The 141489-nt window shown below is 54.3% G+C and overlaps 2 protein-coding genes across 3 annotated transcripts; one reads left to right on the top strand and one right to left on the bottom strand.

Annotated features, from left to right (window-relative positions):
* The first annotated feature begins 48684 nt into the window (after nt 1–48684).
* MBP (myelin basic protein) lies at nt 48685–75742 on the top strand. Of its 2 annotated transcripts, XM_087818607.1 has the most exons (7): nt 48685–48934; nt 55300–55377; nt 67211–67318; nt 69553–69588; nt 69903–69929; nt 73184–73303; nt 75150–75742. In XM_087818607.1, the coding sequence occupies exons 1-7, from the start codon at nt 48758–48760 to the stop codon at nt 75192–75194; spliced, it is 591 nt and encodes a 196-aa protein (XP_087674733.1). In that variant the 5' UTR covers nt 48685–48757; the 3' UTR covers nt 75195–75742. The 2 variants fall into 2 exon arrangements, with proteins under 2 accessions (XP_087674733.1, XP_016070311.1); XM_016214825.2 differs by lacking the exon at nt 69903–69929.
* Nucleotides 75743–81049: 5307 nt separating this feature from the next.
* Nucleotides 81050–138381, bottom strand: ZNF236 (zinc finger protein 236). The gene is made up of 30 exons (XM_016214824.2): nt 136256–138381; nt 134918–135082; nt 130446–130624; nt 128986–129110; nt 128522–128694; nt 127602–127745; nt 124886–125083; nt 123753–123981; nt 117254–117526; nt 115837–116040; nt 109717–109858; nt 108817–109077; nt 106370–106623; nt 105512–105613; nt 105014–105165; nt 103980–104083; nt 100577–100728; nt 98750–98965; nt 96357–96639; nt 95423–95526; nt 94265–94630; nt 93755–93900; nt 93435–93675; nt 92902–93078; nt 88545–88723; nt 88094–88225; nt 85711–85908; nt 85012–85141; nt 83872–84048; nt 81050–82983 (listed from the first exon to the last, which is right to left on the bottom strand). The coding sequence occupies exons 1-30, from the start codon at nt 136445–136447 to the stop codon at nt 82859–82861; spliced, it is 5523 nt and encodes a 1840-aa protein (XP_016070310.2). The 5' UTR covers nt 136448–138381; the 3' UTR covers nt 81050–82858.
* Between the last annotated feature and the right edge of the window lie 3108 nt (nt 138382–141489).

Genomic DNA, 141489 nt, shown 5'->3' with positions numbered 1-141489 from the left:
ATAAATTAGTCTCATGTCAGACACAATATTATGTAGGGATTTCTGTTTTACGGATACTTCAGGAAGAATCTGTGATGGCCAGTTTGGGATGGAATCAGACGGACTAAGAAACACTTTGATGAGGACTCTTCAGAAGTTTGCCACAGACTCGCCCCTCCCAGGAGAAGGCCTTGGTGTGGTCTCCACGGGATGCAGTGTGTCCCGGTGGAGTTGGAGAGGCCTTGGTGTGGTCTCTGGGGCGCAGTGTGTCCCGGTGGAGTTGGAGAGGCCTTGGTGTGGTCTCCACGGGATGCAGTGTGTCCCGGTGGAGTTGGAGAGGCCTTGGTGTGGTCTCCACGGGATGCAGTGTGTCCCGGTGGAGTTGGAGAGGCCTTGGTGTGGTCTCCACGGGGTGCAGTGTGTCCCGGTGGAGTCGGAGAGGCCTTGGTGCGGTCTCTGGGGCGCAGTGTGTCCCGGTGGAGTTGGAGAGGCCTTGGTGTGGTCTCTGGGGCGCAGTGTGTCCCGGTGGAGTTGGAGAGGCCTTGGTGTGGTCTCCACGGGATGCAGTGTGTCCCGGTGGAGTTGGAGAGGCCTTGGTGTGGTCTCCACGGGATGCAGTGTGTCCTGGTGGAGTTGGAGAGGCCTTGGTGTGGTCTCCACGGGGTGCAGTGTGTCCCGGTGGAGTTGGAGAGGCCTTGGTGCGGTCTCTGGGGCGCAGTGTGTCCCGGTGGAGCTGGAGAGGCCTTGCTGTGGTCTCTGGGGCGCAGTGTGTCCCGGTGGAGCTGGAGAGGCCTTGCTGTGGTCTCTGGGGCGCAGTGTGTCCCGGTGGAGCTGGAGAGGCCTTGCTGTGGTCTCTGGGGCGCAGTGTGTCCCGGTGGAGTTGGAGAGGCCTTGCTGTGGTCTCCACGGGGTGCAGTGTGTCATGGTGGAGTTGGAGAGGCCTTGCTGTGGTCTCCACGGGGTGCAGTGTGTCCCGGTGGAGTTGGAGAGGCCTTGGTGTGGTCTCCACGGGGCGCAGTGTGTCCCGGTGGAGTTGGAGAGGCCTTGGTGTGGTCTCCACGGGGTGCAGTGTGTCCCGGTGGAGTTGGAGAGCACCTGGGTTCCCGGGAAGCAGAAGGCACGGCTCCATGCTCACACCTGGTCGCACAGACGGCACTGTTTGGGTAGCTGATACCTGCGTGGCATTCTGTGACGTGCGCAGCTCACGTGGTGTTTGTTCCATCCTGATAAATCTGTGCAGATTCAAAAGCCGGGAATTTCTTAACATTTCCATCTGCTCAGCATCTCGCTGTTGGTACATTTTGTTCCAAGTAGGCAATCGAGTACCTGAGCCGTTATTGCCTTTTGTGCAAGGAATTAGCGATAATAGACTCTTGCCTAGAGTGTTTTTGTTTTGAAAGCGTTTACCTCGGATTTCTGGCCTGGGTACCTTACTTCTGGATAATTTGAATGTCTCTCGGTTCCTGTGGGTCAGACTTCGCGTTGGCCCACCCAGGCGAGGCCACCAAGGTCCCTGGTCTGGTTTATTGTAATAGTTTCCTAGCTAGTCCATCAGCTTCAACACTCAGCCCCCCACAGACGGCTCAGGAGTGCTCTACAGATCTTGAATTTCATTGAACAAGCCTCCTCCGCGGTGTGTACCAGGCCTGGCGCTGTGAGTGGGCGCAGTGATCATCATGGCTGATGCCCCCGCCAGCAGGAGCTAAAAGTCGTGTCGAGACGTAAAAGCTGGTGGTCTCTTTCATGTCCCGTTGCTTCCAAGCTGAAAAAAACATTTCTCAAAAATCAAAGACCTAGAAGGCTACGATTAAAACAAAAAGACCGTAAATTATATGCCACTTGGGTTAGTATGGCTGATTTCACAGAGGAGCTTTCTTGTGAGCCGAGGCACCTTGACAATCAAGAGCCCAGTTAACACCAGCTGGTGTGGCTCAGTGGCTGAGCATCGGCCCAGGAACCAGGTCACTGAATTGATTTCCCGTCAGGGCACATGCCTGGGTTGCAGGGTCGATTCCCAGTAGGGGGTCTGCCGGAGGCAGCCGACCAATGATGTTTCTCTCTCATCGATATTTATATCTTTCTCTCTCTCTCCCTTTCTCTCTCTAAAATCAATAAAAACATATTTTTAAAAAAGAGCCCAGTCACCCTCTGAGCACTGGCCCTGCAGCCATCACGGTTTCCCGGGAGCCAGCTGTTACCAGAAGGGATGTCTTACCAGAATCCAACATGCTGCCCCCAACAAGGGCCCATTCACGGGCAGCTTAAATACGAGATACCAGACGATCCTGTAAACTCTCCACAGGCCTCTTCAAGGCTCCACGGATGCACGTCGGGGGTCCCGTGATGAAGACACGCCAGCCTCGGGGAGGGTTAGAGACCTGTGCTGTGTTAATCAGATGACAAACGGGCGGGGAAAATGTGCCCTTATCTCCTCTGCTTGCCCCGCGCCCATCAGCAAATCCTGGGGGCGGATTGCTGAACAGAACAGCTTCAGGATTCCACTCCAGACTCAAGCAACTGGGGAAAAAGGCAAATTCTGAACAAGAAGGTATAAAATTAGAGGACGGAGAGAGAAGAGCCTGGTGGTACGGACTGTGGTGTGTGTCCCCCCGAGGCGAGTGGAGGGCCAGGTCCTGGTTCCTAACACCAGCCTCGCCCACCAGGCTGGCTGGATGCAGGTCCTGAGTGCGGGCAAAGCAGGCCCAGGCGCCGCCCTCCCGGTTCTCACTCACCATCTGCAGGGGCAGAAAACATGCATCGTAATCAGCCTCTAGGATCCCCAAGTGAGGGACATCGATTTGCTCATATGAATAGTCCTTTGTCTTGAGTTCACAGAGGTGCCACGGGAGGAACCATGAGCTCAGAACCAGAGACGTAGGTTTAAGTGACTATCCAGGTGAACTTGAACAAAAATTTAACTCCCCGAGCCTTAGTTTTCCCACTGTAAACAGACATCCTGTTTCGTGGCACACCTGTCTCATTTTACAGGGAGGTGTCATTACTGTTACTGTGATTAATAATACGCTATTAATCATAAGTGATTTTCATTACTGATATTAACTTTATTAATAAAGTTGATGTTTATTGAGAACTTACCATGTGCATTATCTCACTAAAGTCACATCCAGCCCGGCTGGCGTGGCTCAGCGGTTGAGCATCGACCTAGGAACCAGGAGATGGAGGTTTGATTCCCAGTCAGGGCACATGCCCGGGTTGTGGGCTCCTCGATCCCCAGTAGGGGGCGTGCAGGAGGCAGCCGATCAATGACTCTCATCACTGATGTTTCTGTTTCTCAGTCTCCCTCTCCGTTTCTGTCTGTGAAGTCAATAAAAATATATTTTAAATATATTTTAAAAAACAAACAAAAATAAATAAAGTCCTACAAACTAAATACAGTGATGTCCGATTTATAGGCTAAGAGAGGTGAAGTGGCCTGTTTCTAAGAGAAGTGTGATGAGTTCAGCTCTCAAGTTGGACAGGTTGAGTCTGAAGATAACTCCTGGCCGACGTGACGGCTTGTCCCTTAGGGTCACCTGCCGGCTGATTCCAGATGACTTTCTCCCCCATTGGGAGCCTCCTCCTCAGCAGCAGCTGGCCTGTGGGCAGGTCCCGGCTGCAGCAGCCCTTTCCGCGCAGAGGGTCCTTGAGAGAATCGCCATGGCAACAGCACCTCATCCTGCCTGGAGGATCCCGACGCAAGGCCTCCCCATTAATCCCACAGATGGCGGCTTCTCCCCCTGCTGCTGCGCTTTGCGCCTGTGAGGCAGCCCGCGGGGTAAAATAACCAGCCCCTCCACGTGAGCAACGTCACTCCCAGGACTCGGCCCCCTTTGTCGATGTGAAAAACCCCTTCTCCAAAGCTCCAGGGCTGAGCAAAGCTCCCAGATTCTGCAGGAAGCAGTGACACACCAGGGAGGGGGCAACTCTGTCCCCAAGGGACATCTTGAGATGCTTGGAGACATTTGTGGTTCTCACGACTGGTGTGGGTGCTGCTGCCATCTAGTGGGTGGAGGCCGGGGTGCTGGACACACTGTAGGTGCAGGACAGCCCAGAACAGAGAATGACAGGCCCCCAGGGCAGCAGAGCCCAGGGCAAGACACCCTGCTCCCCACACGTTTCCTCTGCAGCCATTGCCCCAATAGCGTGACACCCCCTCAGGTGTCATCACTGGGCTCCGGGGGGTGTTTGGAGTTGCATCTTTGCCTCCCTAGAACCCTCTGTAACTGCAGGTCCACACTGATTCAGAATTTAGCACAGAAATTGTCCAGATTGGTGCTGGATAAACATAAAGTGTCTTAATAAATACTGTTCTGTTACGTGTACCTGTAATGCCAGTAATGTGGTGAAGAAACCGATCCACTGATAAGCTAACAGTCCACTCCAGGCATAACTCAGAAGTTGTACAGGGTGCAAATGTCAGTGTTCTACCCAAAGACAGGCTGCGGGACCTGCAGCTTAAAAAGTGGGCCCCCTTTGCCCAGGCTGGTGTGGCTCAGCTGGTTGGGCATTGTCCAGTGCACTGAGAGGTCGCCCGTTTGAAAGGTCTCCTGTTCGATCCCCAGTCAGGGCACATGCCCAGGTTGCAGGATCGATCCCCAGTCGGGGATACCTTTCGTGGGTGAAAGGGGGTTCTCCAGAATGTAACCTCACAGGATCTGATCGTAAACTCCTGACTCGGCAGGCAGGGTGGGTGGGCACGGCCCAGGCATACAGCTTCTTCAGGAAAAGGCTTACCTTTGCCGTAAGCAAGCGCTGTCCATTGTTCCTGTGCATCTAGGTTAACCCGCCTTGGAAGCAAAACCACCCTGAAGAGAGCACGCAGTCCTGTTGACCACCCCGCCACCCAGCCCCACCTCGCTTTCTCCCACCTGCTTTAGGCTCCCACAGTGGGAGCGCCGGACCCGATGTCCGAGGACAGGGGATGGGAGAGGGGCCTCCGAGTGCTCTGGGCCGGCTTGCGGGTCAGCCAGCAGCCACCTCCTCTCCCTGAGCTCCTCCAAGTCAGACCTTCGACCTCACAACTACCGGACAAATATATTTATAGGTGTGTAGAATGGCATAGGTGTGAGGTGTTTCAGCTATGTGCTATAAAAATAGGAAATAACCTCAAAGTCTCTGACGATGGGGCCAGGTAAATAAATTATGCTACATTCATAAAATAAAATTCTATTCAGATGTTGAGAAATGAGAATCTTCCCCAAGGACTAATATTTTGTTGAGACACGTATGGGACAGCTTATAATCTTTATATTACGTATACAAACTTAACGTGACAGTGCGTAAGGGTTATGAGAACGGAGAAAATATATTATGCTATATATAATATAAATATTTATAATATATATATTCTTTTTAAATGCATACAGAAGCAAACACAGCCACGACGTAATACATTTCTGGAAGGATAAGCCAGAAACTGCTAACACGGTCGTGCCGGGGGCGCTCAGGCTGGGGACAGATGAGAGATTCCCCCAGACTCGGAGAGCCCGTGAGCACCAAGCTGGCACCATGGGCGGGCACACTCTTGGCCAGTGTTACCTTCTGGGGTCTTACAGCCTGTGACTCAGGCCGTGTTTTAGGCAGGCTTTCCAAACAATGAGTTACGAAAATACTTTAAACCGTTTTCACAGAGTTTTCAGTGTTTGAATAATCTGCCAGCGCTTCCCACATCCGCTGCCATTCTTTGAATCATTAGACTGAATGATTTATTGTCAATTTTATACTTTTAAGAACATTCGGACAGGTTTACGTTGGGTAAAATGAGGCGGTAGGGAAACGATGTCCTGGGGGGTCTCGGAGCTCAGCCCCGGCCCATCTCCTTGACAAACCCCCCCCCCCCCGAACTTGCTTCTCGCGGGACCGGGTGACTGGTCCTCCATCCCTTGGGTCAGATCTGGGAAGATCCGAAACCCAGTCATCCAACTTGAAAGTAGTTGATAGCTTCCATTTCACCACCTCTCGGGGGCATTTGCATTTTATCATGAATCAAAGCCTTAAAGTAACCATGTAATGATGTTAGAATTTCCATCGTCACCAGCCGGCAGAAAATTGATGCTACTGGGAAGGCAGGGGGGAAATTTCCAGCACCTCCTGGTCCCGGCCACGTCTGCCCTCTCCGTCATGGGCACATGTATGTATTGCATAGGCGGATACACTGATTTTTTTTCAGAAAAATGACTACAATTGCGTCTCAGTGGATTTCCGTTATAGGCCAAAGACGATTAAACAACCTTTGTAGAACAGCACCTGAAGCTTCGCTTTTATCTATATTTTTTACAATAACAGCAGAGAACTGACTGCACCTCCCAAGGAAAGAATAATTCAGCAGCTCAGAGGCAGCTCAGAGGCAGCACTGGCACAAAAACGCCCCCTGCCCCAGAGCGCTAGGCACGGTCCCTGAGCCTTTCCACACTCACCCGTCGGCTGCTCCCGAGGGCATAGTCTCCTTAAAGCCCATCAAGAGTCGGAGACCAAGGACAGGCCCATTCCAGCGTTTGCGTGCTTGGCCCGCGATCTAAGTTGGACATGAAATTGCACCACGACTCCAGAAACTGTAAAGAAAAGTGTTTGTAACCAGCCGGTGACGTGAGGAAGCCCGTGTTGGTCCAGAGAGTCTGCGCACGTTCCCGAGCTTCCTCTCGAAGCAGCGAGGGCCCTGAGCTGGGCAAGTCATGCCACCGGGCGAGGCTACAGCGCCCGCGGCCAGCCAAGCACCGGCCCAGGGGCTGCTGGAGAGAGATTCTGTACCTCTGACGAATACCTTCAGCCCGTGGACCTTGAGGAGATCACCGTTGATAATATGGGTGGGACCCCACAGTCCTCAGGAAGCCTTCGGAGCAACGCCTGAGGAAAACTGAGGTTTATTAGAGAAGAAGGGATTCTGCCCAGGACCGAGCGGGAGGGGCTGCAGCCTCAGTTTCCAGCCTGTGGCCACCCTGCGCATTCCACACCTACCAGCCCCACAGTCACATGATCCAACCCCTGAAAATAAATGTCTTTATCAACGATAGATGGTAGATAGGTAGATGTCCCCATATCCAATTGGTTCTACAGATAGCTCCATATCCGATTGTTTCTATAAATATCTCCATCTCCGATTGGCTCTCTCTCTAGGAATCTCCATCTCTGATTGGCTCTCTCTCTAGGAATCTCCATCTCTGATTGGCTCTCTAGGAATCTCCATCTCCAATTGGTTCTACAGGAATCTCCATCTCCCATTGAGATTCTTCTCATGATGAACACACATTCTCGGGCCTTTATTAGTAATTGATTCACATGCCACCCTGACGGTTGGTGCAAGACCAGCAGCTCTGGGAATATATTGAGACAGATCATCTTGGTGAGCAGATTCTTCGAGGCACTGACTCAGCTTTCTCAGGCCACAATCCTGGTGCCCTAAACAAACTGCCGAGCGAGTCAACAAGGGGCAGGGCAGCTTCCAAAGGGCCCTTTATCATTCCAGGGTTAACTTCAAAGACCTGATTCATGGTGAGGAATGCCGCCTGCTTCAGTTAGGACCTGCTGATGGAGTTCACACAAGACACTCACAGCGCAGGGCACCGGGTGAGCCGTGGGTGCTGTCTTGAGGTGTAATGGGAGGGTGCACCTAATAATCAGCTTTAACTGCGCTTTCCTGCCAACTTGATTGTCACGAATGTGGCTCATTTCCCAATTTCAATCGTCGCGGTTAAAGTCAGAAGCACAGTAGGAACCCCAGGCTGTGTACAGGGTGCTGCCAGGAGCCTAAGGGAGCAGGGTGGGCCTCTTTCTGAAGTTTCTCCTGGGAGACACACCAGCAGTCCAGGGCTAATTCATCATCATTTAGGGGGAGGCCACTCACTTTACCTGCCCCGGGAACACCAGGGGCCTCCTCTCCACCCCCCGCCCCCCGGGACGTGTGCTGCGGCCAGAGGAGCCTGGCTCAGCTCAGGGGGGATCTAGTCCTCAAGGCTCGGACCCAGGCAGCCAGCCCCCAGCTCTGTGGACACAGCAAATGCTTCTCTCACTTGAAAAACTACGTCATTTCAATTGTTCACGGGCAAACAGTATATAATTTTGCAAGGAGACTGTTCAACCTACTTAAGAGAATAAACTTTTCCAACCTCCTGCAGGGCTCATTCGCGTGAGCACCAGGTAATAAGAAGTCGTAATTGTCTTCCTCACTCATGTTTAATGATAAAGCCCCGTCTGGCGATAATCAGTTAGCCGAGCTGTGATTATCTCACGCCCTTTAGACCAATAGCATTTACTTCCTTTTACATATAAAAATACGCAGACGCAGAGCAAACACTTACTTAGCTTTTACTACACGCCAGCCCCTGCCCGAGCATCCTACGCAGTGTCTCAGTTCATTCCCAGGACAACCCTAAGGTAAGGACACGAGTACCATCATCACCGCTTCACAAGTGGACACACGGGGCTGAATCGCTCGCCCAAGGCCACAGAGCCCCTGAGTCACAGAGCAAAGATCAAAGTCAGGCTGGCTGGCTCCTGGCCCAAGGTTTCTTCCCCTCAATAAACCTCTACTCTACGTGCCAGTGACAGATGGTATCAGCACCTGCGCGTCCACGTGTCGACGTGAGCTCCATCTTCCCGGGGAGCGGCCACCGCTCCTGCTGGGCTTAGGCCTCCTGCCCGAACTGACCTCTGAACTGACCCACGTGATCTGATCCCTTCCGATCGTCGTCCGTGTTTCAGAGATGACCCCACACTGCAGCTGCCCCACCGGACGGAAGCCCAGACTTTTCTCTGAAGACTGAGTCTCCATGGGGGCGGGTGAGCTGCCAGCAACCCCCCGGGAAATGAGAGAGTCCTGGCGAGAACGAGGCTGCGCTGAGTGCAAAGCGGAGAGAGGAAGGCGACCTCGCCTCGTCAGAGCTGCCCGTTGGCGGCACCCGGAGCAGCTTTCCTTTCGCGGCTCGGTCACTGTTTACCCTGGTTGCCTTGCACCCAGCAGATACGTGGGCCCAGGATCGGGAGGTTCTTAGGAACAACCTTTAAATGTGGAGTTGGCTGGTTTGAAGGCGGGGCAATGACTGGCCACCCTTGACATTTTAAAAGTAAACACATGGTGCCCTGGCCGGTGTGCTCAGTGGTTAGAGCACCGGCCCACGCACGGAAAGGCTGCAGGTTCCATTCCCGGTCAAGGGCGAGTACCTGGGTTGCAGTTTCGATCCCCTTGCCCCAGTCGGGGCGCTTTTGGGAGGCAACCAATCGATGAGTCTCTCTCACATCATTGTCCCTCCCTCCCTCCCTCCCTCCCTCCCTCCCTCAAAATCAATGGGAAAATGTCCCGGGGGGGGGGGGGGGGGGATCGGCAGCAACAAACAGTGAGCACAGGGCTAAAGCAGGGGCTGTGCATGGGCACTGGGGGCTCACGCTGCAGGGCGGGGACGTGGGAAATGCCCAGTGTGGGGGAGCCGGGCCCTGCGGGAGAGATGTAAGCTCACTTCGGAGCCAGCCACCTTCCGAGAGCGGAGGGGACGTGAGCCGCGGCTCCGTGAACAGACCTTTCACCTACAGCCTGCGGCCCGGTGTCCGTCCGTCCGGGGCAGCCTGGCTCCACAGGCAGGCGGTCACGTCAGACCCGGGATGCAAGACCTCAGGGGGCGTTAACATTGTCTAGATCGGGAGCCGTGCAGACGGCTTTTCTTAACACAAACCCGACCACGTGATGCCGCTGGCCCCAAGGGAGCCATGCTCACCCCGCGGACCCTGTGGCCACGCAGAAGTGCCTGCCTTCTCCCTGCAGCCCCTCCTGGTTCTCCCCCACCCTGTGCCAGGGGACGGGCCTGCCTTCGGCCCTGCTCCAGCCTGCTCACCACGGACTCCCACATCCAGCCCCTCTACAAACAGCGGATACTCACCCCGGGCTGCCACACAGGGCCCCTCCCTCCCCTATCTCCGTGGGCTTGAAACGCATCAGTGATGCCCCTGGAAATGCTCCAGCCGGTGCCCCCGGGCGGCCCTGCGCCCGGTGCGAGCTCCCATCCCACAGGGATGCCGGGCAGCGAGGAGCCTGGCCAGGCCAGGGCGGTGTCGGCCAATCGCTGTAATTACTGTTCTCCGCATGGTCTCTGTGCTGCAGCTGCTCCCCATTATTCCAGCCCACGGAGCTGGGGGCCCACGTCCCAAAGCATCCCGGGCCTCAAACCCTGCTCACTGCAGGGAGCCCCACAGCTCCTCAGCGTCAGCTGGCACCCCTGCCTGCACCCCAAGGGTCGCATCAGGGGACCCTCAGGGCTTCTCCCACCTCAAGCAGGCTCACAGCCCACGCTCTGGGTTTTCAGGAGCCCACCCAGTCTCGGCTGACCCTGCCCACGGACGCTCCCTCCAGAAGGGCCCTGGGGAACCAAGTGCCTGCAGCTGCAGGAGAGGCTCCGGAAGATGGGCGGGGAGCCCAGGGGGGCCGTGTTACGGGGGCTGTCCTGAAGCGGCTCAGGCGGCTCAGGTGGCTGGGACGGGCCGGAAACAGTCCGAGCCCCTGGCCTCTCTGCATCGGGCACCCAGAGGTGGGCTCTTAACAACAGAAATGTGTTCTCTCAGCCGGAGCAGGAACTCTGAAACCAAGGTGTCCTCACTGCACTCCCCCCAGTCTGTGTGTGTGTATTGGGGGGGCCCTTCCTGCCTCCCCAGCGCCCGGTGGCCCAGGCCTTCCTCGCTGTTGCAGCCTCCGGGCAACCCCTGGCTCCCTGGGCACACAGCTCCGCCGTCCATCCCTCGCTCCCGCCTCTCAGGAGGACGCCCTGGGAGTGGGTGAAGGGCCCACCCTGATGGCCTCTCCTCCGGCCAGTCTTTTCTGAGAGAGGCGCAGGTTAAGTATTTTTACTGTCTTGGACCCACGCCTCTTGGAATCAGCAGCATTTGAAGGTGGTGACGGATCCCGGGTCTGTGCGGGTGCCTTGGGCGCCCAGCCAGGAACCGCTGGAAGTGGGCGCTGCTGTCCGGGCGCAGCTGGCCCTGGTCAGCGGCTGGCTGCGTCCCGCCCAGCGCCAGACCCCGCCCCCAGCAGGCACCGTGTGGTCCCCGGGCTCCCTGACCTGGAACCTAAGTCGGGGGACTCGAGGGTCGCAGTGGGGGGTCTCTCTGTGTCTGACTTTCCCACCACCTGAGGAGCCTGAGGATCCAGGGGAAGGTCCTCTGACTCCACCAAATCTGTGTGTCTGTGTCCATGCAGGTGGCTAATGTCCAAGCGCAGCTTCCTTGGGACCGTGAGGACACGGGACCAGAAGCCAGCAGACGCTGCGCGCAGGACCCAGCCCCCGGGCACCTCGGGGCAGCTTCCTGGCCGCACACCTGCCCCCCGAGGCCCCGCGCGCCGCAGCCCCGCGCCTGTGTGTGGTCTGGGCCCGGCGGAGCTACCCCGGTGTCCCCAGGGGCCAGCTTTGCGCCCGGGACCCTGAGCGCTTGCGACCCAGCGCTGGCCCCGGGTGGGCGCTGGACCGGGACCAGCCCAGGCCCCGGCGGCCCCCCGCGAGGTGCGGTTTCTGAGGCTGAGAATCCGGGGTCCCGGCGCCCGGCCCCGCCCCCGGGCTGACCTGCGGGCCCCGCGCGTCCCGAGGGGGCCGGGCCTGCGCCGGCGGGCGGGGCGGGGGGTTCACCTGGCGCAGGAAGCGGCGGAGGCGGGCCGGGCGCCGTCAGTCTCCGCCCCGCGCCCCGCGCCCCCCCACCCGGAAGGCGGCGCCCGAGGCCCGGGGACCCCGCGCGGCCCGGCGGCCAGGACCCGCCTGGACCCAGGAGCCCGGAGCGGCGAGAGCAGCGCGGTGGGTGACCCTCCCCGGCGGCGGCGCTGTCTCCGCGCCCTGGGGGGACCGGGCGCGGGGCGGGGAGGCCCGCATCGGGCTCTTTGCGCAGCGCTCGGGTCCCTCCGGCCGGGCGCGGGGACGGCGGGGCAGGTGGCGGCCTCCCTGCGCGCGTGACGGGCGCGGGCTGGACGCGGGGCGGGACCGGCGGGCGCGCGGGGGGCGCTGGGCCTGGGGCCGCGGTGGCCGGAGCGTCGGGGCGGGAGGCGACCGAGGCCACAGTGGCTGCGCCCTGGGCGGGGCGGGACGGCGCTGGCGAGGAGCGCAGAGGAGGGCTGGGGCCTGGGGGCTTCCGGAGCGTCTTAATTCCTCACCTGGAGCCCAGCGAGTCACCCCTCTCCCCGAACCCCCAGCTTCCCTTTGTGCGGCGACAGGCGACAGGCGACAGGCGACAGGCGCCTGGCCCGGCTTCCGCCTTTGCTGGGCCGGTCTGGCTCGGCCGCGCCGCCTGCAGCCGCTCGTGCCACCTGTAACCCACCTGTAACCCACCCGCGCCCACCCGCGCCCACCCGCGGGCCCCGGCGGGAAGCCTCCCTGAGCCCCAGGAGCCAGGAGCCGAGGCCCCGAAGGTGTTGCCTGCAGGTCACCGGGCCCCGGCGGCTCTGGGCCAGGCGGGCAGCGCCTGGTGTCCCTCGGGGTCTGCTGGTGCCCCGCTGGGGTGGCGGGTGGGGCTGTGAAGAGGGTCGGGTTTTGGGGGAACCTGGGCAGGACGCGGCAGGAAATGGGCGCCCCGGTTCCTGTTCTGCTTCAGGGCCGCGGGACCCAGAATCAGCACCATGTGCGCGGAAGCCGCTGGCACGGCGGCGGGGTGCCCTGGGTGCCCGCACCGCACTGTGTTCGCGGAGGGAACTTTGGGGGCCCCCTGTTAAGACTGTGGTTTGGGGAGAAGATTGTACAGCCTGCCCAGGTCAGGGAGGCATTTCACAGACCAGCGGCCGGCAGGTCAGGGCCCCCCACACCCCCTGTGAGTGACTGGGCCCCGGGGTGCGGAGCTGGGGGAGCTGCGAAGGGGCAGGTCGCCTGGAGGGTGGCCACCGGGAGGAGGCCCGCGGCTAATAGCTATGTTCCCACCGGCCCAGGAAAAGTGCCCTTCGGTAGTTTTATTTTAAGTGCCGTAAACAGAACCCTGCAGGGAGGGACTCCAGTTAAAAGCCATTGTAAAAGGTGGGTTAACAGTGTCTCCGGGAGCTTAACTGTTCCGAAGTGACTGCTTCTGCTCACTTGGGGCTAAGCAAACGCTGTTTGGTTCAGACCCACTCTGGAGATCTGTCTAGAGTAGCACCTTCCTGGCCGAAGGTGGGAGGTGTCAGGGCAGTTGCCTGTCGTGCGACTTGGGGTTGTCAGGCTCCCTCCTGGTTTTGACGTCAGGTCTGACGGGTGGTGAGGACGAGCTGAGAAACCTTCCCTATTTCCGCCTGAATTTGTAGCTATTGGTCGAAGGTTATTTTGTTTGCTCTTTCCTCTCTCTCTAGATACTTTAAAAATTGGACACAATGTTAGCACGGGTCTGGGTGCCTTTTCCACCCAGGTATCCAGGTGGCATTTACCGACCATGTACAGCTGCCAGGCGCTCCTCCGAGAGCCACTTGCCACCTTGTCAACGGCGGGGGCCACCCTGGGACGCTCCCCTTTGATAGAACTGCCCCCTTACACCCTCCTGTCTGCTGAGCAGGTAACCAAGGTGCAGGGACCCTGGGGCACCTGAGACTCAGCTTCAGGCGTTGGTCCCCACCCCCGGCTGCGGCCCTGCACGGCCTGGGGGACAAGGACACCTCAGGAACCTTACAGAGCTGGCTTCCTCTTTCTTTCTAAAATTCCACCGTGAGCCACCCCCAAAACCACGCTTCCTCCCCGGGATGATTAGGCTGCGTGTGTCTTTGTTATGAGCCCTCTCTTGCTGCCCTTAGTTGTCGTTAATGAGAAAATAAAGTATTCAGGTTGCTTAGTGTAACTTTTAATAAATAGTCATGAAGCAGTAAGACACCTCTGCTGGCCCGTAAGAGCCAGTGAGGGAAGCTGAAACCAGCCGCCTTGGGGGGCTGGGAGGTGGTTTTATACCACGGGGAATGCACCGGGATGCCCTGGGCTCCGGCCAAGCCGAGAGCCCAGGGCAGCTGGTCCTCTCTCCTGAGCCGACTCCCAGTCCCTGCCCCAGTGTAGCCGTCAGGCTGCGGCCAGAGACCCAGAGCCGGGAGGGGATGCAGAGCAGGGGCTTGTTGCAAGAAACAGGCTGGGGGAGGGAGGGTGGCGGAGGGCGGCTGGGGCTCCCAGGGTGAGCCGAAGCCGCCGCCAGAGGCGGGGCCTCCCTCATGCTGTGGCCAGATAACCCCGTTCTGCAGCTATTAGGAATGTCTCAGCCTCGGTAACTGTTAAAAATTCAAAAATGTGGATCTGAATGTTATTTTACCCTGGATTCCGTGACCAGCACTAAGTAAGTGAAGTAAGTGTGAGGCTCTATTATAAAAACTAGACAGATGACCAGAGGATGAGAGCAAAGAGACGTAGTGGGGTCCCTGGAATATATACAAAGTTCTAAAACTCGGTAACGTAAAGCAAGCCACCAACAGAAAAAGGTCTGAGTGAACAGGCTGGTCTGGAAGAGAGAGCCCAGCCGGGCCGGTAAAACACGACAGGTGTTTCACCCACTCGTTGTCGGGAGATTGAACATCACAGCGTCAATGGGGTGATTTTTTGTATCCATCGTAGTGGTTAACAGTGTTGAATTCTGGCTCACATTGTTGTGAGCAGGAGGGTGAAAGGGAACAGACGCTTCAGAGAAGGATCTGGAAAAGTTGGAGATGGAAGCACCTATGGCCAGGAAAGATGGGTACCCCTGTGACCCTAGGGTCTCCCCGCTGAGCGTGTCCCCTGGTCCCTGCGTGTGAGGCTCATCCACAGGATGCTCGTGGGAGCCATTTTTTTTAAAACTTCGTGTTTTGAAATAATTGTAGGTTCTCATGCAATTGTAAGAAACAGTACGGAGAGGTTCATATACCCTTCCTAACATCTTGCAAAACTATAGAACAATCTCACAACCAGGAAGTAAACACTGACGCAACCCGCCAGCCTTACTGAGGTTTCAGGTTTCACCGGCACTCACGCGTGTGCGTGTGTGTGTGTGTGTGTGTAGTTCTGTATAATTTTATCAGGCACGTGGAATCATGTGACCACCCACAGACGACTATGACAGTTTCATCACAGGGTCCCTCACGCCATCTCCCCCCTCCTCCCTCCCCAAGGCGTGCATGGATCTGTTCCCCATTCTCCATAATTTCATCATCCCCAGGAGGCTATGCAAGTGAAATCATGCAACGTGCAACCTTTGCAGACTGGCTTTTTTTCACTAAGCATAATTTTCTTGAGGGTATCTATCGGTCATTCCTTTTCACTGCTGAGCAGTATTCCATAGTACAAACGAACCACCGCCCACACCATGCACGAGCGAGTCGATGCTCATAGAGCCCCTGACGGTTCTTCTGACAGCCACGGGCTCTGTAGGGGGAGCCTCTGCTTCATTCTCAATAGAGGTGATTTGTGTCTCTTTTTTTGTGTCAGTTCTGCTAGAGGGTGATCAATTTTATTTATCTTTTTCCTAAGAACTAGCTTTTTGTTTCATTGACTTTTCTTTGCTGTTTTCCTGTTTTCAGTGTCCTTGGTTTCTGTTCTCATCTTCACTGTTTCCTTCCTTCTACTGTCCTTGGGTACATTTCATTCTTCTTTTTTTAGTTTCTCAAGATAGAACATAGATTATCAATTTGAGACCTTTTTTCTGATGTAATCATTTAGTGCTATGAATTTCCCTCTCAGCACTGCTTTAGCTATGCTCACGTATTCTAATGAGTAAACAGTTTGATACTAAAAAAGAGAGAAATAGACAAATGACCCGTGAGTAGGGTTTGGATATGTACTATGATGTCACAGGAGTTAAACTAAATTACCTAGAACTGCAGGTATCACCATAGTTCAAGTTCAGAGCAACAGTGTTGAAGGGGAAACAGCAAGTTGCCAATGAATAAATATATTCATTGATTTATTTCTTGGAAAAAAATATAACTAGGCAAAATAACACCACGTGTTGTGGTTACATGCCTGTGTAATGAATACAGAAATCAGGGAGGCGGGGCTGCCCACAACCTGAACTATGACATCACCTCAGTCAGCCTGCTGCGGAAGCTGGTGCGTTGCATAAACGAAATAAACAGCGGCTGCAACTCTGTTTGCATTTTGCAAGTTTCAGCCCATACCAAGGGGAAGCATTGTGTCCTCAGGAAAGCAGCAGGGGGCTCTGACCAGATATCATTTCCTGTGAGAAAGCTGCGGCTCCAGACCTCGGGGAAGCTCCCCCACGCCCTGAGGTGTCACCCCTCTGTCACCACGGATCAGCCACTGACCCAGTTTCAGAACCAGCGTCTGTTCTGATGAGCTGTGTCCTGTCACAGCAAGAGAATGGCACCCGCCTCTCTTTCCTGATGGCCGTTCACGGCTCGCACCTTGCAGGCGGTAGCCTCACACTTCGGGGGTCAGATGACATGGGTTGTCCCCGAGAGCGCTGGCTCCAGGCCCCGTCCTGCCCACCCCTCCGGTCAGTGCTACCCTGCAGGCAGAGGCACAAGGCCATGTGCCAGGACGGCTCCTCCCGCAGAGATCATGCAGGCACACGAAGCCACGTCCACCAACCTGCACAGAGAAAGAGAAACTCAGCTCCAACTGCTGCATCTGGAGCCTGATCGGGAATCCCAGACGCAGCACCCACACCACACACCCACCCGAACCAGGTCAGGCTGCCAGCAGCAGGGGAGCTGGCTGGAGGCAGGAACAGGCTCCCACCGAACCGTCAGCCGTGGCACCGGCCCGGACCCCACGTCTTCTCACCGGGCTTTGGGGCACAGCGAGTGCTAACGTTCCCGCTGGGCTTTGCCAATCACCTGCATACATTTCATTCGGATTCTTATTAAATGCAGTCCCGGTCCTCTGTCTCTGCCACACACACCACAGCCTTGGGGATCAGGCCTAGGAATGTGCATTTTAATGAGCTCCCCAGGACCCCCGAGGACCAGGGCTCTAAGTGAAAGTAGGGAGTGGGCGATGAGCGCCGGTGCACGGCTAGGTCCACGCGGACGTTCCGAGCGCGCGTCCACGTGCTCCCCCCCCCCGCTCTAAGATGATGAAGAAATTCGTTATGTTAATGACAACCTGGCTCTACCTTAGAAGGAGGGACGCGTGGAAAGTGAAGCTTCCCGCGGATGGTGCATTTTTATTCACAGGCTTATCTGTGATACTTTCCCCACACCCCGGGGATAATACTCGCGTCCTGCCCGCGAGCCAGCGTATCTGACGGGGAGTGTTTACGGGCCCTCGTGTTCCTCTTCTGGCTCCTCCCAGAGTTGAAACCCAACATTTTGGCTGAACTGTGAAAGCAAAAAGTACAGAACTACGGTGCCGTTTCCGAAATGGAGCGAATGCACGACTGGTTTTTAAAGCCTCGCTGCCCGCGTGGTGAGCTGTGCCGTGCGTGACCCCGGACGGGAGATAACGCAGGTGGAGCGCTTGCCCTGAAAGAGCTTACGGCCTGGCCAGGGCACCTGGAGTCCAGAGGCAGGTGGCCCAGGGCAGGATGTTGCTAAGTGCAAGGGGACTGGGGGGGGCGGAAAACTCCTCGGGCTCCTGAGGAGGGAAGGCGGCCCCTAGCCCTTGGGCATCGATGCTGACCTGAAGGTCTGTCCCACCCCGGCCATGGTTCACCCCCAGTCGCCTGCCTGCCCTGCGCCTGTCTGGGTGTAGACCCTCCCCAGAGTCCCATTCGTGGAGGGGGTGCTGCCCCCTCACCTCCCTTCAGGACGCTTGCCTTCCCCGCACAGCTTCCGGCACCGAGACTCCCCTGTTCCCGGGGGTGTTGTGCTTACAAGGGGCCGAAATGTTCCGCTGCGCGCTTAGGCGCTGGGAGAGCGAACACGCGTCCCGTCTCCCTTGCGCGTCTGCTTCCCGCGCCAGCTCGCACCTGCCACCTCCACCGCGGGCGGTCCTCGCGTTGTGACTCGTCCCCGATGGCTGCGCAGCAGACCTGGGCCCCGAGAGGAGCACTGCCCGGACCTGCTCCCGCAGGCTGAGACCAGATACGTCAGAGCGGGAACGTGGCGTATAAACAAAATGCGTCTCCTGCCCTAGGAGCCGGGCTTCTCTGGGGGGGGGGGGGGGCTGTTATCCTGGTTCTTTTAACCGTCTGCGGATGGAATAATCTTGGAGCAGCCGCGACCCAGGGTTCCCACGTGCCCGCCCCGTGGCCGGTTTCTTTCTAGAAACAGACAGAGGAGAATCAGGTTTCGGAGCCGGCCGCGTGCGCACTGAGCCTCGAGGCACCGTCTCTGTCGCTGTGTGAGAGGCGGTCGCTGCAACAGGGATGTGATGATTCTTTTATTATTTTCAAATGTCAAGACTCATTTCGGCTGAGGCAGAATTTAAGGCAGATGTTGAAAGCGAACCTTGTTCATCTCAGGCCAGCGGTTGGAGGCCGTTGCATGAAGTTGGAAGTAGACACAGCAGTGGGCAGACCTGGAGGGAGGCCTCCTGCAAATCACGCATGAAGTGTGTTGGGAGATATTTATAATGCGCGTGTTTCTACACGGTTCGCAACACCAAGTGAAGTGTTGCTGGGAACTGAAAATAGATTTTAACGTGGTGAGAGATTAAAACCTGTTCAAAATTTCACACCATTAAAAAAAACCCAACACACTACACTTGTGGGTGAAGGTAGGACAGGCCCCTGGTCGCAATTTTTGGAGCTAACGTGATGCTATCGTCTCGCTACGTCTAAATCTCTGAGACCCCATTTGCTCCGGTGACTCGGGTGGAGGAGGAATGTGAAGTGTCCCCTGGACTCGCTCCCCCAGTTGGCTCCTGGCCTCTCTCCGTGGCCCACACAGTGACCACAGCACGTGGTCCCCGGGGTTGGAAGGAGGGGGGTCCTGCTGGGCCGACTCCCAGCAGCTGCGCATCCTGCGTTCAGACTAACCTCTCTGGTCACCGCCCTGCAGTCTCGCCCGGGGCTGATGGGGCGGGTCTCCTGCTAATTACGGACGTTTGGGGCGATGCGTTGTGGACACCCAGGGAGGGCCGGTGTGCCCGTAGGCAGAGAGGAGAGCTTTGGGATTCGTTCGTTCCTCAAGGCAGGGGAAGCCAGACCCACCTGGTGCCTGTGGGCTTCACGAAAGAAAGAAAAAGCAGCCGGCTCGGTCTCCGCGCAGCACCGGCGTGGGCCTGCTCTCCCCCTCCCCGCGTACCTGTCTGCACAGGCCCCCGGGCAGGCACTCCCCCGCCGGGGCCGGCGTGCACCCCAGGCGCGTGGCTGACCTGGTTTCAGCGTGTCTATTTTAACGTTTGGGTGACGCTCACAGCAGGCTGAGCCTTAGATTGGCACCTTGGAAAAGGTGGCAGTTCCTGCAAGAACCTCCCCCTGTCTGAGGTGACTAGTCATTCGGGGGCTGGGCACAGTTCTCCTTGACCCTGGAGGGTGGCGTCTGGTCTCCCCGCTGGATCTCCTTGCCGGCCCTGCTGAGGGTCTGCATTCGCCCTTGGCCGTGGGCATCTTGTGTGGCCGAGCATGGGGAGGGCTTGGGGTCCAGGCCCCCAAGTGTCCTGTCCTGTGCTCAGGCTCCCCCGCTCTCCGCTTGGCCCCCACAGAGGATTCAGCCCAGAGCTGAGGGAGGTGGGTCTGTGTGCAGAGCCGGGCACCCGGGCCCTGCCTGCCGCCCTCCATGCCCCCCCCATGCCTAGCCTGTTTCCTCCCCAGGAGCCACCCCGTGATCGGCAGGGGTGCCCCCACTTCCTCTCTGCGGTGTCCTGTGTTCCTTCTGAGCAAGGCTTCCGTCTCAGTTCCCCAGTTTGCCCTGGTTTAGCCCCAGCCCTCTTGGCTCCTGTGCGAGGCAGCAGGGACCTTGCTGCTCCACGGGCCGTGCTGGTCCTCGAGGCCACGGCGCCCCTCCAGCCTCCCCTGGCCAAGCTGCCCCTCCAGTTGCCTGGCCACGCCTTGCTCTGTTGGGTGTGATGCTGCGATCCAGGGATGGGCCTGGTGCCTCAGCACAGGCTTGTGCAATGCGTGTGGGCGTGGGCACGCGTGTGGTTTGGGGGCAGGGACCAGCTTCCGTGTGTCTCCCATCGCTTAGGTTTTATTGAGCACCTACTATGTACCAGCCACTGCCATAGGTGCGGGAGTCCAGCCGTGGACAAACCAAAGGCCTTGCTTCGTTGCCTGAGCTGTTACATCGGCTCCACCCGAGGGCAGATCGGGCTCCGGGCTCTCAGTCTGTTGGGATTTGCTCCCTGTGAGCCCCCCCGTCTCACTCTAAGGACTGAAGGTCAGGTCTGGCCCAAGGCCGCCTCCTCAGAGCCACAGGCCGGACGAGGGGTGTGTAGTTGTCAGGGAAGCACATCGTGGTGAGTACACTCTGCTAAGAGGTTGGTGCTTTTCCAGCAATAGTCTTTATTTCCTGTGAAAGGCATTCCTGCATAGTCTTGATTTGGTTGGAGCAATAAAATGAGGCCTCAGCCTGGTGGTCAGACATCATTGCCTCCCGAAAGGGCATTGATCTTTCCGCCTCGCGGAGGCCACGTGGAGACGGAAGGGCCTGGGACCCCACCTGGACGGGTCGGCTCACAGTGCGGGCTCGCTGGCAGTCTGTGCTCACGGGACACGCTAGGCCCTCCGGACGCGTGTCACTCTGTTGTTCATTTAAATGCCATTTTCCCAGCAACAGAGTCTTAGAGGAGACTTGGTTTCAGGGTGTGTTTCTATAATGCTTCACCATTTACTGACACCCTGCCCTGGTTTTCACGTTAGAGGGAAAGGGGGGTGAGTCCCTGGCCAGGTTGGCCTTAATGTGGTTGAGTCCTCAGAGCATAAATTAAAGGTGGGATGAAGGAGGGGGCGCCCCCTAACCTTTCCATGGAGCGCTTTTCCTCGATAAATCGGAGGCTTAATGCACCGAGAGACCCTTTCTTTGGAGAAATTAAGTGCCTTGCCCAAGTTCACGGCTGAGCTTGAACGAGAACCTGAGACCGTGTGTTGTGTTAAAGCTACAACTCAGCTAAGACCAGGCAGACCCAGGCCGTCCTTCCAGCAGTCACTGCCATGGGAACGGATGTCACCCACTCTTTCTGACCTCAGAGTGGTGTCACCTGTAAAATGGGGGGTGAAAGGGTGACAGGGACAGACCCTCTGAAACGTCCAGACCGCACTCCAAGGAGTGACAGCTGCCGTCAAAGTCTCCTGACCCCAAACCCAGCCCTTTTCATCTCATCACACCCTCCGGGGACACGTCACTCACCCTTTTCATTAAATAGAGTTGTCACTTGCTAACCCCCTTCATCTTCTATTCTCTCAAGAGGTGAGGACTCATCCGATAGATGGAGGGTGGGTGCCTGGGCGAAGACGAGGCCGGCGATTCGAATCCGGAGATTTTAGATCAGCAAGTCGAGGACCCAGCATCCTCTGTGTCTTCGTAAACACTGGGATTATTTTAGTCAGACTCAGGCTGTAGCTCCTCGGCCCCAGGCCACATGCAAACCTGTGGCCTGAGCTGCACAGGTGCCCCCCCCCCCCCCCCGCCCAGCCTGATGTTAAGGAATCTTCGAGTTGCTGGGAAGGAGATTGGGGGGCGGGGGGCCCCGTGTTAAGCAACCTGCCCCGCCTGCCTCCCCACCACCGGCTCTGGCCATGAGCGATGCTGAAGTGTTCAGGCTCCCTCTAGACCGCGGTGTCCTGGGTCACCTGGCCCACGGGGACCCGCGGCAACAGCACATGCACGGCTGCGTCCCTCTAATCACATGTCAGTGTCCCGGGTCAGCGGCACGCATGGGCCTGTGAGGAGGAGGCCACGCTTGACTTCCTGTGTAGCTGACGGGGGAATGTCCCTGGAGGCCGGGTGCGGGGAGGGCCACGGAGGCCACGCCCCTGTGGGTTTGCTCCTCTGACTCTCGCCTCGTATCCTCGGGTGACTGTGAAATATTAACCAGCTTTCCACAGCTCCCCGGGAAGTAGCATTTGCCCTCCAGGGTTTCAGATGGGGAGCACGCTGGGGCGCCTGCCCACAGACGGTCAGGCCCTGGGCCCTGCCACTCAACCTGGGGTCTTCCTCTGGGGCCCCCAGGATGTGCCCTGTCTCAGCGGCTGGGCCTCTGGGTGGGACGTGGGCGGGGCTCCTGCTATCCAGCCTGTGCACAGAGCCGGGGGGTGACTCCCGCCCGCCCGGGGAGGGTGCGCCCTGCATGTGCCCTGCCAGGCCCCACCCTGCACCAGAAGGGCCAGTCTGGACTCGACTTTGGGCCTGGCCACCAGGTGCTCCAGAGGCTTCCTGGTTTTACACGGAGATTTCTTCTCTCTCCTAAGAGCTGAGGGAAGCTAAACAGATTACCTTTGGTTTTATTTTATACATGAGCCCCTTGCTCTTTAAACTTGCTCTCTGGGATTTCTTTTTTTAGATTAAACACACAGAGCTATCTGTCTGCCCTCCCGGCTTTCTGCTCTCACCGCCTGTCACCGTTCATATCGCCTTCAGGGCCACAGGGTCTGTTTTATCTGCAGCGAGGGCCACCTCCTGCAAACCGCACCCACCCAGAGGCGGCTCTCAGGGGAGGCTGGTTCCCGGGGCCCTGGGATCTGCCCCGGGTGCCGGAGGGCGGGAGCTCCCCCGAGGAGGGTAGGGACTGTCAGCCTCCCGCTCTCCAGAGGCCTCACCCTGTCTGGCTTTTGGTGTCCCTGGAAGGATTGAATGACGCCGCTCTGCAGTTGTCACTGTGTCCTGTCTGCCACCTTATTTGCACTGTCCCTCTCCTGGGACACCGTCTACAGGCAACCCCTCCACATCCGACAGGTGCTCCCTGGGTGCTCAGCACACAGTTCAGAGGTCGCAGGGCCTCTCCAGCTGTGAAAATGCACCACCTTCCACCCACCCGTCCTCCTTCCAGAATGTAGCTGGGCCACCTCCAAATGCAAAACCCCCCGACCCGCACGTGGTGCTCGCAGACTGTGCAGGTGGCTGGTGTCCCCCTCTCAGCAGGTGTGTGCTGAGCGCTTCCCCGTGGCCTCCGGGAACGAGAGGTGAGAGCCCCTGGGCCCGGCTGGGAGGCCCTGTGGGAACTGTAGCTGCTCGGCAGCCACAGCGGGAAAGTCCAGTTGCCTTTAGAGTCCACTGAGGAGCAAAGACTCTGTTGAGGTTGAAGGCAGAGCACACGGGATTGTGGGAGCACTGCTTTAGTGAATTTGTAAAAATAGAAGAATTTTATTTATTTTAAAAATATATATCTTTATTGATTTCAGAGAGAGGAAAGGAGAGGGAGAGAGAGAGACAGAGATATCAATGATGAGAGAGTCATTGATCAAGCCCACAACTGGGCATGTGCCCTGACCGGGAATCGAACCCCGATCGCCTGGATCCAAGGTCGACGCTCAACCGCTGAGCCGCGCCCGGCCGGGCAAAATCAAAGAATTTTAAATTCTGCCATCACCCATGGGCGTGCATTCTCTTCATGCGGGGGTGCCAGCCGTGGACCCCAGGGGGTGGATGTCAGGATGGCAGCTGTGGGCCCGGCGCTTCTGTGGTTTCTCACTGACCCAGCTCTGTGGCCCAGGGGGCACCACGGCCCACGTCTCTCTTCTCAGCCCCTCCCCATGAATGATGTCCCTCTGGTGTTTTAACTGCCACTAGTCACAGGTACCCAAGTGCATCAGGACAGAAAAAAACTCACCCTGAAATATTGTAAATAAAGAGTCATGCGAGACGGGTGGAGACACATTGCCCGCTGGCTCCCTGCTCACTGTGGAGCAATATAGTTCCTGGAAAATTTAAACACAGGAGAGCTGAGCTCTGGCTGTTGGATGGACGTGGGCATTGGCGCTTCGGGGTCATAATGAGCGTCCTGTCTGTCTCGGGGGCATCGGGCCCCCGTGTGGCTAACACGCCCCCCTTCTCTAAGGGCAGGCAGGCGGCTGTGTTGCTGGTCAGTGGTGGGGCCGGTGGCCTCTCTGCCCCAGTTAACCCTCTGCAGCCCCCATGGCAGACAGGGTGGGGAAGCAGAAGCCGGAGAAATTAAACAAGCGCCACAGTAAATGATCACCGGCGGGCATGGGATTAACACCGAAGACTCCCTTGCATGCGCGTGTGGCCGGCTGCCTCCGTAAGATCTTGGGCGGAGAAAGGAGGAAGCCTGCAGTGTTCGCGATAAAACTGTGTCCACGCAGCGCCGTGCGTGAGGAGCGGGTCCCTGCACCTGTCTGTTCTCTCAAGGCTGCTTCTTAGGGGGAAGCCCTGATTCTCTGGATTGTGTGAATAATTTAGAAATGGCCTTCGCCGGTTTGGCTCAGCGGTTAGGGCCTCGGCTCTCGGACGGAAGGGTCCCGGGTTCGATTATCGCCAAGGGCACGCACCTCGGTTACAGGCTCGATCCCAGACCCTGCTCAGGCGCACACGGGAGGCAACCAGTCGATGCGTCTCTCACATCGATGTCTCTCTGTCTCTGTCTGTCTCTCTCTCTCTGAAAAGCAATGGAAAAAATATCGTCAGCTAAGGATTGAAATAATAGTAATTTAGAAATGTGAGCTATCTTAGACTTGCCACCTAAGACGTTTTCATAATGTAACTAGCATCCAGTGAACCCCAATTTTTAAGTAAAATGTTTTCTTAGAGGGATTGCTATTTTCGGCTCAGTTCGGCTTCTCAACGTTACTTTCTCAGCTGTAAAAGGGGAGTAAAGCTCACGGGGTCATTCCTGTAATTACGGCCCTGTGATACCGATCCTCCTGTATCTCCACAGAAACCTTCATTTTAGGGCTGTGTTTTTGAACAGGGGCTAAAAATAAAAACTATTGTCCAACAAACAGCAGCTTATGAAACTGAAGCCGAAAGAACCCTAAGTCCGTAAAAATTACACAACTGCGGCCTGTTTCCTGCAACATGGGCATAAATACAAGTGGAGGAGTCGATTAGAGACGAGCCGGGTGCAGTGACGCGCCCGTAGCAGCCGCCCGGCCCGCCCCGGGCCCCGCCTCGCCGCGCCCGCGGTTTCTGTTTATCTCCTCACATTGTGGGGGTTGGGGGACAGGAAGATGACTTGGGGACCATGTCTCACAGCCAGCCCTGAACTGACACCTCCTCTGTCTCACAATGAATTTATAGAAACGAGAGGTTTCACCACAACCCCCGTTACCTGTAGAAACACTCAAAGGTGCTGCAGAAATAGCCAGTTTGGCATTTTCACGTTGGAGGGCGCCGCTGGGGCGGGAATGGCTCTCTTCTCTCGCCGCCCCCGCTCGGCACAGTCTGTCCTGCGATTTTTTAAAGTTTTTTCTTAATTTATTATTTTTCTTTGTTAACCTTCATCCAAGGATCTCTGCCATTGATGTTTTTAGAGAGAGTGGAGGGGACAAGGGAGGAGAGAGGAACATCCATGCGAGACACAGGTTGATCGGTTGCCTCCCACACGCGCCCCAACCGAACCCGCAACCCAACCGAGGTCCGTGCCCTTGACCCGAGCGTGTCACAGAAGTGAAGCCCCGCGTCAGACCGGGGGCTCTCCAGCCGGTCCTGGTGACGCCGACTGCACGTGGTCAGCCTCAGCCCCTTGCTGACGGAGGCGGCCATCCTGGAAACTCGGAAGGTTTCACGAACCCCGTGACGGTTGCGAATCTCGTCTAGAATCGCATTTCCACCCCGGGGGTGTCCTGATAGAACCTACAGCCCTCCCACGCCCGCGTGTTCATTCCTATCGTCTCACCAAACGCTTCTGAAATTGCCCGGAAACGCTTCGCGCTCAGCCTGGCTTCCACGCGGCATTCCGCGCGTTTACCGGAATTTCCTCTGGCTCCCTCCGTCGGATTCGTTGCAACGATGAAGGGAAACGGGATGAAATGGAGGTGACCCCCCTCCCGGCTCCCTGGCCTGCAGATGGTTCTCCTCACGCGTGACGGAGCCCAGCTGCTGCGTGGCTCCGTCACGTCCCTTCGAGGAAGGCGGCCTCCCAGCCCCGCCCTCCCGCCCTCGGGACCCAGCAGCAGTCAAACCCTGTGGCCGCAGCTGCTCTTCCGCGCACAGGCCCTCCCCTCACCCAGGGCCGCCCGCCGAGGGCCCAGCACCCCGTGGGGACGCTCAGAGCCACCTTCCCACCCGTGGGGGCCACGTAACATTTTAGAAACCCCCTTCCCATTCTGAAGCAATGACTCATCTTTGTGACCTTGGAAGGAAGCTGTCCCATGTTCAATAGGAAGTTGGGACCCATGTGTCCTTTGGAAAGACTGTGTCCTGGAAAATCACATCTGCCACTGTCCCCAAAGCCGGTCGCTGCGCCAGGGGCAGGTCTAAGCAGATGGGTGCAGGTGCAGGAGGCGGTGGGACCCGCAACGTCCTTGGAATCGGTTTTGGCCAAATTCTTCAGTTTTGGGGGGGAAAAATTGTGAATTTCCTGCTAAAGTTTGGGTTAGAATAGAGGAAGGAGAAACACACACTTTTGACCCACCTCTGTCTCCCCTGGAAACCCTGCAGATTCCTGGCATTCCTGTCTGATGAGCCCCGAGGTCCCGCGGTTTCTGGGCCCACACCCTTCCCTGGGGGGCGGGCGCCGCTCTCACCTGTCACTTGCGGGCACCTTTGTGCGTCTCAGTTCACGTCTTGACGTGGCCCCGGCTGTGAGCTGCGACCCCTCTGGGTGGGTGTGTTTGTGGGGAAACAGCCCCCGATCGCTGGAGGTGGGCTGGCGTTTTCACAGACAAGGAAACGCCCCGAGATGCGTTTGTCACTGAACGGAACTGGGGCGGCTGCTCCCCTGCCTTCTAGCTGTTTTCCTGGGACCACTGATAACACGTTGGTTGTGTCTTGAGTCTGGGGTTTTAGTTTTTTCGGAAGGGACGGAGCATCTCGCAGGACCGCTGACCTGACGGAAAATGCCCGTTTCAGGCTGACGCCTCCCCTTCCTCTTCCAGCGCCTGCAGCCTCCTCGGAGCGGGATGGGGAACCACGCGGGGAAGCGGGAGATCGGCGCGGAGAAGGCCCACAAGGTAGGAAGAGGGGCTCGGCGGCCCTGGGGCCCGTGTTCTGTGGTCACACAGCGGCTCGGGTGGGCGCGGGGCTCCCGGGTTCCTCGGCGGCTCTCAGAGCCAAGTGTGAGTCGGGCGGCACCGCAGGCCGAGCGCTCGGCCTCTCGGGGGCCTGGGATTTAATCCTCGAAGCCGCGCGGGGCCCTCCGACCTTATTAGAACGAGGCCCTGAGAAGTTGGACATTGTTTTGGAAATAACAATATGCAGCCTTCGCTTTGAAGGAAGATGCGTTTCCTTTGAAACGCCTGAGGCCCCCGCTGTGGAGGGGCCGACACCCACCCGGTCAGTCCCTCACGGCAGCTCCTCCGAGGAGTCGGGTCCCGTGACCCCCAGTCCCGGGGCCAGTGCCTGCGGCGCTCCCTTGTCCCCTGAGCTCTGCTCTTGTCACGTGTCCTTACTTCCAGCCTTGCTTGCTCCCCAGTCCCCCACAGTCGCCCTCCTTCCCACGTGGAAACTCAGCGCAGGGAGGCCTGACTCAGTCAGCTCGGCTCAGGGGCGTCCTCAGTGTCCCGCTGCTGAGGGGACCCACCTGCACCTCCTGTCGGGGGCGTGTGTCCAGTGTGTCCCCTCCCCAGGCCAGGTGACTGCGAGCAGGGCTTCGTCTGAGCACGCGGCCCGCAAGCCCCAGGCCGGACCGTCCCCGCTCACCTCCGAGACGCAAGCTCCAGTGGGACTGAGACCCAGGCCCTGCCCACCCCCTCCGGCACCTTTGTTCTCTCGGTCCTCACGTGCCTCCCACGCTTCCTGCTAAAGCGGCCGCTGTCACCATAACAGTGTCACAGAACTGGAAGCAGAGTCCCTGAGAAATTGACTTCCTTCTGGTCCCCCTTCTGGAACGGGGCCTCAGCGCCTCTGAACCCCAAAATTTGACCTTTCTGGTTGATTGCAGTGCCTGGCCCTTGTTGGAACCGTCTGTGTGATTTCCCTGTTCTCAGGCAAGTCGCATAAACAAGTTTTTTGAGGACTCGGGTGATTCTCGGGTGAATCACCTAATCTGTGCGTAAGAGCATTTCCCTGCAGAGCCTCACCGGCCTCGCCTGACACCCGGCTACTCGAATCACCCAGACGTGAGGCGAGCTCTGAGACTGGAGGAGCGGGCGGCTTCCCTTCGGCCGTATCCGCAGGAGTCTCGGGCCCCTCGCTTTTCCTCCTGTCCCCTCTCTCTCCATCTCTTACCTGATATTTATCTCCCCCTCCCCCATCTCCATCTCTCCCTCCCTGCTCCTATTTCTGTCTCTATCTCCATCTCCGCCTCTGTCTCCACCGTCTCCCTCCCCCCCCCCAGGGGATCCATGTTGACCTCAGTTGACAAACAGGAGACTGTCTTTCGATGGGCACCAGGTGCATTGAAAGGGCAGCTGCTGGGTCCTGACCCCCCCCCGGGGCTGCAGTGGACGGGGCAAGAGCTCCTGCTGCGGTGGGATGTTCTGTGTCCGTGACAGCCCACGCCGTTGGACACAGTGGGCCGGGAGCCACGCGACATGTGGCTAGTCCCCCTGAAGAACCACGTTCTTCATGCCATTTGTTTTAAATAATTTAGATTTAAGTAGCTGTGTGTTCAAGTGACAGTGTAGCCCCACTGGATATACATCAGCCGGTTCCCAGGGCGCCCACAGCCCTGCTTTACAAACAAAAGGAGCTGAGTGTAAAATCGTTAGCCCTTCTGTTCTACTTTTTGATGATTTTAGTCTTTTTGAAAAGAGGATTGTTGAGTGTATTTAGAGGGAAATAGGACGTGGTATTTGGAGAATATCTCAGGAGCATTTAACTCCTCCTTTCCAGGAGGTGCAGACCCTTCTCATTTCACGCCTGGGATACAAAGTATCTCGTTCCTCCACTTAGGAACATTGTATCCCGTGCTTTTTAATCATTGCTTCAGTGTCTAAAAGAAAAGCTACCTTGTGGTTCTGTGTTTCTGTTCCTGAGTCTGTAACACACTGTAAAGACTCGGAGGCTGAGCGTGAGCTCTGAGGCACAGTTCCTTTAGTGCTTGACGCAGGAGTATCGTTTCGTGAATAACAGAGACTCCGTTTGAACGGGTCTCCCCTGCATCCCCGAGTTGTCACGGGACCTGACGGATTGCGTTGCTTGCTCCAAAACAGGTTTTTCAAAAATATTTTGAAGTTTCTATCTTCTCGTAACTGTAACCTGAGTTACTTTCATTGTCAAATATGAAACAAGGGAAGGTCTGTGGCCTGAAAAGTGAAATTTCGCCTGCAAGTGCATTTGCAGAAACGCCCCGTTCACACTCTTGACCTTACTGACCCGCGTCCATCAGCACCTGCAGGTATGAAGCTCTCGAGACGCTTTAGTTGGTTATTGAAGTTCCGGTGACTGGTTTTGGGTTGATGGAGCGAGTCAGGGCAGGTTCTATTCCGGGGCTCCCCTCCCCTGATCAGATCACAGCAGAGCTCGGCTTTGAAGAGGGGGCTCCGCACAGACCGGGGATCTTTCCTCTGCAAGACGGGCTTGTCCCTAAATTCAGAGCTAAGAAGCCGGACGGCAGGCGCAGTTAGAGTTCTGGGACATTCCTCTCTTGTGCTTCTTGCCTTCCCTGCGTTGACGTGCACCTGAGAGCCTGTTTTTACTCATAGAGTTTATTTCCAGCTTCTCTGAAGCGTGGGGAATGTCAGAAGATGGATATCAGTGAAATAAGTCATGGTGGGATATGGCACGGACTCCGCTCAGTGAGGGCAGGACCCTGTTACCCGCTTTGTACGCGGTCACTCATTTAACAGTCACGGACTCTGGGCAGGGACTTCGTGTGATCACAGTTGCAGCCTATGGCCCCGGCCAGTGTGCCTCAGTGGTTAGAGCATCAGCCAGAGCACCAAAGGGTTGAGGGTTTGATTCCCCGTCAAGGGCATGTACCTGGGTTGCAGGTTTGATCCCCACCCCTGGTCAGGGCACGTGCGGGAGGCGACCGATTGATGTGTCTCTCACATCAGTGTTTCTCTCTCTCCCTCTCTCTTTCCCTCGCTCTCTACCTTTCCTCCCCTCCCTTCCACTCTCTCTAAAAATCAATGGGAAAAATATCCTCAGGTGAGAATTAGCAAAGACAATAACAAGCAGTGCTGCCTGTGTTTCCTCTGATGCCGTATGAACCGGCGGGCCCAGGAAAGGAGTCCTGGGGCTGAGTCTCAGCTCTTTGAGGCTGCGCTTCTCTTCTGGGGTCCTCAGTGTTGAGTAGGAAGCATTTTCTTGGCCTTTATTTATAAAGCCCTTCAAGTTCATCACCGGGCCAGGAGCAGCCATTAGAGACAGTAGTCAGTCTTCCAAAATTTCCATTTCCCACATTTCAAAGGCCAACCCTGGGCCCTGCACCGAGCCCCACGCAGGTTCCACTGAGGTCCGGCCGGCTTGCACGAGCGGGAGTGACCCTCCTCCAGGTCACTGCCCCGGCCCCCGAGGCGCATGCCCAGCCCAAAGCCACCGGGCCCTGGCTACTGGGTGCAGATTGGTTTTTCTTTTTAATGGTTTATTCGAAATATAATTCACGGCCCATACAATTTATTCACTTAAATTCATAAATCAATGTGGTGTTTTTTTCATATTCACAGGGTTGTGCAGCCATCGTGGCAATCTAATTTTATAACATTTTTCACCCCTAAAAGACACCCTCATGCCCATTAGCTGTCACTACCCCCCCCAACGCTCCAGTCCAAGTCTACCACTCATGTGTTGCAGCCTCCGCAGGTTTGCCTGTTCTGGACACTCCCTGAATGTGGAGCCGTGCAGCGTGTTCTCGTGTGTCCGTCTCACGGAGCATTATGCTTTCCGTGTTCATCCACGCTGCAGGCACGTCAGTGCTTCGTTCCTTTCACCGCTGAGTGATACTCCATTCTGGGAATTTTCCCATTCATTGCTTGGTGGACATTTGGGTTGTTCCCGCCTGTTGGCGTTATGAATGATGCTGCTGTGGACATTCCTGTGTGGCCTTCGTGTGCACGTCTGTCTTCATTTCTCCTGGGCCCGTGCCTGGGGGTGGATGTGGTGCGTCCCGTGGTACCTGCGTGATGAACTCCGAGCGCCGCCACCGGGCTGTTTCCACGACGCTCTCCCACCCAGCTAGCTGATGAGTGTTGACTTCGGCACGTCCTCGCCGGCCATTGTTATTAGTCTTTTGCTTGTTTTGTGTGGCTGCTGCTGTCATTGAGTCGCAGGAGCACTTTCCATAGTCTGGACACTAGGCCTTTGTGCGGTGAACCGTTTGCAAACTCCTCCCCCGTTCTCGAAGTTGTGGCTTCGCTTCCTCGGTGGTGTCCCTGGCAGACAACAGTTTCTAGCCTTGGGGAGGTCGGGTGCCTTGAGAGCCCACCTCAGGCTCACGTCTGAGAAACCACGGCGTAGGCGGCGCTGTTTCCATGGCGGATTCCACCTGATTCCCCCCCTCGGCCTCTGCCTTGTCCCTGCTCTCAGGTTGTTCTTTTAAAAGTAGCGTTTGGATGACTTACAATGTATCTTTACGAAAAGTACACGAATGAGTGGGTTTGTAGGTTTTGCTTCCTCGGTGATACGTCTTTGTCTAGACCAGTGCATCTCAGCAGGGAGGCCCCCCGCACCCCAGGGGGGACATTTGCCAGAGTCTGCTCGTCACAGCTGCCGGGTGCCATGAGCCTCCGGTGGGTAGAGGCCAAGGATGCTGCTGAACATCCCACAACACAGGACGGCTACGCCCACGGCCAGGGCTGGCCCGACCAGAACATCACGAGAGCCCACGTGGAGACTCCCGCGCTGGACAGGCCACCTCTGCCCTGGCTCAGTGCCCGTCCTGCCCCCACCCTCTGAGAAGGGGACGTATCTTCGAGACGAGCCAGTCACACGATCCTGGTCTTCACGTCTCTTCAGGTTCTTTACTTTGATCCCAAAAACTATCAGTGTTTTCCTGGTTTCCTTTGTTACGCATCCAAACCCAGCTTAGAGCAAAAAGAAACAAACCAAAAACACGGAGTAACAAGCTCAACATTGTAACAACTGTTTTCATTACACTCACACACACACACACTCTCACACACACTCACTCTCACACTCACACACACTCACACACGCACGCACACACTCACACACACACTCACTCTCACACTCACACACACTCACACACGCACGCACACACTCATACACTCATGCTCACTCACTCTCACACTCACTCACACACACACTTGCACACACACATACTCACACACACAAACACACTCTCGCACACGCACACACACTCACGCTCACTCACTCGCACACACACTTACACACACACTCACTCTCACACTCGCACACGGTGGAAGGACTGAGATTTGACCCCACAGTTTACACCACAGGAGGGTGGCCCTAACCCCTGCACCCCAGGGCTGCCCTGACTCACTGGATCTTCTCACCCGGGGCCCCTGATACCCGAGAGCAATGGGAGAGCCCAGCTCCACCCCCGAGGCTGTTCGGTCCCAGTGGGACCTCTGGTTAGACTTCCTGTGAATCTGCTGAGAGCGAGTCCTCCCTGAGCGCAAACGCCCGCCCGCTAGGGAGGACTCCCAACCACCGCTGGGGCGCTCCGAGCGCCCGCCTGTAGATAACACTTGTCATCCCAACCACAAGCGGAAGCCTTTGAAAGGGAAGGTTTTTAGAAAATGCAAGAAACAGGCCACTCCTCTATTTAAAGAGAATTTACACTCTCCCAGCACTAAAGCTGACAAACCCCACCCCACAGTTTCCCGTTCAGGTCGGCCACATGGAACCAGAGAAGATGACAGAGGCTGTGAGCTCAGCTTGCACCAAAGACGGGGGCATGGAGGGGCCCTCGGCACGTTGAGGAGCCAAAGGGTGGGGGGCAGGGCTGCACTGCACTCTGGGTAATGGCAGGAGGGCCGCCAGGCTCGCAGGGGGCTTGAAGGCTGAGCTGCCGCGGGGCTCACCCACCAGCAGAGAACGGGTCGGCCAAACCAGACATTTTAATCACACGCGAATGAAAACCGTTGAGTAATAAATAAAGTGCTGGGATGCAGCAAATGGCCTAATTTATGGTGAATCTTGTGCCAATGCTGTTGAAAAATAAATCTTGTCTATATCAGGAAATGCTTTAATTCTACTTTCGTAATTATGAGAACCCTTCCTCGTTGCCTTGCCCCCTGGAGTGATTCTGGGAAAGGAAGTGGGCTCTTACTAGGTCAGCTCCCACGTCCTCAGGCTGATGGAAGGGAAAATTGGAGCAAATACTGTGAAGAAAAATCCATAATGGCTTCAAATGCAGCCACAGACACATTTGGGAATGAGGACGCTTGGCACGGTGACACTCGGGGGCCCCTGGGCTGGGGGACTGGCCCTTGGTTGTACACCTGAGTGTCTTAGTACTTGGGGAAGCTCTGATTTCTTTATCAGGAAAATTCCATTGCATTTGACACATTGGTCTTGGTTTTGTTTGTTTTGCTTGTAGACACTTCACTTATTGAAACTGTGTTAGTCACGGGGATATTTTTATATTCGTGGGACAGCAACAGTATCAGGTCTCAGGACAAGCTTCCTGTTTGGATAGAAATTAGTCACTAGGTTTCCAAGGGCAGCAGGTACTTCCCCTGCCCCATCCCGCCCCGTGTGCAGGCTGCCGGCATCGAGAGGGGACAAGGCCCAAGGAGGTGGGTGAGGTTTGAAATCCTGTCCGTCGCCTGTGTTCTGGGTCCCGCCTGCGGCCTCTCTAGGTCATTAGTGGACGGTGGTTGCTGTGCGGCCACAGGACAGACGTCCACACAGGGCGGGGGTGAGATGCAGGTGTCTCTGCCCCCCCAGCCTGAGCAAGGGAGCGGGAAGCTGTGACCGTGAGACCGGCCTCCAGGGCTTTGCTTTAACATCGGCTTTCACGCTGAGCCCGAGATGCCCCCCCGCCCCCCCGAGACTCAACTTCAGTCACCGCCGAGGAGGAGAGGGCGCCCCCGGGTCTCACCGGGGGACGCCGTAGGTCGGAGGGCGACCTGATTTTCGATGCGAAAGCACAGGTGTATCCCCGGCGGAGACCGTGGTCCCAGCCGGTGTTAATTAAGTGCTTCTCAAAGGAAGCTGTTACCCTGGACTTGGTGAAGCGCAGGACTGACACCCGCGTAGAAGCCAGATGAGAAACGAGCGCGGTGGGCGAGAATTTATAGCCGTCAGCGGAAACTGCCAAGAAATTCTTCCTGTTCCAAGGTCGCTCTCCTCTCAAGTTAAATAGGTAGATATGAAAAAGTCCCTCCTAGCCCACCTGGGCCCGGACCGCGTCACACCTGGCGACCGACGCGAGACCGTGACCGTCTGCCCCGGGACTGACGGCAGCAGCGCAGTGAATTGTTTTGCTGATAAAACACCGTGTGTTTTTTGTTTTCCAGGACGGCGAAGGCCACAGAGGAGGGGAGTCTGAGGAAAGGAGGCACCTCCGTGGGCTCTCCCGGGAGCCCTCGGGAGACAGCGACGTGTTTGGTATGTGACGGGAGCCGGGAGCCGGGTTCCTAGGGCGGGACAGCGTGTGCAGGTGCCCCCTCGCTGGGGGAGGCCCCCTTTCTTTAGTACGAGGCCCGTCTGTGGGCCTGTTCTCGGTGCTGAAAGTGCTGCTCTATGGAAACGGGGTGGGGGAGCCCCGTCCTCGCAGTCTCGCTCCCAGTCCGCTCTCCCGCGGGACTGCCCAGGCTGTGGGACCCGCGCCGGGGCCGTGGGATCCGGCCTGTCTTCTTCCTGCCTGTTCTGTTTTATTTTGCCTGGATTTCCCAGATTTTCTCTTCTGTGCGATATTTCTCTGGTTTGCTCAATCGCGTGTGGACGTTAGGAGCCGAACAGTGTCCCATAAAAAATCACTCATGAGAAAGTGAGATTGGCCCGGAGCCTGGCTACTGTGCTGTTTATTTTAACTACAAAATAAGGCTCAGGAGGTGCTGGGAAGTAACTGTTTCTGTAAACTGCACCCGCTCGTGGTGCCCTGGGGACACAGGTCGCCTCTGGGTGTCGGCGTCTCTGTTCCCGGGACAGAACGGACAGGTTCTCGGGCGGTTTTCACACCACGGCTCCTGGCCCCACCTTGGTCTCACTCGGGACCCCACGGGGCAGGGAGGCTCTTTCAAAGGTAGATATTCCACCTGGAGAATTATTAGCTGGAGTTGAATGCGAAAACAACAGAGATGCAGACATTCCAGTCACGTCACAAACTCAGGTTTGTCTTTTTGGGAGAAATAAGCAGAGCAGGCTCGGCCTGTGCGGTGTCCGTGACGTGGTTCCACCTCAGCCGAGGCGCGCACCGGGCACCTGCCGCGCTCGGCTCCTGGGGTCAGGACGCGGTCCCCTCCCCAGCACCCCCACCTCCTGCTCAGCCGATAGGGGATCAAGGCCGAGTCACACAGAGGGAAGTGGGGAACCTGATGACGTCCTTACTCCATCGACCTTGAGCCAGGTGGCCGGATGCCTCCTGGGTCCACCACCCGGAGCCCGACAACCCTGTGCAGTGCCGACATTGGGCCCAACAGTCCCCACCCTCTGCCCCTGGCAGCCAGAGAAGCCCAGCCTGCGGGTGCGGAGCCACCCGGTGAAGGGAGCCCAGGAACCCGCCGGCCGTCCTCACTGCAGAGCCTTGGAGAATATCCGTGCGGATTCCTTTACGTTACGAAGTGTTGCGCACATGTCACTCTCAGTGACATCAGTGGTCCCCTCCCGCTTCACACAAGAGGCCTCTTCTTGACCAACAGCAACTCCTCGAGTGAGGGAGCCAGGCCTCCGCGGTGTTCTCTGAGCCCCGGGTCACCAGCATCGACTTCACTGTCATCTCCCAGCGCCTGCGGATCATTCCGTCCCCGTGTCAGGGGAATCGGGGGCTGTAAGGAGTAAGCAGGGGCCACTGTCCGTCACAGACTCACTTCTGCGAGTCACACGGCCTCCAGGTCTCCGTGTTACCTCGGCTGCTCAGGGTCCCCCCTGAGGACTGACCCGGGGACCTGGAGGGTCTGCGGCCTGGCTGGGGTGCAACGCGACCAGACTCGCCGCCCCCTGGCTCCGTGAGGGCCAGCGCCCCGCCCGCCCAGCGGCGCTCTCTGGAATTTCGTTTACTTTTCCATCTCACGGGGAAATCCCATGAAGGGCTGCAGATCTCAGCACGCCCCACACCAGGGCAGGTTTCGAGTCGCGTTCTGTGGCGGTTTCCTGGCGGGGACACTCCAGGGCGGCTTCGCCCGGCCACCCGGCGAGGAAGGAAGCATCTGAAGCTGTCGTCCAAGCTCTGGGGAAGCAGGTTGTCTGCGGCAGGCTCGTCACTGGCATTTTTTGAACCGCACACCCCACACGTGACACACACTGTCCTCGTCACCTGAAAACCAGGCAGGAAGGACTGTGTCATCGCCCCGCCCGCCCCGCCTAGTTCCCAGTCGTGGGGCTCAGAGGAGGGCGGAAACCTTGGGTCTCCCTCAGTTTTGCTGACCAAGGAGTCAAGTCCCCAACAGAGGGCGCTCCGGCTCTTTCCCGAACCCCTGTGGCTCCTTCCAGGGGACCCAGGTCCCCAGGTCAGAGCTGTGAGGATGGGCCCGTCCGGCTGGAGGAGGCCAGTTGGGGTCCCCAGGGCCATCGGGAGGACACCTGAATCAGGAAATACCGCCTCCCTGCTCCCGCGGACAGCACCCTACACGGCTCAGTCCTGTGCAAAAGCCGGGGCAAACTTCTCCTGAAATCACTAGGAATCGTCGGCCAGCTCATTGCTCAGACAGTGGAGCTGGAATTATCTCTATATCGCTGGTCCTGCAGCTCCAGCGACAGAGCAGCCCGTGAACCGCCGCCTGGGTGACAGCCAGAGGGGTGCCCGTGGCTCGGCCTCCACCCCACGCCGCCCCTTCCAGATGTGGGCCTCTCTCGGAAACCCGTCCTGACCAGTACCGGTCCTTGTACGAGCTCGATGTTTGATTATGTGCACATGTCGTTTCTTCTTTTGCTGGGTTTTCCGCTTTGAGGTTCGTTTTCCTGAAGGTGGTGAGGTCACTGGGGCCTGGCCTGTGGCATCTGCCAGGGAGGGAGTGACAGTGGGGCAGCACCTCACCCTGGAGCCCTGCCCCTGCTTTCCTGAGACAGCCTCTGCGCACTGCCTTATTCCGTGAAAAACGCCCCGACCACCTGAGCGCTTTTATTTTTTTAATATATCTTTATTGATTTCAGAGAGGGGAAGAGAGAGAGAGAAACATCAATGATGAGAGAGTCATGGATCGGCCGCCTCCTGCAGGCCCCCCACTGGGGATGGAGCCCGCCACCCGGGCCTGTGCCCTGACCGGGAATCGAACTGCCATCTCCTGGGTCCCAGGTCGATGCTCAACCGCTGAGCCACACTCAGGCCGGCCTGAGGGCTGAGCTCTTGATTTGTGAGACGTTCTGCCTCTGGGCTGCTGCCAAGCAGCTGACGTGTAAGTGTGTGCACCTCTGCCTCAGAGCATGTGTGTATGTGAGCATGCGTGTGCATGTGGGTGGGTGTGCGTGTGCGTGTGGATGGGTGTGCGTGTGTATGTGAGCGTGTGTGTGCGTGTGGGTGGGTGTGCGTGTGCATGTGGGTGGGTGTGCGTGTGCGTGTGGATGGGTGTGCGTGTGTATGTGAGCGTGTGTGTGCGTGTGGGTGGGTGTGCGTGTGCATGTGGGTGGGTGTGCGTGTGCGTGTGGATGGGTGTGCGTGTGTGTGTATGTGAGCGTGTGTGTGCGTGTGTGTGTGTGTGTGCGTGTGCATGTGGGTGGGTGTGCGTGTGCATGTGGGTGGGTGTGCGTGTGCGTGTTTGCACACACACGCGTATAAATGACCTTTCAACGGAATATCTCTGATACTCCGTGAGTTGCTTTGTTCTTTGAGCACGAGTTGCCCAGACCACTTTCACTGCACTGTTTCCATAGAAACGGTGTCTGCAGACGTGGCTGCGCTTGGTGTAGTTGTTCTAACTGTAAATATGAATCCGCAGGGCGGTGAAGCCCCGCTCATACGGCTCCTGTGGGCTGAGTCCTCAAACGTCCCCTCTGCCCTTCTGACGCCCCTGCTGAGAGTGCGGCTCTGCAGGTGTCCCCACTGACCACAAGGACAGGTGTCCCCACAGCAGGCGCAGACTCTGGCTGGGCAGTGTCCTCACACACACCAGAGGCCCTGCGGGCGTCCTCTGCTCCCTGAGGCCACACTAGCCGGTCACAAGGGAAGCTGGTGCCTGGCTTCTGCTGGGTTTTCAACTTAGGAGACAAAAGTCCCTCTTTCACATTCTAAAGAGCGACCGGCGGTGTCTCCAAGGAGGGTTGAGCTCCCAAGCTCCCAGCCTCGCGCTGTCTCCACAGGGGAGATCGGTGAGGAGGGACGAGGCCCAGCCCAGGAAAGCGGGTGAGCGGCACCTTGTGTGCTGGCAGGGAGGCCCTGTGCCGGTGGGGCAGGCGGGGGCCGGGGCGCCCCTGCTGTGTCCTGGTTGGCAGAGCACCCCTGTCCCGCTGGGTCCAGGACCACAGAGGCTCGTTCCCAGGGGCAGTGACTCAGCAGTGCACCCCGAGCTGATGGGACACCCGCAGGGTGACCCTGGGAGAGAGGAGGCCACGGCTGCACCCCGCAGGTCCTGGCCTTCAAAACGACATGCAGGGCAAGGGGTCACTTAAGGCCAGCAGAGCCACAAAGGGACAACTGAACAGGCTCCAGAACAAAGAGGGACACAGGCCTCCCAAGGCACAAATAGCAGCTGTGATGGGCGTGGCTGGTGGGCAGTGGGGGCCCCAGCTCAGACCCAAGACTCTGCTCCCTCCATCCTGCTGGGTCTCGGGTCCCGATTTGAAAGCACCCATATTAGGTTTCCATCAGCAAAAGTTACTGTTTCTCTCACCCACACCCAGCGGGATTTGTGACGTGGACGTGGGAGCCACAGTGTGGCTGCGGGACTGTCCCCTCCCGACTCCAGCCACCGAGGCCCTGGCCTGGTCGGCGGCCAAGGGAAGGACGGTCCCTGCAGAGGGCCCGGCAGGCAGCTCTCCGCACCCCTCTCCCGCCGAGTCCCGCGTCCGCCCCCTGCAGCGTGGGAGGCGCCTAACCCTGGGTCTCACTGGTTCCCGGCTCCAGCTGGAGTGCGTGAGTCCGCGGGTCAGTGAGCCCACCTCCCCCTGTTCCTCCCGGAGCAGCACCATCATTTTCTAAACTGAAGCAACAAGTCTTTAAAAAGGAAACCTCGCCCTGGCTGGTGGGCTCAGCTGGGCTTTGTCTCGGGCACCTAGAGGTTGTTGGTCTGATTCCTGGTCAGGGCACATGCCCAGGTGGCAGGTTTGATCCCAGCAGGGGGTGTGCAGGAGGCGGCCGATCAATGTCTCTCATACGCGGGTGGTTCTCTCCCCCCCCCCCCCCGTCTCTAAAATCAATAAAATACAGCCTCAAGTGAGGATCTAAAAAGGGAAAGGAACAGCTTGCTAAGCTCTGGCCCTGGCCCTGTGCAGCCCCCACGCACCTGCCCTGAGGCACGTGGGATCAAAGGCTTTGGTGAGAACCAGGTCCCCGGCTCTGCCCAGGCTCCACCCTGTGTGGCTGCCGGGCCCTCCCAGTGCCACCAGCCCCATTCCTGCTGCTGGGCCCTGGGTCCCCCACACCAAGGATCCAGAGGCGCCGAAGCAGCCCCACACCTGTGCCGGCGGGTGACCTCAGCACCTGAGCCGTGGTGACAGTGGCAGGGGGCTTTTAGAACACGCCATGGATGTGCCACGGTGCTAGCAGATAGAATGTCCTCACTGAGGACGCAGAAAGCAGTTCAGAGCTGTGTAAACCAGCCGCCGGCGGGTGAGGTGCAGGTGAATGGACGTAGTTCGGTCGGTGCATTGCAATCAGAGTATCTCCTGAGGTCGACACGGTGTGTCCAGGCCATTCCTGTCTCAGGGCTGCGCCCGGCCACTTCCCATCCCAGATGACCTGCCGAAGACGACGCCCGCCTTCCTCCTGCCGCCCCGCAGCAGCGCCCCGCCGGGCGGTTCCGTCTTCAATGTCATCTGATCTCATTAGAAAATTTACCTCTTGTTGAAACTTCATTTAAGCTGCTCCAAAACAGTGTCCCTTAGCGCCCACCCTTTCTCCTGGAACCCGGCTGCGAAGCGCAGACGGGTGGGCAGTGTCCTGACCCGCGGTCCCTCGCCCGCGGCTGGCACTGTGCAGGCAGAATCTGCCACGGGCGCAGGGACAGGCGATGGCTGCCTCGAGGGGACGGGGCCGTGGTCTGCTGTGCCCCCGAGACGCCAGGCGACCGGCCGGGTGCCCCGTGGGGGGGTGTCTGTCTCCCCGAGAGCTAAGGCAGCTCCCGGCAGTGACGGGGAACTTGACACGCTCACTCGCACACACAACATCCATGGTCACCTTCACACACGCACGCACATGCTGACACGCTCGTTTACCCTCTCGGACACGCCAGAAGGACGGGCCGGAGGGGCAGGACCACCTGCGCCCCTTGGTGGTGTCATCTCTTCCCCTCCCTGTGCGGGTTCAGATGCCCCTGGGGGGGTCCCGGCTAGTCCGCAGGGGCAGCCAGTGGGACAGTTTTTTGGTGCATGAGGCCGGTCACCGCAGCTCTGCCCGGGAGCGGCCGCCCCTGCAGACAGTTTTTCCCATAATGAAGGCTGAAGGGAGTTAGTGACTTCGGTGAGATCTCCGGGCAGTGTCTTCTCCGGTTGCTCAGGCGGCCTCTTGCCACTTTTCTGCAGCAGGACTGGGAGGAAGGAGGTCCCTCAAGTGTCCCCTCGGGAGAAACAGGTCTGGTTTGGCTGTGCGGGCGCTTTGTTCCGGGGACACCTCCAACCCTTGTCGTCTTACCTTCATTAAAACTGACTTAGGGGAATAAATACCTGTGGCCCTGTTGGAGGCAGGGAGCCAGGCCAGGGGATCGAGGGAACAAAGGGGAGAGCTCAGCATTGAGGCAGCTGCCACCTGGGGCAGGAGGGCAGGGACGGGGCTGGTGGAGGCCCGGGGTGGGCAGTGAGGGACTCGGGCACATCGCTCAGAAATACGGTGACCTGCAGGTGTGACATGGCCCCAAGCCCTGTGCTCCTGGTGCTTGGTTGGCTTCAGTGACGTCCTTTAGCCGTGATACTTGGGCCGGGCCAGTGTCTCTGCCTCCTGATGCAGGAGCTTGCGAGTCTGCATGTGTCTCTGTGGGACGGAGGTGACTTTGAGACACGTCACTTCCCGCAGTCGTGAGAGGACCGGAATATGGGCACGATGGGAACCTGTCATTTTGGTTGCTACATGGGCCTTGGTGACTTAGCGAAAATGAAACCAGAGCTTGTTTCCTTGGCTACAGAAGCGGCTTCACTTGGGGCGTTTAGGGGTCATTAGTCGCCCAGCGATGAGAGCTGCTGACACGCCCCCCCCCCCCCCCCCCACGTAGAGGCAGAACTGTGTGGCCACGAGGGCGGGTGCAGAGCAGGGTCAGAGATTCAGCGGGGGGTGCGTGAGAGTGACGTGAGTGGGGCAAAGACCGTACCCATAGCAGGAGCCGGGGTCAGGAAAGGTCAGGCCGAGTTGCTGGGACAAGACCCAGGAGGCCCTGGAGCCTGAGAGTCCCCCCAGCGCGGGGCACGCGAGCGGCACCGTGGGAGCCGAGTGTTAGACGGGCGGGAGGGACCCGCCTGCGTATCCTACACCCCTTCTCACTCCTCCCTGCTCCACGTGGAACCACGAGGATAAACTAACACCCTCACATCACCGCCAGTCGGCCGCTCAGCCCATCTCAATGCACAAGTGGAAATGAAAAGCTTTATCCCCAGTAACACTTTCTGACGAAGGCGTTTCAGGCACCGCATGTGGACATTTGTAGAGGTTCAGGAAAAGGGAGCTTGTAACACACTCCAGCCCCGCCGTGAGCGATGCTGGCCTTGGGTGACCAGGGCTGAGCCAGGCAGTGACACCAGCCCAGCACCCCGGGGTGCCTGCTACAGCGCCTGACCGATGACACTTAGCGACTCAGAAACCAGGCCCCGTTGGTAATTACCTGGGAACTTGTAGGAAATGACATCAAGCCTTCTCTGTGATTAAAATTAAAAATGTCACAGTGAAATTCATGGAGAATTTCTCTTCCATGTTGGAGAACTTGGTAACACACACGCTCCGTACATATGTACATGGATTTATTGTGACATGCGAGTGTTGACTTTCTATAAAGGATCATTTCCTTATGAAATTATCGATCTATTTGAAGTTCTTGCAACAAAACATAAAAACAGATTATCATGCCTGGCCGGGCGTGGCTCAGTGGTTGAGCATCAGTCTAGGATCTAGGAGATCTCAGTTTGATTCCTGGTCGGGGCACATGCCCGGGTTACAGGCTCAATTCCCAGTGGAGGGCATGCGGGAGGCAGCTGATCAATGACTCTCTCATCATTGATGCTTCTATCTCTCCCTCTCCCTTCCTCTGTCTGAAATCAATAAAGAGATAGATTAGATAGATAGATAGATAGATAGATAGATAGATAGATAGATAGATAGATGATAGATAGATAGATAGATAGATAGATAGATAGATAGATAGATGATAGATAGATAGATAGATATAGAATCTATTTTATATATATATATAATAGATTATCGTAAGTTCCCACTGTGATCAGGTTAGAATTTTCATAAACAAATCTTTTAGAGTATCTGTCTCTACTAGATACGTAGCTAGGGACTATTTTCCATTTCTTTAGTCAGATACTTTATCATAAAAGTCTTGGAATGTCTCCTTTATTCCCATGTCTAATTGTTTGACCACCTTTTCTCAATCTGAAAGCTCATGTTTTACTGTCTGAGGGTTTTTTGTAAGTATTTCATGGAATATTTCTTTACTTGAAGAGTTTTCAAGTTATTTTTATCCTTAAAAGATAGCAGAGGCTGCCGCGGGCTGGTACAAGCCGCACCGCGGGCACCTCCTCTGCTGGGAGCGGCTGTGAAAAGCAGGCATTGTGTGTGACCCTGTCCCCGCTCCAGACATTTGACACCATTGTTCCCGGGGCTCCCAGGGACACAGTGCTGCAGTACAGACCTGCCACTGTCCCCAAGAAAAGATCTGAAAGTAACCCTCCCTCTACTAAAATGCCCAAGAGTCAATGTATCAGTGAAGTTTTACATTGTAGCCCATGGGGTAGCCTGTCCTGCGACACAGAGTGTAGAAACGGCTACTGTTTCTGACTGTTTCCCAGGTAACAAAAGATAAAAGTATCCCCCGAATACTTACAGAGTAACGGAAATGCTTTTAGAAGTGCGATGGTTAACTTGATACTATGTTCTAGCTAAGAGTCAAAATGAGTTAAATCTGGACTCCTGCTCCCTGTTCATTTGATGCCAGCAAATGCCCAGCGCCACCCCCATAGGCACCACTCAAACCGCGTGCGTGCAGGAGGTCAAGTGGTTTGGGGCACGTGTTTCAGCTCTTCTTGGGGCATTTCGAGCCCACAAAAGGAAGCGGGCAGCATGGGACATCTCCTAGGTCCCTGGGGAGGACAGTGGGAGCTGTGTCCGGGTTGGGGGGAGGGATTGGACCTGAGGCAGCCCAGAGCCGGGACAGGGCTCCTCCACCTTGACAAGCACCCTGGGTGAGGCCCCTGGCCCAGAGTCACCCTGGGCCACACCTGGGACTGGACTCTGGGCTGAGTTGCCCTTCCTGAGCCTGTGCTGGTGGCTTGGGGGGAACCCGATGGCTGACGGGACGTGGTGGGCTGAGCTCTGGGCCAGGAATGTGATTCCTCCCAACCTTTTCCCGCCCAGAGATGCTGTGAGGAGTTTCAGGGTGTGGTACCTGATATCAGGTGAGACTGATTCACACAGGTCACAGTCGAGGCCACAGCTGCTTCCTCTCACATAATAAAAGCCGCGGCTGCCCAGCCGGCGTGGCTCAGTGGTTGAGCGTGGACCTAGGAGCCAGGAGGTCAGGGTTCGATTCCCGGTCGGGGCACATGCCCGGGTTGCGGGCTCGATCCCCAGCAGGGGGCGTGTAGGAGGCAGCCGGTCAGTGACTCTCTCATCACTGATGTTTCCATCTCTCTCCCTCTCCCTTCCTCTCTCGGAAACCAATAAAAACATATTTTTTAAAAAGAAAGAAGGAAACTGCTGCTGATAACAGGACACATGAGAGCATCTCAAGGCCGTTGGGAGGACGACCAGGACGAAGGGCTGAAATGAGCCAAAGTGAAGAAAGTGACCAGGTCAGGGCCCAGAGCTCGGCCGGGGACAGCCTGCTTCTCTGTGGCCATTGAAGGTCCTGATTGTCGGGACTAAGTCACTGTGAGAATCGCCAGAGGTGCGCATGGAGCAGACCCTATGGACTGTCACCCCCTTTGTGCAATGAGGGAACTTAGGACCCGAGATGCACACAGTGGAGCCCCCAGCCCGATCCTGCTGTGGGAGGGTTTGAGGGGTGAGCTATTTAGAGCAAATAAAAACTATATGTTCTGGGAACACAAAGGAGGCATTCGTGTGAGCGGGTGGGCTGATAAGACTCGTTTGTGAAAAGGTTTTAGAGAAATCTCTGCGGAAGCCAGCAGGCGGCCGCGTGCCTCTCATAGATGCAGAATTTCTGCCATAGCAGACCCAGGGCCACACCGAGGCCTTTGTTTCCCTCCCCCCGCGGTGACCCCATGCAGGCTGCCGGGACAGCAGCGTTCTGCACACAGGCAGGGCCTCTTCCGCGCGGGCCCACATTGCGAATTCCAGGGCCCGTGGAGAGCAGCCTGCCGGGCGGGCTGGGGACGCGCAGGTACCCCCAGGGCCCCCTCGTCTGCAGTCAGGCGTCAGCCAAGCATGGTCCTGTGCTCTCAGCAGGCGCCCCCTTACCCCCCGCCTCTGGACAGCAGGCCGGGCTCCACGGCTTTCACTTGAGGTTGTGTCCGCGGCACGGAGCTTCGCAGCCTGGTTCATGGCATGTGGATTCAAGACAGGCCCCTTGCCGAATGGGGTCCCCTCCTGTCCCCATCTGACTCGCAGTGTGGAAGTTGGACGGGCGAACCTCAGCTATCCGGGCAGTGAATTACCTGTCACGCGCTCCGTTGTGGACTGTTTTATAAGCAGAACTGGGGTGCCGTCCACAGGCACCCTGGTTTATTGGGCCTGGGGGAAGCCATGGGAGGTGGGCATCCTGCGTCCCCGCAAGGGTGACGTCGGTGGGAGCAGCCGGACACAGGGTGTAAGTGGGGCCACTGCAGCCCCCTCAGTCATGACAGCTGTCAGTCTCTTCACATAGCTGACGCCGTCCCCCAATGTCGCCATCCTGCGTGGTGAGGTCTCTCTGCCATTCTGGGATTTTAGTGTCCCCCCCTTCAAAGGCCGGTACAAACCCACCGAAGTTTTCTGGGGCTCATTCTAGAAATTAGATTGAGGTGATGGCGTTTGTTTTTATAGAAATTTTCTTTCTGCCCTGGCTGGTGTGGCTCAGTGTTTAGAGCGTCGGCCCACACACCAGAGAGTCTCGAGTTCGATTCCCAGTCAAGGGCACACACCTGGGTTGCAAAGTCAGTCTCCTCCCCATTTGGGGCTCATGAGGGAGGCAACCAGTCGCTCTCTCTCCCCTCCGTCTCCCCCTCCCTTCCACTCTCTCCGAAAAACAATGGAAAAATATCCTTGTGTGAAGATTAAAAAAAAATTTTTTTTTAAAGTTTTCTGCAGGCTCCTGCAGAATCTGCACAGCAGGGGAGCATGGTCGGTGACGTTCCTGTAGCGTCAGATCCCAGCCCCACACTGCACCGCAGGCTCGGCTCCGTGGGCAGGGTCTCAGTGAACGCGGGGCAGTGGCTGCAACGTGGTTAAAGCTGATTTAATTGACAATCTGCGCTTGGCCTTCAGAAAATGTGGCACATCCACGATTCTGACCTCTCCCTCCCCTCGTGTGCAGGAGAAGCTACTCTCGGGGCACAGAGGCCCGTCTCTGCCCCTCACAAACGGCCACATTCAGGGACACAAAGCCCAGCTGTGGTGGAAACGTTGGTATTCAGATGCGCCCGCCTCAGCGAATGCGTTTCACCCTGAACAGAGTAGGCGCTGTTTCCCCCCACGTTTGCGTGAACTCTATTTGCTGCAGAAGCCGAAGCTCAGCTAGAAAACCGGGCTCTGAGCTGTGGCGACCGGGGAATTAGCTTCACACCCTGCAAACCCCCAGCTCCGTGGGGGCAACGGTTCCTTCACGTGGCTGGGGTGCGATGTGTTCACAGGCGTGTTGTAAATCTCGGCGTTCCCACGGGGCTGAACTGAGTCGGTGGATGTGGCTCTGTGTGCCGCGTTTCGAAGGCGCGAGCGTGGCCGCCTCAGGCACACCCGGCAGCTCTCCCAGGAGCCTGGCCGGGGTCACTTTGCTCCTGGCGCCCACTGTCTGCCTGGGGCTTTCTCTGGGAGAAGTTGCTCTGCTTTGCAAATACAGGCCAGTCCATCGACTGAGTGATGACTGCCCCTCGTGGGACAGCATCTTGACCCTTCCTAACCACCCACCGCCCACCCACGGCTTCCTGAGTAGCTAACAGGTGCCTAGTGACTTTATTGGAAGAGAGTAGAACGTTTTTCCTGTTGCTGTTTGTGGGGAAGTATGTGTTGTGGACATAAAACCCTCTCAAGTAGAAGTGACAAAGGAAACAGCCCGTGTCACCCCTCTGGGCATGATCGTGGCTGGGTGGTCCCCTCCCTCTGCCCCCAGGGCACCCTCCTCTCTCTGGACAGCAGCCCCTCCCACCTGTGCTCACCTGCAGTCTGCCCCCCACGTGCCTGCTGGCGTCTCCCGTTGCTCTGGGAGAGGCCAGCCCCTTGCTCGCCCTTGGGGGCCCCTCGTAGTCGGCCGAGGTCCCCCAGCTCCCAGCTCGCCTCCCCCCCCACCTCAGGCCCGGGTCTCCTGCTGCTCCCTGGGGCACACGCCCAGCTTTGCCCGCCGGGGGCCCCATCCCAGTGTCCCTCCCCCCGCGGGAGCCACCCCACCCCGTGCTCACGTGGCCACAGCCTCATGTTCCCCGATGTCCCTCAGGGCCCTTCCTGACCCCTACCCTGCTCTGTTTTCTTTCACATGATTACTTGGTATGAAATTGCATATTATTTCCATTTCCTGTGGCTGTCGTAACAAATTACCGCAAACTGGAGGCTTAAAACAGCAGGCGCCTCTTCCCCTGACGTCGGGAGGCCAGAGGCTCAGGCGCCCTGGTGGCAGGAGACGCCCCCCGAAGGCCCAGGAGGGCCCCTTCTCCGCCTGCTGGTGCCCCTGGCGGCCGTGGCGTCCTGTCTTGAGAACACGCCCACCCCGCCCCTGCCTGCGTCCTGACCTGTTCCCCGTGTGTCTGTCCAAATCCCCTTCTTCTTAGAAGGACCAGGGCCCACCCTCCTCCAGTCTGACCTCATCGTAACTTGATGACGCCCTCAAAAGACCCTGTTTCCAAATAAGGTCCCATTCACAGGTACCAGGGCTTAGGTACCAGGGCTTAGGGCGTGGGCACACCGCTGGGCAGGAGGGCACATCAGTCAGCCCATCCCGACGCTCTGTTCTACGCTTTGAGACAAGGGCCCGTCCCGTTCAGCACTGTCACCCAGAATCTGAAAAGGACGACAGGACACTAGCACATTAGGTGCTCGGTGAATGGTGGTGGGTGGGTGGTTAGGTGGCTGGCTGGCTGGCTGGGTGGGTGGGTGGGTGGGTAGGTGGCTGGCTGGCTGGCTGGCTGGGTGGGTGGGTGGGTGGGTGGTTAGGTGGCTGGCTGGGTGGGTGGCTGGGTGGGTGGGTGGGTAGGTGGGTGGTTAGGTGGCTGGCTGGCTGGCTGGCTGGGTGGGTGGGTGGGTAGGTGGGTAGTTAGGTGGCTGGCTGGCTGGCTGGCTGGGTAGATAAGGTGGGTGGGAGATAGGTGGGTGGGGAGGTGACAGGATGCCTGAAGGGATGGGTGGCTAGACAGCTGAATGGCGGGACGGATGCTGGTGGGTAAAGGTCGGGGAACAGGTTGTGGGACAGTCGGGAGGGGACCGTGTTCCAGAAAGTGTGGGAAGCGAAGCTCTGCGAGGAAACTGAGCGACGTTCATTCGAACCTAAGTTGTGACTGAGGGAAACGGGTGTGTCTCTGCTCCCGACAGACGCTGCGGGTCTGTGAGAGGCAGCGAGGTGGGAAACGGCGCCAGTGCCCTTCCCCGCAGACGGCCGCGCGTTGCTGCTCCCGGCCGAGAAGCCGGAGCACAGTGTCCTGAGCGCGCGTTTCCTGCGAGGCCCCTGGTGGGTCCGGACACGGAATCCAAATGCCCGTTTCTCTGAGGCAGGAATCAAGACAGGCACCGGGAGGCTCCCTTTCCCCCAGGAGCACTGACGATTCCGTGCGTCAGATAAGCGCCCCCGGCCCGGAAGCTGGTGCCCCAGGGGCTTTTAGATCACGAAAGTCCCGTAAAGGTGTCCGCCATCCTGGGCTCCCCAAACGGGGCGGGGGCGGCCCCCGAGGGACCCTGACGGGGTAGCTGGGAGCTCGGCGGCCCCGCCTCGTGCAAGGTCCCAAATCTGCAGCGACGGGCTGTGCCGGACCCTGGGACACGGAGCTGCGGCCAGCGCCCAGCCCAGGTCCCTGCCCGGGCAGTCGGGCTGCCACGGCGCCATGGCGGGGACCGTCAGCGGGTTTTGTAGGAGACCCGCTGAGCAGCCCGGGAAGAAAGCAGCATTGTCCCCGCGGCTTTGCACGGCCCGTATTCACATCTCACTGTTGTTTGCAGGGGAGGCAGCTGTGGACCAGAACAATGGGAGCCCCTCTCCGGACACAGCGGTGACAGACTCCAAGCGCACAGTGGACCCGAAGAATGCCTGGCCGGCCGCCAGCCCAGCTGACCCCAGGGGCCGCCCCCACTTGATCCGCCTCTTCTCCCGAGATGCCCCGGGGAGGGAAGACAACACCTTCAAAGACAGGCCCTCGGAGTCGGACGAGCTCCAGACCATCCAAGAGGACAGTGCAGCCGCTCCCGAGGGCCCGGACGTGATGGCGTCACAGAAGAGACCCTCTCAGAGGCACGGGTCCAAGTACCTGGCCTCCGCCAGCACCCTGGACCATGCCAAGCACGCCTTCCTCCCCAGGCACCGGGACACGGGCTTCCTCGACTCCCTGGGGCGCTTCTTTGGAGGTGACAGGGGTGTGCCCAAGCGGGGCTCGGGCAAGGTGAGCTCTGAGGAGTAGGAGCCGTCCGTGTAGATGGAAGGAGGGGAGCCAGGTGTCCTGGGCCCCAGAGGAGGTGCCTCTCAGCTGGGTAGGGCTTGTCCTTTCTGGAAACGCTCACCGGCCCGCGGGAGGGGCCGGGGCCACCCCTGCGTTTCCGCTTAAACTCGCCTCTTCCCCCCGCTCCCCGGGGGCTGCGGCCAGGATGTGGCTCGGGGATGCGAGGGCGTCCTCCAGGCTGCACCCCGGGGGCCGTGGGGATGCGGGCACTGGCCACGCCCGCGGGTCTCCCGTGTCGCAGGCTTGGGGGCTTCGTGGCTGATTTTGCTTCTGACGCCCACGCTTTGGGCTTTGCCCTGGGTTCTGCTCACTTTTCTCCTGGACTGAGCGCCGCTCGCTCGGCGTTGATTTGCAACAATCATGCTATTGAGGACTTTGGAGCCAGCTTGCCTTCTAAATCCGCCTCGAGCGAACCTCCTCCCTGGTCTGCGGTGTTTAGGGAAAGAGGAAAGACGGGCCGGCAAATGCCTCTATGAATCGAAACTGTATTATTTTGTGATTCTGGTAATTTGAATATAGAGTCTATGAAGTTTCATTATTTAAATGTTCTGTAGATTAAAATGTATCCCAAGGAACAGTGTCCCTCCCGGGGTCCAGTTTCCAAGTGTGTCCTGAACTCGGTGTGAACAGGTCCTCTGTGGCCGACACGTCCTTAATCCCCAAGTGGCATTCGGGGACAAGTACGTGGCTGGTCACGTGGCTGGCTGAGTGTCGGGTGGCCGGGGCGTGTGGAAGGAGAGAGGTTTCCACAATCCCCGGCTTACTGGGTGTCCCCGGCTCACAGCCCCATACGCTGCGCCGTGTCTGCAGCCGGGACTGTGCTTGTTCCGAGGGGCCTGGGGGGTGAGAGGCTCTGAGGGGCCTGGGAGCTGAGGGCCCCGGCCTGGGAGCAGCGTCCCGAACCCCCAGGCTCCCGGGAGTGGAGGAGTTTCCGAAATGTGCTTTCGCCTCTGACTATGATGCTTAAGTGACTGGCAGTCGTAAGCTTGTCGGAGACGACAGGTGTCAGTTGTGCAGATGTGTCGGGGCCTTGGGGTCCCGGCCGGGGGCGCCTTCGTTTGTCAGCACTTTGGGTGAACAGCGCCGTGTATCTGAAGGGCGTGGGGACGTCCTTTCCGGTTGGTTCCTCCGGGGCCTGTTGTATCTGTTCCTTTACTTTGGGGCGTCTCCCCTTGCCCTGAAATGTTGGTCCCCCGACCGGCTTCTAGCGCCAGCTTCAGCCTGGGCTGCTTTTCCAAGCACGGCTGTCGGACCCACCGCCCTGCGGCCCCCGGGGGGCTCCCTCGCCCGCTCAGCAGCCCACATGCGCGCTTAGACTCTTCTGCTTAACCCAGGGGCAGGAAAGAGATGCTTAAACTGTGCGGAAAAGATTAAATAGCTGGAGAGCATATGTCATAAATCAAACTTCCTGTCAGGGCTGTGGTTTCAGTTAAATAAAATCGCGAACGTGTTTACCTCCATCGGTGTGGCTTTATCGCAAATGGACTAGAGACACACGGTTCTTCCTTCACGTACAGCTACAGCCTTTAGTGCTTTAAGTCTCTTACGCGCATCAGTATTTTCAAAGAAGAGGTTCTAGTTTCTGCTACGCAAACAGTGTTGCCAGATTATCAAGAATCCAGAAAATTAGAAGCATTTTCACGGGATTTTTAAAAATGAAAACAATGCTTAAGTAATTGGTGTAGACATTTGGAAGTACCCGTGTGTCCTGATGACTGTGGAATAAAGGTTTAGAAATGACCAGCCTTCTGCCCTCTGATGCCCGGACGTGGGTCAGAGTTGGCAGCGTAACCACGTGGCTGCTTCTCACAGACGGGTGGAGCCGCCTCCTGCTGCGGGGTCTTTGCTGATGGCACGAGGGGGACCCCTGGCGATGGCTGTTCAGTTTGCCTGTCGATTGTGGAGCCTTCTTTTGCTTTTAAACACTGGAGGGGGGTGAGCCGGACGCCCCGATGCCCAGCCATGTGCCCACGGCTGCCCCAGAAGCAGGCGGGGCCGTGCGGGGTGGGCTTCCGGGGCCTGCTCCGGTTTTGCTTCCGTCGTGTGCTTTCTATAACTCAGCAGGGCCCTTGCTTTATGCACCAGAAGGGTCCTCTGGGTTGAAGCTTGAAAATGAGGGAACCCAAAGGCCGGTGGCTGTCCATGAAAGGCCCTCTCACCGTTTCTAAGATAATCGGCTCCGATTCCCAGGATGCCAGAGGTGCCCACAGGCCCGGCAGCCGCCTGCTCCGGCCAGTGTGTCTGGGGAAAGCAGCCACTCTGCTCGCCCGTCTAGAGGGGTGTCCTGGTGGGATTGTGCAGACGGCGAGGAGCGAGGCCTGGACAGAGGCGGCCTGTGCTGCCCTGGGTGCCCCCCTTCCTCTGGGCCCGGGCTGGAGCCGCCCCCAGCCCCGGGAATGCACCCAGCACCCACCCTCTGGGCGGCAGGGACTTGACATTCAGGGAAAGTGCAGGACGAATTCCCTGAGGAGGCAGAATCCTCGGGGGCCACAGTGAAAGGCGCATTGTTGGAGGAGGGGGGAGGCCTGAGGTTGGCTGAGAGCCAGGCCCCCCAGCCCTGGAGTGTGGGCGGGTGGGGAGAGCTGGGCGCTGGGGACGGGGACCGGGGTGCGCTGGTCTGTCGGAGGCGGTGGCTCCCCCTCCCGTCCCTGGGGCCTGCGCCTCCGGCATCACCTCTGGGCCAGGGCAGGGCCCAATCGTGGCTGCTCGGGCCTCGCTGGCCACAGCCCGGGAACCCCGAGCTTGTCCCTCTTTAGCTCCAGTAGGAGGCTGACGAGGTAACTAGCTGGACACACAGCCCTGGGCAGTTTCGGGTGGGGACGCCGGGGCCCACAGGTCTGTCTGTCCCTCCCGCACCCCCCGACACCGCCCGCGAGCCAGCGTCTGCCCTGACGATTTCCCGTTAGTCCTGCTCGCTTTGCCCCCAAGGCGCCGCGTGTCCCCTCCCTTCCCCAGTGTGACCTCTGTGCCCTGATGTCGGCTGCGCAGCGTCGCCCGACCCCACGGGTCCAACCAGTCCTGCTGATTAACCAGTGTCCTGCTTCCTGATTTTTCCATCGCGTTTTAATTTCATTTGCCACAGTTTAGTTCTACGGTAACTTAGTTCCCCATGGTTAACACGATGCCCTGATTGCGGAGGGATAACCCTGTAGCCCTGCGGGGAGCATAACCCTGAGACGGTGTGCAGGACACGGTGGGACCCCCACCCCACGGGCACGTCCAGCCCCAAGGGCTCGGCCGGGGCCCTGCCCTCTCCCTCCCGCCCAGTGCGCTCACCCGCAGGTGCAGGGACGCACGTGGGACCCACGGAGTCTCCGGGAGTCTCTGTGGCAATGACCTTGCCTGAGTGGCGGTGGGTGCGTTTGCTTCTGCACCCAGCTAAGACGTCTGGGGGTTTCCCGCAAGAATCCCTTTCGAAGTGCCCCCCCCCGATCAGCGATTGATCAGGGGTGTCCTGGCTCAGCTCCCAGCTCCCCACGGTCCTCCCCTCGTCCGCACACCTCGGTTGTCCCCCGTCACTTAGATAAATGAGTTAAACTGTGCGTTTCGTCCCCATGTCAGCGGAGACCTTGCCATGTCCTTGAGGGTGGCGACTGCCGTCCACTAATGAAATTCCCATTTGACTCTGTGATGAAACTTCGCTTTTATCTATGTCTTCGTGTTTGTGCATTTATTAAACATTTTAACAGCCCGAGGGTGGTGTACTAATTGCCTGTGGATTCCTTGCGTGTCCCTCCCTTACTAAGCACACTTGTTCCCGAGACTCTGGATCCGGCACCGCAGGTGAGTCCTCGGCCCCAGCGCCCGCCGCGGCGCCCGGGGTCACAGCTCCTCCCTCCGCGCCTTCGTCCCGGGGGGGCTGGGCGCAGGCTCGGCCGTCCACCGCCTTCCACTCGCCCCACCCGAGGGCAGTTCTGTCCCTCATCGCCGGCTGCTCCGGGTGGCGGCAGCTCTGCCGGGTTGACAGGGAGCCGAGCCTGACCCCCGAGGCTCTGTCACCTCAGGGAAAACCGCCCACGGGGCGCACGTGGAGCATTAAAGGGACTTTCAGGAACTGTGGGAGCCTCTCATCAGCCTGGGGTGATGTTATTTTAGGGGTTCCCGTGGTGTCGGACCCTCCTAAATGCCCTGACATCATCCTGCTGCCCAGAAAGTAGTAAAAAGGGAGACAAGACAGAGGAAAAACCCCACCTGACGGGTCCCCATTTCCGGGGGCTTGACCAGCAGGGTCCCTGCCCCAGGCCGGCCGAGCCCTGGTCTCCCCCGGGTCGGGCGTGGCTCCTGCTCCCACCCCTCCCATGAGGACTTTCTGCTTTTCCCAGCAGTCAAGCTCCTTTGCCAGGGACATGGACAGAGAGACAGCCGTCCTCCTGTCCCCTCTGGGCCAGGCAGGGCTCAGGCTGTGTTTCTGTACCCGGCCAGTCCCCAGGGCCGGCGACCTCAGGGCTGCAGCCCCTCCTGCCCCACCTGCAGGGCCAGCACCCCGACATCCGTGTGACCCGAGGGCCCTCAGCCCACCCCAGGGCTCCCCAAACACCACTCGGAGATGCTCCTCTTCACGAGGACGGGGCATTGTCTTAAACCGGGGGTGGGGGGTGTCTGGCCCTGCCAAGGCAACCGCAGGCGGGACTTGAAATTCAATAAATCCAGGAGCTTTTAACACAGCTAATTTTTAAGTTGATAATTTTGTATGGCCCTCGAATGATGTTATAATATCCAAATGGCCCTTGGCAGAAAAAGTGTTCCCCACTCGTCTTAGAGGAGAAATAAATTAGAAAACTCCCCCTCGCCTCGTGAACACACGTATAAGGCAGACTCGCCCGAACCCCACCTTCTGAGGCCACCTCTCCCTGTGGGGCAGCCGGGCCTCGTCAAGGCAGAGACAGCCACAGGCTGGTCCTGTGGCACCTGCCCTGAAATAAACAACCGTCCCACTGACGTAAGTCCCGGCACCACGGGTCACAGCCACCGGCGCTTCTGCTGGTAGAAAAATGGCCTCTTGTCTGGGGACACTCGAGGGAGCCCTGCGGCCGGGCTCCTGACGCCCGGGTGCTCGCCCGGCAGTAACATCTCTGGAATTCGATAACACGTTTCTGTGTCATAACAACTGTTTATGTCCACGAATAGCCACCAGTTAACCCGTTTACTAAAACCCGTCTTATCTGTAGCCAGTTCAGGACTTTCCCTGGAACCTACGGCGTGGATTCTGTCTCCCGACCGTGGCTGCCGGGCTGTCCCCTGCCTCTCCCCCTCCCCACCCCTGTCCCTGTCCCTCCCTCAATCCCCATTCCCTGGGCTCAGTCTCAGGAGAGGGGTGTCTCCGGCCACTTGCTTCGGCCCTGTGACAATGTTGTCCCAGCCACGTCGCTCAGAGCCGCGGGGACCGTCTCGTAGCCGACGAGATGGCAGCAAATGCTCTTTGGGGAGACTTATGATGGTCGAGTTAAGGTGGGTGCGTGGCCCGTGTCCAGGAATATTCAGTCCTATGAATAGCAGGCTCCTAAACGTCCCCACCAGCAAGGAAGGGCGTCCGCAAGGGCCGCCGCGGACGGTGTCCTTGCCCTGAGGGGCCACGGCGACAGCCACGTCCCCACAGCAGGCGTGGTCTCCACCGTGAGTCCAGTACGAGCTGACCCACCTGCTGAAGGCAAGTTAAACTCTGCAAATACGCCGATGTGACGCGTTTATCCCACGTCAGGCGCCAGAGAGCCCTTTAGGGCTTCGGGCTGCAAGCCGCCCTTGCTGTCCCCTGCAAGCCCGATGCCGGCTCCGAGTCTAAGAAAACTCGGTCCCGTAATGAGACGCGGGGCCCAGCCGGGGCTCAGCGGTTGGGCCGCTCAGTTTGATTCCCGGTCAGGGCTCAGGCCCGGGCTTCAGGCTCGGTCCCCAGCGGGGCCGGGCCGTGCAGGAGGCGGCCGATCAGTGCTGTTTCTCACATCGGTGTTTCTATCTCTCCCTCCCTCTCCCTTCCTCTCTCTCTAAAAATCAATAAAAACATATTTAAAAAAAAAAAAAAAATGAGACACAGAGCCGCAAAACAGACGCTAAAGGAAAGAATTCCCTAAATCTGCTCTGTTCCTTGACCTCTGACGTCCATCTGCCCTGGAGTCCTCGGGCCGGAGCCGCCGTCTTCAAAGCCCTGTGCCCCCCGGCCCCCCTTCACCTTCACGCCCAGGTCCTCTAACATCAGCCCACCGGCCCCTCCTCACCGCCTGGGGTCCGACCAAGCCCAGTCAGGAGGGGACGCTGTGGAGGACTCAGGGTGCTGCCTCATGGACTCAACCGGCCACTCTGTGTCCCTCCGGCAGGTACCCTGGCTCAAGCAGGGCAGGAGCCCACTGTCCCCTCATGCCCGCAGCCACCCCGGGCTGTGCAACATGTACAAGGTAAGAGTCACTCGGCCGCCAGCTCCTCCGCGCGCCACACGGCGGGCCCGTGTCCCCGCCGTGGCCCCACCCGCGAGGCCCTGCCCGGCAGGCTCTTGTCCAGGGGGCCCAGCTGGTCTCACACGGTGTCCGCAGGACGGGCTGGCAGAGCAAGGGGACAGTCCCTGGGGAAAGCCGGCAAAGGACAGTGTGTGGAGCCAGAGTCCGGGGGGAGGTGGCTCCGCCTGGGTCCTGCGTGGATAAGGGCCATGGGTCAGGGCAGGGCGGCAGATGAGCCCCTGGAGTGAGCTGGCCAAGGGCAGTTCCACGGGGTCCAGGGCAGAAGCAGCGACCCCTAGAGAGGTGACCTGTGACCGTGGCGCTGACCACCTGTGTTCACAGCTCTCTGAAAGCCATGCCAGGCAGGCACTGAGCGCTCACAAATGTTAGTGGTTTAACGTCTTACGGGACAAGTGCCACTGGGGCGCGGGCACCTGAGCTCACCTGAGCTCCCTGGGGCTGGAAGACACGGTGGTCATCCGTCCTCTGTCTCCCGTGTGGAGGTGGCCACTGCTCAGAGCACTAGTGACGTGTGGGCAGCAGGGAGGGAGGGGGCAGGTGACTCAGAGGAGGCCCTGGGTCAGCCCTGGGTCGGCCCTGGGTCGGACGGCCGCTCACACAGGTGGGCGCCCGCGCCCCAGCTCCGGTCACCGACGACACTCTCAGGAGACAGCAGGCACTGGGCTTGGGCACCTGGGGGACACAGAAAATAGAAACAGGTGCTCGGTACAGAGAGAGAGCTTGTTCTGACAGGGTGGGTGAGCCCAGGCCAGGGGAGGCCGCCGCTGGGGACCCCTCCGCTTCGGACCCACTGAGGGCTGTGCCATGTGCTGGGAGGGTCTGTGGGAGACAAGCAGGGGCCGGCGCTCCAGGGCCGATGGTCCCAGGAGGGTCTCGGAGGCAGCGAGGGGCCCAGGGCTGGCAGGAGGTGGGCACACGACCCGGAGCCCCCGATGGCCACGCGGGACCGACCTGCTTAATGGATGAGTCAGGAGGCCCTGGCCCACGGGTATCGCTCTGGGGTTGGGTGACAGAAACGTTCACCAAATGCTCCACTTTTCTCTTTTAAACAATTTTCTGGCCGGGGAAGAGCCGTGGCCCATCCCCCACGGCTTCCTCCCCACTGACTCCTGCCCATGTCTGCAAAACGGGCCAATCCTACTTCCTTCAGTTTAACCTGGGGGAGCCCACTGCTGTCCACGCAGGACCGGGACAGCTGCCGGACACCGCCTGCCCTGGAAAGACGCAGGAGGAGGAATGGGGGGTGCGTGTAGCGCCTGTGTGTCTGTTGAGAGCAGGGGAGGTGGAGACAGAGGGACCTGGAACCAAAGGCCAAGTGCTGACGAGAGGCAGGCGACGGGCTCCCCACATTGATGCTGGTGGTGACAACCTTTTGGGGACATGTTCTAAAATCGCGCTCTCAGCCGTCGGCCTCCCAGGGGCGTCTGGGCCCCAGGTGAGCTCTGAGAGGGCAGCGAGCCGGCCGGAGAGCCGGGGCCCCTCCCTTCTGCGGTGGGGGCGCCTCTCACACTGAGAAGACGCCCAGGACCCCTCCGAGAAAGCCCTTCTGCCCGTTTCGAATGTCCCTCCAGTGTGTGGGGCTCCCAGACAGTGGCCACATTCATGGGGAGCAGATTCAGTGGCACCAGCCGCAGGAAGGATCGTGAAGGCAGGTCGCAGTAAATGCTTTTAAAATAACTCGTCCCAGGTTACAGGACAGAAGGCTCCTGGAACAGGCTCAAGGAGGAGACAAAGCTGCCGAGCAGCCGGCACCCAGTGCCCAGTGTCGCCAAGGGGCTCAGAGCCGACAGTGCCCTTCCCCTGGCCTTCTGAACCCCGAGGGGCCGACAGGCCGTGGCAAGATGACCGTGTTCCCTGACCTTCCAGAGCTTCCTCCTGTCTCTGTCTTGTCCGCAAACACAGCGTGAAGGGCAAGAGGGACCCACCCGCCAGGATGTCCCAGACAAGGCCTCACAACACAGCGGCTCAGGTGCTGGCAGCTCAGGAGCGGCGCCCACCCGGACCCCTCAGCAGGAGACCAGCACCCTGCTCAGGACTCGCCGGCCCGGTGCCCCAGGGCTGTGACGTGCTGTGGCGGGTGGAGAGGTCCACGCGAGCGGACAAATCAAATAACATTTGAGGCGTCGAACGCCAGCTGGGAGAGAAAGGAACCCCAGGGAGGAACAAGGAAAACCTCCAAAGGGGACGGTCCCGCGTGGCAAACAGGCGGACGCTTTTGCTCCCGTGTCTTCATCCGCACGTCACGGATCAGAGGCCCTGGCGGCCGGATGGAGACCAGAAAGGTGCCTGCACCACAGGGCCTCCCTGCTGTGCTGAGCGGCGGGGCCGCGACCTGACTCTGTGCGTGTCTCTGTCCAGCTGAGACCCGCCCGCTCACAGTCAGGAGCCCCACGCGTCACTGCCCGGAGGGCCCTGGTTTCCGCTGCAGCATGGCCGTGGCGTGGCCTGGCCTGGCGTGGCCTGGCGTGGCGTGGCATGGCGTGGCGTGGCGTGGCGTGGCGTGGCGTGGCTGTGGTGACGAGGGGTCCTCATGAGCAGGCAGGAGCCCTCGTGTCCTCGATTCAGGTGGAGCCTCAGAGAAGACGGCAGACCCACCCCAGGCGTCTCACACAGCAGGTCGCTGTCCGCGCCTCACAACCTGTTGACACTCGAAACTCTCCAACCTGGACACTGGTCCCTCCGATCACGGGGACAAGGGACGGTCCCCCTGCCGCCACCAGCGAGCTGCACGCCCGTCGGCATTGCACCCCCGTCTTCCGATACTGAGGAGAAACCTGTTCCCCGACAGCCAGCGGGTAACCAGCATTCCCACCCGCATCGCAGGCTCGCCCGCCTGTGGGTCCCCAGCCACAGGGAGAACCCGCAGCTGCAGCTCAGCACAGCCTTCGCCAAGGTCGTGAAGGAGCCACGGCTCTAATTAAACCCACACGAGCCAGGGACCCGGCAGCAATCACATCTGTGAACTTGCAAAGGGCAAAGCACGGGGCAAACGGCTGGTGTCACTCGGGCTGGGACGCATTCCCCCCGGGTTGCAACGCCCAAGACGCCCGGCTGTGCCAGAAAAATCCAACGCTCTCCCGAGACGGCTCAGAGTCATTTGACCAGAGATGGTGCCACCGCTTCCCCCGAAAACCATAGATAAACAGCGGGAGCGGGGGACCTGGCGGCGTCTCGGAGCAGCGGGTGCCGTGGGGCGAAACCTCGAGGTCAGTGTCCTCTGTCTGACCGACTCTCAAGGGAGATGTCATAGCTCAGTTTGCAGAACACGTGTCATTTCATCCCCAGACTTGTGACCTTCGAGACGCCGGCTCTATTGGATGGCATTTGTTCCGTGGGTGCCCAGTCTGCACCTGGGCGAGTGGCTGTGGGGACACAAAGGTGTCAGGACCCTTTCCTACCAGTGGCTTCGGAGAGGCCCGGGGGCAGCTGTTCGCCTCTCACCAGTCATGTCGTGGAAAATGGGTGGGCAGCCTGGTGGAGGCCACAAAATCCAGAAAAAAGCAAAATGCAAATGTCTTTCCCCCTCACTCTCCAGGCCCCTGGTGAAACCACCTCAGTGAAAGACCAGTGTCCTTGTGCCACTCTGTGGACGTCTGTGGCCTCTGCCACGTCCCACACGTGGATTAAGGAGCAAGTGTCAGACGTGTGTGCTGGCTGCCGGTTACAGAGCGATGCAGGCAGCACCGCCCTCCGGAGTAGGCGCATCCCCCTCGGAGGACCAGTTTCCCCCGAACCGCACGTAAAACTCAGTGAGAGTCGAGGGAGAAACGCACCTCCTGTTGGCACCCGTGGCCTGCAGGAGGCTGTGCACATGCAGCGACACGGAAAACTGAGCCCGGCACACTGTGGGCAGCCTTGTCCTCAGGGCAGAGTGGAGACAGGGCTTGGGCTTTGGGTCATAAAAGACCAGAGAGCCTGCGTCTGCGCCGGGCCTGCGACTGCGACGGGGGTGCCGTCGGCCAGGGCCGTCTTCAGGCTCACGTGTCTGGTGATTCAGTCCTTGTCTCGGCCCCTCTCTGCGCCCTCCCCGTGCCGCCCACCTGGGAGAGGGGCCAGCAGCTGGACGCCCACCGGGGAGGTGAGGGGACCCGTGTCCCTGGGTCCCGACCCTGAGCCCTGAGCTCCCAGAGGGGACACGTCCCAGGCCCGTGGCTCGATGTGGCTCATTCCTTGGCTTTCTGATGGGATTCAGCTTAAATTGCTCTCAGACAAGAGAGAAAGAGCCAGGCCTCTTTCCCTTCAACATGCCCCCAGGCACAACGAGTGTTAATTTTTTCGAGACCCAGCCTTTCCTTCTGAAAGGAAGGGTCTCCGCGGATTTGTCTCTGGTCAAGTCCAGCGCAGGTGGGATGCGTGGCCCCCGGCCCCCGTCCCACAGAGCAGCGTCTCCGGTGGAAGGAGCGAATCTGCCAGCCTGCTGACCGCTGACCCCAGCTGTGCGGGCGAGAGGACCCTCCTGTCCTTGCCCCCAAGGGAAGGGCCCCAGCTCCCAGCAAACCGGAAACCAGTTCAATTCCCCCCGGGCGAGAGGAGCAGCCGCGGGCGGTGCGCGCGCGCCACCTGCTGGTGAAGGGCGCGACCACAGCGCCGGGGAATCGGGATTCCTCAGGAACCGGCTCATGGGAAAGCCATTCGCCGTAAAGAGGAACGAAACGTCGCCCGTTACCCACGGCCACCCTCCCAGGGGTTACACTCCCCGGCGTCCTGTGAGTCTCTCTGCCATCGCGGGGGCGGCTTTCACTGGTCACGATGAGAAGCGATGTTGACGTGGAAATAGGGCTGGGCTGGCGCAGGACCGGTGCCCGCTGTGGCCACACCCAGGCGCCCGCAGGGGCCTCGGGCGGGGTCTCAACAGGAACCTAGACCAGGCCACCCCTGGGCGGCAGCATTTCCTCCACAGACTTTTTCTTTTGATTTGACCTCTTTACATAAAAGGTAAATGCTTTTCCCAAAAAGTTCACAAGCTTTCCTTTTTAGAAAATTAGACTATTTTTTCAAATCCCACTGTTCCAAACACTCAGCTCCACACACAGGGCTGCAGGTGGGCGGGGTGGCGTCCTGCCCCTCCCACCCTTGTCCTTTCCCACCCGGCAGCTGTGCCCTGTCCCTCTGTCCCTCTGTCCCTGTCTCTCTGTCCCTCTGTCCCTCTGTCCCTCTGGCCCTCTGGCCTCGGTTTTATTTCCCGGCACGGTCGGCCCCTGAATCCCTCCTTTGCCTTTTCTCCGCCTGCGAGCGAGCTACTTAGAAACGGACACACGGGTCAAGGAGATGCCGGTCTGGGCAAATAACTGTAAAACGCTGACAGCTCCGGCTTCTTCAGCCTCAGTGAACACACTAAAAAAGTGACTCCTCAGAGAATAACCAAGCTCGTGTCTCTAAAACTAACTAACGTCCTTACTCCATTCGGGACCTGAGCTCAGTGGCCTCTGTAAGGGGACCTTGTGCGTCACAGTGGGGGCTGAGCATGTGGAGGGGCTGAAGGGGGGACACCGAGTCCAGTGACCGCCCCGAGGCCCGAGGGTTTCGGTGGGCACACTCCCCTCCCGCCCTCCCCTCGACGCCCGGGCCGACTGGGACTGGGCGGCCCACAGGTCCCCTTGGTGCCTGGAGAGCCTCACCCCACCCTCCCTCGTCCCCGCACCTCCCTTTCCGCCAGTGAGGTATGAGAAAAACAACTACCCACCCCCCAAAACTGTAAAATATAACAAATAAGCCAAAACCACTATTTTTAAGTACCTCCCAGGCTGGCCCTGGTCTGTCCATCATTGACCATCAACCCCAGAGCCATGTTACATGTGCCTGGCCCCGGCCACTTCACAAGGGGACAGTGGACCTACGCTGGGAGGGGACCTACACTGGGAGGGAACCTGCTCTGGGAGGGGACCTGCGCTGGGCGGGGACCTACGCTGGGAGGGGACCTATGCTGGGAGGGGACCTGCGCTGGGCGGGGACCTACACTGGGAGGGGACCTACGCTGGGAGGGGACCTACACTGGGAGGGGACCTACACTGGGAGGGGACCTGCGCTGGGAGAGGACCTGCGCTGGGAGGGGACCTACGCTGGGAGGGGACCTACGCTGGGAGGGGACCTGCGCTGGGAGGGGACCTACGCTGGGAGGGGACCTGCGCTGGGCGGGGCCCCTCCTCTCAGCCCAGGCTGCCCGTCAAGGCGGCTTCGGCATCTTGCTCGGCACCAGCACCGAGGGGCAGGTTCAGTGCCCGACAGGGAAGGCTGTTGAGGGCGGGAGAGCGGGGAGTGTGGCCGCCCCTTGGGCCAGTTGCCGGGGCCACGGAATTGTTGTGGTCAGGTGGCATCAGATCAGCGGGGTCTGGGTCAGGCCAGGGGACCACACACACAGTAGCCAAAGGTGGAAACAACCCAAATACCTGCCCACAGACGACCGGCTAAGCAAGAGGTGGCGTGTGCATGCCACAAAATATTACTCAGCCTTAAAAGCAGAGGGGATTGGGAAACACGCTGCAGTAGGGAGGGGCCTGGAGGACACTGTGCTGAGTGAACGCGCCGGACACAAAAGAGACAAACGCTGTGTGGTGCCGCTGATCAGCCCCGAGCCGTGGTGCACGTGCCAGGGCCCCGCCACTTAGGGGAGCCGGATCCACAGAGACAGGAGGTGGCGAGGGCGCCAGGGGGCTGGGCTGTGGGGAGTCCGCAGGTACCGGGGACCGAGTGTCAGTCTGAGAAGATGGAAAGCTCTGGAGATGACGGTGGTGACGGCTGCACAGCAGTGCGAATGTGCCTGACGCCGCTGAGCTGCGCACTTCGAACGGCTAAGAGAGTAAACTTTATATTACTTACGTTTTACCGCAACAAGAAAAATTCACGGGTGACTCAGACACGCATCCCGTGGGCCCCTTGCGTGAACACGGGCGCTGGCGTCAGGACCGGCGTCTTCCGGGGCCCGGCGGCGAGCTGTCCCCGCAAGGCCATGTCCCTTTGTCCCTTTATGTCCTTTCGTGTTCACTGAGCTCCGCTCTGTGCGCCTCACGGACTGGGCTGTGGGGGCCACGTAGAATGTTTCCCCCAAAAGGTTAAAATCTAGCAGGAGAGGCAAGATGCTTATGACGGCTCACAGGACAGTTTGATTCCAACTGAGCTGTTAGAGCCCGAAGGTGCCATGTTGTCCAGAAAACAGAGACGTTCGGGAGGGGAAGACCGTCTAAGCAGGGTAACAGGGCGAACAGGAGCCCGGAGAGGGGCCTCGAGGCTGGCGCTGAGAGGGGGCACCAGCCTCCCCTGCCCAGGCTTCGCTGTTAGCAAGTCCGAGCACCGACATTAAGTGCCGTCATCAGCGTTTGGCTACGTGATATTAAATGGCCTTATTTTATTTTATCTATTAACTACAGCAAAATTGGCTCTGTGCGTGCAGTTCTGTGAATTTTAACACAGGTAGAGTTTCCGGGAGCTGCCACCACTAGAAGGATGCACCCTCCACCCAGCCCTGGCTCTTGCTTTCGCTGGTAGTCACACCGCACCTCCCTCTCCCCGCCCCGAGCCCTGGGGGACACTGCTTTGGCGACCTCTCTGTGGCCTAATCGTTCGAAGTGAGCCACATAAGTGAAATAGCACAGTAAGAAATCTTTTTCGGATGCCTTCTTTCACTCAGTACCATGCCTGGGAGACGCCTCTGAGCGGCTGCATTACCCAAAGCGTGTTCCTTTTTTCTGGCTGAGTAGTATTCCACTGCTCGGAGGCACCACGGTCCGTTCATCCCTCCACTTGTTGACTAATGTTGGGGTTTGCAGATTTAATGATTATGAATTGAGCTGCTATCAACATTTACGTACAGGGTTTTTTACCATGGTGTTTTCCTTTAAGATTTAAATTACTTTTTGTCAAAAACCTGATGACCAAGATATTCATTATAAAAATCACTTCTCAAAATACTTGGCTTTCCTTCTGTCATTAGCAGCAGGAATTAGGGTCCCTGGGCCATATGGTAAGTGCATGATTAGCTTTATAAGAAACTGCCAAATTATTATCCAGAGTGACTGCACCGCTTTGCATTCCCACCAGCCATGCCTGAGAGCTCCAGTTGACCTACATCCTTGTTAACACTTAGTATTGTCAACGTTTTTTATTTTAGCCTTTCTAACAGGCGTGTAGTGGCATCTCCTCATGATCTTGATTTTCACCTTCTTAGTGGCTAATGGCGTCGAGCATGTTTTCATTCGCTTATTTGCCTTCTGTCCATCTTCTTCCACTAAGTGTTTATTCAAGTGTTTTGTCCATTTTTTAACTGGGTTGGTTTTTTTTTACCAATGAGTTTTGAGAGTTCTTGGCCTATTTTGGCTTTAAGTCCATTGTCATATATGTGATTTACAAATATTTTATCTTGTTCTGTAGCTTGTCTATTTATTCTCTTAATAGTGTCTTCTACAAAAGAGAGTTTAAATTTTTATCAAGTCTAATTTATCTTTTTTTTCTTTTATGGGTCGTGTTTTTGGTGTCAGGTCTAAGAACTTGATGCCTGCAGTCACATCATGATGTTCTCTTCTTGTTTTCCTAGAAGTCTTTGTAGTTTTACACTGTAGATAGAGATCTGTGATTGATTGAGGTCAATTTTTTTTTTAATACAGGCATCCATTTGTTCCAATACCATTTGTTGAAAAGACTAAGGTTCTTCTTTCTGTGTTGAACTGACTTTGCACCTTTGTCAAAAATCAGCTGATCATGTGTGTGGGTCTGTTTCTGGTCCCTACTGCGTTCCACTGACCTCTGCGCCTGTCCCTCCCCCAACATCACCCGCTTGATGACCACAGATACAGGAAATCTTAAAGTCAGGTGGTGGAATTTCTCTATTTTTAATCTTCTTTTTTACAGTTGTATGGCTATTTTGGTGGGTTTTTTGTTTTGTTTGATTTTTGTTTGTTTCTGTGTGTGGTTTTTTGTTGTTTTGTTTTTGTGTTTGTATTGCCTTTCCTTATGGTTTTGGAATCAGTCTGTATATGTCTAAATAAAATCTTGCTGGGATTTTGACTGGAAGTGTATTAAATCTGTAGGTCAACCTGGGAGAGCTAACATCTTTATAACTATGCTGAGTTTTCCAATCCTTGACTGCAGTCTGTCTCTACATTTATTGAAGGCGTCTTTGATTTCTTCCACCGGCGTTTTCTGGTTATTAGCATAAAGATTCCTTACGTGTTTTGTTGGGGAGTTATACCTAATGTTTTGTTTCTTTGCTATTATATGTGGTAGTGTTTTAAATTTTTTCTTTTTTTCACTGCTCCTTGTTAGTCTATAGAAATACGATTGACTAAATGTCCTTTACGTAACATCTCATTACCACTATAATATGGTACAACTGTGTGACCACATCCAATAAGCTGTACAACTGACCGTTTATAGCCCAGAAGTCCATCGAAGTCTAGTTCACGCTCCCCACAGTCGACGAAAGAATCGTGCGATTCCGTGAACAGTGTTCTGTTTGCCTACGGCCTCTCGTGTGCGTTAGGCTCTGGGTCAACAGTGGCCTGAGTGGTGCGCATCAAGCAGGCAGTTAGTGCCCATCGCAGGGCTGGTTCTGTGCTGAGCCCCATAGAGACCCATCGCCGTTTCCCTGAACGTGTCTGACCCCTGACGTCACAGCTCCGAGAGCTAAAATGCAACCCACCAACTTCATTTGTTCCTTAAAAGATTTAAATTACTTTTTTCTTAGAAGATTAGTGACTGATATATTCATTATATAAATCACAAAAGTATATAGCTGGTTTTTTTAGCACTCAGAGCAGGCGTGCCTTGCTCACATGGGACACAATATTGATGTCTACCTAGCGCTCCACTCTCTCGCCGCATCAATAAGCTCTAATGACACAAGACCCGTCTGGTACAACCGAGCATCCATTTCTTTAAAAACCTCTCTGTAAAGTTCAAGACATTTTTTAGTTTAATCACGAAACTAAATTAAAGCTAGGAGAGGCGTCTGTGACTCGAAACACGGCACAGTGTGTGGAAAATGGTACATAAACACTGAGACACGAGGGAGCTGTACCAAATTCTGAGCAGTTTCAGTTTTTCAAGCCATTAGGATGATATCAAATAAACAACTTCACCAAGCAAATTAGACGTCTAAAGATGTTTGTCTTAACCTAAGTAATTTAAACAGTTTCCCGGCTCTTCTGTTTTGTTTTTCATTCTTAATTTCACACGCTCTTCCATTGGAGCAACTGCTCTCGCTAGTCCCGAGCTCAGAAAGGCGCTGGGTGGAGACAAGGTAACCGGAGGGGACCAGGCAGTTCGGGGCCCGGCCACAGCAGGGGAACAGGTCAGAGCACGAAGGACCCGCTGCTTCGCCTGCTGCCGACCTCGCCCCGTTCAAACGCCCTGGCAGCGGCTTCTGCCCAGGCCTCGGGCCCACAGCGCCACTCGGCGCCCTGCAGGTCCCCAGAGCGCAGAGAGGAGCCCAGCCAGCCACGGGCCGGTGCTCAGCCTGAGGGAGGCGACTGTCCAGCGGCCAGGAGAACAGAGCCGGGAGCGGAGCCTGCGGCTGGCTGGAGGAAGGTCGCCAGGACCCGCCTTGAAGAGGGCCCCCAGGAGGGCACTGCAGCGGCAGGAAGCCCTGAGGGGGGCTGCGCCCAGGGGCACACGGCCCAGATTTGCCACTCGGTGGCCTGGTCCAGGGAGGGGCAGGTGCCCAGCAGAGAGGGCGGGGCGCTGTGGACAGAGGGGTGCTGTTCAGAAGTGCTCTCCGTGGGCAGCACCGTTGGGCCACTGGACGGGAGGAAGGGGCTGCTTGTGACCTTCCTCTGACCCCCGGAGAGAAGCAGGCAGTGACCACGCAGAGCCCGCAGTGTGAAGCCTGGGCCCCGGGAGACGGAGCAAGGGGGGAGTTTGCAGCTGAAGAGTGAGCGGGGCCCAGGAAGCTGGGGGGGAGCCGCGCGAGCCAGCATCGCACAGGAGGCCGGCCCGGGGCAAGGACACCTTGGGCAGAGGCTACGAGGTGGCCAGTCCCTCGGAGCTGAGACAGAAAGCGAGAAGACCCGACACTCAGGCTCAGAGGGCTCTGCAGACGAGAAGGAAGGGCTGTATTTGGTCGAGCGGAAGCAGGGAGGGTCCTGCGGGGCGGGAGGGCAGAGCCACCTTGCTGAGGTCCTGCTGTGGCGGGAAGAGCACAAGGACATTGTGGAGAAAACGCAGATCTGTGAGCTGGGTGAGCAGGACCCTGGCAGGGGAGAGTCTGGGAGACAGCAGGTCTCCGACCCCAGGGTGCCTTGTGGGGGGACCCACAGCTGGGGAGGGTCACGCAGGGGAAGGTGCGGAGTGGGGGCCACGCACCCGGAACTCTGTTCTCCCAAACTGGGAAGGAGCCAGCGAGTCACGGGGAGGGCAGAGTCCCCTGCCTTTGAGAAACAGGCTGGTCCATGTGCTCGAACCCAGAGCCGCTGCGTGGATGGTCTTTGCTGTTGCCGTGGTTTTCTGTGTAATTCCTGAGTGTTTTCCTTTGTCTAGATGGGGAGCTTGGGGCGGTGACGTTGTCCTCTCCCTGCTTTGCCTGCCCGGCCCTGTCTCAGATGGAGGCACCCTTCAGTGACCTTCACTGCCCCTCACCCATGCTTAGGGGGCATCGGGGACCCAGCCGTGGGCTGCGGGGGGAGAGCTCCCAGCCCAGTGCGTCTCCCAGCAGAGGGCCCACGCGAGTCCCCTCCTCCCTCAGGCACGTCTGGGGCGTGATCCAGGTGCACGCGGGAGCCACAGGCAGCACCCGGAGGGAACAGAGGGTGCGACAGCCCTGAGGTCACCGCGGCCTGTCTTTCAGGATGCACACCACGCGGCCAGAACCACCCACTACGGCGCCCTGCCCCAGAAGTCGCAGCATGGCCGGCCCCAAGATGAGAACCCTGTAGTCCACTTCTTCAAAAACCTTGTGAGTGCTCCTCCCCCGGGAGTGAGGGGGGCACTGCGCCAGGCCGTGAGGGGCGGGGTGCACCCCACAGCTCAGCGCTAATCCATCAGAGGTGCCAGTGTTTCCCAGACGACGCAGCGCTAGTCTGTTATAAGTATATCCCACCTGACTCAGCTCTAACCCTTAGGGGTATAAGTATATCCCACCTGACTCAGCTCTAACTCTTAGGGGTATAAGTATATCCCACAGGCCTCAGCTGTACCCCATTAGGGGTGTAAGTATATCCCACAGGCTCAGCTCTAACCCTTAGGGGTGTAAGTATATCCCACAGGCCTCAGCTCTAACCCTTAGGGGTGTAAGTATATCCCACAGGCCTCAGCTCTAACCCTTAGGGGTATAAGTATATCCCACAGGCCTCAGCTGTACCCCATTAGGGGTGTAAGTATATCCCACAGGCCTCAGCTCTAACCCTTAGGGGTGTAAGTATATCCCACAGGCCTCAGCTCTAACCCTTAGGGGTATAAGTATATCCCACAGGCCTCAGCTGTACCCCATTAGGGGTGTAAGTATATCCCACAGGCTCAGCTCTAACTCTTAGGGGTGTAAGTATATCCCACAGGCTCAGCTCTAACCCTTAGAGGTATAAGTATATCCCACAGGCCTCAGCTCTAACCCTTAGGGGTATAAGTATATCCCACAGGCCTCAGCTCTAACTCTTAGGGGTGTAAGTATATCCCACAGGCTCAGCTCTAACCCTTAGAGGTATAAGTATATCCCACAGGCCTCAGCTCTAACCCTTAGGGGTATAAGTATATCCCACAGGCCTCAGCTCTAACTCTTAGGGGTATAAGTATATCCCACAGGCCTCAGCTCTAACCCTTAGGGGTATAAGTATATCCCACAGGCCTCAGCTCTAACCCTTAGGGGTATAAGTATATCCCACAGGCCTCAGCTCTAACTCTTAGGGGTGTAAGTATATCCCACAGGCTCAGCTCTAACCCTTAGAGGTATAAGTATATCCCACAGGCCTCAGCTCTAACCCTTAGGGGTATAAGTATATCCCACAGGCCTCAGCTCTAACCCTTAGGGGTGTAAATATATCCCACAGGCTCAGCTCTAACCCTTAGGGGTGTAAGTATATCCCACAGGCCTCAGCTCTAACCCTTAGGGGTGTAAGTATATCCCACAGGCTCAGCTCTAACGCAGGAGGGACGTGAGCATTTCTGCAGATGACACCTCCGCCCTCTTCAGGGTGGCGCTGGCTCCGGAGCTCAGCCTTGGCCCCTGGTCCCAGGGTCCCAGCGGCATCTGCTCCTTACTGAACTTTGTTTAGTGAAGAGCTCCCTCCTTTTGAAACTGAATTACTGTGAGGGCTCAGTTTAAAAACACAGGCTGTGCAAAACCACGGAGACGTAAGTAAAAAGTGGCTGCCAGGGGTGAGCAAGTGGAGCACAGGGCGCTTTTAGGGCAGTGAAGCGACTCTGTGTGATGCGATGTGACGGTGGACACACCACACCTTTGCCAGAACCCTTAGAGTGCAGGACACAGAGTGAAGCCCGTGTAAAGCTCGGACTCCGGTTAATAATCAGCTAGAACAGGAGAAGTCGGTCATGCAAGCTGGTAACAGGAAAACCAGAGAGGGGCCCTGGGAACTGTGAAATGTATGTGCATTATTTTCCTAGAAACCTAAAGCTGCTCGAAAAAACAGTCTTAAAACAACAGCAAAACCTCAGCCTTCAATTCACAACCTTTCTGTGCGGCCCATTTTTAAATGATATTTCCTGTGTTGATATGTGAGCTTTCGGGGCCACGGGCCTGGCCTGGCGGCATCCCTTTCGACGCCCAGAATGTCAGGGGACACTCACTTCCCTCCCAGAAGGGGGTCAGTGTGACGTCCGCGGCCTCCATCCCTGAGCATCCGGGGTCGGGAGCACACACCGGGCAGGGCAGCTCCCTGGGGTGGAGCCCTTGGGTTCGTTTTTCATTCTCTCGGACACTTGCAGAGGCTCTGGAAGATCTGATCGAATTGGATATTTTCAGTCTCTCAGACCCCGTGTTTCTCACTCCGCTGGGACAGAAGCGGGGATGCCGGGCAGAGGGTGGGTGGCCTCCGTGGGTGGCCCTCCCCGAACTGGCAGCAGGTGCTGTCAGCAGACACGGGGTGCTCAGGAAGAGGGTCGGGGCCGCCCTGACGCAGGGACCGTCCCCCCCACCCCTCCCTGCCCCGCCGCTCACCATCTCCTGTGTCTCCGCAGGTGACGCCGCGCACACCTCCTCCGTCGCAAGGAAAGGTGAGAGCTCTGAATGTCTTGACTGGTCATCGCTTTATTTATAGACCTTCCCCGAAAGCTCTAAATGTACCGAAAAGAGGTCGGGCCCGTGGCTCCCTGACCCGATCGCGCAGTTTCGCCACGTGGGTTCCTGTAGACGAGACGCCCGGCGTCTCCCCCTCCTGCAGCCTCGCAGACAGTGCTAACCAGTCCCTGTCGCTTTCCCTCTAAAGCGGGGTCCCAGACCCTCCCGGAGGCTCCCGGTGGCCACGGCCGCCCGTGGGACAGGACGTTTTCTGCACTGATCATGTGTCATTGTTTCTTTCTTCATCCAGGGGCGAGGCATCAGCAGATTCAGCTGGGTAGGTGACAACCGCGTCCCCGGCTTCCCCCATCCTGGTCCTTGCAGCCACTCGGCCTCTGTGTTCTGCTCCCTTTCAGTTGCCTGACGGTCGCTCCACCTTCCTTCCCCCGCAGCCCAGCTTGTCCCCGGGGCCCGGGTGTGTCCCCCTCCAGGGGAAACCAGCAGCTGCTGCAGTGGCCGGCCCTCCCTTCCGCATGGTCACATCCCCGCTTCCTCCGGCCGGTGACCGGCACCCCAGGGCCAGCGCCCTCCTCCCAGCGGCTCCCACAGACCCCACAGGGCTCCCCCCAGGGGGTGTGGGCCTGGGGCTGACACCATCACATGACATGACCAGCCCCAGATGGCGACTTTTCCATGAGGAAAAATGACACCAAGGAGAGAGAATAACCTCAGTTATTCGGTCATAACGACCTAACTCGCCCAAAGCATTTGGGTTTTGCGTGTGTTTTAGTAACAGCTGCAGCGTTGATACCAAGCCAGCCAGGAAAACCTTCCGAGGAGTTTCAGGCCCTTGACTACTGAGGAGAAATTTTAATGATGACCTTAAGGGGGCGATGGTTCCCTTTTTAGATAATCGTGAAATCTGATGTCTGACCCAGCTTTAAAATGCCCACCAGTGTCTCCTAGCCCCGTGTGTCGGCTTTGGCTGCTGGTCAATACTAAGCATGGTTCTTGCTTTATGAAAGTTATATAGTTTTCAGAATAAAAGAGGGAATAAATGCTAACCTACAGGCCAGGAACCGTGCCCGTCTCAGGGACTCAACATCCTTAATCTGTAGCTCAGGGCCACCCGTACGAGATGCTCAATTAATAGCATATAAGTGAATGAGAGAAAATTAAAGAGAAAGGAAGGAAGAGGGAAGAGAAGGGGAGGGAGGGAGGGAGGGAGGGAGCCACTGCACAGAAAGGGCAGAGAAAAGACTGTAATTTCCACATCTCCCCCAACACGTTAGGACCTTGAATGATGAGCTGATGTATTTGCTGCGATTTTACATAAATACCCCGGAGCTTCTCCTGGCCTAATGGCTTTGCAAACAGATGACAATCATGCAGGAAATGGCCCTGGGCTCGCACTCACCGCCCATTAACCACTGACTTTCTGTGCCAGCAGGAGACAAAAATGAGACTGCAGGATGAGACCCACTTTTTACCCAGAAACTTTGTTGTAGTAACCGCCCGTCTGCCTCGCAGCTTTCCAGGCGCCGACTCCGGGCTTTTCGCAAAGTCCTCCTGGCACGTGCTGGTGGCCGGGGCCCAACCCTCCCTCCCGCCGGTCACTCCCAGGCCGCCCCCTCCTGCCGCTAACCAAAGGCCCCCGCAGTGCCCCTTCCTCTCCCGTCCTACTGATGTGCTTTGAATTTCTCTTTTCCGAGCAGAGTCCTCCCCTGCATTTCTCTGCCCCTCTGTCTGTTTTCAGCAGCTCCAGGACTGTCTCCCTGCGGGGGGTTCTCAGCCCCCTTCCTGCTGCTAAACTCCGCTGCGTGTTTCCTGATAAATTCTAGGTCATCCAAAGATATAAATGACCAAGAATCTGAAAGTCTATTATTAATCAGAAAACCAGTCCTTGAATTTAGTTCTCAGAAGGTCTTTATTTTTGGTGAAAAACGAGGGAGTGGGACAGGATGAGCTCGTGTCCCGGTGGGGAAGCGTGGTCTCGGCCACGTGACGTGTCTGTCCTTCACGGTCACCCGCCCCTCTGTGCTCCGCAACGGAGAACGCGTGTCCGTGGGCGCCTCTGGGAGCCAAGGGCAACGCTGGCGCTTCTCTAGTGGGCGGGCTCGGACCTTCTCCACCCCACGCCCCTGTCCTTCTGCCACTTGGTGACCTTGACACTGATCTTCACGTGAAAGCAGCCGCCTCAGCCCTGTGTCCAGTGTCGGCTCCGAGGCCTCGACTGAATGAGCCCAGTGCAGACCAGCTGTGGGGTGGGGCCCGGGACAGGTGGCCCTGGCCCAGCCTCAGTCCTGCCCAGAGTGACAAAGGTGACCTGGGGGAAGCTGAGCCTTCAGAGCTCAGCTCCAGTGCCTCCAACATAATGGGGTGGGTGAGGTGATCCCCAAGTCCCCAGCCCTAAAACATTTCCACAAAATTAAAAGGGCCTATGGGCTGAGGGAAGGATTCTGGGGTCTCGGTCAAGAGATGGTTCCATTTGTTTGCTGGAATCCTCGGAGAGGGACACATGGGGTCTCTGGTTTCTTGTTGGGGAAACAGGGAAACCTCAGACCCCATCCACCAAGTAGAGGCCCTGCCCTGGGATGGTCGTTGCACTACGGTGGGGACACCTTCACCCCGAGTGCTCGTGTATGTGTGTCCACACCACAGTTGGACCCATCTCTTTCTCATGTGGACCGTCCCAGTGAAATTAAATCATGTTAGAAAAAGCTAGGGACACGGATGTTCTTCTATTTCCACAATCACCTGCCATTGCTTCGTCCCAGAGCAGAAGCTTTCACCATCCCCTGGAGGGAGAGAGGCTGCTGGGTGGTCGGAGGCAGGGCTTTGTTCCCAGAGCGGGACCCCCATTCGCTCACAGGTCCTCACAGCAACCCGGCGAGGAAGGCGCCTTCCTCATCCTCGGTTTATAGAGGAGGAAACCGAAGCTCAGAGAGGTTCCCACCCTTGCCCAAGATCACACAGCTGGGGAGCCGGGAGCTGAGGCCCATCCAGGCTGCGGGCTCCAAGCCCTGTCCTTGTGCAGGACGCAGGGCACGGCTCACCCGCCAGAACCTGCCCCTCCCGCCAGGGCCGGCAGCTCCGGAGCCAGGGCCTCGGTCTGCACACTCAGGCCCGACTCCCTCGCCACGGCTCCTGCCGTCTCGGGAGAGGCCGCTGTCGGCCGGGGCGCGAGAGTCTTGTCCTCACGGGTTAGGCGGGTGCGGCAGGGACCCCTGACGCCTGCTGCCTGGGTCGCTGAGGGACGTAGCGATGTGGGCTCGGCTCGTGCGAACAACCAGAAACATCCCCAGGCTCCGCATCAGGCCCCCTTCCTCCAGCCCCGGGTGGGCGCAGCATCTCCCGTGACGTCCGCTAACCTTCTCTTAGGACCAGGCAGTGCAAGCAGGGCAGCCGCTGCTGTAGAAAAGGCCCAGGTCTTTGAAATGAATGCATTTGGGCCACATCTTGAGACAGATCCCAGGCCCCGGCCGGCAACTGCTGAGACACGCGAGTGGGGGACGCTGCGCCCTTGGGTTACCTCGGCCACCTGGGGGGGCCCGGGGACCTGGCTCCGACCAGAGCTGTTCTCTCTTGCAGGGGGCCGAGGGGCAGAAGCCCGGATTCGGCTACGGGGGCAGAGCTGCCGACTACAAATCCGCTCATAAGGGACTGAAGGGCCAGGACACCCAGAGCACACTTTCCAAATTCTTCAAACTGGTAACATAGCCACCCCAGGTCTGGGACAGGCTGGGGCGGGTGGGGCGCCGTCCAGCCTCCTCACGGCTTTTCCTCTGGCGCCTCGGGGAGCACTGAACCAGAGCCAGGCCCCTCGGGGGCTGAGAATGAGATGGGGACCCGAGGCCACAGCCGAGTTGGGGAGCACCTGTGGGTGCTGACTCACCTGCAGGGTCAGGTGGCTCCGGAGGCAGGAGCGTCTTTGCCTCCCAGGAAATGAGCAGGACAAGGTGACTGGGGGGGGGGGGTGCAGGTAGTTGGACCAGGTGAGACCCTAGAAACCACAGCAGGTGTGTCCCCTTGGTTATGACGCTGGAGTCCCACAGACCGGAGCCTATTTGTTGCCCAAGAGCCCTTGGCCAGCGGCCTCTCTGGCCCCCAGTTCCCTGCGCTATGAAAGGGGTGACACCCATGAAAAGCTCTGTGGCAATAGCAGGCAATGAGAGCGGCCTGGCCACAGGGCCCCAGGTCACGCGCAGGAATGGCAGCTGGCATTATTGCTAATAACAATGACAGCCGTGCCCAGATACCCCGAAATCTCAGGGCGTCCATCTGGTCAGTGTAAAGTCAATGCGATGGACGGAGGAAAGGCAGGAGGGGCTGAGGGTCGCGAGTCTGAGGCTACTGTTCTGGGACGGTGGCCGGAGCAGACTGTAGTGAGGACGGGCGCCTACGAGGCAGGTCACCTGACGTGATGTGACCAGCACTGCCGGAGGCGCAAACCCCTCGCTGCCCACGGTGCGGGGCCAGAGAAAACCAGCCCCGGGAGGCTCCTGTTTGGGTCCCCGGGTGAAAGACGGACATTCCTGTAGAACGTTCCCTGCAGACGAGGGAAGACTTGGTCTCCACCTAAGAGGGACCTGAGCCTGTGCTCGGCCTCCAGGCCCCTGCTCTGTGCCCCCGGCGGGCACCCAGGGACTCAGATCCTGGATTCTCACCCCTTGTACTCCAGGCTTCACCCATGGCCTCAGGCCGGTGCCACTTTGGGGGAAGGGCGTGAGTGTCCATGGACCTGGTGCCTAGGGGTCTCCTTCCCTTGACCCGTTTTCAGCACAGCCACTGGGGTCACAGAGCAACTGCATTGAGCATGTGGGGGTTCTGCTGCAGGAGGCTGGGTTACATCACCCCTGCCCCCCAGGCGTGACAGGAGACCTGAGAGCTGAAGGGCGGGACCCCTGCTCCCTGTGAGCCCCAGGAGACGCCGGGCCCGGGCTCACCTCTGCCCACAGAGCCCAGGGGCCCCACGTCCCAAACCACCACTGAGGGAGGCCTCGGACCCATGGAAGCGGCTTTCTAATTTCTCATTAAAACAACAAGATTTTACAACTTGTGGTGGAATAACTTAGCCTGTGACCCAAATCCCCCTTGACTGGGGGACCTGCCTTTAAATCGGTATGAGTCACGCGTGTGGTGTGTCTGGATTGGGAGACACACACAGGCCGCATAACCTTGTGGGGCTCAGCGAGCGGTGTGCCATCGCCCCAAGGTCACCCAGAGGTGAGGCTGTCCTGTCACTGCCTGCAGAGGACCTTCCTCAGGTCCCCGGGAAGTTCTACCAGAAACAACAAGGGGCCCTCTCCGCGCCGAGCACAGTGACGAAGAGATGGGGCGTCCTCACGGGCAACAGCCGTCGCAGGAGGGTCGGCTGAAACTCAGCGCTTGCTAAGGGGGGTTGTGAGGGGTCGAGCGAAGACGCCTGTACGTGGCTTCATTTCTAGCATCAGACCCCAGCGACAGAGAGGCCCTTGGTTTCCAGGAAAGGGGACCTCGGCCCTGGACGGGGCGCAGGGCCCCAGCGCCCCCCTAACGCCCTGTTTCCTCTCCGCAGGGCGGAAGAGACAGCCGCTCTGGATCGCCCATGGCTAGACGCTGAGCCGACCCCTGTCCCCGACTCCCGTCCTCCGCTTTTTAATAATCCCGCCCTAGGATTTAACACGTTCCTGCCCACCCACCTTGTTCTAGACGCGACCTCTCGCCTAATGCCTTGGACTGTGCGCACAGTAGGGCCAGGCACGCCGCGTCCCGCTGGCAACGTCTGGCCCCCAGCTACATGGAGAAACACAAACACAAAACGGTTCCACTGTCCCTACTTCATGTGTGAAGACAAAGTGTCCTGGAGACTCATTCCATGGCGACGCGCCTGGCACCCTGGGGCCCCAGCACTGGGTGCAGGCCGTCGTCCCACTGACCCTCCGTCCCTGGACTTGCTTTGCACGCTGACCCGTCCCTGGCTCGGGCGCAGCCGCGAGCCCCTGCTGTGGACACAGGACACATGCGGGCGGTGGGACGGTGGCCGCACCTCCTTCGGGCTCTGTTCCTGCCCCGTCTCACCTCCTAAGGTCCCCCACATCCTAACAGGACTAGGCGGCAGGAGAAGCGTCACCCCGCGGGAGCTTCGGTACGTGGCATGCAGGCGGGCAGCTTGGGAGAGAGCAGAGTGGTGGGCGCAGAGGGCCCGTGGGCTTCTCCCACGCAGACGGGCTGACCTCGTGCGCGGCGGAGAGGGGACGGAGGCACAAGGGCCGGGCAGTGGCCTGGGGCAGGAAACAGGCGAGGACACAATGGGGACCACGGTGGCCCCTACAGACCCCTGTTTTGTCACCAGAGCCCGGCCGAGAGCTCGGGGAGACCTGCACAGAGAGAGTGGACTGTAGGAGATTTCGGGGTGGCCGCATGGTGTCACCCTGGTCACTGGAAAGCCGACCGTGACGGGTGGCATGCTCAGCATGGCAGTGCACATTGCAGACGCTGACCCTCCTGGAAGGATAACCCCCACGCGCTTGCCTCCTGGGAGTGAGCGCACCAAGTGCCTAGGCATAGTCGGGCCTGCCCCGGCCCTGGACCTAACCCGGCCCCTCCTGGCCCTGGACCTAACCCAGCCCCTCCTGGCCCTGGACCTAACCCGGCCCCTGGCCCTGGACCTAACCCGGCCCCTGCCCCTGGACCTAACCCGGCCCCTCCTGGCCCTGGACCTAACCCGGCCCCTCCTGGCCCTGGACCTAACCCGGCCCCTCCTGGCCCTGGACCTAACCCGGCCCCTCCTGGCCCTGGACCTAACCCGGCCCCTCCTGGCCCTGGATCTAACCCGGCCCCTCCTGGCCCTGGACCTAACCAGGCCCCTGGCCCTTGACCTAACCCGGCCCCTCCTGGCCCTGGACCTAACCCGGCCCCTGCCCCTGAACCTAACCCGACCCCTGGCCCTGAACCTAACCCAGCCCCTGGCCCTGATCCTGCCCCTAACCCTGCCCCTGGCCCTGACCCTAAACTGCCCAGCCTCCTGAGGGTAGGAAGCCTGTCCTCTGAACGGTACCTTCTAACGTGAGCTCACCCCTGCCCCTCCGTAACGTACTGATTGCGCCTTTGAGTTTTGACGCCTCTCTGGGCCTCCCTTCCTGATCCCTGCAGCCCCTTCTCCCCAGAACGAAGGCGAGGGGCGGCCTCCGAGGGCCCCTCTAATCCCGTCTAACCCTGAATGGCGAGTGTGGGTTTATATGTCTATTAATTAACACGCAGCCTCAGTGATGAGAGGGTAACAAAAATAAAAAACCACCTTTGGGAAACAGAACCTCCAAATTGCTCGACCGAGCGGCCGGCATCCGGGCTGATGCTGGCGAGCGAGCCCCACGCAGACGATACCCGACAGCGGCCGTGGTGGGCGCGGGAACAGTGACATAAATAAACTTGTGAGGATACTCGCACGGCGTCTGGCTGTTATTTGGTCCGTGGAACGCTGGCCGGGGCCGCGGTCGTCACGTCCGAGCCAGCGCGGTACAGGCCGTGTGGTCGCGGGACACGGCCAGGGGCCCCCAGCAGGGGCGCTGCCACCCCACGGCCCACAGGGCACCGGCACTGAGGGCCCCGGTTCTCCGGTTCTCCGGCGCGCCAGGAGGGCGCCCTGGAGTGATCCCTAACCGCCTTTAGGCGTGCTTCCCCCGGCACCCTGCTCCCGTGAACCAAGGAGCCCGACGCACCGCCTCCTGCCACGGTCATCTTGCAGACACGGACAGGTGATTCTGGGAATGTCTGTTCAGAGTTGATTTTGGTTACAAAAACTCTCAAAAGAGACCCACTGAAACCACCTTTTGTTTTGTTTTGCTTTTGGCAAAACCATGGTCCCCTTCCATCTGGACGGCCGCGGTGAGGAGCTCCGTCCGCACCGTGGGACTCGGCGAGGCAGCCCCAGCCGTGCCCAGGGCCGCCCCGGGCCCCAGGGTGCTGTGAGGCGCCCCAGGCCGAGACCACTCCCCCACCCCACCCCTTCCTCGGTGCTTCTCCGAAGCCCTTAGGACGGAGGAATTTGGAAAGTCATGCAGGTCGGCGCCAGGGCTCAGCGGCCCGGAGGTCCCACGTCGCCCCGCGCCTCAGATTGGCCCCAGATGCGCGGCCCAGTCATGCCTCCGTGCTTCCTGCGGACGCTCTCAGGTCGTACGAGACCGAGCCCTCGGGAGAATTCCTCGGGATAAGCACCTTGTAGCGGAGGCAGCCCCCCACGGGGCCAGCGCGCCCTGTGACCTGATCGCTTACATAACCCCCACCACCCCCGCGTTCAAAAACTATGAGAGCAACTTCCCGCCCGAACAAACAGGCAACAGGTGGGGGCGAGGACTTCTGAGCAGCGCCCCCGAGAAAGTCCAGGCGCATCCTTTGAGTTCTTTCATCCTAAAGTGTGGGGAGTCCTACTGTGTGCTAGAGACAAGGCTGCAGCCCTTCCTTTACGATCTCAACAGGGTGACAGCTCTGTAAACCACCAGCTTCCGAGCGTTTGAAAACGTATCTTTAAAAAGAAAAATATATCTTTAAAATATATCTTTAATCTCTTCCCGGGGGGATGGGAAAAGATTGAAGAGCTGATACGTGTCTGTGCAAAGCCCAGGACCGACCACAGTGCAGTGGAGGCCTGGGCGGGGCGGGAGCAGGGCGGAGGGGTCCTGGGGAGAAGGGGGAACATCTGCAACACTTCCAACAATAATAAATTGAAAAAATAAAAAAGACTAGACGCTGTAATATAAACTAATCCATTGGTGTTTCCGGGTAAGTCCAATACCCCACATCTCATGGGCGGATAAACTGATATAATGATGGATTTCCTTTCATTTCACGTCCCTCAAATACCTTACAAACGAGGGAGACAGAGACCGAGAGAGAAAGTGTAAAATATCCTCAGGGGTAGAAAATGGGACGCCCCCCCCAATTCACACCCCAGCATCCGAACTGACCTCGAATTCAGCACCGTTGGGCGCCGACCCTGCGGAACACGCTATCTGTAGAAATGTCCATCCTGCAACGGTTATAACACCCAGAGCCCAGACGAGTGCACGTACCGGAGCTGTGGAATAATACGAAGGCCCTTTATTATTCTTGGGGCCAGCAGAGGCCTGTGGCGTAACTGCCCATCCCCAGGACGAACCTGGACTATCACCCGACGTATATCTAGACAATGTTGAAGGTAAAAAGGGCATTTGTGAAAAGAAGTTTTCTTCGGTGGTGAATCGAGAGTGACTCGCTTTGTCGCTTTAGAAGCGGGCAAACAGGCCGCAAGTCCCCGCTGGACACAGGGGCCCTCGCGCTGTGCAGACTGCACGCAGCGGCAGAGGGCAAGAGCCTTCGCGTCACCGCGCTGCTCCCTCTCGGCGCTGAGGGGCTTTGCGAGGCACCGGGCTCCGAGCTCCCGCGCCCTCGGAAGGCGCGGGCGTGGGGGTGAGCGTGGCTCACTGGGGAGTGGGTGTGACCGAGGGGCCAAAGTTCAGATCAGACGGGCGGTGACCAGACATGACGCCTGCTTGGGAGCCCTCCCAAGGCGGGGACAGCGTCTTCACGGGGGGTTGGGGGCTCCCGACTCTACCCAGAGTCTGCTGCCCGCTTTTTAGAAGACGACGAAGATGCCGCTGGATTTTAAAATGCTGATTTTCATTAGAAGACAGAGGCCCCAAGCGTGGACGTGGGCACCTTTGAAATTGTGCTGTACAGCCCGGCCGGGCGCGGCTCAGCGGCTGAGCGTCGACCTGGGATCCAGGCGATCGGGGTTCGGTTCCCGGTCAGGGAACATGCCCGGGTTGCGGGCCCGATCAATGGATCAATGACTCTCTCATCATTGATGTTTCTGTCTCTCTCTCTCCTGTCCTCTCTCTGAAGTCAATAAAGATTTATTTAAAAAAAAAAGAAAGAAATTGTGCTGAACAAGCTCCAAGCACCTATGTTACACGAAGAGAGAGTGACCGGCGGGGAGCGGAAACTAGAGCCGTGAGTATCGACTGTGTAGGTTCATCTCTGCCTCACTTTGTACAACAGCGTCCAGAAAAAAGGAATTAATTAGCAACCATCGACCCCTGGATTGACTGTGCCCTGGTGGTGGGGCGAGGGCGGAGTCCTGACGCTGAACCGAACTTCTGGGGAAAAAATATGCAAAGAGCAGGCATGAGATCTCTCCAAAAACCTAACCAGACAACAGTTCTACGTATCTTGCGTTTTCTTAAAAAGGCGTCGCTCACATCAATCCGAGGGATCCTTCTGTTTGTGTAGAACATTCCGCAGGAGGCACGCAGGTGAGGAGGGGACACCCGCCTCCCTGTGGAGCCCTGGCCCGGGGCGGACGCCTGCGTCTCTGCACACGGATGTCGTGCAAGAGGGGAGGCGTCAGAGGACGCTGGGTATGGCCGTAAGACGCAAACGCCCGTTTCCTTAAAAACAAGGGACAGAGGAGTGCAAGACGCTGTCGTAAAGAAAGGTCCCCTGGCTAAACGCTGACATCGGGTGACACCGGAATTTCTCCATGGGGAGAAACACGGGGACTCGTTAGGACGGGTATTCCACGCCCCTTGGGGGCACACATGGTCAGAGGTCATAGGCAGTTCAATGAGCCCCCACTGACCTGACGGGCCGCAGGGGACCTCCAGGCGGACAGGCACCAGGAGTGTAACTGCGCAGGTCAGCCATGTGTGGGCAAGGGCACCCCATGTGGGCGAGGACACCTGCGTGGGCCAGGGCCCGCGTCTGGCGAGGAGCTCGTGTGTGGGCGAGGGCCCCGTGCGGGTGAGGGCCCTGGAGTCCCCACTTCTGAAAGGACTTGGAGGGAAGCAGCTGCCGTCTCCCGGGAACCACCGCTCCTTGTTACCTAAGGGCCGGGGCTCCTCGCACACGGGCTCCTCCAGGGGCCTGGCTCAGGAGCCCGGGCGCCGGGCACGGGTGAGCTCTCCCTGTCTGGACTCAGAGGAAAGGAACGTGCCACTCAAGTCCTCTTCTGTGGGGAGCGGTCTGAACGCAGAGCCGAGCTGCCCGCTACGTGATCTACAGGAACACAGCGGGCCCGCTTCCCAACCGCGTCCACTGCTCTTCCAGAGCGGGTGCGCCAAGGGGGGCTCCTGAAAGCGCCGGATCCGCCCTGGGAGCCCTGCTGTGCGCAGGCCGGATGCCTCCCCCGGAGGTGGCGGCCACTGAGACAGGGCCAGCAGCCGGCCTCCGCCAGGGCTCCAGTGACACTGTCTTTACAAAGCCGTCTCTCTTCAAGGAATGTTTTGCAAAGAAACAGCTTTTGTAATTAGGGAGTAAACCAAAACAATACACTAGTGTCCTGTGTTTGCCTGCTAATAAATTGAGAAAACTCACAAAATGGATTGTTGACAATGTTTTTTCTTTTCTTTTTTTTTTTTAACCAAAATAGAAGTAGCTTTAGGTTCCCCTGGTACAGTTCAGAAAACTGCTCTCCGTACAATTAGGAATTAAACAAACCCCTTTCAGAGACTGTCCTGAGATGACATTTAATGCTAAAAACAAAATAAATAAACTAGCAAGAACAAAATTTTTAAATTCCAATAATTGCAACTTTGGGGATATTTGTTCACCAAAATTAATCAACATTTCTAAAATATTTTAATACAAAATTATAAAAGAAAGTGCATTAAAAGCAGAACCTTTAAACCTCTGGCAAAATTACATCATTCTGAACACTGACCACAGCCAGTACACACCGACACTCGAGGAAACCTCAGATATACAGTAAGTCCAGCATCACAATAGTAAGTCAAATAAGGCTTTTTTTCCCTTAAAAAAATATACAATACACAAAGCAGTTTGAAAAAAAAGTAATATTATTTAACAGTTTTCGACTTAAATATTTTCACATAACAAAAGTTTTTGCATCACCATCAACGTTACTTATATACATCCAAAAGTGAGCAACGAAAAAAATCAAAAGATGCCCTTTCAAAAAAATAAGAGTGAAATGTCTTTTTTCTGGAAACTGAAACGAGTTCCTCTCTTAATGTACAAAGTCTGTACAACATTTACAGGAAAGCCGCCCTCTTCTGAAACCAGGGAGGCGATGAGAGAACATAAAGGCAGTTATTTCTCAGGAGAACAGGAGCAGTCAGCTCTGCTACAACGAGGAGGGTCCATTTGTTAATAAAATGAACACAATACTGGTCTGAAGTGCTCAGGGGAGGGACGAGCGGGCACTCTCGCTGTAGCGGGACGAGTGCTTATATTTACAAAATATACTGTTCAGCCACACAGAGGCCCATTATCTGCGTATGTACATGTGCACTTATATATAGAACATATAAATAACTTCGAGGGGAAATTCACGAGTAGAGAACTTTCCATCTTTGGAATGCTGTAGGAAGGGCCCGCCGCCCCGCGGGGGCTTGGTGAGGGATGTGTTGAATGTGGCACCATTGATGAGACAGAATTCCCTGAAATAAAACACACCTGCTGATGCACGAGGAGGAAACCATGGGCTCATCTGGGCTCTTGCCTCCGAGGACACACACCTGACCACCGCGGTAGTGAGGCCGAGGGCCCGGCTCCTCTGTCATGTCCCATCTGCCATGGAGGCTGTGCCTTCTGCAGCCACTGGCCCGTGGACCTGCGTGTCGGCTGGCGGAGGGCGGCGTCTCGTGCGGACTGAGTCATCTTCGTCCGTGTGTCGGGTTTATCTGCTCCCCGGGTTTACTACGCCCAGAGGCTGCCTTCTCGTAACTAATGATTAGATATTTTAACGCAGAGAGAACTGGTCCAGCCATCTCTCAAGGTATTAGTTCTATTAACTTATCATAGACTAAAAAGAGTCAGTTTCTACTGCCTTCAAAATGCACAGAGAAGAAGATGGAACAACTCCCTGTGGGGTCTGAGTTTCTCTGGACTATGTGCACCTACCTGACGTTTGTTTTATAAGCTATGCTTCTTAAAACAGAAAGCATGAAGGAAACTCGACCTTTCCATGTTAACCTGTCTTTGTAATACAAAGAAATCACACTACAATGATAGTAAAATCCAGTTAACGTGTTTAACTAGACACACTGGCCATGGAGCAGAGGGAGAACTGCCTGTCGTACCTGAGTTCAGTGATTTGTGGACGGATGAGACATGTGGTTACGTTTCCCCCGCTTTTCCTAAGTCTCTGAAAGACAATGATTCTTTAATTTTATAGCTAAAAACCTACTGTGGTAACATGTTTAACACTTGAAGCCTCAGAATAGGAATTCCAAGAGCATCCTCTGCACAGCTTGGAGCTTCGGCAACACTTGAGGGGCTGTGGCTGCATCAGAAGACGTTGGCCAGGGCCTGCCACTCGCCAGTGGCCTCAGGTACCACCTCCTCCAGGTGCAGCGTCTGGCTCAGCTCCTCGGGGCCCTGCTCCTGGGGGCCGGTGGGCTCCTGCAAGGCTCCTGCGGGCAGACAGAGCACAGGCAGTCAGACGCCTGCAGCACAAAGTCACCCACCATGAACGACGAAGGCTGGGCCAGAGACCAGAGCTGTCTGCAGGGAGGTGCATCCACCAATGAGAAGAGCCACCTGAGCCACGGTGTGAATGACTCAGGAGCAACAACGGGCTGGGAGCACAGCGCCCTCACGCCCACCCCACGCGGCTTCTCTTCCCGAGGATCAGTGGGGAAGGACAGACAGCGACACTCACAACAGGCCCTCCCGACAGGAAACCGAGCAGGGACAGCGTGCGGCATTCAGGTTAACCTTCCCTCTCTCTAAGCCCATGGCGGCGTCGCTTCCTCCGGCTGCCGTCACCAGGCGGCCCATCTTCTTCACACACCAGCCACACCCTCTGAGCACCTGACTGAGCCTGAGGCCCACCTGCTAGGCCCTGAGGGCTCTACTCACGTCCCGTTCAGTCCTGTGCCCACTGGGCCCTGCAGCCTGCCCAGCCACTGACCCTCACCCCTCTCCTCACAAAGGTGGGTGCAGGCTCAGGTCTGTGGGAGACAGCAGCGGGCCATGGCTGCGACACCCCCCACGTTAGCACCTCACCTGGAGACAGGCCTGTGGGCGGGACTTCCTGACCCTGCTGTGAGCACCGGGCACACAGGCAGCACCGGGCACAGAGCGGCCCGGCTCGGACCCAGCATGTGGCGCCCTGCACCTGGCACATGGCCTTGCACTGCACTCTGGGAGAGGGTTTCCCCAGTCCCCACGGACAGGAAGCAGCACTGACCACGAAGGGACACAGGGCGCCAACCACGCGGGGAAATGGGGCGCCAACTGCCCCGGGACACGGCCTGGCCCTCTCTGCGGAAGGTGCGCTGTGCCGCCACAGGCCTCACCAGTGTAGCTGTGTGCCCGCTTCATGTGGAGCTTCATGTTGCTCTTCTGGGTGAAGCCCATGACACAGTAGTCGCACTTGTAGGGCCGCTCGCCTGTGTGCTTCTTCATGTGCACCTGCAGAGCGCTCTTCTGGTTGAAGGCCTTCTCGCACAGCGTGCAGTGGAAGGGCCGCTCCCCTGCGTGCAGAGCAACCACATCAGTGCCCAGTGGCTGCCCACGGGGAGCACAGACACACAGGAGATGGGCACATGTAGGAGATGGTTACACGCAGGATGGGCACAAGCAGGACAGGGGCACACACAGGACATGGGCACACACAGGGAAATGACTGGCAGATGCAGCAGGTTCACAAGGGTCACTATGATGTCCCCACTGCTCCCAGCCAGCAAGTCCCTCCCTGGTGACACATGAGAAACTGATCAGAGACTCTGAACAGTCCTCAAAGCTACAGAGAGGGGCAGGGGGCTTAAGCAGTGTTTCTAATCCACTGGGCAGGAAAGCACAAAGACCTTCAGGACACGAGTCTGTCCAACCACCTGATTAAAAGGAGGATTTAGGCAATATTCTTAAAGACATTTAACTAAAGACATTTAGATACTGGAAACTGGAAGGGAAAGTCACCCAGAGTGACTTCTGCTGGGCACCTGCACGTGGACTAAGACGGGGGACAGGGCCCAGTCCCCACCCTGAGCGGAAGACGCCCAGGAGAGGGGAGACCTGACAGGCAAAGGCCGCGGGCAGGCCCGGGACAGACATGCAGGACAGGTTTCTGTGTGAGCAGGACAGAGGGCAAGGCAGAGAGACGGAGTTTGCTCCCTTGTCTCATGTTTTCCTAAGGAAAGACTGAGCAGACTTAGTGGCCATAGGAAAAGCCAGTAGAGAAGTGTGAGGACAGAGACCAGGATGAAGCCCTGGGGGACCGAGAGGCAGCCTGGCCTGAGCTCTGCTCCCTGAGCTCACGGTGGGAGCAGCAAAACCTTTCACTCAAAGGCTAGTTACCATGATAAAATTATAGAAGTTCAGACATAACAGGTGGCCCCTGGGACATCGATGCGTGTCGTGGAGAGTGTCCCACATTGAGGCCTATTTCCTCGCTGTCCACATGAAGCATCCCTGTGCCACGTTTGGCCCCTCCTCACCTGTGTGGATGCGGCTGTGTCGCTCCAGCTGGCTGGGTTTGGCGAAGGCCTTCTCACAGGTGTCGCATTTGAACACTCTGGGCTTCTGTGAGCTTAGAGAAGGGCCCGCCTGGTGTGTCTGCATGTGCTCCTGTCAAAGAGGACACAGGAATGAGGAATGTCCACGGGCACAGGACCTGCGGACACTCCTGCCCCACCTGCGGGAACTCAGGTCTTGTCCAATTATCTGTGGCTACAAACAATGCCACCACGAATGACTTTGGGCCTGTGCTGATTCCCAAGCAGATGCAGAGAGCATGGGTTGGGGCCTCCTGTTCCCCTACAAAAGGTGAACCAAGCACAGTCTCACCAGCTATTAGGAGACTTCCAGCCTCCCCACAGCCTGCCACAGGTGCTGGCCGTGTTTTCAGCACTGGTCACTCTGAGGCGTGACAAACAGTCTCTCAGTGCTCTTCTCACCTGCATTCGGTGCTGTGACTTATGCATGAACATGCAATTGGCTGGTCGTGCAGTCAACGGGCCTCTTAGGACCCTAACACCCTGTTAAAACACCCTGACCTCCTTGGCCTTTCCCTCAAAAAAATGGAACAAGTTGTCACTGAAACTTCTAGTAACATCTGGGACTCAAATGCGGTGCCCTTCACTGACCGGAGCGGGGACAGGCATGCAGGGGTGGGTTGGAGGTCTGCGGGTGCATACCTTGAGGTGGGTGGCCCGCTTGAAGGCCTTGCTGCACACGGGGCACACGTGGATGCGCTCGCGGCCATGCGCATCCTTGCTGTGGTGCAGCAGCAGAGCGGACGACGCAAAGCTTCGGCCACATTCCACGCACGGATGCTGCCGGCCCTCCTTCTCGGGCTGGCTGCCCGGGGCCAGGTGCGCGGAGACGTCGGTTACCTGAGGCAGATCAGAGATTGGGACTTGACTCAAGGGTGCTGTTGGCAAACTGACAAAGGACAAGACACACACACTCCACAGGCACCAGCCACCGCGTCCAGTGTGCCCTCTCTTCGTGGACATGGTTAGCGGGGCCTCGGCACCATAGACCAGGACAGCACCCACACTCGGTAATGCTGAGGGCCTGACCGGGTAGGTTCACAGGACAGAAGGCGTCCCCTCAGGGTGATCGCCCAGCTGCCCGTTGGCTCCCACAGGGCTGCCTGGCCCACTCAGGGCTGCCTCCCCACCTGAGAAACATAGCCAATCACGGTACCTGATCTGCCTGTCAGGGGCCGGTGACAGTTACAGGAGGGACAGTCCCTGGCACACTGCAGGAACCAGTGACTGCTGTTAGTGGGAGGTTCAGCTTTGACAGGCAGAAGTGAAGGTGCTAAGAAGTGCTACTGCTCTGGCTGGAGACCTCTTTTAGCAAAATGCCCCACAAATCACTTTTAGCTTCTGACTGGATTAGAGGGTTTCCCCCCAACTCTGGATCACACTTGTTAGCAGGTTTTCTGATCATTCTAACAGGATGCCATCAACACCCTACAAATAAATAACAGGGCAAGAGGCCTTCCGTGCTCAGCTCTGATACACAGTTCAGTTTCGCAGATGGAAATTTATATGATGATTTAGTGAAAGAAAACTATAAACAATTCTAAAGAAAACTGGTGGAATCTGTCAATGTTTTAACTATTTCCAACTTATCAGTGTCTATAAGGCGCTCTAACAGTCAGCACTCTAACAGAGAGAAAGGAAGGAGACAACAAAGGTCAGGAGGGCCAAGATAAGGGCAACGTGTGTGTGTGTGTAACACAAGAAACAACAAAACACACGTGTGCTCAGGACACTGAATATAACATATTTCTTATGAGTCAAACGTTTGAGAGCCACTGGGGCGAGCAGTGCTCCAGCTGCTCTGACTGCAGATCAGACCATGGTCACGCGTGGTGCACGCGTACATGCTGCGGTGACAGAGCCAGGGTGTGGGGCTCATGCTCCCCACCAGCACAGCACCCAGCATCACCAGCAGTCACTGTGAGAGGGGGGCATTCCCTGTGCCGTGACAGCCACCGTGTCTCCGAATCCTGGGTGCCACTAGTGCACTGCGGAAGTGGGTGTAGTCCGGGGGAAGCTGAGACCATGTGCAGCCATCTTACGAATGGAGATTCAGAAAGAAGAAATTCCCTGTGCTGGTCATGTCCACCTGCTTTAGGGAAAAGTTCTGGCTCCACTAAAAACCAGAGTCATTATCTTGAAACCTATTTGCTGAAACTGCTAAGGCACAAAGGTAATGTTTCCTACCCTCAGAAGCTGTCACTGCTCTTATAGCTGGAAGGCTTTCAGGAAAGAGTGTTCAGACTCATCTATGTTTAGAACCATCATTTGCTGAATGTGCTTACCCCCTAAAACATGCATTTTAAGAAACAAGACTAGTCAGCCCTGGCCGGTGTTGCTCGGTGGTTAGAGCACCAGCCCTGGCACTGAAGGGTCTGGGGTTTGATTCCAGTCAAGGGATGTACCTGGGTTGCAGGTTTGCTCCCCACCCCCGTCAGGCACGTGCAGGAGGCAACCGGTGGATGTGTGTCTCTCACATCGATGCTTCTCTCTCTCTCTCTCTCTGAAAAGCACTGGAAAAAATATCCTCAGGCGAGGATTAACCAAAAAAATGAAAAATAAATGAGAAAGAAGCAAGACTAGTCAGATGACAAACAGGTCAAGCACACGCACAGGTATCATACATGGAAGTACAAAACCTTTAGGAAATCAGCGAAGGTATTTCGAGAAAACCTATAAAAAAAACTAAATGCGAGTAAACGGCCATGCGAGGTCTGACCAGCAGGCACAGAAGGTGTTAACAGACTCAGATCCAGGTTCACACTTACTGGCTGCTGCGCCTCACTGTGTGGTGCCTGTATCACTGAAGGAACAGTATCTAGTATCAGCCCTTCAACACGCTGTCCCAGGACCCCCCACAGCTCACACCACCCACACTTGGGGTTTGCTGGGGACCCACCTCCTCACTCCCCATGGCCACCCATCTCCAGCTCTTCTGAATTCCCCAGGGCCCCCCATCTCCATCTGTCCTGAGACTGTGCATTTAAAAAGCATGAATGGTTCTGAGTGGCAGTGTGCCCTGTACCTGGTAGGTGATCTCCTCACAAGCAGCGGCCCCCGGCTGTGGAGTGTGGCTCACCAGGATGACCTGTGGGGAGCCTGCTCCTCCGTGGCCAGAGAGAGAGGGGTCAGTGAGCAAGGCTGGGAACTGCTGACCCTGGCAAACAAAGACGATCACTATTTCAGACATTGTAACAGTATCAAGTCCAGTAGTAATTTAACAGACTGGTTATGGTGCAGTCACTTTGGAAAACAAGTTGGCAGGTTCTCGGAAGGTAACCACAGAATCACCATACAACTCAGCAATTCCACTTGGAGGCTTCTGCCCCCCCCAAATGAAAACCTACACCCGCTTGAAACCTTGAGCGTGAATGCTCACAGCAGCACTATTCACAGGAGAATCAGTTAACACACTTTCCGGATCACCCTGGAATGGGTGCTAGAGCTGCAAGGTGAAGGGATAGGTGCACACCTACCTGAGAAGCGATGTTGAGCGTGACCGTGTCCAGTCCTCCCGAGAGCAAGCCCTGAGTGTCAGCCAGGGTCAGGGTGACGCTGGCCTCGCCTGAAGAGGACATGACCAGGTTCTGAGTAGAAAGGGCTGACGGAGACGCAGGCGCCGCGGAAGAGAGGCTGCCAGTTGCAGTGCCGAGTTCTAAGAGAAAGGACAGGCGAGCAGGTCAGTGGGGAGCGGGAAACTGGGAGAGAGAGAAGGGCGTTTTCACAAAGGAGCCAATTGTCATCACCAGCTCTCACACGGTCTTAGCTTCTGAAACTGCACCATGAAAATCACAGAATCTTTGATTGCAGCTTTATGGCAGCTTTCTACAGTTCCTAAGTATCTTTGTACATACACACCCCCTGCCTCGTAAGTATAACAAACAGAGCAGTGAGAAGGAAGTCCCTGTCACTGCTACCACCTCTGAAGGAGGCTCCAGCAAGAACTTCAGGACCCGCCCCACCAGGACCAAAGGCCAGCACAGAGGAGCCCCTGACTCCCGAGCAATGCTCAGGCCCAGGCCCCGTGGAAAAACTGACTGACTGCTCACACTCACACTGCCACCACCTCGCATCTGCTCATCCTGAAACACAGGCCATCCAGATGAACATCACGCAATCCTTTCAATATGCATTTCTCCTGCGTGACAACTTCATTTTCTTTGGAAAAGATGACAAAACTTTTAAATATTTTCCCTTTTGAGCCAATGAAAAGAGAAGAGAAGATACCGGAACAGAATCGGGCAAAGAAAGGCCTTTCTTCTACAGATCAGAAAGCTGTGCACCTACTGGCACTGGGTGGGGCACGGGATACCAGTGTCCCGTGGTGATGCCAACATAAACCAAGGCTGTAAGTCTCTACCTGCAATCACTCACACACACATGCACATATGCACACAGGCGCACACTATTCTCAGACCCATCCTCCATGCACCTAACAAACAGGATCTGTCATCCACTGTGGCCCCGCTGTGCTGGGTGCTAGAGATACCGAGACAGCAACTGACCAGAAGTCAAACTGTCATTTCCTCTCCAGGTCACAAAGAGCAGACAAGACTCCTGTGACTGTGTGTGCTTGAGGCTGGGTGAGTGGGGCGCCCAAGTCACTCTCTGTAACTGGGTCCTCCAGACACACCTCCTCACAGATGCACACCCCTCAGATCCACTCTGTGCTGCACAGGCCTGGAACCTTCAAAAGCAGTACAACCTTCAGGAGGCTGGAGGCTCCACGTCCCCGTCAGACCCCCACCGGGTTGGGCCTCTGGACTCGCAGGACAGGAGGAGTAGGGATTTGTGGGGTGGATGCTCGAAGCACTCCAGCTACCAGCACATCAGCCATTGAAATAACTCAATTTTTTTCATCAAAACTATCTTAAAACTGGACTCAGGTAACAACAAAGACGTGATACCAATTTGAGATAAATTCCCTAAAAAGCTGTGCTAAATGTCAAGCCTCTATTAACACTTCCTGCCTCTGCTAGGTCTGTGCATCCCACATGACTGTTTTCTAGGAAAACTGCCCCTGTCAGATCTCGTCATGAGGACTATCAGGGTCTGACTTTGAGGTGGCCTTCAACCCTGTGTTGCACGTCTGAACAAAGCCTGGGCTGTGTCTCCCGTGTGAAATTCCAACCAGCCGCCACACCTGGATTGACTGGTAAGTCCCTAAAGGTGACACACTCCTCTCAGTGTGTCAATTCAGATGCCAACAGCCAGAGAGTCCAGGCGCCAACAAGCCCCAACAAACCTGTTCACAGGATTCAACAACCCGACAACCACAGCACATTCCTCATGTGGACAGAAAGGACTGGCAACGGGACTGTTACATGGGATACTGAAAAGTGGTGTGTGAGATTTATCTTAGAAGAGGCCACTGTAACTCCAGTCCTCACTGTGTGGCCTGAGCCTGGTCTGGAAGTGACTTGGACGTTAAGATTAATGCTGCCAGTGAAGAATGCAATCTCCTGACCAACACTATGCAGATGGGATCCACTCCTTAACTGTAAGCAGCACTAATGGAACATGCAAACCTCTGAAGACACGCTTTACACCAAGGGCAGAGTGGTTATCTGGAGTCTCTTCCTGACTCAGGACTGCTCAAAGATGGACACTGAGACCCTCAACTGCGAAGGGCGCCATCACGGTTTATCCAGGAAGATGGACGTAGGAGGCAGACGCTCTACACTGACCCACCAGATGGCTGGAGCTTCATGACTAGAGCTGAGATAGCCTCTGAGTTCCTGGGTCCTCATTCCACCCCCCCCTTCCCTCTGATCAGAACACCTGATTTTGGACTAGGGCATGCCGGAACTCCAGGATCACCAAGCAGCACCGACACCAGTCCACCCACGTGAAAACATGGGCACTCTCCCTCTCTGCCCATAAGTGCGCCGAGGGCTCACCACCTGGGCTGCCCCATGCCCAGTGCAGCAGGCGGGGAGCCTGTGCTCCTAACACCCTGGAGCCTGCTGATCCCTTTCCACTCTGCATGTCTACGCAATCCTCGCCGAGGGGGAAAGAGAATCATCCCACAGCCCAAGGGCAGGATTCTCGACGTGGCCAGAGAACACTTGTCTAGTCCTTAACAACAAAGGCACAAACAAAGATGGCTTTCAGAGAAAAGTCTGCTGTCATTTAAAAGCACCCAATATGCTTCAGATGGCTTACCTACCACCGACCAAATCATAACCTGAAAGTCCTAACTCATAGACCAGAACGTGAAACAAAATTCCCCTTAGTTGAAAAATAAACACTTCTCATTTCAAACGAGGAAGAGAATTACGTTCTGCGACAAGTTCCAGAGCCCTGACTTGAACAAGTGAGCAGACGCGGGGGACAAGACTGAGGCGGCACAGGGAGAGCAAAGTCGCCCCAACAGCACCAATCCCATGACCCACTCGCCGACACCGTTCTACCTCCTGTGTGTCATTTATATGATTACGTGAATTCTTCAGTAACTGTGATCTATTTGGTGTCTAGGATCCAAAGTGCAGGGGACCGTGTCTGCCTTGCTCAGCATCACGTCCTCAGGTTCAGCTCGATGCACACACGTAGTTCACACCACAGTCTCTTACTGAATAAATGAATTACTGGATAAGAAAGCATTTCAATGAAGCACAAAAAAAGTCTAGCTGTGGATACAAGTACCTGTAGATCAAGTTTTTTCTCAAGAAATGACCTAGAGAGCCGGGAAATAAGAGGGCGAAGGAACTGACAGTCTCCACGGGATAAAGAAAGCAAGACAGGTAGGGCATCCTAAACCGCCAACGGTTACTCATGAAACTGAGATTTTATGGAGGCTCATTTCCTTCTCATTGTGCTCGTTTATTTTTATTTTTATAAAGTCCATTCCTCAAAACCTGAGAAAGATGCCTTTCAATGTTGTTATCCTACTGTGGCTGGGACAGAAAATCCACGTTGCAGGGCACAGAGGATGAGCCGGGACCTCCCCGCCCAGGTGGCAAGGGAGCACTGTCATGGAGCCACACAGGTGCTCTCCTGCGTAACCACATAATGCGCTCAGCACCTAAATACAACCACCTGCTCTGTTCCTTATGCGGTGGAATTACCGGTTGGCTGATGACTCCAGAGAGAACTCTATCACCACTGACCACTGTGGAACGACCTGCACATGACAGGCAAGGGCCGACACGTCCTGCTAACAGTGTCTCAGCCCTTTCCAGGGCCCTTCAGGTCCCACAATGTCCCCCGAGGCAGAGCCATCAGCTGCGTACCTGAAGAGGTCAGCGCCGCGCTCTGTGTGAGAAGCTGGTCATTGCTGATCGTCAGGGTGGCACCTGCAGACTGGTTACTGACCGTGGCCCCGGACAGCCTTATGGTCCCGTTTAGCTCACTGCTCCCACTAGAACTGTGCTGAATGAGGTCCTGACCTAAGTGGAAATTAACAGTGTGATGCCTGAAGGTAACACGGTGACTGACACGCTGGCAAGTGTGCTGAACGTAGAATACCACGTTTATAGAAAGAAATGGAAAGACCACGAAACACACTCCCCTGAGTGAAAGTAATCGTTCACAGTTTTTAAGCTATATTTTCAATTTCTTCTTAGAAGTTCTGCTACAGTTTTCTGCTCTTTGATAAACAAAAAATACATGAGAAAAACCACTGGCTGAAACTGGCAGTGATGGGGGAAACTATCCGTTTTAACTTCTGCTGTCAGACTGGAGCAGCAGCATCGTCATCACTAACCCCGATTTCTCGCCTGAATTACCAGCACTGACTGGGCACAGGCTGTATGCAGAGCTGAGTGTGTAGAAGAAACACAAGTGAGACAGACGTAAACTCAGGTGAGAGGACACCCAACGTGGATGACTGACCAGAGATAGTCAGGGTGATCTCCTGCGGGGACCCCGAGGCCGACGTGGTGGGCCCAGCAGCCTGTGCCAGGACCTGGCTGAGACTGGAGTTGTTGATGGTCAGGGTGATCTCGTGGGGGCCGCTGGAGGTGGACACCAGGCCTGTTGAGGGCATCACTTGAGCGAGGTCTTGCGTCCCTGGTCATCACGACAGAACAGAACAAAGCTGGGCTTACAGCACATCCTCCTCCTATTATACTAGAAATACTTCAGTGGAAATGCTGCTTCAAAAAGAGGGAGATCTGAAATACAATCAGTCACCTCTAGTTCCCTCCTCTATAAAGACACACAGCCTTTGACCCAGGAAGCCACTGGGACAAGATTAACCCATGGGTGTGGTAACCTGCATACATATACAGAGTACACATCACGTAGCTCGTAGGACGTTTGGTGAGCTTTGTAAAGAGAAGAAATGGCATCAGTGTCCTAAACTCAAACTGGTGATGCTCAGAAGCTGGTCCTGCACCATCCACGACCACAGGAGTGGCCCTTACCGCTGCTGCTGGTGGTCAGCACGGGGTCCTGCTCTGCCATCGGGCTGATGGTCAGGTTGGCAGAGGTCACCGTGGGCTGCAAGGACAGGCCTGAGATGGGTTGGATGACCACACTGGCGGGGACGGTGCTGTCTGCTGCCTGAAGGGAGCTGCTGTGTGGGGCTGAGCCCGGCTCCCCTGCCAGCGGCTGAGTGAGCAGGCTGGTGGGCTGTAAGCTCTGCTGCAAGACGCTGGGGTCGATCTGAAAAGCAGCACAGACACCGTCATAAGGTTTCTCACTGGGTGACTCAGGCCACACAGAAGCCACAACAGGCACCTACCTGCAGCGTGATGTTGTTAATGCCAGAGGTGTCGATGCCAGAAATCTGCACATTAGGCCCAACCAAGTTAGCTGCCAGCTGTAACTGGATGCCCTCCAGGGCGGCCAGGCTCCCGTCCGTCAGACTCACTGTCCAGTCGCCACCCCCTGTACGGAAAGGAGCAGGAAGGACAGGCATCAGAAGCAGCTCTTCGAGAGGAAGCCCGTTTTTCATGTGTATCAGCGTGACCCAGTGAATGAATACTAACCAACACCCATTCCACCCCACAGGCACACATCATCTCACTCACAGTCACCACCCCCCCACTGAGTTAGGTAATTTCATCACAGCTCAGAAAACCAGGCTCAGGGAGAGGGCTCTGATGAGCAAGACAAAACTAACAACTACACTTCCCTGGGCTCTGATCGACCTGTGTCATGGGCCCAGGGAGTCATGTCTCTCACACCTGCGCAGACACACACGGTACATCTCAGGCCCTCACTCACTCCCCCAGCCAGCTGCAGTGCATACCTGATACGGAGCTGGGGAGGATGGCCTGGCTCACCAGGCCCGGTTGGAGCAGGTTTGGATCAAACTGGCCGGTCAGAACCGAGTTGTTCATGATCAGCACATTCGGGTCGGTGGAGGCTGGGCTCAGCAGGCTGGCGGGCTGCAGACCCTCGGGTGCACTGCGGGGCGTGGACTTCCGGGCTTTCTTGGGATCCGGCTTGTAGTGAAACTGCATGTGAGTCTTCCTCCGGCCAGATGTGCGGAAGCGCAGCTCGCAGTGCGGACACTTGAAAGGCTTGGCACCCGTGTGCAAGCGCATGTGGACCTTCAGGCTCCCCTTGGTGGAGAAGGCATTGCTGCAGACATGGCAGCTGAAGAGCTTCTGACCTGTCAGGGGCAGAGAGGCAACATCACGTCCACGGGGGCCAGGCAGGACAGCCTGAGTGCAGAACCCTGACCCAGGCCTGAAAGGAAACAGAGTCCCTCCTCCTGAGTGACAACCGCTCAGCTCTCACCACCACCACTACTGACTCTGCCAAGGACATGCTGACAGCTCAGCTCTTTCTTTTCTTTCCTGCAAAGGAGGCAGCCAGGAGCCAACACAGGTGGAAGCCACCTGGGAGCGTGTGCTCCGGGCTTGCAGAGCCCCAGTCTAGCACCACCTGCCCAGGGCCTGGACACCAGTCCTCTCCCTGCCGTCCTGGGTGTCACGAAGATCTTGCAGGCTACCCAAGAGCCCCGTGCAGAGCACTGAGCTGCCCTGGAGAGTCCCAGGAGCAGAATGTTAATTTTCCCTTTGTAAGGTATTTCTCTACATGGAAAGAGTTGCTACCCTATGACTGTAATCAGATTTGCTAAATTCCAGTGTTTACGAAACCTCAAAGAACCTAATCTCTTTGGCTTGATGACACTGAGACCATCTTTCTAACAAACGCAGTTAAGTCTGAGTGAGAACATAAGACAACTCACGGCTGGGCCTCTGAGCCCCTCTCCCTCTTCCTTAGTGGTTTGTGGATCACTATCCCCACGTCCGAAATGAATAATCTTTTATATCCATTACTCACGGTTCCTGATTTTTACGCTTTCCATAATTTTGAAAGTATTTACATGTGCACAATACAAAGGAGCAAAGAAACCTAAGACATCACGGCCAGGCGCCAGCGAGGTGGCTGCTCTTACCTGTGTGGGTCTTCACGTGGCAATCCAGGGTGGACTTCACAGTGAAGCTCTTACCACACTCCTCACACTTATACGGCTTCTCCCCCGTGTGGATGCGCACGTGCCTGGCAGGAAGCATTGGCAATTGAGTGCTTTCCTTTTACTGTGATATACAGTCCAAGGAACTTCATGATTTTAAATTTATAACTATCCATATAAATAAAAGTTATGTGAACTCTATACTGAATAAATTTGGCCAAACAAAACCTTTGAGCTTCACTCTCTACAGAAAGACCAAAAAAAAACACACCCAGCCCTGGCCGGTTTGGCTCAGTGGTTAGTCAGCCCATGGACTGAAGGGTCCCGGGTTCAGTTCCAGCCAAGGGCACGTACCTTGGTTGCAGGCTCCATCCCTGACCCTGGTTGGGGCAGGTGCAGGAGGCAACCAATCAATGTGTCTCTCGCACATCAATGTCTCTCTTCCCCTTCCCCTCTCTCTGAAAAGCACTGGGAAAAATATCCTCAGGTGAGGATTAAAAAAACCACCAAAAACATAAACCCAAAAGACACTGAAATCCGCAAGGCCAGTGAAACTAGGGCTCACTAAAAAACAAGAGCCCTAGCAGACCAGCAGTGTGGGCTGGCAGCGCCCACCGTGGTCTGCCCCCCATAGAGCATGGCATCAGTTCTCCCTCAATCACTAAGCTCCAATTACAACTTCACAGATACCAGAGTCACACAGAAATGAGCGTGAGCAATCCGCAGAGCAAGCACACTTCTAGTCAACATTCTGCAGGAGCTGAAAGGAAGCCCCAAAGTCTACAGCGGCCTGAAGCCATGACTCAGGAAAGTAATCGTCCCTTCAGTCACACTGGGCCCAGAAACAGCCTCCTGACTGCAGTGACAACGACCAGAGGGACACAGATCATATGCCCCCCGGCAGGGCCACACCTACCTGACTAGGTCGCTGGGCTTCTTAAAGCTCTTCGGGCAGTAGGAGCAGCAGTTGGCGAACCTGGGCTCAGCCTCCAGCTCAGCCTGCCGGTCCTTCATCTCGCTGATGCGGTCCTTCTCGGCGGCCGACTGCACCAGCACCTGCTCTGACACTGTGGCGCTTTCCTGGGGCTGGATTTTGGCTAACTGCGCCGTTTCCTCCTCGGTGAAGGTGATGACCTCAGGGCGCGCCTTTCTAGACGCGTTCCTCTCGGAATTTTCTTCCTCTTCCTCCACGCACATATCTAGACAGTGCAGGGAAAGGGTCAAATCCTAATAAAAAGTGAGTTTCCACAGAACAAGTAAGTCAGACTAAACGAATACGTGTGGTTAAATGAGTAACTCAATGGAGCTACATCTGAGATTCAAAGAGACTGTTCTGCTGTACTGAGAAACTAAGCAGGGTGACCACAAAGCCCAAGAAGGCTGAGTCTTAGGGGAGGATCAGTGACATCAGAGGGACACTATGACTAAAGGAACTTGTACCCACCGCTGCCAGCCCAGTAGTGAGCTCTGAGAGGGTCAGTGCCCACACCAGCCATGCATGGGTCCTCATAAATAGTCGCCCATTTGCTAACATGGGCAGAAAATGAATTATCATCAAATAAAGAAAATCAGCAGCCCAAAGGAGACCCAATCAACAAACTAGCAAACAGCCCGATTACTGAAAGGAAATATGTATCTTTAAATACGTGTGTGTGTGCGTTCTCTGCAGGAGCTGTAAGGATATGCTCACCTGGATCAAAACCAAGAACGAGCTGCTATGGAAACGTACAGAGGAAGAAGTTTGGCTGCGAGCACGTCACTACTGCGCAGGTGGCTAAAAATTTTTGAAAAAAGCTCAACAGAAACACTAACTAGCAAAGTGGACAGTGGCTGAAACCAAATGAGTGAATGTAAAGAGTACCTGGCTGGTCACTCTGAGAATACAGGGGAAGACGGCAGATAAATGAGTGGGGGAGAGGGGAGTAAAGGACAGGGAGGGTCAGGAGGGCGTGAGAGGAGACTCCTCGGGGACAGAGACATTTAGTAGGAATTCCAGAAAAAGGTAATATAATAAACTCAAATTCCACACTGTCAATAAAGATTTGGGGGCAGAAGGTTAGAGTCGGAGGCCCCATGAATACTCATAAAGAAATAGAGAGATATTGGATTAAAAATTTGAAAGTAACCCAGAACACAATCAATATAGCAAAAGTCATTAAGGAGCAAGGACTGAAACAGAGCACGACAGACAGAGGTGTAACAGGAGACAGCGCTGCTGGCCAGGCAGGCTCCTGTCAGTCACCACGAAGGAACTGAATCTATTGCAAGACTAGGTCTGAATGAAAGAAGCCAACTTAACAGGTGATTTTTCTTCTATCGACAAGGGAGTTCATGTGAAGTTCTTTTTTTCACTGATCCAAAGTAGGAAACACCAAGACCTAAAGGGGCACCTAAAACTACACGCAGCATGTGGTGAGGCCCAGACAGAAGGGCCCAAATCAGCCCTCGCAGCCTGTGGACAAGCAGTCGATGTGTCTCTCACATTGATGTGTTTCTCTCTTTCTCCCCCGCCTTCTACTCTCTCTAAAAAGAAATGGAACAAAGTCCTCTGATGTGGATTAAAATATGTTTATGTGTATATATGCGTGTGTATATGCATGTGTACAAGTGTGTGTATGTAAATACACACATACACAATGTGCACATTCTTAACACTGTAATTTTACTCATGAAATTTGCTAAAAATAAATCAACTGAAAGTCCAAAAAGTATAAGCACAAAATAATACTGCTGGAATTACACACTACTTGTGGGGACTGCACAAGTCAGCATGTCTAACAGGTAGCAGGTACATGTACAAAGTGAGAGACGTCCCAAAAACCACAGTTTTCGTGTCTGGTAAATGAGACAGTGTATGTGGTGAGACAGGTCCATACACGTTCTGATGGCCACAGTGGGACAGGGTGAAGCCCCAGGTCTGTCCACAAGGACGGGCAGAACAAAGCAGACGGGATGCATGTCCTCGGCAGAACAGAGACCTGTCTAACAGCATCAAATACACGCAGGACATGCTGGGGGAGGAGGACTGGTGGGCTATGAACCTACACAGGGCACCATGGCAGACCCTCTGGTCAGGAAATTAAGGTCTCGGTCTGCGGAGCCGCCTGGAAGGGAGGCGCATGTCCTGGAGGCTGACTGGTCAGCAGTGACCAGTGAGGTGAGAAGACCTCTCTGAGCCTGACTGTGTGCTTCACAGAGCATGCACTGCTTCCGTGATCCGAAAAAATTAATTTACAGGTGATCTGTGCATGAACCTATCACTGCGTCAGCATCTGGCTAACAAGCCCTGAAGCAACAAACGGACAATACCTGCCCCTCCCTCAGCCTCGCCAGGCACCGACGGGGCCGAGGCGCCTGCCTGGTGCCGCCTCATGTGCTTCTTGCAGTGAACTGTCGTCCGGAAGCTCTGCGCACAGAAGGGACACCTGTATGGCCTCAAGCTCGTGTGCGTGGCCATGTGTCTGGTGAGGCTGCCGTTGGTGGTGAACGCGGCGTTGCAGACACTGCAGCTGAACGCCTTCACTCCTGTGACAATGGGAAAGGGAAACACCATTTCTTTACCTTAGAGTCCTACTAAGCAGTCAAAGCCAACAGAGAGATGCTCAATCAGCCACCACTCAAGACTGGTCGCTAGCCGGGGTCACCTGCTCTCAGGAACTGGCTCTGAGAACAGGGACCCTGGCAGCGTCTTCCCAGACTCACAGGGATGTCAAAGCTCCAAGAGCCTTTCTCCAAACAATGTCAGGGGCTCTCCATGCCTCTGTCTTTCACGTTTAAACTGGCAACGTGTCTGTGGGATCTGCCCCAGAAATGTCTTCCAAATCCATCATTTTTCACATTCTCACAGGCGAGGACAGAGTAGGAGAGCACAAACACCTCTGCATAGCTGCACACTGACATGATGTCTGAGCCAGAGACCACTCTCCGGACAGCACAGAGGCGGGCAAGCATGCACTGTTTCTGTGATCCGAAAGCACAGGACATCCCCTGGCCTCTGTCTTTTCTTCACAGAGGGGCCACCCTGGCTTCCTAAACCCAAAGCTGGTCAAGGCACTGTTTTTTGTAAAAGTAATGCATGACACGTGGCTTCTCCTGCAACAGGCGTTGCTGCCCTCGGCAGGGCCTTCGGAGCTCAGGTGACTGCTCTCACCCATAAGGCTGCTGCCTAACCACCGACCCACAGACTAGCCTGCAAAGCCTTCCCTGGTTTTGCTGTATGTTTTTAAGCACTACACCTCTACTTTCAAATAAGCCTTATACAGAATATATGTCACTATTAAACAGATACGTTAATATCTAAAATACATTAAACAGATAAAGTGATAGATTTAAAATATATGTAACAGCAAATCATATATCTGATAAACAGTGTACTAAAAAACTCTTACATCTGAATAAGAGTATAAACATCTCATTTTAAGTGGCATAGGGTTAGAGCACACATTTCCTAATAAGCACATGGGGGGACGCTCAGCACCACCAGCCATCAGAGAAACTCAGATCGAAGCCCATCAGACCCAGTTCCCACTCCTCAGGACGGTCCTGGTGACAGACAGTAAGCCATGATGAGAACTAGAAAACATGCCCTAGTCCAGTGCTGGGGGGCCAGTGAATGGGGAGACTGCTGTGGAGAACAGTTTGAGGAACTCAAAGGTTTAAACAGCATTGTCCTAGGACCAAGGATTCCACTCCTAAATAGAGAAAACTGATATCCTCAGGAAAACCTACAGGCAGATGCCCACAGCAGGACTATTCCTAAGAGCCCCAAAGGAAACACCCCAGATGTCCAGCAGCTGCTGAGAGGACAGAATGTGGACTCTACCCACACAGGAAAAAAACACTGGGGGGCAGAGGGAAGGGAAGCCTGACACCCGCTCCTGCATGGATGAGCCCTGAAGAAGCACTGAGGGAGAGAAACCAGTGACCAAGGCCACAGGCTGTAGGGGTCCAGTTCCATGAAACCTCCAGAAAGGAAAACTGCAGAGACAGAAAGCAGGATGGTGGTGCCTGGAGCAGGAGGCATGGACGGTACTGAACTTGTTTTGGGTGGGACAGGAATGTCCTAGGATTGGACAGTGGCATATGACTACGAGAACACACGAGAACCACACAATCCCGGGGCAGGCAGGCAGTGACCTGTGTGTGTCTTCTCATGGGACTTGAGTACCCCAGAGGAGACGAAGCCGCGCCCACAGAGCTTGCACTTGTAGGGCTTCTCCCCCGTGTGTGAGCGCACATGCTGCTTCAGGTGGCTGGACTTCTTAAAACCCTTGTGGCAATAGTCACATCTGTAACACAAAGGAAGACACAGGCCCATGAACTCACAGCACGTGTGAGAGTTTACCTCTGAGACAGAGACATGCACGCGGTCCACCCCCATCATCGAACGGTCATCGGAAACTAGGGGTCTCCAACGCGTAACACTATAAAATATTAGCAGTAAGGTTTCTGCTCAAGTATTTGTGGTGTTGACACACTCCGTAAATCCTACAGCTAATTCCCTGGCAGACATAGCATTTGACTAGTTACAGTCTTTCTTTAGAGATGGTAAGTTACTAGGTGTTTTCTTTACTAAGACTTGAGACCCTGAAAGCTTCCTTTGCTTAATAAGAGTCAGAACCACTCCTGAGTTAGGCACGTGGAAAAGTCAACTCACAAGACACTCTACAGCAGACTTCACTGGAGCTCCTTTGAGTCTATAAACGTGAAGTATTGGGCTGTCCCTCAGCTGTTATGGAATATATTAAAGTTACTTTAAGAATGAATAATATCAAATTTTCTATTTGCATATTATTAGAAACTAAAACAGAAGACTGAAAGTTTATTCCACCATACTCCCTGCTGTTCCCATTTCCAAGTTTCTGTCTGTGGTAGGGCGCCAGTGAGGGTCAGACCAAGAGCCTGCACAGACAGGGCTCACCTTCCTCCACTGTCCAAATGAGTCTACAGGCCGACTGACTGGGATGACGTTTAGAAATGTTACTCTGACATGCAGGTGTGGTACAGTGGGGTTACCCATTCAGTACTGCATAGGAGAGCAAGCCAGCAGCATCACCACTGACTTCAGAAAGCTAGTCCTGCAGATGAGGTGGAGATGGATTCTGGTCCACGTGTCAGTAAAAGAAAATAATCTATTGAGAACTGAGTTGTACTAAACCAGGTGGTATTTGCTCAGAAAAGTGCTCCAATGAGGAAAGCAAACTTTTCTAAATAGTCACATCTACTAATTAAAACCAACCACAATAGAGCGATCCTGGCAGGATGGAGGAGAAACAGCCCTGTGAGAGACCAATTGGAGGCAAGACCTTCACCTCACGGCCACCTCCCGGCCCCAGCATATGCACCTCACTTTGGGCCACTCTCCCACCCAATGGGAACCCTCTCTGCCTGTGAAATGCCACTTCCTCTCTCCCCAGGGGCTACACCTCCTGCCCTGCTGATAACAAAGTTGTTCTTCCAAAGTGTCCAACAACCACCTGAACCGCAGGAGTTGACATCTACAGTGATCAAGTGACTTGCTGAGTTCCCAGTGGTAGGGCCCAGCGATTGCATCTCCAGGGAACTTCACTATCACCCACTTGTGTCATACTTATGGAACAAGAAGTAATAAGATGATAAAAGTACTAACACAATAACAGTTTAGGCTCCATGTTCTCAATGTCCTGGGGGAGGGATCCCTGACACCATGAGACTCCAGTAGCTGACCGTCCTCACCACACTCACCCTAAATAGAGTACCCAAGGGTGCTATCTCTGAGCCCCTTCTCTTTTGGGTGGAAAAACATCATGGCTTTAAACATTAGTCTCCGCAATGTAACTCCCAAATGTGTCCTTCCAGTTGGGTCTCACCCCTTAATTCCAATCTAGTGTAAGGACTGCCCACGTGAAGTTTCTCCTTGAACATGGATCCTAATGACACTAAACCAAGTCTTGGTGTTGACACCAAAGCCTGCTCCCTGAGGGTCTTCCCCTTTCCAGGGACAGTGATTCCATCCATCGCCTTGCTCAGGTCAATCCTAGTGGCCACCCTAACTCTGCTGTTTCTCCCACTTTCACCTGTAAAAGATCCTGGAGGTTCCGCCTTCTAAATGGATCTGGAACCATGCCCCACCCCCACCCCCACGACCACAACCACCCCTCAGTCAGCTGCACGGACAGACAGCTATCAGCACCCGCACTGTGTGTAGCTCCCGGGCTGTGCACTTCCCTTCATTCAACTTATCTCCATTAGCACGTGGGCTCTGTGAGGCCCGAGGGCTTCTTCTGCTTTGCTCACTAATCCAGCCCTTGTGCTTGACACTTGACAGGTCCTTAATAAAGTCTGAGTGAATGCAGGGTGCAAGGCCCAATGTCTAGGACTGCCCAGCCAATGTCAAGCAGGGCTCATGACCACACATTAGACTATCTCACAATGCCCATGCAAAACCCCAAATTAAACATCAGCAAGCAAGTACTTACTGAATTAATGAAAGTGTGGATAAAACATGAGGGGAGTCAAAGACCCTCAAGCCCATCTATGTGTCCCCCTCAGAAGCATGAACACCCAGATTCAGAATTCCTGCTTTGGTGTATTTCTGAACTTGTATTTTTGTATTTGTATTTCTGAATTCATGGAGACCTCAGGACGACCCACTCCTAAAGGTACAGAATCTAATGCCTGAGAACACCTGTCAGAGCACTTTTGAGATCTTGCACAGAAACAAACCCTGTGAAAACAAAACTAAGGACATCCCTGACCTCTCAGAAAGTATACACTTGATAATGCTAGCAAAACTAATCCACTTCAAAAGCCTTAATTAAGACCACTCATTTGAGGTAAGGCAGCTCACACTTTTTTTAACAGTAAATAATGAGGCATATTTTTTCTTAAATAGCTCTGAAAAAAATTATTAAAGTTAAAAAGTACTTTAAACAAAATTATTAAACTATTAGAAGCTCAAAGCAGTCCATAAAAACAATCCCACTTTACCGTCTCATCACACACATGCTCGTGTTTAACACACGTATTTTATTTGCTGCCCTGAGCCCCGCAGCAGCCTTGTCTGTTTCTCTCACCAGCGTATTCTGAGCACCCATGCAGGACGTGATCCCGAGGGTGCTCAGCACACACTGCGGGATGGACTGGCGGGTGGAGGGAGGGGGAGGGTGAGCAAAGGGATGCATTTCTAAAAGCTGTCTTTAACCTACTGCACCTGGCACACAGGTTGTTTCATATAATCACAGCAGAGCCTTGGACAAAAAGGCACAATATAAATTTAAATTATTTCTGCAAACACAGCAATGGCTGACAGTGGTGGCAGGAAGCTACAGCTAAGCAGGTTAAATGCACAGGCCAGGGAGAGGTCCTGTCACTTAATAGCTGCAGAAATTTCAGCAAGTAAGTGTCTTTGTCTCAGGTGCTTATTTATAAAATGGGGTGATGATGGAACCCATCTCCAGAGGTCTTGAGACCATTAAACTGCAGAGCCCTCCGTATGAGGCGGGTGCTCGCAGCAACACTGAGGGCCGCACTCATCTGGCCGCCCTGCAGGTGTGTCTACCTGTAGGAGCGCCGGCTCTGGTCCTCGCTGTCCTCCAGGAACTGGCGGCGTGGCGGAGGTAGGTCCAGCTCCTCTTGGGATGGCTCTTGAATCAAAGGAGTTGTCTGAAATTTAAGAGAAGTATAACACAGGCTGCCTGAATACCTATGAGTAAATACAAAGCAAAGAACCACCAAGGAAAAAAAATTCACAAATGCGGACTTAAAAGGGAGAAACTCCAAGTAGTTCATTGCAGTCACTGGGCCAGATTAATAATAAAAATCATTTATACTGATTTCATTAAACACATTTATTTCCCAGTAACATACTTTAGTATGAAGTTTGATCAAGCAGGGAAATGACCTTAACAAGAGGTCACCCTTCACCTACTCCACTCTCACTAACAGTGACTCGGAGGCCTGCTTTCTGAAAATACGAAGTCTCCTATCTCCTAGCCCGTCACAAAATCACATGGGGAGAAAGACAGCATTCCACTCCAGGGGCGGCCTACGGAGAGCACCCCTCCAGGCCCACCGCTGGGCAAGACTACCAGCAGCTTTTAAAAAGAGAGAGCAATCAACTGGCCAATCATTTTCATAACTATGAAAAATTTTCCAAACTGGAAAAATCAAAACCAAAACAAATGTCTTCAAGTTGACTAAGATTATGCATTTAAATACTTATGCTCACTACGCCAGCATTCATTATATTTTCATCTTAACACGTCTCTTTTAAAATCATACAAGTAGAAAGGTCTGGTTTTATGACTAAAGCAACAATGTTCCTCAGACGTTACTACACAGCACTCTACCAGCTGTCCCGATGTCTAACCTGAAAGGCAAAGCTGCATCATTATAATGGAATCTTTTAGTAAAACTAAAGTGTTTTAAGAAAAAAGAAAGCCCTATACGTGGAACACTTAAGCTCTCACAAGTGACACAATAACCTTAGTTATAAAGTTAGTGTGCCCTCTTAAGTAGGTGAATCCTAAATACTTACAGTGCAGGACAAAAGAATGGGCTCAGTAAGGACGAGTGTCCCTGCCATACACTCACCACGTTCATGGGATCAGAGCTGGGCACTGGAAGTAAGCTCTGCTCGTGGAAACTTGTGGACAGGGCCTGAGACTCCAGTGTGCTTGAGTCCTGCAACTGCTGCACAGGTGGAAACTGAGGCTGCTGGTTGTACGTGTCCGTTACTGTAAAATCTAAGATAAATTAGAGAATAACTTCTACAAAAATTATTAGTTACACAAAAAAGGCCAAAAAAAATTGATTTTATAAATAAAGGTGTTTAAAGGGGCATTGCTACTTTCTCAGTTGGAATCAGGAGTAGTTCTTACCAGCAGGCTCTAGAGTTACCTGTGAACAGGCAGAAGGCTGCACTCAGTGCAGAGCCTGCAGGCCAGCCGCCAACACCCAGTTACTCCCCCAAGTCCCCATGTCTACTCCACACCCTTTTCCTGGCTGCAAACTGCACATAAAATGGTTAAAGTCACTTTCCAGAAAATGTGAGCCTGCCACAAAACAGTCCCACTTGGAGCCAGCACTGACCCTGTGATAAGCCCGCTGGTTCAAAGGACTGCTGCGGAGGAGCCTGCTCTTCAAACTGGTCCATGTGCCCAGGGAGTGCGTGCTGTGGAGCCACAAACCTGTCTGAGGACAAGAACACAGAAAGAAGTGCAAGTTATTTCAGACTTACCAACCTGGGTACGTCCATCAGGTTTCGACAAGCAGCCTGCAGGATGCAACTCTGGGGCGTCACCTCGTGCTCCAGAAGCACTTTTCACCGAGCTGACAGTCTCCCGTGAGGTTCTAAATGCAGTTACAGCCAGCAACTGCTTAAAATCTCTGTGGATGTGCACTGTTCCAGGCAACAGAAAGGATACAAACTACAAAATCCTGCTCCGAGACTAAATACATTTGGGGGCATCCACAAAATAGTGAATTGGCCAGTGACTTGGCTTGCTAACGCGTGTGCTAGACGGAAGCCTAGGCCAGATGCAATCGAGCACGAGGCTCACTGTCCAGTCACGCTGACATTTCTGTAGCAAGGCTCTGTTAATGGAGGAAGCAACAAGTTGGCTTAGGAGGCTGAGGTCTTTGCAGACCAGTGACAAACCGTGCGCAGACTTACAGCAGCGGGGACGGCACTGAACCAGAATAGCCGTGATCTAACAGATGGGTACTTACTGGAAACGAAACATTTTGCAACATACTAAGGGATACAAGTAAGTTACAGAAAAGGCAGGTATGGAAAGGGCCTGCTGCACATCAGACTCTCTCGCCGGAACACAGGCACAGCACACGCTGTGACCTAGTCAGCGATGCAGACACCATGGAGCCTGGCTGAGAATGAGGGCTGCTGCGGCACTGCGCAGAGGGTTCCAGAAGCCAGCACCAGACATGTACCTTCATCTGCCTCCAGGGGCGGCTCTGCCAGCTGCTGGCCCAGCCCTGCATCTTCTGCACCCACGACATGCTGCGGCTCCAAGTCCAGCATGGCCTCAGGGTTTGTGGCGACCGCATCCGTCGGTGGCTGCAGCGCATCACTCTGGACCTCCACCTGCATCTGAGTGGACACGTGCACGGCCTGCTGGTCCACGGAGCTCCCGTCGAGCGAGGCGGCCTCCTGGTGCTGCTGTAGCTGCTGAGCCAGCTCATAGCTGTGAAAAACCATGCGTGATGCAAGTCAGACACTGCCAGCAGGAATAGGCCTGAGGCTATGGAGCAAGCTGGGCTCTATTCATTAAACCAAATTCACTACTACTAAGTAATAACTGAATTACTAAATAACATTTTCACTTTAGATATCTTCATTCTGAAGTCACAACAGTGATGCAGGTGAAAAGTAACTACTGTGATGATTCTGCAGAACAGGTGTCCTGCCTCAGTGCCCTCTGACTGTGGGGACACAGAGGCAGCAAAACAGGGTGAAGGACTACACCCCAGAATTTTTAAGTGAAAAAAATTAAAAAGCTGCCACAGGTTTCAAAGTAAAAACTCTCCCAACTCAAATTCTGCAGAGAGTCAAAGTTTCAGAAAAAGAACTGTGTGAAATGTATGGAGGAAAAGGGGCCATGAGCTCACCTGACAGCTCAAGGGAGGTCTGCGTGGCAACCTCACAAACTCAGACACCCAAAGTAACCACAAAGGATGGTCTGAAATTAAAACTTTCTAAGTAAAAGTAGTTTATGGTGGGTAGTCGTGTCCTAGGCTGACAAAGGTCCATCTTTACCTGAACCGAGCCTGTCTATTGTCTTTTTGCATCTACAATAACATATCGTTGGAATGTCAAAGTAATTTTCCTTTTCCTGGACCCCTCAAAGCACAGGCACTGCTTTGCCCCTCGTTGTCACTGTTGACTGTTAACTGCCCTGCACCCACCTGAGTAAAAGAGGTGTATGTCTATCATTGTACGTTTCATCTGATCCCAAGTTTCCCTACTTAGCTTTCTCCCGTCTCCCTCATCTATCGCCCATGGATTTTGCGTACGCCCCTTAGTCTCTTTTGATTGTAATGCACAAAACAAGGTGCAAACTGCCATCTCTGGAGCTTTATCTCAATCCGCTGAGATTCTGCTTCTTGGGATTTGTCAACAATTTGGCTCAAATAAGCTCACAAATATTTTTCACAGGTTTGAATGTTTCTTACATTCACAAATGAGACAGTGCCTTTACAGACTGATTTTAGTATTACAAACACCTTGGCGTATGGACTGGGGCCAAGTCCTACAGCCCAAGTCTCACAGCCGGAAAGCAGACTGACGACCCGCTGCCTCAGAGATGGGACCAGGGGGCATGCGGCCACTCTGTTATTCTGCAAGGTCATTATTCAGGTGAGTATCACGTTTTTACTATACAAAATATGTCACCTATGTTTTCATCAAGGTAAAAAATTCCACGTTCAAAGAGAAAAATGAACAATGAGCTCAGCGAGTAAGGCAAAGAATTTAAGGAAGAGCCGGAAGTTCTCTGCTGACCAGGCTGCACACACAAGCTGCACCCTCGGTTTGATTCCAGGACCTCAGGAATCTGCCAACTTGGAATTCCATTTGTAGTTCCAAACAAAACATTTTCTCTTCACTTTCTGGTCTCGAGGCCTCTCACTGAGGAAGGGGATCAAGAACACAGTAAGAGCTGCCGAGGACCTGGGGCCTGGCTGTCGCACAGACCCTCACGGCCACAGACCCACCCGAGTGGAAACACTGCCTCCAAGTTAATGTTCTGGAGAAAAGGGCGAGCACGCCTACTTCCTGGTAACTCCTACTTCCACCATCTCCCAGGAGAGTCACCCTACCCAGACTCTCCATTACAGACAGAATTCTGTGGTTTCAGAGAAATGCTGGCTGAACGAGCTCCAGATGCAGCCAGAAATACATGTCACCCCGGGCTCACTGGATCGCTTCATGCAGAGCGTAGGGGAGGGAGCACCAAGTGAAAGCATACATCAGATCTGATGATGGATCTACGTGGTGGTGGAAACGCATTTTCTTCTAAAGTAACAACACAAACTAAGTACCATTCACATACACTAATGCGCCCAGAATCTAGGGCTGACTCAGGCTGTCTTCTTGAAATCTCCACTACCAAATTATACTAGATGGTGGTCTAGCACATCATCTGTATGGACTGTCGGCTTTAACAGAGAGCTCACAGAGCATCTGCCCCATGTGGACTACCTCCGAACTATATTAGACATTAAAGGTTCTCAATAGGTTGACACTGACATTAGTGTTTTAGCCCACACACCTCAAACTAGAATGACACAAAAGTCAGAGAAATTACTTCTCAGGCACACTCTCCAGCACCGGTGGGAATTATAGGGGTTACTACAGTGACCGTCGGGATGGTGCCTACCGATGGGTTTTCATGTGCTTTTTGCAGTTCAGGGAGGTCTTAAAAGTCTTCTGGCAGTAGGGACACATGTAGGGCCGCAGGTCATTATGGATGCCCATGTGCCGCCGCAAGCTGCCCCCCGTGGTGAAGGCTCCATTACAGATCAGACACTTGAAGGATTTCAGCCCTGTGTGCGTCCGGACGTGTGCTTTGAGCACTCCTGCAGAAACAAAGCCTCTTCCACACTGAGAGCACTTAAAGGGCTTCTCCCCTGTGTGAGACCTAAAAGAGGAAGCGTGTAAATAAGTGAGCACATTCCTGACACTGTCAAATGCTTTGCAGCTCAGAATGCACTCCCCTAGGATCTCACTGAGCTCAGGCTGACACTGGGCAGCAGACACACTTGCCCCTTCACTAGTGAGAACACCTGAGGCGCAGCCTCAGGGGAGTGGCCTGGTGGTACAACACTGGGACACACCTGAGACAAACCAGAGCCCCAGGCTTCCCTCAGTGCTGTACTTTTCTCCTCACCTCTGTCTCCCCTGATAAAGTTTCAACTTTCCCCTCACTGTTGCTAGCACCAAAAATTAACCTAAACTCTGACAAATACACCTGAAAAACTGTTAATGAGCATAATTCTAATGAAACAAACCAAAAATTTCTTCCATGTGTCCTAGAAATTGCAAACACTTAAATATAAAAGAAGTTACTGTAAATAAAATTCAGTGACAATCTCTGGCTAAAATATTTTAGTCAAGACACTAAGGAATAAAAAAATAAATTACCAATAAATATTTGGGGTCAAATGTGACACTTGAAATTCCAAAAGCTCACACTACTACCCTTTGTATTTCTACTAGCTGCCAGATCCCCAGGTCACTGCCAATATCCCAGATCCCACCTCTGAATGCGTGGTCTTACCTGATGTGCTGCTTCAAGTGGCAAGATTTTTTATATGCACGATGACAATAAAAACACTTGTATGGTCTATCTGCTTCATTTACAAAATTATTATTAAAATAACTCTGAAAAAACTGGTTTCTTGGAATGGGCTGGATAAGACCTGCAAACCAAAAAAAAAAATCAGGAATAATTCACTGTCAGAGGTACTAAAAAAGGTAAACATCAAAGGCATCTGTTTTCCCCAGAAGATGAACACTCCGAGGAGTTAAAGTATAGATTCCAATGTGGAAACTAAAGGCTATTTTCACTGTGTTAGGAACTGTCTGTCGGGAAATACTCCTAAAATTAACATAAAATAGACAGTTCTTCAACATAAGGAATACCCATTTGTCAGTTAGTTCCCCTGGTTCTAGAGCCAATCTTAACAGATATTTACATTTACTTTCTATATGAGCACTTGTTAGCATGAAATTTACATAAGTATATCCAAAATTGAGGTTAACTGGAATTTAAATCCCTTATTTGCTCACTATGAAGAAAACTGTAATATAGGTACTAAAATAAATGCAAAGCAGAAGTAATTCTAACAGGATCTTTTGTTCTGAAAAAGCATTTTCACAGAAACTTTATTAAAATTACTAATTGAAGTATAACTTAAATAATTCAGGTTTTAAACAGATAAAGGCTTCCCTTGGCTGACCACAGACTACCGCGTCCTGATCAAGCCCCAAAGCACACGCACTTAGACCTGAGGGGGGGCCGCAGCTCACAGAAGCGTAGGAGGGTGCACTGTGGCCCCGCCACGGCTGCCCCCCCCTCCAGCATAGGGAGCTGCCTGCTGGGACCTACTCACCCCCAGTCTCCCCTCAGCTGTGCCCTCACCCCCACGTGACGACTATGAACAGGGTGGGCGCTGTTTCTGACCTCCCCACCGGCCCCTGAGAGAGCTTAATTCTTTCCCTCTGACTGATGTTCCCCTCCCAGCTCTCCTAGCTGTGTGCACAGCACACGCCGAGTCAGGCAGGACAGGCAGTTCAGAACCTCAAGTCTGTCGTTCCCCAGGCCCGTTTCCTCATCTCTACTGCCCTCCAGTGACCCTGATGACAGGGAGGAAGTGACAAGTGGAGGGGATGCACTAGCTCAGCTGACTCGCGTCGCACATGTGCTAGACTTGAGTGAACAGGACCTGCACAGGCACCAGGAGCTCCTTTATTTCTCAAAGAGAATCCCAAACACCCCGGGAGTTGGGGGTAGCCCACACAGCACAACCCTCCAAGCTGCCTACAAGCCTTTCCCCAGTTCAGTTTTATGGACCACTGGAGCCACTGGGACCATCCACAGAAAGTCCCTCTCCAGGCAGCCCCAACGTCAGTCACTCGAGACCCTGCTCTTCCTACTCCTCTCTCCTGCTCAGAAGAAAAGCTTCATCCTTCAGCCCACCCCACCTCCACCCCCGACACCACACTCAAGCTGACGGAGAGGACATGCCTGCTGCTCAAAGACAGGCTGGCGATGCAGCAGAGGTTCTGTGAGCTCAGGCCCACCTGCAGTCCTCTGCACGGCTCCTGTCAGACTCCTGCCCTCCTTGGAGCCCCAGCCCCACAGTGTGTGCTGCTCGGCCTCTCGCATCCCCAGCTGAAACACTTTTCTCAGTAAGCTGTGACCCTAACAGCCATCAGCTCCAGCACCATCGCGGCCCCTGCCCAATGCATTCCTGCACGCAGCGTCACCCTGTCCCTCCACGTCCATAGTCTCACTGCTGGCTGCGCCACACTGTGACTCAGTCACTCAGCACTGTCACTGCCATTCCTTGTCCTCTTCCCTCTGCTGGCTGTAGCTTCCTGAGCCTGTCTCATGGTTACGGACACAGTCCTGAGCCCACATAGCCCCTGCCAAGCAGGACATAAAAATATGACTGACAAATGAATGGTCCTGTCCTCAGTGTCCAGCATGTTGGAAGGAAGAAAGAAGCAGCCCAAGTTCAAACCAGGGTCGCTGCCCATGGTCGTATGACCGGCCTTTACCCCACTGGGCCTAGGGAACCGCGCTACATCTGTGAAGAGAACACAACAGAATGTGAACATTCTCCAAAACGGAGCTGAGAGGGGTCAGGCGCCAGGCCTATGAAACTGAAATGCGATGCGCCCTGAAGAAGGCCCACCGCAGGTTGGAATTTACGCAAATAGCTCACACCAGTTAGCACAAAAGTGCCACTGAACTAACACTGTGAACTCCAAATGCTGCTGGGTGAGCCACCATGTGGCTCCCTATCGAACTAAATGGAACAAATAGTTTCTAAGAAAAACGCCAGTAGAGAAATTTGAAAACTCTCCTGCCGCAACTAAAATGAACAGTATAAACATACAATGTGAGAAAGTAATTTTGTCTGCTTTAATAAGGACATTAAAAGGCGACAAGAAAAACGAGAAACAAATAATTTCAAGCAATTAGTTCTATAAATCCACAGCAGTAGATAAAATAAGTGAAATTCACAGTAGTTTTTGGAGAGTGAAAGCCCTCTAGTGGTTTCTTTCCATCTGTTTCACAGGGAGACAGAAGATGCTTCACAAACAAGAAGAGCTGCCTCTACCATCTCCAGCTCCAGAAGGAATACAGGACAGGTGTGGGGACAGCTAGTCAGAGTGGGAGTCAGTCCACAAAGGCAGGGCTGCGGGAGTGTTTTTCCCAGGCTCTGCAGTACGTACTAAAGCCTGACAGACGGCAGGACTGTGGTTTCAAGAGGAGCAGGCGTCTGGACCTCCGGCAGGCTTTAGGCTGCCCCTGGTGCAGCTCCTGCAGACAGACTGACAGACATAGACAGAGACAACCCCAGCACTGTCAGCCCTTACGTCTCGCCTTCACCAAAGCACCCTGCTCAGAGTGTTATCTACAGACTGCAGACTGGCGATCCGCACCCGGCCTCACAGCTCTGAACCCTCACAAGGCTCACAGGTGTCCCTCCTCTCCGTGGTACCCCCATCCTGGTGCAGGGTCCCCCTCCAGCACCTACCTCGGCAGCACACACCCCGCCCAGCCCCCACCCTCTCCCAGCTCTTTCCCTGGTGGCTTCTGGAACCTGCGCTCTCCATCAAGAACAACTTCACAGAAAGTCTGGTTCATCATCTCTTTTCCACACACAATGTCTCTAGTCACAGGCTTCCCTTGAAGCTCTCCTCATTCCTAAGGACCCATTCTTTGAGGCTGAGGAGCTCTGGACCAAGGGGTGGCCGTCTCTGTCTCCCAGTTGCCTCCAAGTCCTTCCCCATCCACCTGCACTCCACCAGCCAAATCCCTTCACTCAATCCCTTGCCAAACCACTCTTCCACAACTGCAAGTCCCCTGGAGCTTCTGAAATAATTCAGATCACACAGAGAAAAACAAAAGAGCTTGACAGGAACCCCTCTCAGAGAAAACCCTAATGACCAGCTTGGTGCACACTGGGACAAAAGGGCTAGTTACCTACAAACACAAGTGGGATCGGCCACACATGCTCTTCTGTAATAACCTGTTTCCTAACATCTGCTCAAGTCATTGCCTACAACAGCATCCCCTCAGCCTCTGGGCATCTGCAGGGAGTCCCGCTGTACCAGTGTGCTCAGGGCACCGCAGACAATGCTAGTGGATGTTTCATCACCTCTGTGCACCGTCACAAAGGGTGGTAAGCAGCCTCGTACCTACAACTGCGTCTCATGTTCCCACAGACATGGAATCTCGGGATGGTACCAGGCACAAGTATTTTGAAACAGACCCCAGAAGATTCTAAGCCCTCGGCAAGGGGGGAGGGGTGATTTCCCTACTTTGAATTGTTAAAGGAAGTAAAATAACAGGCTGCAGTGTTTAGAGGCTTTGTTTTCCACCTCTCATATTTCACAAACACTAAGTTCTGTGAAAAAGTTGGGCTAATTATAAGGTCTCAATCTTTGAAGAAAAAAATTAAGGGTGAGTTAAGCATACACAAAGGTCCTGGGGTGTTGGCTATATTATGTCATTTCTATGAGACTATCCATCAGTCTTTTCATATGGGTTAGTTTTTAAGGAAATTACTAATCTCAAAGAAAGGCATTTCAATTAATATGCTTCAGAAACAAACTAAAAGCATCCTTAAAATGTTTTAAAATCCCTCCCATAAAAACAGAAGAGACAGCTGCCTTTGATTGTGGTGCTTGGGGAAAATACAGTTTAGTCCCACAGGAACGTCCTACCCTGCAATTAGTAAGAGAGGATAAATGCCACAAAACGACAAACGTAGATATACGTGATAAATGACAAAATAATTCAACATACTAGGTTAGACAAATGTGTTGAAGGAAAGATACACGTACCAGTATCAGTAAGATTAAAACATAAATATAAGCTTGGAAGATCAAGGTTTAAAATAATAGAGAACCAAAGCCTGGCTCACTTCAAAGAAAAGGTATTTCAAACACATATGCTAAGTACAGTGATACTGCACTTACACACACACACACACACACACACACACAGAGTCATGTAGAGAGAGAAAAATGGTGATTTTTAAAAACAGACATATTTAAATGTATATAATTTGAAAATCCATAAGTAGCTACAGATCAAAATATTACGATCACCCAACTCCAATACTTCCTCAGTCTACATATATTTCATTTAAAATTTAGTTCTTAAGTTAGGAGGAAGAATATTTAGAGTGAAACGGGCAACACGTCTAGAGCTGTAGAGTGCAGTAATGGAGCAACATTTAAGGCCAGGACAGACCACAGTGCTCGATAGCGAGACAGGACGACTGAAAACCCGGGTGCGCCCTCCATACTCCTGTGTGGAGAGCAGTGGTAATGGATGTGGGAGGGTGACCTTCACTCACCACAGACCTGGCCGAGACCCAGAACACCCAGTTGCCAGCTCTACCCAGAGCACAGTCGGTCGTACAACCTATGAGCAATGCTACAACTCTCTCTAGGACCCAGTGTTTACATCGGTAGATGCAGTCTCGGAAAGACTGTTTTTAAGTTCCCATGCAGCTGTAAAAGTTACTTTTAATGTATTCTAATACTTTCCAAAGCCACGGTCTTAGTGTAAAACACACTGTGTTTTAAGTAACTAGATTGAGCTGGGACATCTCATTTCCCAATTTAGTCAAATAATTGTAACTCAACTATGTCAAACCCTCTGTCATGTTTTTATCAAATCTGTCCCCCAAAGGTTATTACAGTCACATCTATTCAATACAGCCCCCAAGGAGCCCAGGGTCTGAGAGAAGAGACAGACGCAAGTACACATAACAATGAAGGTAAGCATCAAAATAAGTATTTATAATATTTCACATTTTACAATGTGAGGCCACCTGTATATACCATTTCCCTCATGAATTCCATTTCCACTAATTTGGCCTAAGGTGTGAAGCCAGCAAGTAAAATATGTCCCGTTTTAACCTTGGAAAAAGTCTAGAGAATCAGGACTCTAGTTTCACTCAACTAAGGATTTATAAACTTAAAGTCAAAAAACACATAGGTTTTTCGCTTGATTCATGGCAATCTGAAAAAAATGGTAATTTGAGAGTAATCTTCAAGCAGGAAGAATAATTCTAGGGCCATTAAATAAATGTTTAACCTGTCCTGACTTTTCAGGAATAACATAAACCTCTGAGAACCAACAGACTGTGGGGAAGAATAAATACACATTCAGTAAAACTGGTGTTTTGTTTGCGAGCTACCAAAACCAGACAAGGGTATCAAAGTACTCAACCTGCCACGGGAGTGCCGATCCATTTCTATGCTCTCAGCAATCAAATCCCCTAAGAGTTGTAGTTCCTAGGAAGCCCAAAGATTACAGCAGTCCAAATAATAATCGACTGCACACCAGGTGAAAACTGAAACATAAGAACATCCAAGTGCACTATGCACTTCCCATAGTGACCCCCTGTCCATCTGTGAGAGCTGTTTGGGCAGAGATCCTTCCTCGGTGAGCAGGCGCACACAATACCTTCACTTGCACACACTTCTCTAACCGAGCAGCAGTTTGGACAGAGCTGGGACGTAAGCTGTAACTGTGTAACCAACAATGCTTCACCCGAACTGCACTAAGGCCAGCCTGAGCCACAGCAGCAGCGCGTGGTCATGGCGTTCCATGGCTTTCGGCACGTAGGAGGGAAGAGAGCCTTACCTACGTCGGTTATGAGGATTGGCTCTTGCAAAGGAATGTCAGGGACTGGAGTGCTGGCCTTGCCCACACGAACTTTGGCGGGTTTCCGCTGGTGCCTCATCTTTCTCAACTCCGAGTGTTTAAAGTGGGAACCTATGTGTGTCTTCCTATGGCCTGAGGTTCGGAATTTTTTGTCACAGTGAGGACAAGCAAAAGGTCTGACTCCTAAAAAAGAGAAACACACACCATAGAGTTATTTCAAGGAACTAAACCGTAACAATGAATGCCAACGTAACATTCTAGTATTTACTATCCATTTGAATATTCGACTTGCCATTTCATGCTTCTAGTTTCCTACCTATTCTAAACCAGTTATTTTCCCTAGTTTGCATACATTTTTTTTCTAGTTCATATTACAGATGCTAAGGCATGTAATAAAAGCTTTTTTTTTTTAATTTACTGTTTTCAGGACAAAGTAAAATACAGATATTCATACTAGCAGTCCTGGAGAATATTCGAGTGCTGAACTGCGGCCTGGAGGCCCATGCCACGTCTGGGCTTTGCTGGGGTTGTGTGAAATCGTGTTAGAGGAGTACCTAGCAGTGCCCAGCATTTAGGACACAAGCTGTTATTAACTGTAAACAATAACATCACTGCTCGTAATGATAGTAATATACTCTTCACAATCCTCTACTATCACGTTCCTTTCATGAAAGAAATTTCCTTCTTTTGCACTTTTACTGGTAAATGAAAGTGCAGATTCCAGCGACAGGCATATACCACCACTGACTGATTTCAGCTTTTTCAAACACTCATCCACGTGTCAGCTCAGCTCAGGAGCCCGGGCAGGACCAGCAAACTACTGCTAAGGGTCGGTCCGGGTTCCTTTTGGGGGTGACAAAAATATGTGAAAATTAGGTAGTGTGTGGGTCTCAATTCTGGACTGTACACTTTAACACAGTGAATTTTATAATCTGTGCATTATATCTCAACAACGCTGTAACAAATAAAACTGGAGCCGGAATGTAAGTTTTCCTGCCTCATCGCTGGTTACGTAATATCCGGACCGCAGAGGAGGCGCGGGTCCCCTCTCTGCTGAGGCCGGCACAAAGGTCCCCGCCTGAAGGGTGCGGGCTGCAGCGGTCAGGTCTTCGCAGGGCGCACGCCGGCGCTCCCTAACCAAGGCCCACTGTCTACACCTGAGTCTGGCCGCCCACAGGCGGTCTCCCTCCCTCTGCTCTCCTGTGCTCCTCCCCGAGCCCTCTGTCTGACTCTCCCTCGAGGGCCGCAGCTGAGGGAGAACCAGTCCCAGGTCCTCTCCGCGAGGAGGGAGCCCTGCGGAGCACCGGGGGCGTCCGCAACCACGGCTGGGAAGGGAAAACGAGTCCCGAAGGCGCAGGCCCCATGCAAGGCCGGCCCGGCGCCGCCTCCCCCGCACCTGTGTGCAGGCGGATGTGCACTTTGAGGCTCCCCGACGTGGAGAAGCTCTTCAGGCAGTACTGGCACTTGAAGGCCTTGATGCCCGTGTGCGTCTTGATGTGCGCGGTCAGGGTGCTCTTCACGGCGAAGGCCCGGAAGCACTGCGGGCACTTGAAGGGCTTCTCGTGCGTGTGGATGCGGATGTGGCGCACCAGGTCGCTGGGCTTGCGGAACTCCTTGGTGCAGTAGGGACACACGTGCCACCGGACCCCGTTCTCCTCGCGGATGGACCCTGCAGCGCAGTGAGACATAAGCTGTGAGATGCCAGATCAAGGCGCCTAAGGGCTGTCTAGGGTCAGGTAAACGGCTCCCCGCAACTGTGAAAAGCTACATGCTCTTCGCCCAAGTAGAAGATGCGTGACCGGTTGTGGAAATGGTGGAAATGTCCACCGTCACTGCGATCAGTGGGAGCTATGATTTAATCTCACAGAAAGCCCAGCAGCCCCAGGAACGCAAGTCACAGCCTGCGCGAGGCACGAGGGCGAACAGGCCCGGCTTCCTGACTCCAGTCGGTCAGCTGCGGGCCGATACCTCCAAAACCGCGGCGGGAGGGCGACCGGCGCTGTGTGAGCCTCAGGCCGGACAAGCGCAGGGGGCGAGGCGGGAGGCTGAGTCCTTGTGCTGTGCAGGGTCGGGACGAGTAGCTGCGACAGCAGTAATGGACATGGCACCGACGAGTTCATGATCAACATCAAAGGATTATTTTGTAACTAATATTCAATTTCCAATCAGGGTTAAAACTATTTCTACTAAAAAAAAATCCACGAGTGGAATTAATGGAAATACGATAATGAAAATGATTTGTAAAGTATAAAAAATTTTAAAAATTTAGCAAAATCACTTTATTCCTTGTTTTTTAACTAGATTTATTTTTGTGAAATTAAAGACACGATAATGTGAAGAACCCACGTAAAATCAATCCAAGTTCATGAAATTCGCCAGGACACGCAGCTCTGTTAACTCCGCGCAGTGGCCCTCACTTAACGCGGGAGGTTCGGGGAACCGGACTTAAAGCCGAGCGCCCAGGACCCCACGGAAGGCCCCGCGCGCCTCTCCGCCGCACCCGGCGCTCGCAACAGGCCCGGCTCGCTCCGGCAGCCAAGGGCGAAAGGAACGCGCGCTCACGCGCCTAAGAGGCAGTGACGGAGCAGGGTCGCCCTTTCCCGCTGGGGCTCTCACGCCCACGCTCGCACCGCACTCAGGTCACGCGCAAGGCCAGGGCGGCGCTGGGGCCAGGAGGAAGCAGGCGCGGAGACAGCCCAGCAGAGGCGGGGAAGCGTGCACTTTCTCATCAACCTCCCAGCAAACGACGTTATTCGAGGGCCTGCCGCACAGATGGAGCTTCAGCGGGAAGGAAAATCCGTTTCCCCCTCCCTGCTCCCAGTAAGCACCAGGAACTCTCCGCTGTGCGGGTAACCCTAGGGGGAGAACGTGTATTTTCCTCAACATACTGCTCTTTGCGAGACTAGTTAACATAGGTTAGGAAAAAGAATGAAAAATAACATTTTTTTTAAAATCAGTGAAACAATGGAAGCAAAGACAGAAGAACCAACCAGGAGGAGAGAAAAGAGAAGGAAGCAGGAAAATGGTTTCAAATAAGAAAAAGACATTTAGTTTACAGTCACATTGCTTGTATTAAGGCAAACTAAAATGTAAGACTGCTTAAAATTAATAGGTAAAAGTTAATTCAGGAAAGTGGAGTCATTACCTAAGGTCTTATCATGACAAATCAGAAGAGCAAGGTACAACAAGGTGAGAGGGAATTATAATATTAGGCAAAATTAGGAAATCATCATGGAAAATCAGATGTTTTCCAAACAAAAATTAGAATCCTATCTTTAATTACATAAGATGACATAATATAAGACTGTCACCAGGTTCTAATTATCTGTGGGACTAGATGAAGCAGATGTTACAAATCTGGCCTGCACATTTGCTTGGCCCTTCCAGGGCTGCAAAGGAAAAGTGAAGCCAGATCGGCCCTTTGACAAACTTCAGGGAGATGGGTAAAACCACAGCTGCATTCCCTGTGGCAACCTTCTCGAGTGCTGGGCAACAACCTTCCTCTTCAAATGTATTAGCAAATTTTAAAAGAAAAAGCATATATTATAATGATTGTTGAGGTAGAAAGGCTTTTACTAAAATTCAACATCTAGTCTTAACTTCCAAAAAACTGTCTAAAAACAGGAGGCAGTGAATAAAATAGATCTCAATACACTTGACTGAACAGAAAGATATGCAAAAGCAATCCTATCAAAGTCAGGAAAAAGTCCACTACCACTGCCGTTAATTTATAGGGTTTAGAGATACTAGGCAATGAAACAAGATAAAGAAACATGCCGTATAAGCTATAATGGAGAAGGTGAAATCATTATTTACAAATAATATGATTCTATGCCTAAAAAACAGTCTCAGAAAGAGGACCATGTTTTAATACATGGACATCAACATCCTTCATATTTGCAAACTAAATCCAGAAGAAAATTTTAAAATACTACTAACATGGAAAAGAAAGGTCTGCATAAGTAAAAGCACACACTCTGCTCTTCAGTACAAACACTACAATGATTACGCATCGATCCTCTCTGCCTAAGTTACTTACACACAAATACCAAGAGGACTTTTTCAGAACTACAGTTGTGGAAGTTTAGCAGAAGAGTCTAAAGTATACATGAAAAAATAAATAGGTGATAACAGTCAAAATTAAACTTTCAAAAACACAGCAAGAAAAGACTCGGCTCCCTACTTACGAAAGCACGCTATAATGCTAAAACCCACTTGGTACCACAACACATGAATGAAAGCACAGGTGAGTGAGGTAGAATAAAGTCTAGACAGAGCCACACAGGTCCGAGCGGAGCACAGATGGTAAAGGTGGCTTTGCACTGCAGTCGGGGAAAACGACATAAAGAAATGTGTTTGTACAGCTGGGTGCCCATCTAGAAACAAAATAAAGTTGAGTCAAAGATTCAGTTTAAAATATCAAAGTATGAAACTGTTAGACAAAAGAGGTAGCTTTCCATAGTGTCCCTGGTGAAGTCTCAGTATTACACAAGTCCAGAAGCCATAACACACTAACCAATCTGCCTATGGAAAAACAAAATCTCTCCTTTTAACTCAAAAAGGCCTATGAATCAGAAAAGGACAGGTACCACCAATACAGCTCACAAGATACTATCATCCTTAGCATATCAATCACAGCGAATAAAAGCTGAGTCTGCCCACTGGGAAACACTGGTGCTTTTCAACGGGAGAAGCCATTCAACCTCTCTCCCCTAAGAAATGAAATCAGAACCACAGTAAGAACTGTTTTAACCCAGCAGAGGAGGAGGGGATCAGAGCTCCGATAATCTCTTCCCCCTGAGGAGATAGGCACCCCGCCCCTATCTATCTGTGTTTTGGGCGTGTGAATCACCAGGACTCCAAAGAAGGAAGTTGGTGATACTGACCAAAATTTCTACAGTACTTACAATTTTTTTTTCTTTTGTTATTAAGCACATTAGTGACACAAATTATGAATCGGGTCTGCAGGCTAGATCAACTTTCACACCCTGATGTTGACGACTGGGCTATGGGTATGCAAGGCGGTGTCCTTGGTCTTAGGAAATACACTCAAGAAGTTAAAGTTACATGGGTACTAACTACATCTGCAGGTCACTCAGAAAATTCAGGGAAAACTCAGGCCAAGAGCAAGCAAATGTAAGAAAACGTTAATACTTGGGTAATCTAGAAGAAAGACGTATGAGAATTCTTTGTATTATTTTTGGAACATTTCAGTTAAACCTAAAATTATTTCAAAATTGAAACCTTAAAGCAACCTGTTTACAGGGCTTAGCCTATGAAACGTGACACTGCTGCAGATGCGCTACAGGTGCAATTACACACGTGAAACCGCATGGCCACCCACTCAGCCACTGCAGCATGTTTGCCTAGCCAAAAGTTGCACTCACCTGAACATTACTTACCCATGAAATGGGATGGGAATCGGGCATTTGTAAAATAAGAAGGTGGGAAAAGTGAACTACAGAATACTTGCCAGTACACCCCCCATCCTGCTGAACACTAGACAGTACACCCCCCATCCTGCTAGAGCACTGGGCAGTGCGCCCCCCATCCTGCTAGAGGACGGGAGGAGGACTTGCACTCATGAGCCGGCTTGTGTAAGTCTCACCAAGGCCCCAGCTAGGGTAGCTGCCCTGGCAAGGATGTGTGAAGGGCAAGGATGACCAGGGACTTCTCCCTGGACACTGTCTGTATCTTCTGAATTGTGTGGCAGGCCCAAGTTTCGCCTACTTATGGAATAATTTTGACCTATCTGCATTCCCTAAGTACTTCCTATGGTCACACCGTTCTACGTCCTTCAAGTGGACTTTCTCACTTTCCTGCCTTTTATTCTACCATTGCCACCTTTTCAGAGGAGAAAGCTGACATTTTCAAGGTTAACTAGGTTGCCCAAGGTCAGATGCCAGTAAATGGAAAAGTCGAGATGCATCCTGAGGCCACATCACTTTCCCCAGAAACAGAGCACCCGCTTGGAGGGACCATGGGGTGGCGGTACAATCACTACAATCACGCACGCATGGCAGAGCTTTCGGGGCACTAACGGAGAGGTTAAATTCTGTTATAAAAGTGACAGCACAAGATGAAAAGGCAGGCATCTCTAGCAGCCGTGTCGGTCACGTAGCTGCCCCTACGGTGGAACCAGCAACACATCTGGACTGTCTGCGGCATCCTTGCCAGCCCTCAGCACGTGGAAGCAGCAGGACTACCTGCCTGCAGGAAGCAGAGTCCTATTCCCCAGCCTGCCTCCGAGCACAGGCTTGGAGCTGCAGGGCTGCGGCCTCCAGAGAGGTTCTTAGGGACCAGGTGCAGGCACCCGGTTACAACACAAGCCTGCCTCTGGAGCTACCTGCATGGAGGGCAGGTGTTCTCGCTGAAGATACTAGACACATTCCAGCTGTTCAAAACGGATGGTTTCTAGTGGCCTGTGCACACAGGTGGCGTGATACTGCGTGTGCACCTGCCCGGCACAGGTGTTGAGGATGCGGGGACGTGTGTGGTGGGGCGGGGCGGCGGGATGAAGCCCACCTTCCTCAGTTGAGGAGCCAGTACCGCCGCGACTTGCAGCAGCCAGTCTGGCCTTTGGTCTGGAAAAGGGCCTGCCCGGGGCAGCTGTCAGCAGCTCCGGAGGCTCGGCCATGACCAGCACAGACGGCAGCAGGGGCGACCCGCGCAAAGGCAGCACCCCGCTGTGCTCTCCGCCCGCCTCACAGGCACCCAGAGGGGAGACGTTCAAAATGCAAGCACCCTGTGACCTGCAAGGCTCCTCTGTCGCCAACACAAACCTGTGCAAATGGCCCTTTTCCCTTCCTGCCCCCTTCACTAGCAGGGAAACCCTGACGATAAGCTGCTCGGATAGAACGGTCCCCTTTCGCCTAAGGAGAGCAGGCTACAGAGCTGCTGGGCTGGGGAAGGAGGATTTCACAGTCACGTACCAACAAGGAGGAAACATTCTCAGAAGGGAGCAGAGATGAAAGCAGCTCCCACGCTGTGCAGCAAGCAAGCCCCTGTTCCCCAAGACACCTGGGGGAGGTAGAGTTACAATCCCTAGGAAAATATTTTCATGGGAACACTTCTGCCCAAAAGACAGGAATCTATTTTATTCAAGAAAGATGTAGTAACCCTGCCCCTGTGCAAAGAGCCATGCTGATCAAGCAGGGAATTCGGAAAGGAACCAAGTTATTTCAGCTGCACAACCACTAACACAGAGATTGGGGGGGGTCACTCAGCAGGGAGCATCTGTGAGGAGGGCTGCCCACTGGAGTGTCAGGTGATAAGAGGAGCGGAGGAAGAGGCCTTCCTGATGTAGAGCAGCCAGGAAGCAGAGCATGCAGGAGAGGTGAGGCCTTGAGCGACAGCAGAAAACCCACCCCACGTTATCCTTGGGTAAGTCTGCACCAGGAAAGCAGGGGCAAGAAGACAGGACATGCCTGTGGAGCAGGTTATGGAGGCTCAAAGGCCAAGAAGTGTAGGTGGGTGTAAGGGAACAGCTGGGGTTTAGAACAGAGGGGCTGAGCTTTCTAGGTCAGCAGTGGCAGCCCCTTTACCGGGGGGAGAGAAGGAAAAAGATGGCCGAGGGGCCACAGCAGTGCAGCCAGGGTGCAATGCGCAGCCAGGGAGGCCAGAAGGGCTGGAGCAGAGAAGGCTCAGTGACAACTGAGCTCAAGCCCTGGGAGTGAGTCGGGGAGCCTGGAATCATAGGAAGAAGGCAGCCCATAGAAAAGAGATAGTTTAACAAACTGATCTCCTGGTTTTTAATTTTAAGCATCAAACGAATGCTATAGGGTAGATACTATCAGAACATTCAACAAACATCATCTTTAGAAGAAGAAAAAGGCGTTTCTTCAAAACAAGCAAAGTGCCACCCAAACGTGGCCAGGTGGGAACGCTGAGATTACCGGGCAGAAATGGGGACTTCCTCTTCATCAGCTTCTTCTCCTTTCTGTCCGGCTTCTCTGGGCTCTCCTGTTCTTTCTCCGGCTCCGCATCACCAGAGCCAGGGGGCTCGCTGGGCACATGGGGAAGGTCTGGGTCCTGACCCTGCACGGCGGAGCTCTTGGGGTGGCTGGCGTCGCTGGGGTGTGCTGCAGCTGGAATTGAAGACAGCCCACTGTTTTCTAAGGCTTGCTGAGACAGAAAAAACTCGAAGGTTAGGAGATCGACGCCCAAACCTACTACCAAGTCAGCCTCACCTACAGAACTGTGATGCTACCACCTAGAAACATAGTTTCCAAGGAGCCATTTGTAAGTGACACGACCAAAGGTTTGAGGCTGACACGTCCCTTCTGATATCTGACATCTCACCTCCACCCAGACACGGCATGGCAAGCATTGACATTTCCAAATTAAGGGGGATTTTAGTGAATTAATTTCACTTTTAGATATGTGACCTCAGACAACTCTGGTTGTCTCTAAACAGATTTGGAAATCACTGTTTTAAGTTACACTGGGTTCACCCTTAAGACATCGGCTGTCGTCACACCGGCCCCTCTGTCCCACAAAGGCAGAGGAGAGGTTAGTTTTACAGAAAGTACACGATTAGAGAGGAGGAGGAGCTGCAAGGCCAGCTGTTTGGAAATGAAGACGGACGTGAAACGGCTGGTCAGAGCCAGGGAAGTGCTCCACCCGCCACCTCCTCCTCGGCTGCCTTGTCCAGGGGCACTGGACATGCACACAGACACAGCAGTGCTGACTCCAAACAGTTCCAGCACAACCTCAAGAAATAGACGTTTCTTACGTCAATAGGGACAGACACAAGAAAGTTCTGAAAAGTCCATTCTTTTCAAGTAAATTCACTTACAGAGAAATAATCAGAGCTTTAAACTTTTAAAAAATGTATAGATTAATAAATCATTTAGAATTCCGCACTGTCCACAAATAATTAAATGAGCCTATTTTATGTCACTATAACTTATTCAATTAAGTGACGTTTTCAGTGAAGATGCCTTTACTCCGACAAGTCCCCCATATTTTTCTCTCAGTAACAACACCTGGTCTCTGACAGACAGCTGCAAGAGGAAAGAGCGCTCACCTGCAGGATGTCCTGGCTGATGCCCACGGTGATGCTGAGCGGCTGGCCGGGTGGGGGCGCCGGGCTGGACTCCACAGGCTCCGACAGCTCCAGCAGCTGCTGGATGACGTCGGTCACTGCCTGCGAGCTCTGCTGACTGGAAGCTGACGGGACCTGGGCTTCCGTCTGCTGAAGAGGTAAAGTCTGAAACAGCGTGGCCTGAAACACAGCAACATTTTCATTAAAAAATATAAACAATTACATGAATGTGTACTTCAATTTTTTTAAAAAAAGAAATAGGCATATCTTCCCTGTAAACATTAAAATCTAACCATATCCCAAACAAATTTTAAATATAATGCCTCACTAATTTTTATGTTTGGCACAACACTGGGCTCTTCAAGAACATATTCAGTGAATTTTCTACTACAATTGTTTAAAGTCTTTTAAGTGTTAGTAGATACTATAATTCAAGATGGGAACTGAGCAACCTCAGACTCCTGTTACCCATTAGAATAAAAGGATAGAAAGAGTTACAAAATAAAGGAAATAAGAAAGAAACTGTGGTGGGCAAACAATTCAAAACCCCCCTGGAGAATGGAGGCCCTGAAGGAGTCAACGCTCTGTGAAGCTATAGCTGAAAACATCTGAGGAGAGGGCTGATGCACTTCTCAGAAGCTCAGGCACCTGAAACACCTTGTCACAGTCACAAGTGGAGCAGAGGCACAAGAATGGACTCTGTTCGCCCTGTAACTGTGGACGCAGGACATTGTACATCTGTCAAAACCTGCAGCACACACAGCACTGAGCATTCGGTCACCAGCTGTAGCAAAGGCACCATACCCAAGAGAGGTGTCCGTAATGAGGAGAGTATGGACTTCTCTGTACCTCCTGCTCACTTTTTCTGTAAACCTAAAACTGCTCTAAAGATTTTTTTATAGTCCATTAATAAAGAAAAGACAGACAGACGTGGGAGGAAAACTTTGGGCTGACAATTAACCAGTCTTCCTCCACAGAGCAGAGGGCAGCGAGGCATTTACCTTCAGGCAAAAAAAAAGAGGGGTGGCCTCTAAAAGAAATCAAAGTAAATAAACTATCTGGGAGAACTTGGCACCTTTTGTGGCACTAAGGTCCCCAGACTAAACACAAAGTCCTTTGGTTCTGCCTCCAGGGACCCCAAGTTGGAGAGCTGGCTCCCTGGCCCACCACAGGTAAAGAGACCCTGGAGATGAACCAGCTCCATCCTGCGTGGAGAGTTCACGCATGGGTTTGCTGTTGCCTCATTCCCTACAAACAGACACAAGGATCATAAGAATTATATCTGAAAAAGGGGCCCTGACAGATGCAGGCAGGGAACTCAGAGAGAAGAGAACTTTTACAAGGAAAATGCTAATTAGGTTTCCAAGGAAAGTGCAACAAACCAAAAAAGCATGCCTTGAAAAAGAAACAATCCGATCACAAAAGAGAGCTCCAGAAATTAAAAACTGTACTAGCTAAAAATATCAGTGAGAATCATAAGATGAAGCTGAAGAAAATCCGTGAAAACAGAGGAAAAAGGCCAAGAGTTAGAAAAGTAAGAGGCAAAACAAGAGCCACAGAGAACCAACCCTGGAGGCTGGGTGGCTCCAGCCCCCCCCAAGGCCTCAGGCTGTCCACCAGGGAAGGGAGGGCAAGCCCAGGTTCCTGCAACCCTGCCCTGAGCTTCAGGTACTGATCAAGAAGGTAAAGTTTAAAATTATCTGGATTATCATTCCACATTAGTCACTACATCTGCATACTTGATTTGCATTTTGCCAAAGGAAATGGGGAAAACTCTTAACATTTGGTTGATTTACACACTGAAAATTTCATTAAAAATACCCCGTCCAAAACAATTTCACGACCTAATCATTAGCCCTAAATGTTCTCCAGTTTCAGGACTTACTTATAGCACCCTCTGAGGTGGAGAGTGAGCTGAGGGATCATCCCAAGCCGCAGATATTGTGAGAAAAGAAGGGGAAAGACAAACAGTAACTGTGAACCTGATGCTCAGGGACAGTCGGGAGGCCTATATTCTGTGGGACAGGAGGCAGCTTTGGACATGGCACAGATAGCCAGCCAAGCGCACCGTGAGCCCACCTACACCCTCACACCTCTGTCCAAGGTCTGCTGCCAGGACACCCTGCACTGTGCTTAGATTTGTCATTTACTATCAATTGAGAGGAGGAAGTAACCGACTGAGGAGGCCGAGCTATAGAATCCTACCAAAAAGGGAATAAAATTGTGTGTTTGAAGTCATACAATTTTAAATGCATGTACTGAAAATTACAATTTAGTTTCCCAATCAAAATCCAAAGTATGAGGAAAAATTGTCACTGTCACCTTAGACAGGGAGAAATACATCTTAAAAGGATACTTGGTTTTTAAATTATAATGAAAAGAATATTCGCTGATATCACCAATAACGTTGCAGGAATTATAATTTCATAAACTGGTGATTCTATTTGTCCTAGTTTTATTAGTTCAGGTGACAGTCCATAAATCAGGATCATCTAAACACCATTCTAAAATTTAAAAGATTTATTTTTTTGTCAAAAATTTTTATAAAGTAGCACCTTACAACCACGTAGGAAAACTTTCATAGCACCTTTATGGTACTAAATAATATTCTAAATAATATTCCATTTTAAAGGTCATGAGTGAGACGGCCGACTTTGGTGAAACAATATCATCCTATCAGCCAGCTCACTGAACTTACCGTTAAAACGTGAGCAGTCTCTGTGGAGCTCGTGGAGTTCTGTGGCCCACCCATATGCATCTTGCTGATGTGAGTGTTTAAGCTACCTAAACTTTTAAATATACAGCTACATTCTGTACAATTATAGGTAGGGCCATTCTTGACCTTAAAAAGTAAAGAAGAAAAAATGATTTTACACTTAATTATTACATAAAAACATTTGAATTAGGACACATCAAAATTGACCATTCCATTAAAAATGAAGAATAATCGAACCCTTTAACATTACTTTTTCGTTTGTATTAGATAGCTCTAGAATCAGTGATCCAGTTCTCCAATCAATATTGCAGTATGAGATTAACTGAAACATCACAGTCTGTTCTACATTAGAACTGGTTTGGGAGTGAAGAAACATAGTTTTCAGTTATTACAATTTAGTAAGAAAATGTCTACTGTATGTTCTCAATTTCCTAAAGGGTTAGCACAGGCCCCTAATGAAGGCTAGATGGACGCAGACAGAACTCTGAGCACGCACAAGATAAAGTGCACAAGTTAGGAAGGGTGGCCACGAGATGGGTGAACCTGTTGCTGCCAGTCCCAGCACTGCCCATTGGCTGCTGTGACACAGCCCGCAGGGGACAAGAGGGCAGGAAGCGAAGGGGCAGGTCCGCACGGAGAAAGCACCTCTTCTCTCACCCTCACCAAGCCCACCTTAGTTACGACATCATGGCGGCGGCCCTGAACTCACCTGGACTAGCCTTCCAGGCCCCACCTAACACCTTGTGAAGAGATTCGCCAGGGGACTGAACACCACTCAGCAACTACTCTTCAGGGGGTCTCTGGAGCACCCGGCCCCAGAGTGTCTCAGGCTGTGTGAGAGCCACCTCCGCAGCCCGTGAACGGCCGCGTGCCTGGGAGCCCCCAGGCCAGGCCGGGCGTACCTCGGAGTGCACTCTCTGCACGTGAGACTGCAGGTTCCCCTTCTGAGAAAAGGCAGCAGGACAGAAGGCACAGGCGTGGGGCTTCTCGCCTGTGTGCTTGATCATGTGGGTCTGCAGCGCCCCCTTCTGGTTGAAGGCTTTTCCGCATTCACTGCACTTAAAGGGCCTTTCCCCTAGAGAGGGGGAGAGGGGACAAACACTTCCCACTGTGAGCGCCCCTGACGGGAAACATAAATACTTCCCTTCCCCAGGCTCAGGGCCCCAAACCATCCCTCCAGCCAGAACGTCCTCCCACAACTGCAGACTCATATATCCAACTGCCTACGCCAAAATCTCAAAATCCACACCCAGATTAGACAGCGAACTATGGAGGAGCCAAGGTTAACTTCCAGGCCTGGCTGCTCTGAGGCTCACTCCTCTCCTGTGCGCCCAGTGAGCCGTCCAGGGGCAAGTGTGCTCCGCACCTGTGTGTATCCGGATGTGCCGTGTGAGCTGGCTGGGCTTCTGAAACGTCTTCCCACAGTGCGGGCACGAGTATGTGAATCCACTGCGGTCGACGTTCCGGTTGTATGACCTCGTACTGGACATCCTACACGATACAGTGGGAGCTCATGAAGTCGTCTCTCTCGTGTTACAAGCCTGACAGTAACATCCTTCCAGGAAGGTTAGCTAGCTGGTCATGAGAACGTTGTTTCATTGAAAAACCAAGCCCATATAAGTGCGTGTCCCCTACCCACACACACACGCATCAGTTTTGTGTATCCAATGTCATAAACATTCCTTTTTTCCACAAGTAATGACAGAGAAACAGCTTGTGTTGGGGCGGAACTCCTCTCATCGACAAGGTTTGCCTCTGATGGTCAGACCCAAGGTCTGCACAGCGTAGCTCTAACCTGTACCTCAGCCTGCGTCTCTGCTGCCTCCTCTCGTCCCTTCATTTCACACCACCCGAGGCTGGTGACCCCCCCAAGCCCCGCTTCCACCCACTCTGACGCCTCCACTGAGCACCAACCCCGACCTCTAACTGCTCGACCTCCTCGGGAATGGCTTAGGGTGCCTCGAAGCCAGCGTGTCGTGGGCCCAACTCTTCCTTTATTCCTAGCCTGCTCCTCTCTGTGAAGGAAAGGGCAATCCCTGCCGTGAGGAGTCAGGCCCATGCTTCCCTCTCTCTGACCCCAACTTCCACTGCATCTCCAAAAGCTGCTGGTTTCACCCCAGAATACCTCAAAGGTGCCCCCCACACCCCCCTCCAGCGTCATCTTCCTGCTGCATTGATTCAGTGGTTTGCCGCTTCAACCTCACCATAGGCGCCACGCCACGCCTGAAGTCGGGCAGGAGTTGTGTGTGTGAAACACTCTGACGGCTTCCACCACACCAGGATAAAATCCTTGCTTCCAGGGTGGCCTCAAAGGCCCCACAGCCCCGGGCCCTGTCTCCTTCAAACTCAGCTGTAGCACCGGAGTGCCCCGATGGGCTCTTATCACCCAGATTAACACAATTTTACTTCCCTCTCTCAATACAACCACTATCTGAAATGGCTGCACTGATGATCCTCTTACTTGGTCCCTGCCAGGCACAGGTAAGTTGTCAAAAGTAAGGCAGTGTGAGTAAACCAAGGCATTACGAAGGAGCTAATCGGACCCTCACAGATCCACTGTACACACCATTACCTGCCCATAGAACATCACCAGGACCTTGTTCTACAGTTTTAACACTAAAACACTAGCTAAACTTTCCACCCACACAGCCTGGCACCTATTTTAAACTTGAGCTCATTTTTCCTACTGTAGACGTGACCTACACCTTATAAAAGACATCCTGACACCACACTAGATTCGCCAATATTTTTAACCAAGCATAGCCAAGCTTGCCAATTCTTCACAGATTGTCTAGATTTTTCCCAAGCCCAGGTGGAGGTGCACACCTAATTTTGTAATGATTCTTCATGTGCTCCTTCAACTGCGCTGCCGTCTCGAACTCCTTCCTGCAGGCCTTGCAGGTGTGGGCCCTGCCGCCGGCCAGCTCCTGGCGGTGCTCCTCCATGTGCAGGGCCAGCTGACTCTGCAGCGTGAACTCGTCCCCACACTCGGAGCAGATGAGGTTCTGTGGAAGGAACGCCACCTGTGAGCAGGACCAGGACTGCTCAAAAGAGCCGGTCCTGTAGACGGTCAATATGCAAATTATACTTTCCTCTGGAACAAACGCTATTCTCACCTCTCAAAAAATATATCATTATGTCTAAATATGAAGGTACAAAAGCCATTTCTTTATTGGTAGGAAAAGACAAAAACCGAGGGAAAAGGGTGAGAAAACAATACAATGTTTGAGCAAAGTGAACTGCTTCCAGCTGGCGGCTGGGTGGTGGCGCTCTGCCACCTGCGCTATGAGTGCTGTGGAGAAACAGAAGGGCTTCGCCACGAAAGGGTAAGGACAGAAGCTAAGTTGCCAACTGATAAACCACCTCAAAAGAAAATGGCAGCTGATGGAGGTGAGATGGAAACATCTACCACTCTTTCACTGGTTTACAGGCAGTGGATGACAGAACAGTCTGGCTCTGTCCAGATGCGGCTTGCCGAGCACCTGGCAGGGGTGGTCTGAACAGGCTGTGGAGAAAGTGTAAAATACACAAAGGATTTCAAAGACCTACTGCAAAAAAGAAAGAACGTAAAAGAGCTCAAACGCTTTTAATATTTGAATTATAATATTTTGGATATATTTTCATAAACATATTAAAATAAAACTTATTTCATCTGCTTTTTATACTTTTTTAATGTGGCTACTATAAATTTTAGGTAACTCATATTTCAATTGGATAACAGGGTCCAGCTGTTATAGAGCTGGGTCTTGATTCGGCTCACAACTGCCAATGAGTTGCTGGGTGCACCTGGGCCCTGCCCTCTCCCAACACCCGAGCTGCACTGGAGTGAGTGACGGTGTGAGAGGTGGAAGCATGGGCAAAGGAAGTCCTCAGGACAACGTTAACAGTAGGAACTGCTGACTTAGCACAAGGTTCAGTGAGCTCAATCGTGCGGATCTGTAACACAACTGTTTACTTAGACAATTCTCAAAATGACCTGTCTAAACATGAAGAAGATATGCATATAGCCTAGCAATGGCATAAACTGTCAAAAACTTCAGATTAGTATTATTACATAATAACTTAAGGATGTAACAAATTACTAGGTTGTCAGTATCTTGTTGAAAATAAAGAAAATTCTTTCCAGGAAACATTCAAAAAGAAAAAAATACCTAACAATTTGCTGCATCACTTCAAAAAAAAAAAAAGGCTTCTGAGATCCTGAACTTTTACGGCAAACTATTCATTTTCTACTACCAACTGGAAGGCTCCCATCTCAGCTGTAAAATAAAACTGAACTCTTATCCCCCCTCGCCACCCTTACTCTGTTAGTGCTCTGGCTCAGGTCCATCCGCATTTTACTCACTTTCTCCCCTAACCTTCAGGTTAGTGTATTTAGGGAGATATTGGCATGACTATTACTCAGAGATTTGTCAGGATTTTCTGAGTGAAAACTGTGCTTTGTGAACAATTTGCTCATGAGGTGAACCCAAGGTCAAGAATACCCTGGGCCACCACCAAAACAGGCCACGTAACGGGAAGTTCCATCACCATCCAGCAGGCCACAGAGCTGGGGTGCGCCCCGAAGACATCCTGGGCAAGGGGCAGTCGTGCCTCGGGGCAGCTAACAGACCTCTGGAGCTAATGCCAAGTCCTCAGGGCGGGAAGCAGCAGCTCCTTGTACCCAAGAAGCAAACTGCTCTTGGGTAACTTCAATGAGCGCTAAGTGGCGAGCAGACGCCAAGGAGTCAATGTGCGGAGCTCTGATCAGACCCCATCAACATACAACAAAAAGACCCCCAGTAATGGTAATAGAAATCTTAGAGCATTTGAGTGAGTTAGGTAGCGTGCTGTACCAGCATGGACAGAGCACTGCTGGGCGACGTTGTGAAGGTTCAGCCTTATAACCACGTTCCATTCCCCGGACAATCTAAAACTTTAAAATAAAAGCAGCCAAAATAAAAACACCAATCATTTTTAAGTAGGCAAAGCACATAGACATTTGCTTTTCCCTCTAAGGAGAAACCCGCAGAACAACACAGGAAACAAGGTAGACCCTCCTCAGCTGGGGGCGGGGGGCAGCGGGGGGGGGGGGCCAGCGGGGGCGGGGGGGCTCCCTGCCTGTACGTCTGCTCTTCTACAGGGAGGTTAAAACCCACACTCGCGACCTAACCTCCAGCCCGCAGTCCCTGCTCTGCTCTGGACTCTTGTGGTCACACTAACTGAACCCTAATGGGGGCCATTCACTGAGGGCAGGGTGGTCCTGAAATAGAACGAAGTTGAATCACACAACCCTGAGCTCCCTTCCACCCTGCATGCCTTTAGCAGGTGCACTGGGGTAGGGTGGGCCATGCAACCAACACAGCTGCAGACGAACACAGGACTGTGCTGCCACATGGGAGCCATGTCCTCACTGCGAAGGAGGGACACATGTGGGAACTGGGGGAGGTTCAGAGGATCTGGGAGGGCAGCTGGACTTGGACCAATGTGAACCCCTGGTCTCTGGAGTGGGGTGTGCACTGCCCCGTGTGTGTACCTGCTCTAGAAGACATGGTGGGACTTAAAAAATAAAAACTGTAGACCTGGGAAGTATTTCTAAGCAAGTCACAAGAACCAGAATCTGTAAGTGAACAGATTAAAAATGTGACAATTTGACAATTTAAAAATTTACGCAGGGGGGAGGGAGCGGTATCAGAAACTGAGGAAGGGCAAAAAAACTAACTTCCTAGGTATGTAAACAACTGACACAAATCTATAAGAAGAGACTCATAATCCCACTCACTCCCCCAAAATAAGAAAATTAAAAGATAGGAAAAAATACTAATGGCTAATAAACCCAGAAAGATGCTAAACTTCACTCATAATTAAGGAAATACAAATCAGAACAACAAAAACATACCCTCTTAAACTACCAAATTGGAAAACACAAGTTTTATAACACAGATAATGAAAATGGTATGAAGAAGGGGCATTTTCACACACCACTGGATGGAGTATAAATTAACAGACCCTCCCTGGAGAACAATCTGACAATACCCACCCCCTTCTAAATTCATGTACATTCAGACCTAGCAACTCCATGTTGAGGGGCCGGGTCTGTGTGTCGGGGAGAGGGGCACTGTGCACTGAAGGACCTTCCGGAGCATCTCTGGTCACTAGATGCCTGCAGCACTGCCGCCTTTCACCACAGCAGTGATAACCACAGTGCCCTCTGGGCACAAAGTCGCCAATGTGCTCAGACACACATAGGAACATTTACTCGTGTGGTTCCGTTTGCACCGTGTCTACTACAGCAGAAAACAACCTATATATGTCTATGCAGAGAGACCTGCTGACCACGAGACCCGTGTCCACAAGTCACATCACGTGGCTGATAATCTACGTATGACGAGCAGGTTTGATGCAACCTTGCCTGTAACAGCTGACTGAAGGAAAAAGGCACAGAATAACCGGGGTGCATGGAACAGAGTACAGGGGAGCCTGGGCACGCCCAGAGTGCCCTGTAAGAACTAGAGTCACGGGGCTTGGAGTCTCAACTGTTCCCAAACTACACATGGATTACTTAACAATAAGTTTTAAAAGATAAAAAATAAATGATTTTATATGAAAAATTAAAGGCATACAACAAATACACAAACCTACACAGAAAGTAGAAACTCAGTTTTCAAGATGCAAATTTTATAGATGTAATTTAAATTCTGTATGTTTCTGTCTTGGGGGAATTACACCAGTCATCTGTAATGACGCGGCAGGCAGACTTATAGGCGGCGCTTACATTCTCCTCCGCACTTTTTGCACTTTCCTAATTTTCTACAATAATAATCGGGGTAGGGTAGTATTTTTAAAGCAGAGCCTTTTTATAATTGAAACGAGGCCCTGCTCCCAGCAGCAGCAGCAGCACAGCCCTGTCATGCCGGGAACTCGGGGCTGCTTGCTCGGTTCCACTGCTCTGCAGCATCACGAACGCACCCTCGCCTCCCAGCGCCCAGTCAGGGGTCCAGGAGCATCTCCACAGGCAGGAAATCCACTCTTGGCCGCTACAGATTTCTACTAAAGTTAGTTTCTGTTGGGGGGGGGGGGCCCTTCTCACAACACAGACAGATCTTGACCCTCCAAACACACTCCCCAGTAAGTGTCTCCACCCCACCTGACAGGGCAGAAACGAAATGTTCCATCAGCCAACCGGAGCCCAGCCAAGGCACATTGACATTCGCCCCCTGGAATCTAGGTGAAAGGCTGTGTAAACTGGTTTATGCCTCAGGTGCCCACGGATGGGAGCCTTCTAAGCAGCAGTGAGCAAAGGGCAGTGGGAGAGTCACCTCCTCCTTCTCGTGCAGCATGATGTGGGCTTTGAGGCTGGCCACCCTGGAGAACTTCTTGTTGCACACAGGACAGGTTGGGTCCTCGCCATTGTGGGTGCATCTGTGCAGCGTCAGGTTGAATTCGACATTGAATGTCTGGGGGCACTGGTCACAGCGATGTGGCTGTTTGGAGAGAAATGTCAAGAAGCCACTGAAATAACAATCTTTCCACAGTAAACGTCACTCAAACATTAACAAGTACCATGATCTACAATCTTTCCAAGAAATTTCTGACGCCTCTGCTGGACCCCAAGTCAGTAAACCCCAATTCAACACATAAAGCTCCTTAGGGACTGACTGGGGGGAGGTGAGGACGACACCCGTCCAGGCAGGAAGGTCCTGATAGGAGTACTGCACCTCAGTGCGCCAGGGCGCAGGCTCTCTGACAATAAGTCGGCGCTACTTTCCCTCCTTTTCCAACCAAATCTACTGCTGTCAACAGTATCACTTAAAGTAAAAAAGAATCATAAAAATTCTATTATATTTTAACAGAGTTGCTTATCTCAGTCTAAAATGTTCCCCAAATGGAAGGTATTCTGCCACTTGCAAGCAAGAATAAAAAGTAACCACTGGCATTACCTCCCCCTGAAATAGCGATGCCCTAATCAGGACTAAGTATTTTCAGATTTTCACTTGTGGGTGGGGTGGGTTGGGGGGATGAAATGATGCCCGTGGGCACCGCTGTTAGCGTTATGTTATCACTCACGCTGACAGTAAAGGCAGTAAGGCGGAGCTGGTCCCACCCTGGGCTGCAGAGAAGAGAGCCGGTATTTGGGGTCTCACGGGGTTGGCTAGTTCACATTGTCCTACCTAGAGGAAAGTTGCAGCCACTTTTTTAATTGCAGTCTTAACTGCCGCTTTCCATCTATCAGGAAGACACTAACATTCCTGTCAAATCCCTGCCGAAGAGCCATCTAACCTAACCGAACACCAGTTTACAATGAAGCCACTCACAGGTAACGCCCTGTGGAGAAAAGCGCATCAGCATGTACTAATTCTGTACTCCCAGGGAAACAGAGGCTACAGGAGAAAGGCATGTTTTAAGAATGTGTTTGTCCACACCCTTCAATAACTTCAATACACAGGCGCGCAAGACAATCTCTCCCCTTCCCTCCTGATCTCTTAATGGCTAGGAATACAACTACAGCTAAAAACAAAAATATGTATTTATATAACATAAAACGCTCCACAATTCAGGAGTCTAAATTATGAAAAACAATTTCAACCCACAGGTGGATGTTCACAACACTGCCAGTTTCAACCACCCATTGCTGACACCCCTTTAAAAATACATACCTTGTCATTCTGCTCGTGATCCCTCATGTGGCGGTGAAACTGGGACTCTTTTGGAAAAGACAGCAGACAGATTTCACATTTATGGAAGTTTGGAACTTGATAGGCATAATTAGTGTTCTCCGCATTCAATGTTAAAACTCCATCTATAAAATTGCATAAGTATAGACAATAAATACCACTTGTTATTCTCATCACATAAATAAAATTATTTGGTTACTGTCTAGAAACCAAATTATGTCAAAACTTTATGAGAGATTTTAGATGAAATTAATGAAATCTTGAATTTTTTAAATGGACATGCTTTTAGGTTAGAAATGAGAAATGTTGAGATGACTGAGACACAGCACAACAGAATCCTAAATGCTTCTTAATAGGACTTGGAAAACCTAAACTCAGCTCCTGGGGCCTGACACGCACACAAATACAGGCAAAAGCCATAGTGTCCCACCCCGGCCTGCTGCTTCTCGTTGTTTCTAAGTCACTGCAAACCCTGGAGGCATTTCACCTCTAAGTCACTCTGGGAGTTATCAGGAACCAGGCAGGTTCCTAAATCACTCAGTACACAAACTCCAGTCAAAGCATAAAGGCTACTTCACTAACTCAGTCTACCTCTGAAACCTTCGGAAAAGCAGAATATGTCAACAAGAACAGAAGCTTTGCTCCCTCCGACAGTCATGGTTTCAGAAGGTAAGGGCTGCAACACTGTGGACAACCCTCAGGTCTCACAATGTGATTCTCTAAACCCAGTCGGGTGAAGGGCTATAAACTTAAAAGTATTTTCAAGTTGGAAAAACTATGGAATCATCATCGACATTTGCCAACAGTGTCATAGAATAAAGGTGTCTTAAATCTCTCCAATTCTTTAAAATAAGTAAATATACACCAAGTCTTATCATTTGAGCATCAATATGTAATACATATTAACTATATAAAGACTAGAAATAGGTGACATTAGCAAATAGGTCACATAGCAAACTTGACCCAAAAATATTAGACTTTAGAAATTTAGAAGCAGGGTAGGGGTAAGCTGAAGACTCAAGCAAGCTCAAGAAGGCCTTGTCTTTCTCAGGCATCCTGTGCTGACAGCATTCCACAGCTCCTCTGAGCAAACAGCCTGCAGTTCCAACTCTGGCCAGCGGCCCTCGGGCCTGCAGCCGCATCTGTGTTAGAGCCAGAGTTGAAATCCAGGGGACGGGAGGTGGGGCCAGGACTGGAGAGAGCTGGCAACAGTTTCAAAAATTCTGCTGGCAGGTTGGCCAGTAAAGCAAACTCTGAAACACCGATGTAATTAAAAAGGCTACAACGTCATTCATGAATGAGATGGGTCTACTACCTAATTTTTATTCTATTTGTTCTTAACTATATCCACATACTATTCCAAGACCATGCTTTCAAAATTCCTGCACTAAACTAATAATAAATGTTTTATGACTCCCAAAGCCCAGACTGAATGATTGTTGGACCATATCAACTTGTGGCCAGTGGTTCTCAACCTTGACCTTGACTGAAAGGTGGAGTCACCTGGGAGCCTTCCCCACAGGTTGGGGTGTAATACATGCAACAAGGTCCCCAGGTGATCCCTAATGTATTGCCAAGGGTGACAGTCACCACCGAGGCCTTGCCGTGATATTTCACATAAAGTTCTACAACTGAAGAGTGGTCTGAAAACAGCTAATTCCTTCAGCGCAGACCCTGTCTGTGTACAGGCACGGTACCAGACCCTGATATAGAATGCCCCATAAAAACTGCCGAACTGACTTTATGTGACGAGGAATTATGGTTCAGTGTGGTTTCCCCAGACTAGTTTGTGTCATAGACTAAGATCTGGAAGCCAGGTTAATTTACTACTGGTTCCAAATTATGACATGTTTACATTTTAAGTGTCATGTAATCACACTTTCCTCAAAATTCTCAATGCTCTATGTTCCTGCCTGCCAAAGAAGTTCAATTACAGAGCATGAAGGACGCTCCTTTATGAAGAAATCTTTTCATCCTCAGATCCCCGACAGGGTTACAAAGTCATGATTTTAAGCAGAATCCCTCTCCCCTGAACAGTCCCCACCAATAGTGCCTAGTTTTGCTTTGCTGCTGAAACAAATGAGTCACCTTAAAACCTGAGGCTCCACATCTGCTGCTGCCTCCTAAAAAGTTCAAGCTCCACCCTTGTCAGCCCCTCCCAGTGGTCTCCTCTCCTCCAAGGGAACGGTGCAGAGTCCCTGAATTCAACCAAGAAGACCTGCCACAGCCTGACCTGGCAACTTGGGCAAGAAAGGGCTCGTTACCCATCTGGCTCACAGTCTGCCTGTCTCAGCTCTCTAACATGAAGTAGAACAAACATCTCTTCACCAGAAAACAGAAGCAGCAGGCAGCCAACTAAAGGTTTAAGCTCAGGAGGAAACTTCCATGCCATTCTACTGGAAAAAACAGATGAAAGCCATACAAGACCCTAGATGTGGTTTCCATCAAGGTCATGTTACTGGTTATGAAAACTAGAATAACTAAGATAGAGAAAAAAATCCCACCTTGCTGGTCTTTCTACTGCCAGGGTCACGCCAGGCACAGAGCAAGTGCTCCATAAACGCTCCTCAGTCAACTCAGAGGCGGCCCCGTCCTTACTCAGTCCCATCTAGCCACTACTTCATGAAGCATTTCGGAGTAGGCCCACTCCTAGTCATTTTGGGAGGTTCCTGTTGGACATCATTTTCTCCTGGCAGCCCAGGCTTCCCTGCTGCCACAGAACGTTCCCGCCTAAGGAGCCAAGGCGGATGCTGTGTCTCTGCCACTGAACTCTGCATCCCCAGCCCCCAGCAAGAGCCCACCAGTCACAGAAAATGCTTTAAAGTATTTGTTGAATAAATGAATCAACTCAGACATAGGGCTTTATATTTATCAAGGCGGAGCGATGAAATGCATACTTGAGACTCAAATGTAGGTTCAGATCCCAACTCTGACACTCACTAGCTGGGAGGACCTCCCAAATCCCTCTCCCTCTCAGAGCCTCACCTCCCCTGGCTGTAAAAACCCCCACCTACTTTCCAGGGTTTTCTTAGAAATAAAATTCATAATGGGTAACAAAAAAATAATTACAGATTATGAGAAACATTACTAAAAGAGTAAACTGAGAGAATGATCCTCAAACATTTTGGTCTCAGGACCCCTTTACGTTCTTATATATTACTGAGCACCCAAGGGACCTCAAGTCTACACAGGCTGTACCTATTGATATTTGCTCCATTAGAAATTAAAACTGAGCAATTTTAAAATATTCACTTAGAAATAAATCTATTATATTTAACATACATATTTTTATGAAAAACATACTCTCCAAGAAAGCAGTAAGAAGAGTTCTTACTTTTACAAGTCCTTTTAATGCTGTCTGAACGACAGGGGGACCCATGTCTGCTTCTGCACTCGCCCTGCCTCAACAGGCTGTTTGTGAGTGAAACGCATGAAGAGGAGGCCGCGGCTGTGCTAGGGCCTCATCGCTGTTGTATGATTAGTGCAAATGGAAACCAAGTAACAAAGCCACAGAGTCTTAGTATCACTGTGAAAACGCCTTCCTTGCACAGCCCTGAAAGTGTGGGGACTCGGGGGGTCCCCGAAGCACACTCTGAGAACCACTGTGACAGAGAGTGACAGAAGAGGAACAGCTCAGGAAGCTGGAGCGCTGAGACCTACAGTGTGAGTGGGGGGCCCACAGCGCCGGGCAGCAAGGCCAGGCCCAGAAGCACTCAGGCATGACCACAGGGGCCTCGGTGCTGGAGCAGGACCAAGAAAGGAGAGCTGGGTCCCGGAGGCCCGTGGAGTTCATGGTTGGGGGGGAGGAAACCATTCAAGTTTTAAGCAGGGGGTGGGCACCTGAATCACGCTGTAAAGGAAACCCTGAGGCTGACAGGTGGTGGGTGACAAGACACAGGAGCAGCGGCCAGTCAGAAGGCTCCTGCAGACCTGCAACTGGGGGCCCAGGACGGCCAGGCGGGAGGAGTAGGGCCCGGGAGAAATACACCTTTGCGGTGAAGCCACAGGCCTAGCTGTGAAAACCCGGCGACAGAGGCCAAGTGGAGCGGGGAAGGTGGGCAGTGGGCGGCCGTCCTGCGTCCTAAGCCTTCTTCCAAGTGACCCCACAGCGCCTGACACGGCCTCTGACAGGAAGCGTGTAACATGGCACAAAGAGCAGGAGACAGAGCAGGCCACCCGGGGAGGGCCTGTCCCAGCTCCTCGCAGACACCACCACCCACTAATGACAACCAGGGCGGTTATGACCCAGGTAAGGCTGCCCACGTGGGCCGTGGACCCGGCCTAGGCGCCGGGGCGCATGAGGGTCGGCCCTGGCGGGAATGCTCGTGCCCTGGCCGTCGCGGCTTGTCCCTAACTTCCCGTCTCCGCCGCACCCGCTTCACTGCGGCCGCGGGAGCGCGTCGGCCAGGGCACCGACCGGCCGCACACCTGCACCTGTGCGCTGGGCTCTGAGCGCGCTCCAGCAGGGCAGGGGCCCTGAGCCGCCGACCGGGCCCGCCGAGGCCGGGACGCCGGTCCCAGGACCGCGCTGCGTACACGACGCGAGGCGCCGGCGGGCCGGGCGGCCCGGGGCTCCGAGGGCCGCGCTCTCACCGGCTCCCGCCCGCCCGCCGGCGGCTCAGGAGGCCTCCCCGGCCGGGCGGGGCGCGATCCCGGGCGGGCGGAGGACGCCGGACGCGCAGGGAGGTGGAGGGAGGAAGAGGTGGAAGGAGGGTGGAGGGGAGGGTGGAGGGGGAGGGAGGGAGGAGGGAGGAGGAGGGCGGCGCGCACCTCGCCCCCGGCCCGCCGCCGCCGGCCCAGGAAAGTAGGCCCAGCCGGCGGAGGGCCGCGCCGTATCATTCCGCCCGCGCCTGCGGCCGGCGGTCGGGCAGCGGCCGGCGCGGGGCGGCGGCGGCGGGCGCGGCGTCCTCGGCCCTCCCGGCCCGGCCCGCGGAGCCCCGCGCCGCCCCGCCCGGCCCCGCCGCTCCCGGCGCCCCCCGCGCCGCATCCGGGGACTACATTCGCGCGGAGCGGCACAGCGGCGGCCGGCCGGGCCGCTTACCGGAGTCGCCGCGCGCCGGGCTCTCCTTGGGCTTCGGGGGGCGGCCCCGCGGCATCGTCGGCGGGCGGCCCACCCTCGGCCGCACACACTCACACACATACGCCCGCGAGCGCGCACGCGCGGGGACAGCGCGAGGACGCGGCGCGCGCCCGGCCGAGCGCGGAGGCGGGCGGAG

This window comes from Miniopterus natalensis, chromosome 7 (assembly GCF_054644295.1).
Source record: "Miniopterus natalensis isolate mMinNat1 chromosome 7, mMinNat1.hap1, whole genome shotgun sequence".
NCBI classification, from domain to species: domain Eukaryota; kingdom Metazoa; phylum Chordata; class Mammalia; order Chiroptera; family Miniopteridae; genus Miniopterus; species Miniopterus natalensis.
The sequence above is the reverse complement of the archived record's forward strand: the minus strand, read 5'-3'. Positions and strand labels throughout refer to the sequence as shown.

Coding starts and splice junctions, on each gene's coding strand:
- MBP (XM_087818607.1), top strand. CDS start 48,758: ATGGCGTCACAGAAGAGACCCTCTCAGAGGCACGGGTCCAAGTACCTG. Junction 48,935..55,299: donor CCAAGCGGGGCTCGGGCAAG/GTGAGCTCTGAG, acceptor TCCCTCCGGCAG/GTACCCTGGCTCAAGCAGGG. Junction 55,378..67,210: donor GGCTGTGCAACATGTACAAG/GTAAGAGTCACT, acceptor CCTGTCTTTCAG/GATGCACACCACGCGGCCAG.
- ZNF236 (XM_016214824.2), bottom strand. CDS start 136,447: ATGAGAATAACAAGTGGTATTTATTGTCTATACTTATGCAATTTTATA. Junction 105,166..105,511: donor ACCAGCGGGCTTATCACAGG/GTCAGTGCTGGC, acceptor AATTTATCTTAG/ATTTTACAGTAACGGACACG. Junction 93,676..93,754: donor TTAACAACATCACGCTGCAG/GTAGGTGCCTGT, acceptor GCTGCTTTTCAG/ATCGACCCCAGCGTCTTGCA.